Source organism: Lepidochelys kempii, chromosome 27 (genome assembly GCF_965140265.1).
Source record: "Lepidochelys kempii isolate rLepKem1 chromosome 27, rLepKem1.hap2, whole genome shotgun sequence".
NCBI classification, from domain to species: Eukaryota; Metazoa; Chordata; order Testudines; family Cheloniidae; genus Lepidochelys; species Lepidochelys kempii.
Genome location: NC_133282.1, coordinates 5,818,119 through 5,942,745, shown reverse-complemented (window position 1 = coordinate 5,942,745; position 124,627 = coordinate 5,818,119). Strand labels below are relative to the sequence as shown.

At 56.8% G+C, this 124,627-nt stretch overlaps 2 protein-coding genes and 1 pseudogene across 16 annotated transcripts; 2 read left to right on the top strand and 1 right to left on the bottom strand.

Annotated features, from left to right (window-relative positions):
- Window positions 1-3,266: 3,266 nt before the first annotated feature.
- DBF4B (DBF4B-CDC7 kinase regulatory subunit) lies at window positions 3,267-33,401 on the top strand. 9 transcript variants are annotated; one of them, XM_073325587.1, is made up of 12 exons: window positions 3,267-3,318; window positions 10,745-10,920; window positions 11,790-11,984; window positions 13,799-13,885; window positions 15,059-15,128; window positions 16,406-16,476; window positions 20,162-20,198; window positions 22,158-22,203; window positions 25,300-25,416; window positions 29,387-29,513; window positions 30,121-30,245; window positions 30,939-33,401. In XM_073325587.1, the coding sequence occupies exons 2-12, from the start codon at window positions 10,753-10,755 to the stop codon at window positions 32,386-32,388; spliced, it is 2,493 nt and encodes an 830-aa protein (XP_073181688.1). In that variant the 5' UTR covers window positions 3,267-3,318; window positions 10,745-10,752; the 3' UTR covers window positions 32,389-33,401. The 9 variants fall into 9 exon arrangements, with proteins under 9 accessions (XP_073181688.1, XP_073181684.1, XP_073181683.1 ...); XM_073325583.1 differs by lacking the exon at window positions 3,267-3,318 and adding an exon at window positions 8,958-9,259 and having other exon boundaries at window positions 10,748-10,920; XM_073325582.1 differs by lacking the exon at window positions 3,267-3,318 and adding an exon at window positions 8,958-9,259.
- A 2,089-nt stretch (window positions 33,402-35,490) lies between these two features.
- On the top strand, window positions 35,491-91,945 carry ADAM11 (ADAM metallopeptidase domain 11). Of its 7 annotated transcripts, none has more exons than XM_073325591.1 (27): window positions 35,491-35,774; window positions 41,625-41,962; window positions 42,434-42,624; window positions 60,197-60,273; window positions 61,982-62,048; window positions 67,681-67,766; window positions 68,141-68,207; window positions 70,732-70,798; window positions 71,900-71,967; window positions 72,323-72,397; window positions 72,698-72,769; window positions 72,964-73,130; window positions 75,183-75,267; window positions 75,777-75,867; window positions 77,069-77,120; window positions 77,710-77,809; window positions 78,526-78,597; window positions 79,119-79,211; window positions 79,667-79,747; window positions 80,053-80,103; window positions 80,895-80,958; window positions 83,186-83,285; window positions 83,725-83,844; window positions 85,096-85,264; window positions 85,881-85,995; window positions 86,484-86,574; window positions 88,024-89,576. In XM_073325591.1, the coding sequence occupies exons 2-27, from the start codon at window positions 41,905-41,907 to the stop codon at window positions 88,070-88,072; spliced, it is 2,328 nt and encodes a 775-aa protein (XP_073181692.1). In that variant the 5' UTR covers window positions 35,491-35,774; window positions 41,625-41,904; the 3' UTR covers window positions 88,073-89,576. The 7 variants fall into 7 exon arrangements, with proteins under 7 accessions (XP_073181692.1, XP_073181695.1, XP_073181696.1 ...); XM_073325594.1 differs by lacking the exon at window positions 35,491-35,774 and adding an exon at window positions 89,583-91,945 and having other exon boundaries at window positions 41,535-41,962; window positions 42,434-42,536; window positions 88,024-88,041; XM_073325595.1 differs by lacking the exon at window positions 35,491-35,774 and adding an exon at window positions 89,583-91,945 and having other exon boundaries at window positions 41,535-41,962; window positions 42,431-42,536; window positions 88,024-88,041.
- On the bottom strand, window positions 65,744-65,862 carry LOC140904112 (5S ribosomal RNA; annotated as a pseudogene).
- Window positions 91,946-124,627: the final 32,682 nt, after the last annotated feature.

Below are 124,627 nucleotides of genomic sequence, written 5' to 3'. Positions count from 1 at the left end.
GCAAAACCCCCATTGAAGGAAGGGGCACTTGGGAATTCCTTCCTGTGGGAAGAAAAGGAGTACTTGTGGCACCTTAGAGACTAACCAATTTATTTGAGCATAAGCTTTCGTGAGCTGCAGCTCACTTCATCGGATGCATACTGTGGAAAGTGTAGAAGATCTTTTATACACACAAATCATGAAAAAATACCTCCCTCCACCCCACCCACCTGCTGGCAATAGCCTATCTAAAGTGATCACTCTCCTTACAATGTGTAGGATAATCAAGGTGGGCCATTTTCAGCACAAATCCAGGGTTTAACAAGAACGTCTGGTGGGGGGGGGGGGGTTAGGAAAAAACAAGGGAAAATGGGTTACCTTGCATAATGACTTAGCCACTCCCAGTCTCTATTCAAGCCTAAGTTAATTGTATCCAATTTGCAAACGAATTCCCATTCAACAGTTTCTCGCTGGAGTCTGGATTTGAATTTTTTTTGTTGAAGAATTGCAACTTTCATGTCTGTAATCGCGTGACCAGAGAGATTGAAGTGTTCTCCGACTGGTTTATGAATGTTATAATTCTTGACATCTGATTTGTGTCCATTTATTCTTTTACGTAGAGACTGTCCAGTTTGACCAATGTACATGGCAGAGGGGCATTGCTGGCACATGATGGCATATATCACATTGGTGGATGTGCAGGTGAACGAGCCTCTGATAGTGTGGCTGATGTGATTAGGCCCTGTCATGGTGTCCCCTGAATAGATATTTGGGCACAGTTGGCAACGGGCTTTGTTGCAAGGATAGGTTCCTGGGTTAGTGGTTCTGTTGTGTAGTGTGTGGTTGCTGGTGAGTATTTGCTTCAGGTTGGGGGGCTGTCTGTAGGCAAGGACTGGCCTGTCTCCCAGGATTTGTGAGAGTGTTGGGTCATCCTTCAGGATAGGTTGTAGATCCTTAATAATGCGTTCTTGTTAAACCCTGGATTTGTGCTGGAAATGGCCCACCTTGATTATCATACACATTGTAAGGAGAGAGATCACTTTAGATAAGCTATTACCAGCAGGAGAGTGGGGTGGGGGGAGGTATTTTTTCATGCTTTGTGTGTATAAAAGATCTTCTACACTTTCCACAGTATGCATCCGATGAAGTGAGCTGTAGCTCACGAAAGCTTATGCTCAAATAAATTGGTTAGTCTCTAAGGTGCCACAAGTACTCCTTTTCTTTTTGCGAATACAGACTAACACAGCTGTTACTCTGAAACCTTCCTGTGGGGTACCCCCAAGCCCTTTCACCCCCCATCCATGGAGGAGCTGAGAAAGAAAACAAAGGAAATCAGCTGTTGCCACCAGCTAATTAAAGAACCTGTGCACAAACCTCTTAGGACACAAAATCCAATCCTGTTCTTTAAAAAAATATAAATTTAATTAAAAACAAAAAGAAAGTAAATACATTTGAAAACTCAAGCTATTGCTAGATTTAAAAAACCCACTTACAAGAATTAAGCATCAAGAATAACCTTCTTGAGATCCAGCTTAAAGATTACAAACAAAACAAAAGCATTTGGGACAGAGGAGTCCACAAGTCATAAAGAAATAAAAAGAAATAAACCTAATCACGTCTTCCTAGACATTTCCTGGTCTACTTACATATCTGAGAGGTTCAAGTGAGTAGTTTCTAGGTATGATTCAGATAATTTTTCATATCTGGTCCCAAGCTTCTTACAGCATAGTTCCAGCCCTGTCGCTGCTTCTCCCCGAGAACAACAGACAGACAAAAGGGGAGTCTTGTTTCAATTTTAAAAAGTTCTAGCCTTCCCATTGGCTCTTTTGGCCAGGTGCTCACTCACTCCCTTTTACCCATGCATAGCAGTGACCTTTAACCCTTTACAGGTAAAGCAAGTAGAAAACAGCTACTGGGGGGGAGGGATAGCTCAGTGGTTTGAGCATTGGCTTGCTAAACCCAGGGTTGTGAGTTCAATCCTTGAGGGGGGCATTTAGGGATCAGGGCAAAAATTGGGGATTGGTCCTGCTTTGAGCAGGGGGTTGGACTAGATGACCTCCTGAGGTCCCTTCCAACCCTGATATTCTATGATACTAAGAGGGATTTTATAGCTAACTGGCTGGCTGGGTCCATAAAAGGGAGGTACCCACCCCCCCTTCATTTATCACAGATGGACAGACACACAGCTGGGTAGCTAGATGGTTGGCTGGACAGACAGACAGATGGCTGGCTAGCTAGACAGCTGTCTGAATGGACAGACACATAGTTGGGTAGCTAGATGGCTGGCCAGACAGACACATGGCTGGGTAGATGGCTGGCTGGACAAATAGATACTTGGCTGGGTAGCTAGACAGATAGACAGACATGACTGGCTGGACAGCTGGGTGGATGTGTAGTGTTGCGGAGCCATGTCGTTCCCAGGATGTTAGAGACATTAGCTTGGTGAGAGAGACGAGCTTTAGGCCTGGTCTACACTACGAGTTTATGTTGGATTTAGCAGCGTTAAATCAAATTAACCCTGCACCGGTCCACAAAACGAAGCCATTTTTTTCAACATAAAGGGCTCTTAAAACCAATTTCTGTACTCCTCCCCAATGAAGGGATTAGCGCTGAAATCGACATCGCCGTTTCGAATTAGGGTTAGTGTGGATGCAATTCAAAGGTATTGGCCTCCAGGAGCTATCCCACAGTGCACCATTGTGACTGCTCTGGACAGCACTCTGAACTCCGATGCACTGGCCAGGTGAACAGGAAAAGCCACGGGAACTTTTGAATCTCATTTCCTGTTTGGCCAGGCGAGCTCATCAGCACAGGTGACCATGCAGTCCCAGAATGGAAAAAGAGCTCCAGCATGGACCGAACGGGAGGTACTGGATCTGATCGCTGTTTGGGGAGACGAATCCGTGCTACCAGAACTACGTTCCAAAAGACGAAATGCCAAAACATTTCAAAAAATCTCCGAGGCCATGAGGGACAGAGGCTACAGCAGGGACGCAACACAGTGCCGCGTGAAACTTAAGGAGCTCAGACAAGCGTACCAGAAAACCAAAGAATCAAACCGATGCTCTGGGACAGAGCCCCAGACTTGCCGCTTCTACGCTGAGCTGCATGCAACTCTAGGGGGGGGCCGCCACCACTACCCCACCCCTGTCCGTGGACTCCGATGATGGGGTACTCTCTGCCATGGCTGAGGATTTTGTGGACAGGGAAGATGACGAGGAGGAGGACGAGCCTGAGGAGAGCACACACAGCACACCGTTCTACCTGACAGCCAGGATCTTTTTATCACCCTGACTGAAATACCCTCCCAACCCAACGAAGCCAGAGAAGGGACCTCTGGTGAGTGTACCTTTTTAAATATAATACACGTTATAAAAGCAAGCATTTTTAAATGATTAAGTAGCCCTGATGGCTTGGGATGTATTCATGGCCAGTACAGCTACTGGAAAAGTCTGTTAACGTGTCTGGGGATGGAGTGGAAATCCTCCAGAGACATCTCCATGAAGCTCTCCTGGAGGTACTCTAAAAGCCTTTGCAGAAGGTTTCTGGGGAGAGCAGCCTTATTCCGTCCTCCATGGTAGGACACTTTACCACGCCATGCTAGTAGCAAGTAATCTGGTATCATTGCATGACAAAGCCTGGCAGCGTATGGTCCCGGTGTTTGCTGGCATTCAAGCAACATCTGTTCTTTATCTCTCTGTATTATCCTCAGGAGAGTGATATCGTTCATGGTAACATGGCTAAAATAGGGGAATTTAATTAAGGGGACATACAGAGGTGGCCGTCCTACTGGACTGTTTGCCTGTGGCTGAAAAGAAACCGCGTGGCTCTGAAACTTTCGCATGCGTAATGTAGTGTAGACATTGCCTTAGAGCTCTTCCTCAGATCTGGGACAGAAATTTGGCAGCATGTGACCTCCAGAAGAAGAAAGGGGAGCGTCCATGTACCAGCAACGTACATGATACAGGTAAGTACAAGATACAGGTAAGTAACCATTTTCATGTTCTCTCCACAGGTACTAATGAGGAGAGTGGACTAGATGATACATCTGAGGGAAGGGAACAGAAGGAGACTCCACCGATTGGAAGGCATAAGATGCACTGTCCTAGGGTTGGGGGTTCCACAACCACTGCTCCCAAGAGAAGGAGGAGGGTGGTGGTGGTCGGGGACTTTCTCCTCAGGGGGACTGAGTCATCTATCTGCTGCCCCGACCAGGAAAACCGAGAAGTCTGCTGCTTGCCAGGAGCTAGAATTCACGATGTGACAGAGAGATTGCCGAGACTCATCAAGCCCTCGGATCGCCACCCCTTCCTGCTTCTCCACGTGGGCACCAATGATACTGCCAAGAATAACCTTGAGTGGATCACTGCGGACTACGGGGCTCTGGGAAGAAGGATAAAGGAGTTTGAGGCGCAAGTGATCTTCTCGTCCATCCTCCCCGTGGAAGGAAAAGGCCTGGGTAGAGACCGTCGAATCATGGAAGTCAACGAATGGCTACGCAGGTGGTGTCGGAGAGAAGGCTTTGGATTCTTTGACCATGGGATGATGTTCCAAGGAGGAGTGCTAGGCAGAGACAGGCTCCACCTAACGAAGAGCATCTTCGCAAGCAGACTGGCTAACCTAATGAGGAGGGCTTTAAAGTAGGTTCACCGGGGGAAGGAGACCAAAGCCCTGAAAGTGGGGAAGTGCGATACCGGGAGGAAGCACGAGCAGGAGCGCGTGAGAGGGCAGGGGTTCTGCCTCATACTGAGAAAGAGGGACGATCAGCAAGTTATCTCAAGTGCCTGAAGCAAGAAGCCTCAGAAACAAGCAGGGAGAACTGCAAGCCCTGGCACAGTGAAGGAATTATGATGTGATTGGAATAACAGAGACTTGATGGGATAACTCACATGACTGGAGTACTGTCATGGATGGATATAAACTGTTCAGGAAGGACAGGCAGGGCAGAAAAAGTGGGGGAGTTGCACTGTATGTAAGAGAGCAGTATGACTGCTCAGAGCTCAAGTATGAAACTGCAGAAAAACCCTGAGTGTCTCTGGATTAAGTTTAGAAGTGTGAGCAACAAGGGCGATGTCGTGGTGGGAGTCTGCTATAAACCTCCAGACCAGGGGGATGAGGTGGACGAGGCTTTCTTCTGGCAACTTGCAGAAGCTACTAGATCGCACGTCCTGGTTCTCATGGGCAACTTTAATCATCCTGATATCTGCTGGGAGAGCACTACAGCGGTGCACGAACAATCCAGGAAGATTTTGGAAAATGCAGAGGACAATTTCCTGGTGCAAGTGCTGGAGGAGCCAACTAGGGGGAGAGCTTTTCTTGACCTGCTGCTCACAAACCGGGAAGAATTAGTAGGGGAAGCAAAAGTGGATGGGAATCTGGGAGGCAGTGACCATGAGTTGGTCGAGTTCAGGATCCTGACACAGGGAAGAAAGATAAGCAGCAGAATACGGACCCTGGACTTCAGGAAAGCAGACTTCGACTCCCTCACGGAACTGATGGGTAGGATCCCCTGGGGGAATAACATGAGGGGGAAAGGAGTCCAGGAGAGCTGGCTGTATTTCAAGGAATCCCTATTGAGGTTACAGGGACAAACCATCCCGATGTGTCGAAAGAATAGTAAATATGGCAGGCGACCAGCTTGGCTTAACGGTGAAATCCTTGCAGATCTTAAACATAAAAAAGAAGCTTACAAGAAGTGGAAGGTTGGACATATGACCAGGGAAGAGTATAAAAATATTGCTCGGGCATGTAGGAATGAAATCAGGAGGGCTAAATCACACCTGGAGTTGCAGCTAGCGAGGGATGTTAAGAGTAACAAGAAGGGTTTCTTCAGGTATGTTGGCAACAAGAAGAAAGCCAAGGAAAGTGTGGGCCCCTTACTGAATGAGGGAGGCAACCTAGTGACAGAGGATGTGCAAAAAGCTAATGTACTCAATGCTTTTTTTGCCTCTGTCTTCACTAACAAGGTCAGCTCCCAGACTGCTGTGCTGGGCAACACAGCATGGGGAATACGTGGCCAGCCCTCTGTGGAGAAAGAAGTGGTTGGGGACTATTTAGAAAAGCTGGACGTGCACAAGTCCATGGGACCGGATGCGCTGCATCCGAGAGTGCTAAAGGAGTTAGCGGCTGTGATTGCAGAGCCGTTGGCCATTATCTTTGAAAACTCATGGCAATCGGGGGAAGTCCTGGACGACTGGAAAAAGGCTAATGAAGTGCCCATCTTTAAAAAAGGGAAAAAGGAGGATCCTGGGAACTACAGGCCAGTCAGCCTCACCTCAGTCTCTGGAAAAATCATGGAGCAGGTCCTCAAGGAATCAATTCTGAAGCACTTAGAGAAGAGGAAAGTGATCAGGAACAGTCAGCATGGATTCATCAAAGGCAAGTCATGCCTGACTAATCTAATTGCCTTCTATGATGAGATAACTGGCTCTGTGGATGAGGGGAAAGCGGTGGATGTGTTGTTCCTTGACTTTAGCAAAGCTTTTGACACTGTCTTCCACAGTATTCTTGCCACCAAGTTAAAGAAGTATGGGCTGGATGAATGGACTATAAGGTGGATAGAAAGCTGGCTAGATTCTCAGGCTCAAAGGGTAGTGATCAATGGCTCCATGTCTAGCTGGCAGCCGGTATCAAGTGGAGTGCCCCAAGGGTCGGTCCTCGGGCCGGTTTTGTTCAATATCTTCATAAATGGTCTGGAGGATGGTGTGGATTGCACTCTCAGCAAGTCTGCAGATGACACTAAACTGGGAGGAGACGCAGATACGCTGGAGGGTAGGGATAGGATATAGAGGGACCTACACAAATTAGAGGATTGGGCCAAAAGAAATCTGATGAGGTTCAACAAGGACAACTGCAGAGTCCTGCACTTCGGACGGAAGAATCCCATGCACCGCTACAGAGTAGGGACCGAATGACTCGGCAGCAGTTCTGCAGAAAAGGACCTAGCGGTTACAGTGGACGGGAAGCTGGATATGAGTCAACAGTGTGCCCTTGTTGCCAAGAAGACCAATGGCATTTTGGGATGTATACGTAGGGGCATTGCCAGCAGATCGAGGGACGTGATCGTTCCCCTCTATTCGACATTGATGAGGCCTCATCTGGAGTACTGTGTCCAGTTTTGGGCCCCACACTACAAGGAGGATGTGGAAAAATTGGAAAATGTCCAGCGGATGGCAACAAAAATGATTAGGGGACTAGAACACATGAGTTATGACGAGAGGCTGAGGGAACTGGGATTGTTTAGTCTTCAGAAGAGAAGAATGAGGGGGGATTTGATAACTGCTTTCAACTACCTGAAAGGGGATTCCAAAGAGGATGGATCTAGACTGTTCTCAGTGGTAGCTGATGACAGAACAAGGAGTAATTGTCTCAAGTTGCAGTGGGGGAGGTTTAAATTGGATATTAGGAAAAACTTTTTCACTAGGAGGGTGGTGAAACACTGGAATACGTTACCTAGGGAGGTGGTGGAATCTGCTTCCTTAGATATTTTTAAGGTCAGGCTTGAGAAAGCCCTGGCTGAGATGATTTAGTTGGGGATTGGTCCTGCTCTGAGCAGGGGGTTGGACTAGATGACCTCCTGAGGTCCCTTCCAACCCTGATATTCTATGATAATTCCAATCTGTGACACTCTGATACCTTCTCTCTCACTTGAATAGATGGATGGACAGAGGAATGAATGAATAGATGGATAAATGGATAGACAGATGGATCAGATAAAGAGGGGATAGATACATTTGGGATGAACCGATAGATGGAATAAAGTTTGGATGGACAGATAGATTGGATAAAGCTTGGAGGAATAGAAAGGTAGGTGGGTAGGTAAAGCTGGAATAGGTTGATTTAGGTATAGTTAAAAGTGGGAAAGACAGATTAGGTAATGTCAGGATAGATTTAAATAGACAATAATACTTAGTCCTTAAATTATACTGCTTTGCAAAGATGAGACAGTATCTTTGTTCCCCAGTTTCAGAAATAGGGAAATTGAGGCACAGAGAGGGGAAGTGACTTACTTGCCTGTGGTCATTCAGAAGTTAGTAGCAGAGCCAGAAATAGAACTTAGGTCTCTATCTCCCTGTTCAGTGCCCAAAAGCTGCCCGTAAGTTATACAAAGCCACACTCATTTGTAATGCTGTCCTGTGTTCTGTGGCAACAACAGATCAAAGCGTGCAATGCAGCACCTTGTTCTGAGTGGGTGGATGGGGCCTGCAGGAACTACAGTCCTCCCTTGCAGTGTTTCACCTTGACCCAAAGCTACCTGTTTATCACCAGACAGGGATTTTCCAACAGCACCCTGAATTTCCTGCGTTCTGAGCTGCAGGCAGCGTCAGTGTGTTACCCACGCTGCCTGTCAAAGTAATGAGGTGATGTGGCCCCGTGGAAGGGGCACAGGACTGTGAGTCGGGACCTGACTTAGGGGAAGTCACTGCAGCCCCTTCGCACCTAATTTCCCCATCTGTTAAATGGGGAGAAGGGTGTTCCCCTGTACAAAGGGCTCCGAGAGCCTCAAATGAAAAGCAGGATAAAGGAAAATTAATGTGAATTTAGGCCCGGGGCTGAGTCCAGCTTGTCAGCCCGAGGAGACTTAGCCACAGAAGAAGGAGAGCACCGCGGGGGCAGCACCGCCATGGCCTTCCCTCCCCCCACCGCCGGCTGCCTGCCTTTGCCCCCCAACCCTGACCCAAAGGGGCCCCGCTCCGGCCACTGCCGAGACGAGCGCGGCCTGAGGCAGCCCGGAGCGGGGCCCGACGGGCGGGGAGACTCCAGCTCTCCTGCGGCCCCCAGCGGCCCGGCCCGGCCCGGCCCGCCCGAAAACAAACCACCGCCGCGGGGCCGCCCGCCGCTCGCGTGTGGACACGCGCCGGGCCCCCGGAGCCCCGCCCCGCAGCCCCCCGCGCGCCCCCTGCCCCCGGGCCGGCGCCCTCGCGCTGCCGTGACGCCAGCACGTCGTGCCGCGGCGCCGGGCGCGTGGGGGGGAGGGGCCCAACCCCCGGCGCCGGGCCTGGGCCCCGCCCTCTCTCGGGGCGGGGGCGCTGGCTTAGGAGGGGGGCGGTTGGTCCCTCCCCGGCCGCCGTAGCCCGCTGGGTCGGCCCGGCGGCGGAGGGGGCGGGGCGGAAATTTAAATCGGCAGCCGCGGCCGCTGTGAGGCGAAGGCGGCGGCGAGCGCTCTGGGCCCCCGGGGCTCTGCGGCGTGGCCGGGGCGCAGGCCTCGCTCCTCGCCGCGTCCCGAGCGCAGACCCGCCCGCTGCTCCATCCCCGATGGCGGAGCCGGAGCCCGAGCCCGGTACGCGAGCGGCGGGGTGGGCGCCGCTTCCCGGCAGGCCGGGCCGGGCACCGCCGCCGCCAGGTGCTCCCCGGCCCGCCCCCTCTCCGCGCCCCGCGTCCGCCCCGGCCCGCCCGCTGGCCCTGCCCCCTGTGTCCCCGGCGCGGGGCCTGTCCGAGCCCCCCGCCGCCACCGAGCGGCAGCCGCTCCCCGGGGGGCCAGGGCGGGCCGCGCCCCCCCCGCAAGCCCCCCCCCCCCCCGCGAGCCCCCGGGAGATTGTGGCGGTAGGATGCAATTGCCTGGGGGGGTGATGGCCTCAGGGCGAACGTCAGCTTTAAAACATGCCCCCCCCCCGCCCCAAACCCCTCTGTAATGGCAACAAGGCGTTAAAAGACTTGCTTGTCCCTTTCTTCCCTGGGGGTGTGTTGCCGCTTGTTTCTCTTGTGTGTTGGGCAGAAGGCGCCCAAAGCAGCTGTGATAGCGTCAGGGTCCCCTCCCCACTCTGAACTCTGGGGCACGGATGTGGGGACCCGCATGAAAGACCCCTAAGCTTATTCTTACCAGCTTAGGTTAAAAACTTCCCCACGGTACAAATCCTTCCTTGCCCTTGGCTGGGTACTGCTGCCACCCCCAAGTGAGTTAGACAAAGATTCAGGGAAAGGGCCACTTGGAGTTCCTGGTTCCCTAAAATATCCCCCCAAGCCCCTTCACCCCCTTTCCTGGGGAGGCTTGAGAATAATATACCAACCAAATAGGTTAACAAGGTGAGCACAGACCAGCCCCTTTGGTTTGTAAGTGTCCTAAAAACCCCATCAGGTTCTTAACAACAGAACTTTATAATAAAAACAAAATAAAAGAAGCACCTCTAAAATCAGGATGGAAGGTAATTTTACAGGGTGATCAGATTCAAAACACAGAGGATTCGACTCTAGGCAAAACTTTAAAGTTGCCAGAAAAATCAGGAATAAACCTCCCTCTTAGCCTAGTTTCAGAGTAGCAGCCATGTTAGTCTGTATCCGCAAAAGAAAAGGAGCATCCAATGCAGTGAGCTGTAGCTCACGAAAGCTTATGCTCAGATAAATTTGTTAGTCTCTAAGGTGCCACAAGTACTCCTTTCCTCTTAGCCTAGGGAAAATTCACAGGCTAAAACAAAAGATAATCAAACTCATTTCTTTCCTATTACTTACAATTTGTAATCTTAAATGCTTAGTTCAGACATGGCTTTAGAAGATGTATTTTCCCTGCCCTCGTTCCTCGCTGACCCAGAGAGAATACAAAGAAACACAAAACAAAAACCTTCCCTCACAGATTTGAAAGTATCTTCTCCCCTTATTGGTCCTTTTGGTCAGGTGCCAACCAGGTTATTTGAGCTTCTTAACCTTTTTTACAGGTAAAGGAGGGATTTTATGCTACCCTTAGCTGTATGTTTGACAGATACCCTCGTCCCTTGTGCTCTCCCCACTGCTCATCTGAGAGGCTGACTCTCTTGGTGGCTGTGTTTTTTAGCAGGTAGGATGGGTTGCCAATCAGAGAAAAGGCAAAGGAGACCCCCAGAGAAACAGCAGCAGGAGGTGACTGGGTCATCCAAGAACCTGCCCTTTTTGGGAAAATCTTTCTACCTGGACCTGCCGAATAACAAGAACATGGAGTTTCTGGTGGCGACAATAAAGCAGCTGGGTGGGGTGAGTATGGAGGCACCTTGCCTGTTAGAGAGCATGAAGCAGCTGCGCTCTAGCTCCAGAAGAGCCAAAGACTTGAATGGATGCTGCTATAGGAGTGATGCATTGACAAGGGGCAGAGTTGCTGAATGGACTTGGGTGGGGTGGTGGAATTCAGTGCCTCTAGTCCAAACCTTAACCTAAAATGGTAGTGGGAGTGGTGGGTAGGAATGCATTCCTGGAAAGACCCGGCCCTGTCACTTTACCCTTTGTGCTGCCATCTGCAGGGCTCAGGAAGTCTTGAATGCTCTTTTTAAGCCCAAAGATGGGGACAGTCCGTCACAAGCTGCTTGTAGGTCTATTCATGTGGAGCCAGGTTTTCGAAAGAGTCAGCTCCCAAGAGTGGTGCCTGTTCTTCAGGAGCTCAGCCCCTGGATGCATGTTGGGTGCTGGTTTCTTGTGAAAACTTGGCCATTAAATGGGAGCTGAGCTCTTGAAGACACCAAGGGCCAATTTTTCAAGAACAGTGCATTTGGCAGCTGGGGGCACTGTGGTTAATGCGCTGTACAGAGGGGCTAGGGAAGGGTTCTGAGTACACGTGTAAACTGATTCTCGAGTGTCCCAGCTCACTAGGCTGAGCAGTATAGTCCTTACAAGGTATCTTTCAGTTGCATGTAACTAATAGTCCAGCGTGACTTGGGAGGAGGCCTTAAGACTGGAAGACAGTAAGGGATGGAGCTGGAAGGGGAGAAATGTCTAGCTTAAAGACTAGGTCTCATGCAGCCCTGTTCCTGCATCTAGGCAACTGAAGATGGTGGTTTCTTTAAGATGTTCCAGACCTTGCTGTGGACTTGGTGGCTTTGCAGCTGACTCTGTTTTTGTCTTTGGTCCAGGTGATTGAAAGCTTCTTGAGTAAAGAAGTCAGCTATGTGGTTTCCAGCAGCAAAGAGGCCAAACTGGACAGTGGGCCTCGGAGACCGACTGAGAAACGGAGCAGCACAGCTTCAGGGGATGCCAAGGCAAAGACTCTGCCCTCTGCTGTGCCCAAAGGGAGCCATGCGGGGCATCACCACAAGCCAGCAGACAGTGTAAGGACTGTGAGGGTCTAGGCAGCCTTAAGCCTTGGGGCAGTGGCTGGTGTGGAGCAGAGCCTGAGAATAGTAGCTGCAGAAGAGCTTGTCTGCCTCACTGAGAACACCTCTCTATTCAGCTGTCCCAGTCCTGGTGCTGTTCACACTCCGATAAATGAGCCCTGCCCTCTGGGCAGTGGCTTGAGATGCCAAATCTTTCTATAGCATTTTTAATCTCCAAACATTCTGCAAAGTGTCCACAGAGACTGGTGCAACTGCCTCTGGGGTGCAGCACCATCCAACAGCATACAGTGGCACTACGATGTGCCCTTCATTTACTAGCCTACAGTTCACAATAAAACTGGAAATGTTAGGGTGGCAGACAAACTCCCCACGGTGCAGCAAATGGCCGGCACATCCAGACTATTGCTAATCAGTGGTGAAGGGATAAATACCGTAGGAATTTACACAGGTTTGTAGCAGGATATGGTGGCATAAAAACTGATGCTTCCCTTCAGGGTCGCTACAGACTGGAAGTGTGGCAGGCCTCGCTGCCTCAGCTGGAGGTATAGATGTGCTGCACCTGCCTAAATGCTGGAAGAAATTGTTTATTTGGCTGATTAATCCTGCTGCTCAGCAGAGATAATAGGGGCTTGTTTTTTGTATGGATTTGCTTCTAATTTCCTTTTGTGTGACTTGTCCGGGTATTGGCTGGTGGGATGGATGTGAATGATGCCCCTCCCCTACTCCAGATTGCATGCAGGGACCAGCTCTGCATGTCACTGGGTTTTGCCCCAAGCTCAGAAATGTCGCTAGAGCAGAGGAACGATCATCAAGGTGCTGGTAGGATGAGACCCAGGGTCCCCTACCTAGAACTTCCAGCTTGCAAGGAAAGCATCCTGCCAATTCTGCTCAGAGTCAGCAAATCCCTGTCTGGGGCAGGGGGCTGGACTCAACAGGTCTAAGTTGAACTCTCTGTGCACCCTCAGAGGTGGGAGGACATGCTGGAGAGGGAGAAGGTGGAGGCAGCAGGGGTAAGATATAGGTGGGCTGGGAAGCAGCCATGCCACCAGAGAAGGGAGCTGGCAGGTCACGAGAAAGGGGCTTAGTGTTGCACTTCAAGGTCCATCTTCCCAGCCTGTAAAACAGTCAGACTCCATTGAACTGCTAACAGTAGAACATACAGCACCGGGTGGGGCACTGGCCATGACTGCGCTGAGGGCTGCCCAGAGTAATAAAGAAATACAAGGTCAGATGGCTTGAGTCCTACCCCCAAACTAGAAGAAACCTTGCTGTCTCCCTGCGGTCTGACAGGGCATCCTACTGTAACATGGCCTCTGCTGGGCATGCCTATGCAGAGGCCAAATGGCTTCCCTAGCAGATTCCCATGGCTTTCCTGCTGCACAGTTCACCTGACCTGTTCTGTAGTCTCCGATCCATCAGGCTGAAACCGGGCTGACCTGCAGGTGGGGGGCTCTAGGTGTCCAGGGCAGACTTTCAGTCCCATAGAGCAGAGCCTTAAAGTACAAAGGTCACTTGCTGCTGCCCAAGAGGAGCTTGTCCTTTTCCAGAGGACATCTGCAGTGAGGAGCCTGGGGTGGAGAGGGGAAGCCTGGGGGCTCTGAGTAGAATCCTCTCCTGGGAAGGTTAAACCCTATTGCATCTCCCTGGAGGTCTGTAATCTGGGGTGGTAGTGAGGTTTGGGGTGCCAGGGACACTGAGGATCTGTGCCCTCGCCCTTTAAAACTATCTGGGCAGTAGTGTACTGGTCCACCTGGCTGGCTGCTCAGGAGCTTTTGGTCTAAATGCTGTTTGGCTTGTGTCTTCTGCAGGCTCTGATCAGCAGGGGGAAGGAGCTGCTGCAGAAGGCCATGAGGAACCAGGTGAGCGGCACGGTGATGGGCTTCTCCTCTAGGCAGGTAGGTGCAAGGCATTCCTGAGCAGGGCAGCAATCCAGCCTGTGCTTGGGGAACGGTGCAGAGACTTGGCCCATCACTAGATTCCATGTGGGCCATTGCCTGGACAAGTCCTCCATTTGAAAATGCAAGACTGTAACGCTGCCTGGGGTTCCAAGCCTTTCAGCCCCTTATGGGGCCTGTTCCTTTCCCACGTGCTGCCCCTTGGGCTGGACACTCATACAGGTAGCTGTACTCCTGTTGCTCTAACGCAACGCAACGCATACGACTGCGTAACAGTGACTGTGCGTCGTCAGAAGGGGATTTTCTGTCAGTGTAGATAACCCACCTCTCCAGACTAGTTCAATGGAAGACGACAGTGGGGTCTGGTAGGCCTAAGTACGTGATGTAGTAAGGTTGACCTGATGCTTTTAGGTGTAGACCAGGCCTAGAAGAGCATCACAGCGGCATCAGAAGTAGCAATAACCTAGGGAGCACTAAAGCCACGTGTGACATGGACTTGGTTAGCCACATAGCCTGCCTGCAGAGTTGTGGGAGGCTTTGCCTCTAGACCTTATGCTGAAAAGTTTCCGATCACTCAGTACATGGCGTTAATGCTTAACTAAAAGGTTCATGCTACAGCTGACATAGTCTAGTTCATGCTTCCAGCTCTGAGTCAGGATAAGAACATTTCTCCTCTTCCCTGCACCACGTGCCCTAGGACTTGGAAATGCCAATTTCATCTGCAAATCAACAGATCCCCTCTGGGTCAGGGAGCTGGCCCAGGATTGAGCTTTCTGAAATGGCAAAGGCAGAAGTGGCTACTCAAAAATCCCATCTCTACAGCAGGATAGCTCTTGTTTCTAGTCTTGAAAAGAGCAAGCTGGCAACTCTTATACCAAGATGATCTTAGCTACAACTGATTTCTGGTCAGTCAAGATAAGCAGTTTTCTAGCCTCTGAGCAGTGGGATTGCAGCCTTTTCACTAGGCTTCCCAACTCTAGAAGTTCTCAAAATGACATCTGCTAAAATCCTGCTGCTGACTGAGGATGGGGGGCAGGAAAGACCAATGTTAATGATTTGACAATGATGTGACACACAATATAATCTCATACCCTGTCGAGGCCAGCAAACAGTTTGAGATGTCCACTGTGCCCTGGGCTGTACATCACTGAGTCTCTCCTCTTGTTTGTGCAGGATTCCAGCAGTGGCAGTAGTATCCTTGTCAATGCTCGCTCCTGGGGCGTTCGGATCTTGCATGTGGATGGTATCCTTCTACAGAAACTTTGTGTTGTGGGGATGGGACTCTGATCTTTAATATCTAGCTTCTGAATCTGTTAAATCAATGACCTGGGGGGTGAATGGCTGGTTATGGGGGGAGGAGCAAGAATTTGACAATGGGTTACACTGACTGAGGCTTTGCTGGCCTGAGGAAACAGGCTTTCAGAGGAGGGTCTTCAAAAGTCTGTGTGTGGAGAACGGGGTGTGGGCTTGGTCAGACCCACTCTGTTCTTTTCCTAGTAGTCTGACTGTAACCTTCCTCTCCTGATCCAAGGGTTCTAAACACCGGCACAGAACCACCACTACTCCTTAGAATAACATCTGGTCTGTTTTCAGAGTAGCAGCCGTGTTAGTCTATCCGCAAAAAGAGAAGGAGGACTTGTGGCACCTTAGAGACTAACAAATTTATCTGAGCATAAGCTTTCGTGAGGTACAGCTCACTTCATCGGATGCATGCAGTGGAAAATACCTGGTCTATATGTCAAAGGCACGTCCTTGCTGGATTGATGGCCCTGAAGGCCTCTCTCTAAGCAGACATGTTTAATGTCAACCATGTCAGCGAGCCCTGCTATAGTGCCTTGATCCTGGCATGTAGCAACCCCCACGAGAGCAGCTGGCTGAGAGCCTCAGTGAGGGAGGGGAGCAGTGGGAATGCCTCTCACTGACAATGGGGCTGGGGCACTAGGTCTCTGCTGGACTTGAGCCAACAGCTGAGGCTCTGTACCCTGGGCTCATGCACACCCAGCACCGTCCAACGTGAGTTTAGAGTTTCTGGGCTAAAGTGGGCGGCAGCTCAGCTTCTGCCTGTTTGTCCAATTCCAAGGCATGCTGCACCTCCTCTGCATCTTTCTGTAAAAGGAAACGCTGCTACGTCTGCCTTGGCTAGGGCTAATGGGAGTTGGTCCAAGAACAGAGATTCTCTCACCCACCTGGTCTCTCAGGGCGAACACAGCAATCTGCCATCTAGGGCTGAAAGCTCTTAGCTCCCACTGTGACACTTAGAGCCAGATTGTAGCATGCAACACGCAGCGTTCCCTCTCCCATCTGGCCACTAGCTCTTGTCCTTATTTCCTCCATGGAAGGAGGATGTGCAGTACCACTCTTTTCCCACAGATGGCAGAGGAGGGTGCTAAAGCACTTTCCTGGGTGTGGTGGGTAGCTCGGTGGAGTTGTATTTCATCCTCTGTTCACTATGGGTGCTGAGGAGTAGCAGCTCCCTCTGTTTCTCTGGGCTTTAGCTCCTTGACTTCCCACCCCACATAGAAATGATGGCCTATGTGCAGCAGCTGCTGTTCCGTGTCTCAGGAGCAAGGAAGCAGAGTGAGAAGACGATGGTAACTGACCTAAACTTCCCCCAGTCCAGGGCTTCCTGGTAACAAGTGGGTTTTGTCCTTCCCGACTAGCCCAGGATGCAGTCCTCTTACAGCAGAGTCACTTTAGGCCTTGTCTGACATACAAGGTCAATGAGCAAGCCCCAGAGGGACTGGTTTTGTCCAGTGCCAATCAGTATTTTTATCAACCATTCCTAAATTCTAAGGCCAGAAGGGATCTTTGTGGTGATCTCGTCAGACCTCCTGTGTAAACAGGCCACAGAACTTCCCCCAAATAATCCCTAGAGCAGATCTTCTAGAAAACATCCGGTCTGGATTTAACAACTGTCAGGAATGGATTATCCACCACAACTCTGGGTAAACGGTTCCAATGGTTGATTAGTTTCACAGTTAAAAATTTGTGCCTTATTTCTAGTCTGAATTTGTTTAGATTCAACTTCCAGCCACTGGATGGTGTTGCCCCTTTCTCTGCTAAATTGAAGAGCCCGTTATTAAATATTTGTTCCCTGGGTAGGTATTTACACCCTATGCTCAAGTCACCCATTGACCTCTTTAAGATGAATAGATGGAGCTTCTTGAGTCGCTCGATGCAAGGCAAGTTTTCTAATCCTTTAATTAGTCTTGTGGCTTTTCTCTGAATCCTCCCCAATTTATCAACATCCTTCTTGAATTGACACCAGAACTGGATGTAGTATTCCAGCCACAGTTGCACCAGGGCCAAATAGAGGTAAAATAACCTCTCTGCTCCTAATCGAGATTTCCCTGTTTATGCATCTAAGGATTAGCCCTTTTGGCCACAGCGTCCCCCTGGAGCTCATGTTCAGCTGATTATCCACCATGACCCCCAAATCTTTAATCACATCTTCCCAGGACATTTTCCCACTGTAAATATGACCTACATTCTTTGTTCCTAGATGTATACATTTTATGTTTAGCCATATTAAAAACACACATTGTTTGCATGCATGCAGCTTACCAAATGATCCAGATCATGCTGAATCAGTGACCTGCCCTCATCGTCACTTACCACCCCCAATTTTTGACATCTGCAAACTTTATCCGTGATGACTTATCATGACCTAGTAGAAAATATAAAAGCTGTTAAATATCTTAGGGCCAAGAACTGATCCCTGCAGGACCCCACTAGAAATGCAGCTGCTGGAGGATGATTCTGTTTAGTTAGCCAGTTTTTAATCAATTTAGTGTGTGCCATGTTACTTTGATTAAAAACTAGAATATAAAACTATCATGCAGTACCAAGTCAAAGGCCTTACAGAAGTCTGTTACATCAACACTGTTACCTCTTTCGACCAATCTTATAAGCTCAACAAAACAAATCAAGTTAGTTTCCCTAAACATTCTAGGTGATACAAAATCTTTGGTAAAGTTACAGATCACCCAAAGATTGGGGCAGTAAGTAATAAGGAAAGGATACTGTTAATGATCTAAATAGTTAAATGATCACAATCCTACAAAATGCATTTTAATACAGCCGAATGTAAGGTAGTACATCTAGGAACCAAGAATCCAGGTTATACATACAGGATGGAAGACTGGGAGAAAGTAGTGACTCAGAAGGACAGAGTGTTTGTTGTAAATGTCCCTCAACATGAGAGCTCAGTGTAAAAGCATGGCAAGAGGGACAAGTATGGAAAGGAATATTGGGTAGAAGTAGGGAAGTGATGGTTTTGTGTTTCTTTTTTAGACCAGGTTAGATGCACACCTGTCACGGATGGTCTGGACTGACTTAATCTTACCTTAGCATGGGACTGGATGATCCCTCTAGATCCCTTCCAGACCTTCATTACTATGATTGTATGGTATTGGTAAGACCGCTACTAGAACACTGCCTAGTTCTGGTGTCCAAACCTCAAAGATGAGGACATACTGGAGAGAGTTCAAAGGGGCCCCATGTGATCCAGAAGCTGGAAAAGGAGCCTCGTGATTTGAGGCTTAAACTCAATCTATTGGTTTTACTGACATTAAAGTTGAAGGGTGAGTTGCTCACTGCACCTGGGCACTGACACATGGACAAGATCTTTGATCATGAGAGGGGCTATTCAACTCTGCCGCCAAAGGCGGAACAAGACCCAGTGACTGGAAGGTCAAGTTGGACAAATTCCACCTGGATGTAAGAGGCAGTTTGCCAGCACTGGGGGTGAGTGAACATTGGAACAGCCTCCCCGGGAGGTGGTAGACTCACCCTTGCTTGGAGTCTCTAAAGTGAGATTAGAATCTTTCTGCAACATGCTTTAATCCTGCTCTAGGAGCAATGCTGCAGCTGTTTAGTGCTTGCGGTGGCCCTTTCTGGCCGTGGACTCTGAATCTCTGAACCCCTGTTCATCCCCTTCCTTCATGGACTATGGGGGGGAACAGGAAGCTCTGCACTGCCCCCAGCATTGTCCTCTGCATGTTCCTAACACTTGCAGATCAGTAGGAAGACCTTGATTATTATCAAATCTCACATTTCAGGGCTTAAGCAGGTTGCCTGCTGAGATCAGAAAGGAGTCTGTTCCCCAGGGCACAATTGGCCAGAGGTATTCTGTGTGGGGTTTTTGTTTGTGGGTTTTTTTCTTTAACCTGCCTCTGAAGCAGCGATGAGACACTGGACAGGGTGGATCAGTGCTCTGAGATGGTGCAGAGCATTTCTTCTCCATTGCCTGGCTGATGTCTCCTGTTCATGTGCTCAGGGTCTCACTGATCACTAGCTTTGGGGCTGGGAAGGAATTTTCCCCCAAGGTCAGACTGGCAGAGACCTTGCAGGGGTGAGGTGGGGGTGTCCACCTTCCTATGCGGTGTGGGTCACAAACCAGATCCTCTGAGCAGGTCACTGATCAATTCCCTGCCACTGCAGGGGCCTCAAGAGTGAGATGCCACTAATGCCTCTGTTCTCTGCCTGTGGCATGCAACTGTTTCGTCTCCTGAGGGCTGAAATCTTTAGCCTAGGGAGTTATCGGGCTCAATACAGGTGTGTCCAGGGGTTGGGGGTGGTCTGTGATATATAGGTGGTCAGACTAGATGATCTGATGGTGCTGGCCTGAAACTCTGATGCACTTGGTATAGTTAACCCAGTATAACCTAGCTTAGTGGGAATGTCGTTATACTGGTAGAAAAGTCCTTATTCTATGCAGGAAGAGGAGGCACCTTTAGCTCAGTATAACTGAGTCCGTGCTGTTACTTTTACTGGTAAAACTAGATTCGCTTAAAAAAGCTCACCCAAGCTGAAATAAGTCTAGCAAGCCAACTTCAGGTGCAGTTCAGGCCTAGTGCTAGGCTGGCAAGGCTGGATGACCAGCTGGGGTCTCAACCTACAACAGGCCCAGATCCCAACCAACTTACAGGGGGAAACTCCAGCTTTCTCCACCCAACTTGCAAGGGAGGTAAAATCACAATGCGGTATACAGTCAGTTTGCCAGCAGGCTTGTGCTAGGGTTGGGGACGGGTGAGGCTGGCCTTCTTTTAGGAAGGGCCAGTTGTATGATCTTTCCAGCAGTCTGGTCTAGGCAGTGCTGAGCTATGCAAACCAAGTCCGATCTGCCAAACACCAGGGGCACAGCAGCCGTGGACTGCCTTAAGGATGAGCATGCCCTGTGCTGGCATCTCCCCCTCACTGCTCTGGAATCAGTGGGCTGCTAGTCTTGTCTATGGCTGGCTCCCATCCTAAATGCTGTCTGTTTTTTCTGTCTAGGTGAAGTGTTTCTCAGTGGGGCCAGGAGTCCTTAAAGGTCAGTACAGAAGCTTTGCTCTCAGCTGGTGTCGAGCTGGTTGGGAGACTTTGTGAAAACGCCTCACTGTGATATTTCAACAAAACGACTTGTTTTTGCAAAAACTTCTGTTCCCTCAAAGCCGTTTACTGTCCAAGCTCAGACAGAAACCTCTTGCCGGGCTCTCCTTGTCGTGCTTTAAAGCTTGTGCAGCATTTTGAAAGCATAGCTAGGATGCTTCCTGTGTGGCTGGCTTTCTACTCTTGCTTTCCAGCGGGATCTTGTCTAAAATCCTGTTAATCATTTGTCCACTTACCTGGTCTCCCCTGTGCTATGAGAGACTCTCCGGCAGGGCTTCTAGAATTGAGAGTCATGGTAGGAACTGCGGTACTGGTGCTTCGGTCTCTGAATCCGTGTTGGCTGTGAAATGAAGCCCTGTGGAGGGGAGGACGTGTCCCCCACGTCCCACTCACTCCTGCTAGCAGAAGGCTGCGCTATGCCGCGGTGGTGCCGACGTGGGACTGACCGTGCCTTAACGTGCAGTCTGGTCAGGGAGCATTCAGAGAAGCCTTTGCTGCCTTCAAAGCATTCAGCCTGGAGTCAAGTCTGACTCCTAAACCGCGAAGGCAGCTTTTTGTTTTTTGTTTGTTTGTTAAAAGGTGACCTCCAGAGCTGGGGCAGACAGTAGCTTTGTGCCTCTCTTGCCCCTATATAATGGGACAAAGATGGCTGGAGATCTCTAGGAAACCTTGCTTCCTGCTGACATGAGACTTCGGTCTCGTCGGCCTCGTCTGGCTCTCCAGTGACTGAGAGCTAGTGTAAAGATTGTGACCGGAGAGTGAAAGCGGAACAGTTGGGGGTGGGGTTTGTCACCGATCAAAACTCTCCGGCCAGGCCACTAGCAACTGCATGGGAACAGTCTCAGCCTTGTGCTTGAACAGCTACTTCCCTTCAGTGACTTAACATCCTGCAGAAAAATCTTGGCTCAAACCTGCTCAGAGGCCTCTTGGGTGCCTCAGCCCCAGCAGGGGTGGTCAAACTTGGTGTTCTTGATCTCCCAAGGCTGGGCAGGGGGCTACCCACCTCTCAGGCCTGGGCCAATCATAAAGAAGCAAAGACTCCAGTCTCCCTTGTGACTGTGGTGAGTTTGACACTCTCTCTACAAAAGCACTTGGAGCTGCTCCTGTGCTTTCCTCAGTCGGCCAAATCCTCCTCCTCAAGTGCAGCACCGAGCACCTTGGCACAGCTTGGGACACACCAGGCTACTTGCCTTGTGCTACCCACATAGCAGGAAGGCACAGCCCTAAGATCCTGCCTATGGGAATAATCAACCTGATGCCCCAGAAGAGGCTGTCTGAATCCTGACACTCTGCTGAGGCCGAGTTCAGCTACCACTCCCCCAGCGCACGCTGGTACCTGCTGTCCGCCTGGCATGGAGTGCATTCTGACAACAGCCGCACTTTGGCTCTGGGCCTGACCACAACTTGGGCCCTTATTGTTAGAACTAACTATCTTGTTGCTCGCTCATCTGCAGCAGCTTTTAACTCTTCGCTGTCTCTCAGCTGTCCATTAAATCTTCTCTAGACTTAACCGTCCCCACCAAGGTTCTGAACACAGATTGTATGTTTTGCCTTCTAAATGACTATCTGCCCTGAAAGTTGTCCATTGAAATATCTGCATCCTTAGCATTAGGCTTCAGAGTCCACTGGTGGAGATAAGTGGAAAATTGATGCTGCTCCGGGCTATTGTTTCAGGCTGCCTGCAGACTCTGGCAAACAGATCTTGATTCTTTTTTCAGGATTTCTTCGCATCCAGAAGTGTTATAAATATTGGGGGAAAAAAACAAACTTTAGATTTTGGAGTCCAGTTCTGTGTAGCCAGGGATTGGATGATGGGGATAGGGTGTGCATGGTGGGGGCGGGGGCGGGGGGAGGGAATGCCTGCCCAGGCCAGCTGCTAACTGCAGAATTCTCCTTCTAGTGGGAAAACTGAAGCCCCCGTTTCTGAAGATTGAGGACCGGAGCAGGTGAATGAGCCTTTTCAATCTGATCCTTCTTTTAACTTTGTGGGCAAACTTTGGTCTCCTGGCTGAAGAGCTGCGAGGAGTCCCTCGGCAGATGCTCCCTCCCCTCTTACCCATAGAACCCTCCGAGCCCCTCCATTGACAAGAGAGTTGTTGATGCACTTCCGGTGCTGGGGAAGAAGGGTAAATGCAGTGCGGAAATGTAGCCTTGGTTACCTGTGTGCACTGTGAAGTGACAGTACTGGACAGAGGCTCCATTTCCAGCTCAACCAGATTCTCTGTGTGACCTTAGCCAAGTCACTTCATCTCTCTGGGCCCCAGTTCTTGTGTGTTCGTCCCCCAGTGTGTTTAGAGAGAAACTCCATGGGCAGGGCCTGTCTGTGTACAGCAGCCACCACAATGGGCCCTGATCTCTGGGCCTCTTTGTGCTGCTCAAGTAACTTGCAGAATTGCAGCCTACCAAGCCACAGGGAACAGAGATTCTTGCCACTTGTTGAGCTGCGTTTGTCCCTGTAGCAATGGATGTGACTAGCCCTGGGAAGTAGCAAATGTTACAGGACTATGATGTTTATGATGCACTTTTCTTACTAGAAAGCAGTTGTTTCTAGGGTGTAGCTCATTGCACAGCTAAGTAATACAATCCTTTAGAGCAATGGTTTTCAAACTTTTTTTTTTCTGGCGATCCAGTTGAAGAAAATTGATGCCTGCAACCCAACGGAGCTGGGGATGAGGGGTTTGGGGTGTGGGGTGGGCAGAGGGTTGCAGTGAGGGCTGCAGGGTGGGGCCCAGAATGAGGGGTTCAGGGTTTGGGGGGGCTCAGGCCTGGGGCAGGGGGTTGGGGTGCAGGAGGGGGTCAGGGATGAGGGATTTGGGGTGCAGGGGGGCTCAGGGCTGGGGCAGGGGATTGGGGCATTGGCTTGCCTCTGGCGGCTTCCGGTCAGCGGCGCAGCGGGGGTGCAGAGGCAGGCTTCCCACCTGTCTTGGCACTGTGGACTGTGCTGCGCCCTGGAAGCGGCCAGCAGCAGGTCTGGCTCCTAGGCGGAGCCACGCAAGAGACTGCAGCGCTCACCCGCGGGCACTGCACCCATGGCTCCCATTGGCTGGGATTGCGGAGACTATGCTTGGGGCAGGAGCAGTACGCAGAGCCCCGTGCGGGGGGGCCCCTCAGGCCTAGGAGCCAGATCTGCTGCTGGCTGCTTCTGGGCACAGTGTGGTGTCAGAACAGGTAGGACTAGCCTGCCTTAGCCAGGCAGCACCGCCGATGGGACTCTTAACGGCCTAATCAGGGGTGCTGACCAGAGCTGCCAGTGCCTTCCATTCCACGACCCGGTACTGGGTTGCAACCCACAGTTTGAAAACCACTGCTTTAGAGAGGCGTGGGAAACGGCAGCGTCCAGAACTCGAGTGCCTTAAGTACTCTTTGAAGTCCACGTCTGAAGGGGCACTAACAAGCAGCTACAGGACCAAGTGTTAGGTCTGGGAGTAATATGTAACAAAGCACAAAGAGCAGAAGGGTGAATTCTAAAGTATCAGCAGGTTTCGGGTAAAACCTTCCGTGCAGTAAAAGAAACTCCACCCCTGCACTGGGTGAGAGCGTAAGAAGCAGAGTGAAATGGATTGATAGCAAGTGTGAGCTCCTTGGGCCAGGAGCCATCTTGGTTCTATGTTTATGCAGGGCCTAGTGCAGTGGGGCTGGGTCCATGACAGGCTCATAGGTGCCATTACAACACTGATAATAGTCAGCACCAGTTTCTAATGTCCCTGGCTTGGAGTGTAATGCAATCCAAGCTCAGGCGTGAGAGGAGAACTAGGTCTCTCAGTGCTATCAGCTTAATCTCAGGTGCTGGTAACAGGCATTTCTAGCTGAGACTGTGTCCCTCAAAGATTTTCACAAACTGCTGATTGCGTCCTGTACTCTAGGCCCAGTGCAGTTCCGCACATGGGATGGGAGGGTGCAGGGAGAAGGCTGCCTTGGGATTCACCGTTCCAAAGGCCTTGTCCTACACTTGGAAAAATCAAGTACATAACTGCCCAGTGGCACACATCCACCAGTGGTAGCAACAGCTGGAGCTATGGGATGCAGGATGCCCACGGAATTACCAGCATCTTTCAGGGCTAGGCAGCAAACACCTGCCCTATGGCCTCCACCGGTGGTGGTGCCCTGTCTGCGAAGCTGCTGTCTGCCCCTGAACAGGAGGCAAGTCTGGCTTTCATGAGTTTAAGTGCTGTCCACATTGCAGTCAATGGGGCCCTCCATGGATGCAAAGGCTGGACTTGTCCAGCGGTATGGAAGTGAGGGAGCTGGGGAAATGGGGACAGAGGCTGGAGCTGCAACAGGGAGTCAACACAGGTCTCCAGAGCTGAACCCTCGACCTGCAGCTCAGCCCACCTTCTCTGAGCAAGCAGAGAGCAGGGGGACTTGAGGGCTCTGTAGGAAGCTGCCTGCCCCAGCAGTCTCCCAAGGAAGAGTCTCTGGGCCAAATCAAGGCATGGTGTAAACATGCTGAATCCTGAAACTACCCCAGGGGTCCACTCTCATCTCAATCTAACAAGGGAAACAGGAACATAAGAACAGCCCCATACTGGGTCAGACCAAAGGTCCATCTAGCCCAGCATCCTGTGTTCTGACAGTGGCCAGTGCCAGGTGTCCCAGAGGGAATGAACAGGACAGGGAATCAAGTGATCCATCCCCTGTCACCCATTCCCAGCTCCTCGCAAACAGGCTGGCGACACCATCCATGCCCAGCCTGGCTAATAGCCATTGATGGACCAATCCTCCATAAATTTATCTAGTTCTTTTTTGAACCCTGTTTATAGTCTTGGCCTTCACAATATCCTCTAGCAAGGATTCCACAGGTTGACTCTACGTTGTGTGAAGAAGTACTTCCTTTTGTTTTTAAACCTGCTGCCTATTCATGTCATTTAAATGGGGATGTGGAAGCCCTAAGCAGGGGTCGGGGGCGCAGGAATTGAGCCTCTGTGCTTGGACGAAGGCTCAGGGAGGAGGTGTGGGGGAGCCTGTAGTAGCCCAGGTAAGTGAGAACTGGGCCAAAATGGGTCACAGCCATGCCTGACGTCTGACACTGATGGTTCTTGCAGGAAATTCCGGCCCTTCCATCACCAATTCAAGAGCTTCCCTGACCTGAACTTCCTGGCACCGAACAGATCCAGCCCATTTGAGCCTCTGAAAACCCCCCCAAGCTCCTGCAGAGTTAGGTAGGTGGTGCAAGCTGCCAGGGAGTGTGGCTGTTACAGCCCCACTGCTGCCTGGGTGCCATTGGTATCCCAGACTCCCTGCGGACATCAGAGACTCCTAGCTCCTTTGCATGCGGCCAAATAGACTCTCTCCTGAGCTCCTTTGTTCCACGGCTCAGCCTGATCAGAGCTAATCTGAGCCGTGACCTTTTTCTAGGTCGGAAAACTGCCAACTGGATGGGGAGGGCCCCTGGCTGGCAGGTGGCCTCGCCATCCTCAGACCTGGCTGTGCTGATGGCTTGTGCCCGAGCCTGTGTTTCACAAAGACTCCTCTGGGGAAGGGAGTAAGTGAGTCTGTGTGACCCAGCTGCAGCCCTCGTGACTCCTGAACACTCTGGGGCTTGATGCTGCTGCTGCTCCTCCGCCAGCTTTCTGGGAGGGGGGAGAAGGGGGGGGTCCACAGGACTGTCCTTGGTCCACATCTCTTCTCCTTTAGCTCTTACCTCTGGCTAATCTCCTCCACAAACCAGCTCAGCAACTCTCTCTGTGCTGACAACACGTGGACTTTCCTCTCTGCTCCAGACCTATCTCCTGTCAGCCCCTCTCTCTCTCCTATATCCTCATGGATGTGTAGCCGTCAGCTCAAGCTCAACATGGCTAAAACTGAGCTCTTAATCCACCTCCTTTCTCATTGGGCTGAGCAATGCCATGGTACAAGGCACTGGTGGGACCTCATCTGGAACATTGGTCGCCCATGTTCATGAAAGGTAAATTCTGACCAGAACAGGTGCAGAGAAGAGCTGCTAGGATGACTAGTGGAATGGAGAGCCAACCTTACGGCTTGTTCAGCTTAGCGAGAAGGCTCAGGTGGGGCATGATTGGTCTCTGATTATGGCGGGGGTGAAGAGCTGTTGAAGCTGAAGGACATTGTTGGCCCAAGAAGAAACGGGGATAAACTAGCCATGAACACATTCAGGCTGGAAATACGGCTTCTAATCAGCAGAGAGGTGAGATTCTGGAACAACCTCTTCTGCAGGAGCTACTGGGGTAACCACATATTTAGTTTTAAGAGAGCTGGACCCATTTGACTGAGGCAGCGGCCCTTGGGCCACTTCCAGTGTGTGTTCCTATAAACCCATGCTTCAGGGACCCAGCTGGTCCCCTGCAGGAGTCAGGGTCACATTGCAGGATGCAATGTTCTCACTGTCTACCCTGGAACCTGTTGCTTTGCTGGTGTAGCTCCCAACCTGGACTGCTGACAGCCAGTGCATGCCCCAAGTGTCTGTGCTGGACAGTGCTGGGTCAGCAGCCTGTCAACAGCACTATGTGGATTCCATCAGCCGGGGTTACTACCTGCAGGGTGACCCCAACTCTCAGTCCCAAATGTTGGCAAACCATGTGCTCTGCTATGTCCAACCCTCGCCTGGACCATTCAGAGACCTAATTTGGTTCGTTTGTTCCTTTCAGGATATATGCACACCACAGCTTATTAACTGGGCACAAATTCACCCTTCTCTTTAAATATTTTTTTGTGATAAAAATGAAATATACTTGATTTCACTTAATTTTGTTAATAAGTTTAAAGAATGAAGGTAGAGTTACAAGTAAAACACAATAAAATATGCTTCTGAAGGCCTAAAACTTAATCTAGCAAGATATAGGCTTTCAAGATGGGTTTCTCTCACCAGTCATCCTTCCCAGCCATGGCTGACGTTCACAAAGGTACAAGGTGCTGGCTTCCCTTGTCTGCTTAGGCAAAGCTCTTTCACCTAAGACAACTTCTTACCTATATTCTGTTCCAGTGACTTCACGCGCACCCCCCCCCCCACCCTCCTTCGTTGAAGGACTCGTCTTTCTCAGCTTGCAAGGGTTCTAGCCTCTTGTCTGTGTAGTGATGGATGCCAAAGATGGCTTCAGTCCTTGCTTAGATCTTCTGAAGGTCAGTGACTTTGTTTCAAGAAGCAGGATGTTCTCATGCTATTCTTCCCTTCCTGTGGGCTTCCCATCCCCTTTGAGTTCAATGAAAAGCAGCTTCCATTGTTTGATTCCTCTATGCTTCATGTACATAGGAGAGAGGTAGAAAGCTGTGCCATCCCCTCCTGTCTGGGCAGGCGGTACAGCCTGGTATCAGTGAGTGTCCAGAATTCCTCATTGAGTGTTAATACAGCCAGTTCAGTGATATTAATCCCCAGAGTCCTTAGCTGTCAGAAAAGGCCTCACTCAAAACTCTTGTAGTACAGTAATATCGTACATCAGCAGCTGATTCAGCTGCTTATCACTGGAGGTTCAGTCCACTGGAGGTTCAGGTTCTTTATAGCCCAGGGAGCCTTTGCAGTGGATTCCTCTGGAAAAGTGAAACCCAGGACAAGTGTCTGTCTCCTTCTGGGTACAGATGCCATGCTGCCCTCTTTTTCCCCTCCCCTTGTTAGTGTGAGGTTTGCCTCTGCCCCTTGTCAGCTTGGTGGGGGTGTGTAAACAGGGAACTCTCATCCCTTTGTTTGGGACAGACCTGGTTCACACACATTCTGATGATGATACCATGACTCTCCATACCCATCACATGCAGACCTTGCGCAAGAATGTTAATGAGCAGCGAGTTATTGGTACCTCACAAGGCTTTTTTTGTGCAAAGATTATTACAGTGGTGTGTAGGATGTGAATACAGGCTGCTTTCAGTCCCAGTCAGGAATTCTGGGTTTACCTCCCTCCTCTGAAGCCTCAGGATGGTCGTGGCTGGGCTGGGCTACTGCATGGGAGCGCCAGGGCTCTGAGGTGGCCCTGGGCATTTTCTCTCTCAGGTGCTTGGCTGATGGGTCTAGCTCACAAGCTCAGGGTCTAACCGAGCACCGAATGTGGGGTGGGGCAGGAATTCCGCCCCAGGTCAGGTTGGTGGTGAGCTTGGGGGTTTCGCCTTCCCCTGCAGCATGGGGGGGGCGGGTCACTGGCCAGGATTATCTGGGTGTATCTCACATCATTCCCCTCCCATTTCAAGGGCCTCGGGCCCTGGTGCCCCTCGGCCTGTGGCGCAGCATAGTCCAGTGTTCTGAGGCTGTGACCCTTTGGGCTCATTTCAGTTGGGTTCAGTGTGCGGGTGCTGGGTGGGGCTGGTGCCCAGGAGGTCAGACTCGGTGAGCTGGGGGTCCCTGCTGCCTTCAACTCTGACTTGCTCAGTATGGACAGCCCCACTGTCCTGTCTGTCACTGAGGCCTGTAACCCAGGCATCATCTTCAACTCTGACCTCCCTCTAGGTCCTTGCACCCAGACTGTGTCAATTGTACCAGTTCTTTGTGCAGAACATCCCTAAGGTCTGGCCTCTCCTATCCATCCACAGACCTAGAGCTCCCATCCAGGCCCATCTCACCTCTCAGTTACTGCAGCCTCCTTCTGTCTGGCCTGGACACGTGCATCTCTCATATCCGAAACACTGCTACAGACATCGTTCTCCTCGTCCACTGTCTTGACCATGTCCTCCCCCCACCCTTGTTGTGTCCTTCCACGGACTCCTCCTTCTCTGTCGCCTTAAACATGAGCTGCTTGTCTTCACTCTGCAGGCCCTTTGTGGCCTATCCCCACCCTACCTCTCACCTCTCCTTTGCTATGAAGAAGTCAACTCCAACCTCTGATCAGCCCAGCGATGCTAGCCTTCTTCGCCCCTTTGTGCTTTCTTCTCTGCTGCCCCTCACGCTTGGGATGAGCTCCTTGTAGATCTCCCACAGCTGCCTCACTGCCCGCCTTCAGATCCCACCTTAAATCTCCTTTGCTGCAGTGCCTACATGGACCCGACAACAGTCAGGCCGCTAGTGTGCAGAGCCCACAGCCTGTCACGCTGAGCAGCATTCTCACCGCGTTCTCGTGCTCCCCGTCTCATCTCGTCCCTAAGATTGTCTGCCCCCGGGGGCAGAGGCCATCTTGTTTGTACCACACCTAGCCCAACCGATGCCTAGGCATGGGGATAATATGGATATCTAGCCTGTACTGTGTCCCCTTGCAGAGCCCCCGAGGGCTGTCTGACGCACAGCGAGAGAGAGAGGAGCCCCCGGTCCAGCCCAGCCACCGTGCCCAAGAGGAGGAAGGGGTTTTGTGAATGTTGCCAGGAGACCTTCGGGGAGCTGCAGATGGTAAGGGCTCCACTGGCCTAGCACTGCAGGAGCTGCCTTGGTCTCCCCTGCTTGTGGTTCAAGGCAGGCAGAGCCTCTGCAGATATGCCCAACGCAGGCGTGCCCAGTGGGGAAGCAGACAATCTTACAGGTGTGCCTTGGCTCCGTCTGCCGCTCCTCTGACCTGTCTCAGCAGAACAGCCCAAGTCCATTGGGAGCTGGGAGTGTGCAGTCCCGCAGGGCAGTTGTGCCCCTGGCCCAGGGGCACCTAGGGTGCCAGCACTGTTGCCCATCCCAGCAGCTGGGAGCCAAGCTGCAGATTGCACTGCTCTTGCCCCATACTTGTCATACCTTGGCCCTGGGATGTTCCCAGCACCATAGCCATGGGCAGGGGTAGAGCCGCATTCCCTCTGTGCCCACATCCATTCCCCTTGGCCCCACAGCCTGTCCCTGAGGGCCTCTAGCCTTCCCCAGCAGTTGCCATGCAGCTACCTGCAGGGCAAGCAGCTACTGCTGCTCCCTGGAACTCTCCCCAGCATGGGACTGTGGCTCAGCTGCACCCTGCTCTCCTGGGCCTGCTGCTGCGAGAAGAAGCTGCTGGCCCCACGCTCCCCTTGCTCTGTTCCAGCACCTCCAGAGCCCCCGGCACAGGCGGTTCGCGCTGGACGCCTCTCAGTATGCAGCTGTGGATCACGTCATCGCTCAGCTCACCAACGACTTTGCAGAGATCCCAGCCTGGTCCTCTCCCCCCAGGTAACACACAAACAGCTTGCTGCCCTGGGGCTTGAGGGTCTGGCTTGGGCAGCCTGGATCATGGTGGGTTAAAATCCACAGCCAGTCAGCTGCTCAGTGACAGGCAGGCAGTTCTGGTGGAGGGGCCCTGCTTCCTTTGGCAGAGCAGGATTAGGGGACAAGTTCCCTTCGGTGTCCAGGGTAGACAGGCTGGCTCCTTCCCCTGCTACACCCTCAAAGACACGAGCCACTCTGGGCTCCTGTTGCCCTGGGGCTGTTCTTTTGGTTCCTGTGGGGAATTTCCCAGACCCCTCTCATGCCTTTACCCAAGAGTGGCTCATCTCCTGTGACGCAGGACCCCTCACTGCCCAAAATACACATCTCCTCAGTCCCCCTCCTGTTTCTCTGTGCTGGGGTGTGTCCCTTTGGGGCTGGGTCAGGCTGTCCTGCTCAGCCAGCAGGTGACCCTGGTGAAGTTGACCTGGTGAAGGTGACCCTGATGACTCCTGGGCTGGAGTTCTGCACAGCTGCATTTCAAGCCACTGCTCCTCCCAGGCGATCTCCCAATTTACTCGGCCTCACCTTCTGAGCAGAGGGGCTTAAATACCCCATCCCTGCACAGATCGTGCTGGCTCCCTGCTAGAGTGCTGCACAGCCCTGGCTTCTGTTCCATGCAAGGGGCTCCCATATTAAATGAGAAGCTTTCTCTCCCAGGGTGCCCTGCTCTCCTGCAGCTGACAACGAACTCTGTGGCTCTCGAGCAAAGGCTGTGGAAGGCCTGGGCGCACCAGCTGCAGAGCTGGGATGGAAGCACCAGCTGGCCAGGAAGGACAAAGCAGAGCTGTCTCTCAATGCAGTGTCTGTGCTGGGTGGGGAATGCGCCACAGGCCCAGAGGAGACGCCAAAGGAGAAGGTCAGCGAGCTCCCTCCTCCAGAATTGCCCACTGGGCACCCCCTCCTGGGGCTATGGGCTGAGGAGACACTGCGAGCCAGGCCATCTGCTAGCACAGGGCCAGCTGGGAGGGCCCATGCTTGGTGTCAGAACACAGACCAGTCTGCTGTTGACAACACTGCAGTGGGGGCTACTGCCTTGGCCACTGCTCCTGATCTCAGCCAGTGGACCCGGGCCAGCGATGGATTGCCTGGAGAGGCAGCTGCTTGCTCCCCTGAACTTGTTCCCCAGGATGCACTCGAGTCCCTGAGTCACCCTCTGGGAGCATCGCCCTGCTCCAGGAAACGCAAACTCTCTGACAGCCCTTGCATGCGGCTGGAAAAGAGGCCGAGGATAATACAGCCGAGCAGCAACCCCCTGCGTCTGGAGAAGCAGACAGGCTCGGTGTGCTGCAGCTCAGTTCATCGGGGTGTGGGGCTGGCTGTGGGAGGGGTTGCTGGCACTGCTCCATCTGGTGCTCCTGGAGCAGAGCTCTTGCTGCTTTCCAGCAGGCTCTGCAGCTTCCCTGCCTCAGCGACTCCTCAGGACAGAGCCCATGTGCTCCCAGAGCCTCCCGAGCCTGTTCCCATGGCTATAGCCGACACTGAGGCTACCCTGGCGAGCACAGCCACTCGGCAGGGCTGGGAGAGCGGGACTCCGGGCCTGCAAGAGGGGCAGTCTACAGAGCAGGCCCCAGAGCCTTCCTGCTGTGTGGCCGAGTCTGGCCTCGAGCTGCAATCACCTACCTGGGACAAGGCCAGCTGTTCTGCAGTCCATCCGGCCCTCCCACACCTGCCAATCCCCCCAGCCAGGCGCTTGCGCTGCCCTGCAGTAGCTGAAGGTGCGCTGCCCAAGCCACCCAACAGCACAGACCTTGGCGAAAGCCTGGCCGCCCATCCCAGCACCCTCCAGCCTGCCCCTTGCAGAACCCACACTGGCCCAAATCTGGGGCCACCATCTTCTTCTTCAGAGTCGGACTGGGACGTCCAGCTGCTCTGCTCACTGGACGCTCTGCAGGGCACCAGAAACCGGCCAGTAGACCTGGAGGTGCTCCGGAGGACCTGCATCAATGTCCAAGACAGCGGCTATGAGTCCCATCTCTACTCGGTCCTGAAGCAGAAGTCTGAGCTGGACTTAGGCAGAGATGACCAGAGCTGTCGGAACTGTCGTGCAGAAACAGAAGGAGCCCCTTTCGCTGTGTTTGAGGCCTGCCTGGGCAGCTGGACCAGCTAGCCACTAGCTGCACAGACCCCGTCAAGAACTAGGGCTCACCCCCAAGCACGGTTGCTAAGGGAGCCCCGCAGAGACGGCTGTGGCAAACCACTTTCCCCGCAGCCATCAGAAGGCACAAGGCTGGCCGGAGACAGTCTGCGGGCACTGGAATAAGGACTGGCTGCAAATGGAGGGTGGGGCTGAGCCTGGAGGCTTTCGGCAAGACTGATCTGATTGGTTCACTTGCTTGTGGAGCTCAGCCACAGGAAGAACTCTCCCCAGCCTGGCCATGCTAGCCCTGGCTTCCCATGGGGACAGACCACTGGGCCTGGCCTGGCCTTGACCAGCAATGGCCTGGCTCTCCTCTCCCCTCAATGGAGCGACCAGGAAACAGACTCCCTTGCCTAGACTAGACTGCACCGTGTGTCCAACTGCTCGATAGTGGCTTTTTAATGGCCTGCCGCATTTCATTAGTGCTGCTCATACACGCACCTCCTGTGCTCCTCCATCACCCTCTGCAGCCTGACCCTGGAGGAGGGAGACGTGAGCACTTAGTACCAGGAAAACAGCGTTCCCTTAGCCAGTGGCCTGGCCTGACCTCACCTGTCAAGTGTGCAGCTAGCTGATGCCAGAGCCGGTGGAGGCGGGAAGCCCCTAGTCTGATCTGCAGATGGAGCAGGGTTTTCTCCCATCTTCCCATGCGGCAGGCAGGCAGTCAATGCTGCCGTTCCCTCGTCCAGAAAGAGCTGCTGTCTTCTGGAAGTGACTGCTCTGAGCTCCCCACAGTATCTTTCTGTTCTCACGTTCTCTGCTCTTTCTGCATCTCCCTGGCTCCTTCCTACTTGTGGTGCAGTTAATGGGGGAAATGAGCTGCTGTCTGGATCGATTCCTCTTCCTGTTTTAGCTTCTGCTCTGTTCCATGGGGCCATAGCTCCCCTGTCTCTCTTGTCTCCACTGGCCATTGCAGATAATTGGTGTTTAAAACTTCCTGCTTGTTTTAAAAACACATTTTAAACCAAAATAAACTGAATGAGTGTAATGATCCAGTGTGAGACTCCACTTCATCATGCGGCTGCCTGGAGTTAACCTGGCTGCTGATCCTTCCCCTGTGCGAGGCCTGGGAGAAGACCCCACCTGCAAAGGCTGATAGCTGGGACCCTGTGGCCTCACTGGATGGGGGCACTGCTCTAGGGTGGGGGCGCTGCCGGTCTGGGTGGGTCCAAACATCCTGGCGCTTGGTCTTCTCCAAGGAGGTAGGCTAAGGTACATCCAGCCCCCGAGGGTTTCCACAGCCCTCCTCTGCTCCCCCCAATCTTCACCTGCAGGAAGGGGCTGTGCTTTTGGGAGCCCTTCTCAGCACAGCTGCTTCTGTGCACAGCCCTGGCAGCACTTCTGTACTAGGGACAGTCCCTCCCCGCAGGCATCTGCGCAGAGGGTGAAGGTTGGCTGCAGTCAGCTGCACGGAGACGGCTGGCCTGACTAATTAGTCCTGGCCTGTTTTGAAAGGCTTTAGCTGCCCAGGAGCTAGGAGTGAACCCATCAGCACAGCCACCAGCTCTGCCTACCGGAGCAGGAGGCAATTCCTCTGCTACCGTGATCCACGGCTCTGCCAAGGAGGCCTTGGCATGACGCTGTCTGCTTGGATACTGCAGTCTCCTGGGGGGGGGGGGGGTCCGTGCAGCTCCTAGGGCTGGCTTGCTCTGCGAGGCCTAGTCAAGTCAGCCCCAGCCCCTGCTTGTGCAGGAGATACTGAGGGTACAGGGTGTCTTTCCCCCCTGCATGGGGAGCAGCAGTGCCGGGTGTGCCTTGCTGCTCCCAATCTCAGGCTGGGTGACTGTCCTGCTCAGCTGGGAGCGAGTGGTATGGACAGTCCTGGAGACATGGGGGCAGGAGCACAGCTGTGTCAGCTGAGCCAGTGCACGCCAGCTCCTGGGCAGCCGCTCTTCCCTCGGGCTTAGGAAGGAGGGTGTTGAGGGCAGCTCTGCCCTAGGGACACCCACCCCTTTTACCAGGCACAGGTCTCTGAAAGGCAGCCCAGACCCCAGCACGAAGCCCAGTCATGCTCTCTTGGGTCTGCTGCTCAGCTAGGGGCTGAGAGTCATGTTCTGTCTGCAAAGGGTGTGCTGCAAAGGCTGAGGGTGGTAGAGCTCCACCCCTGCTGCTCCCAGGCCCAGGAGAGGTGCTGAGAACCTGTAGGGCAGCTCCAGCTGGGTCTCAAACCCTGAGTCCCTGGTAGCTCTTGGCCCTTTGACCCCTCCCCCTAGCTGAGATAAACAGTCCTGCTAGGCCCCTCCGTCCCCTGCTCATCACTGCAATGCTGCGTGCACATGGCCTCCAGCACCTGTGGACCCCTGAAAGGGCGTATCCATCCCCCCTCATGCTGACACCCCTTGCACTGTGTGAGACCAGCTGTGTCCCCCACCTCCCTGCTCAGAGTCCAGGAGCCCTGCCCCTGCCATCCCAGTCATTTCTGGGTGCAAGCTTGTTCCCAGAGCCTTGATGCTGCAGCCCCCATGCCAGCTGGCTCACGCGGGCAAGGCAGCTGGAGCATCAGATGCTCTCCTAGAGGGAATTGGTGGCCGCTCTGAGGGCAGCGGCAGTAGCCGAGGCCATGCCAGCTCCCTGTTAGGTGCAGGCCTGGCTACTCATTTGTATCTCAAAGGGATCCCTCCTGCCCTGTGTCCCGTTGATTGCTGCCTGCAGGGTCACTAGCTTTGCCCATGAGATGGAGCCTCATTACTAAGTCTGAGGAGAGGGTGGACCTCTGTGAGCGGGGGTCAGGCTAGACTGCACTGCCCACTTAAAGGCCCCTACCTGATCCCCCATGCAGCAGGGGGAGCTGCTGAGGCGGGCAGGGGCCTGAGGGTTGCCCGCATGGGAGTTTTTAAAGCACTGACTGATGCATAGAATTCCACGTCCCTGGCAGGGAGTGCATTCTAGGGAGCTGTGGGGCTGGTGCACAGGCAAGGATTCGAGAGTCCCGCGTTGCGTATCCAGTTCTACTGACAGGCATTTGGCAACAAATTTTCTGAAGTGCAGACCTGCTAAACTGCATAGGCCCAACCCCTGACTTGCAAAGGCATTGACCTGTCTGCATGCACACACCTGTACGCACTCTCACATGCATTACATATGTATACACCTGTATGCACACAGTAGAGGCTGAGTGGGTGTAATTTAGCACACGCACTAAAGGTGGCCCTTAAACCCTCAGTATCTCTGGTTCTCCCTCAGGAAAATCCAGCTGATGGGCCCTGCCCCTGGAGGGCTGCGGTGAGGCTTGACTAGTTACTGTTGTGTGGTGGTGGTGATAAAAGGAATCTGCCTTGTTTAGCTCTGGACAGAGCCCTGCACTGGAAGCCAGCACAGCTGGGCTCTATTCCCAACTCTTCCCCCTGCCCTGCTGGGTAAGTTTTGGCCCTGCTCTATGCCTCAGTTTTCCCAAATGTAAAATGGGGATAGTGACACTGACCATGCCAGCTGGTAGAGATTGGGAGGTGGGGGGAGGCCTCTGGTTTGAACTGCTCAATTCACTGGTTCAACCACCCCTGGGAAGCTAGGCAGGTTTCCTGCTGGATTTGGGCCTCGGAGCTGCTGCCTCGTTCCCAGCCAGTCTGGCAGCGGTGCTGCAGCCTGGGAAAGCAGGCAGAGTCTTACCACGCAGCGCTGGGGGCTGGGAGAAATACACTCGGTGAATGGACTCTGGGAACAACGCCACAAACTATTCCATGCTGCAACCTCTGTGTGGGGACGTGCGCTGGTGTTCCTGGGGACCTGCGAAGCTGGGTGGGGCCTGAGGGGGCTGACCCGGCTGTGGGACCAGCATGTTCTCTGTGGGGCTCCCAGGCCCGTGTCTGCACCATTGCACAGGTGCTACACACAACTGCTGCGGGGGCACGGGGGGCTCATTCCTGTGGGAGGCTAGAATACCTCCCCTCAGCTCACAGCCCCCCACCCCACCCCCTTAGCACAGTGGGTAAGTGACCCCAGCAGGGGGAAGCAGCAGCCGGGGGGCCCAGCCAGTGGGTGGGGTGGCGGCTGCTGGGCTGGCGGAGCACAGAAGAGGCACACAGGAGTTGCTAGGCCACATCCCATCAGGTGTGGTGTCCTGGGCCCTGCCATGCTGCAGGAGGTCACGGGCCCCCCCACTGCTGCGTCCCAGGGTGGGAGCAAGCACCCCCAATGTGTCGGGCCGGCTGGAGGATTCCTTCCTGAGCCCCCCGTGCCCCCCCGTGCCTGGCCCTGCTCACCTTTGTCTGCTGGAGCCAGAGGCTGTGTTGCAGCAGCTGGAGTGGGAGGTGCAGTTCTAGCAATAAGGGGGAGCCGGGGGAGGCAGCAGGCCCTATGGAGCCCCCCACGGGGATTCAAATGGCTGTAGCGCTAATGGAGAGGGCCCCTGCTGTGCACCCCTCCAGGACAGTAGCCAGCCTCTGAGGGGGGCTTGGCCCAGCACTGCTGCTGTGGGCTTTGGACCCCTGGTTCTGCAGCACCTGGCCCTGCCCCGCCCAGGATGGGACGCTGAGATAGCTGGGCCTTTTGTCTGCCCTGTGGGGCTCCGTTGCCAGGGGCCAGGCAGGAGAGAGCAATGAAGCCGCCCTCCCCTGCAGACAGAGCGAGCAGAGCAGGGTGCAGCTGCAGCAAAGCATCATCTCCCAGAGGGGCTAGTGCAGCCATGACGTAACCTCTGAGCGGGGGCTGGCATCAGGCTCAGTGGGGCTGACCCAGCATGTGGGGTTGCTGGGCCTGGTGCTGGGGGCCTTGACCAGCAGCTGGCCCCTGAGAATCCCCTTCTCCCGCTGGCCCCACTCCACCCCACCTGGACAGTGTCTTCCCAGGCAGGGCTACTGGGGCTGCAGCCAGTTGCGATGGGGAAGGTGACTGTTTCCACCTTCAGTGAGCCTCCGCTCCAGCCCAGCCTGCAGCCAGGATGGTCCGTGTCCAAAGGGCAGATGCAAGGCAGCTGCTGCTGCTCTTTGCGAGGCTTTGAACTGTCCCACGTGTGCTGCACGCTCCGGAGATGCTGGGGGAGGGGCATGCCAGGAGAGACTGGCACAGAACAGGGCTTTTATCAGCACGCTGGCTGGCGGTAGCCAGGGCTGGGGCACTCGCCCTCATCCCTCCGCGCCCCTGCTCTGCTACTCTCCAACCCCACAAAGGCCCTTTGCCACCATCCCCGTTCCCTACTCTCCCCCCCAGGAGTCTGGCGCTGGAGCGCAGCGCCCCACGGCATTCTGGCAGCAGCCGGCCCTCCTCCTGCGTGGCCAGTTGGGTAAAGGAACCCAGCACATCCTTGCAAAGCACCATGCAGACGCTGACAAGGCACCTTGGGAGATTCGTAAGGAAGAGCTAAGGATCGCAACACCCACCCCTGCAATGCAGCCGTGTCTGGGGTGGAACGCAGCAGCTGGTTAACGGTGCACAGTAACACTGCTCGCCAGTCGGGAAGTGAAGGAGGATGTTGTATCCAGCTGACGCTGCCATAAGGAGGAGTGTAGTTACCTGAGCTGGCGTGTGGCCAAACTCTCAGGGTCCTGAATGACCACCCGGGCTCAGCTCAGCACCTGTTTTTCATGCCCTTGGAAAGCTGGCACTGCCAGCAGCACAGTGTCCCCTAGCTCCATGCTGTGGCTTTGGCTCCACGCTCATCCAGTGGGAACAGCGCCAGCTATCGAGTCATGGTCCCCACCTGCTTCCTGGGTGTTCCCTGGGCGTCTCCCAACCAACAGGACCTGGCACAACCCTCCTCTTCTTTCATCTGGTTAGATTTCGTGTTCTAAAAACCACCTGTCCAGGAGCTGGGAGTGTCCTGGGAAGACGGAGACTAACCATCGCCACCTGCAGCATCCTGCTGAGACCCCAGCCGGCAGCATCAGCTACTCAATGGCCAAGCCAAACGCCAGAAAGCTTTGTGGCCCCACGTGCCCTGGAACGCACCCTCGTTGCCCCTCCAACACCAATATGCCAGGGACCTTTCCAGCATGCCCAGCCAGCTAGCCAGGGAGCCTGTTCACCCAGGGCAGCATCACAGCTCCTGGGGGTCGTGTCCCATTCACCCCTCCTCAAGGGCTCCTGGACTCCAGTGGGTATTTGGGGGTAGAATTTTCTGGGTTTATTTTTGATGCTGAAAACGAGCCACGGTGTTTGTAGTTAAACAACTCCTAGTGCTTCACTGGGACAGCAGCCTGCCTCCGCAGGCGGGAGCCTGGCTCAGCCGCTTGCCTGCCCTGGGACTACCGCGCAGGTCCCGCTGCAGAGAGGAGGGATCCCAGACGCACTGGAAAAGATTGGCTCAGACTTTTTAAGAACGCTTTGATGAAGCCTAAGTGGCTGGAAAGTGGGGTGTTGCTCGCCGTTCCCCGTTCTTTCCGGCTGCGCTCTTCCCAGGCCTTCCCTTCTCTGTTCTGTTCTTTGCTCACCCCTGAGTTTTGTTACAAAATATTTGTCAGTAAAATAGCAATAACTGTTGTAAAAAGACCTTGGATTAAAATAATAAGGAAGAGCCTTGAATCCATGCTGTTCATATTTTAAAAAGTCCTGTGTGATCTACCTCTCTGCGGCACTTCTCTGCCTCCAGCACCAGCGTACCTCAGCATTGTTCAGGTGTTTGTCCTCACTCAGCCCTGGGAGGCAGGGCTGTGCTGTTAACCACATTGTACAGATGGGAAACTGAGGCACAGAGCAACTAGGTGACTGCCCAAGGTCACACAGGACTATACCAATAAGCTAAATGCTCTCCTACCAGTGATACACCACCATCACGCCAGTCCACCACCCCAGTCAAGGCTGAGCTGTCTCTCGGCTCTCCAGCAAAAATAAGGAGGACACAACATTTCCAGGATTACAAGCTCACAACCCCCAAAAAACTCATCGTAAAGAAGCCCCCATGGAGGCCCGTGCAAGGTACCAGCACCTGGTGTTGAAGAGGGACGTGCACACTTGGATGGGGGCAGAGGGACTGACAGGGCTTGGGTTTGGGATGTTCAAAGGACCCCAGGGGATTTAGGCACCCAACACCTGTTGCATCCCAATGGAATTTCTAACACCCCACGGCTCCTTCAGACCGCCCAGCCTGGCCCTCCTGCTCCCACTAATGGTGGCACCAGCCTCAACAGCTCAACAATCCCGAGGCGGACCCCAAAATCGTGAGATTGTTTTGTAAAAGAGACTCTTGTGGGTTTGATCGGTCTTGGCTGGGGAACTCCACACCTGTGCCCCTGCCCCAGTGGGCATCCTGCCAGCAGCCCCAGAGCACCGGGGGTTCTGGCCCATGGCAGCGCAGATCTGCCACCTTCTTCCCAACCTCATTAATCATTTCTGCTGCCCCAGCCCCACAGCCCCCCATCTGCCCCCACAGCCCCACGTCTGCCCTCTGCCTTACACCTGTCCCACACAGCTCCACAGCTCCCCCACAGCCCCGCGTCTGCCCTCCGCCTTACACCTGTCCTCCACAGCTCCCCCACAGCCCTGTCTGTCCCACCGCCCCACGTCTGCCCCCCCACCTCTAGGTGCTCTTCACCTCGCCCATCCCCCCTGGATGCAGCAGGGGCAGGGCAGAGGCACTGTCCTGTCCCCACTGCTCACAGGAGGGGTTGGGGAGAAAGGGGCAGAGCAGCTGGGGTCTTTCTGTTCCCCCCCTCCCCTACCCCAAAGCTCCACTCCTGGGGGAGGGGGATCTGCCTGCCCCATGCAGTCACCCTGATTGGCTGCTCTCCCCCCAGAGGCAGGCCAGTGGGGAAGCAGCCAGGTGGACAGGGGTCCCTGGCAGAGGTGGAGCGTCTCCGGTCCTTGCGCTTGGGTCACTGCACTGAGGCCAATGGGGCAGGGGCCTGAGCCAAAGCTCACTGCAGTCTGTGACGGGAGCCCTATTCTGGACCGGGCCCTTGGCGCTGGTGTCCCCGACCCAGCCTGGGCCTGCTGCCAGCCCACTGGCTCGGAGAGCAGCAAGAGCCCTGCAGCCAGGCAGCCCTGGGCCACTGCCCCGCTTATTAGCAAGTTAATGACCCAGTCTATGGCTCTGTGCATGGCTGCTGGATTCCTCCCGGGCCCCTCTGGGCTCAGGCTACCTGCTGCAGTGACCCCCGCCTGCCCTCCCCTCTGCCACACAGGCAGAGCCAGCTTCCACCCTGCGGGGCTGGGGCCAGCTCCCCTGTGTGCAGCCATCCCTGTCCTTCCCCAGTAGGCCTGGGGTGCGCCACAATAACAGCACAGAGTGGCTGTGGCCTGGCCAGGAGCCCGCTCCCCCAGCACTCCCTGGGGCGGCCTGAGCCATGGCTGAGCAGTGTCCTAGCACTGGGCACTTGGGCGGGACGCTGGTTTGCTGGAGCGGGAGCTCAGTGGTTTGAGCTGCAGGCCAGTTACGCCCCCTCTCCCTGGAGCCCTAGGCTCAGATCCCAGCAGAGTGGGGCTAGGAGCCCTAGGAGCACTTTGTGGCCTAGCTAGAGCAGTCCTACATGGGGACGCAGCTCCCCGAGCGAGACAAGCCATGGCCCAGGGGCTTCTGCCAGAACAGCTCTGTTGGTCGGAGATTGCACCTCGTCAGAACCCTCCGACGGAGTCTGCCGTGCAGCCCTGGCCGGGACATGCAGGGGGTCTTCAAAATCCCCAGCCTACATCATGCAGGCTGAGCTGTGGGCAGCAGGTGTGTAGGGTCGGGGGTGTCCTTGGGTGAGACCTGGGCCCTGCGCAGCTGCTAATGATTCCCTTGGTGCTTTTCCTAAGAGCAGGGCTTTGCTCTGTTGTCCCTTGGCCAGCATGTCCAGTGGGCTGCTGCTCTCCAGCCCAGAGGTGGCTGTTTTCAGCAGGGTTGAATGTTTCTAGTGGGCACAGGGCTTTGGGCTGGGCGCAGAGCAGTATTGTTAGAGATGTGCCTGGAGATGGTGTGTTAGAGGCATGAGTACAGCTCCCCACACAAACCAGGGTGCTGGCAGCAGAGGTCCCTCTCAAACAGCTGGCACAGAACCCAGCGTGGGGGAGACCCGTCTCTGTTTGGGGAGGGAGAAAGCCCCTGGCAGAGGTGGTCTGGGTGCGTGAGACTGTTCTTCCCGCCCTGCAGAGCAGCAGGGAAGGTGGAGGCTGCCTCGTAGCAGCTGTGGTTGCCTGCACTGGTGCATTGTGCATGTAGGTTGGAGCAGGTGCTTGTGAGAGCTCAGAGGATGCTGGCAGGCAGGGAGGGAGGGATCTGAGCAGCTCACGTGTCTCCTCTGCCTTTTTCCTCCTCTCGCCCTGCTAATGTTGGGCTTTTCTCTCTGTCACTGCAGGCTCAGGATGGAGAACTAGCAGCCTCTGGGCACTGCAGCCTAGAACCCCCTGCCCCAGTTGCTGCTCCTCTCCCATACCCTCCATTTGTGCTGGTTTTCAAAGGTCCATTTTCTCCCCCTCTCCTCATCTGGCAAAAGAAAGCAAAGGAAGAGCGCGCCCACCTCTCAATGCGAAGCCACAAGAAGAAGAAAGGGCACGAAGGTCTCTCTCCAGAGCAGCGTGAGCCCAGCCGGGGCAGATCCCAGCACACGCCGAGCCTGGGGGGATTATGAGGCAAACATGAGCCTCCTGCAGAAGTGGGTGTTAGCAGCTTTCATCTCCCTCGTTCCTCAGTCAGGTAAGTGCTGCCCAAGGCAGCCTCTCAACTTTGGGCTCCCCCTTCCCTCCAGGGATGTGTTTTGGTCCTGGCGCATGCAGGCTGGGGCTGCAGGTCAGGAGCTGACCTCCAGCACACCCCCGGACCCACTCCCCACATGCCTTTCCTGCTGGCAGTGAGCAGGGCCTGGCTGCCATCCCCCACCCCTTTTCTGTCCCTGCTCGGTTTTTCCCCAGCAGTGACGGGAGATCTCTTCTGCTGCATCCACATGCTTTTCTGCAGTGCCTCCCCAACACCAAGGTGTGGGAGCAGGGAGTTCTTGAAGGACCTGTTTGGGGGCACAGGGGGGATTCCCCCAGGCTTGGCAGGCTCTGATTCCCTTGCTAGCTGAGCCCGGCCAGTCCACTCACCCCACTCTGCCGGCTAACGCCCAGCCGCCCCTTGGTGAACTCTAATTCCACTGCAGCGTCTGCTCTCCTTTGCACTCAGCAGGTCGCGCCAAGGCGGAGACGCAGCCTGGTGCTTTGCAGGGGAGGTTTCCCAGCCCCAGATGGGACACAAGGCCGGTCGCTTCAGAACTCACCCACCCCAGCAGGTTAGTGGGGCAGAGCGCGGGAGGAGAAGTCCAGAAGCATCAGCTGGACACCAGGGTCAGGAATGAGCCTCGAGGAGGAGGCAGCCCTGTAAGTGAATCTGTACAAGCATCCCCCTTCCACTCTGTCAGCGCCTTGCACCCAGGGCTGCAAGTGCTCCCTGGGCCCCCGGGCAGGGGCGGAGGAGAGGCATTCCCAGCTGGAGGCTGGGCTGGGGAGCCAGAGGGCCCAGGGCCTGCGCGCTGGGGTGGGTGGATGGCAAAGACCTCTTCAGAGAGGGGGCAAAATCTGCTTCATGGCTCAGCTGCTAGAAATGCCCCAGGGAAGAGATGGTTGGTGTAGCCAGATTCGGTGTAGCAGCGCCTTGCACCATCACAGCTCAGGGCCTGGGCCATGTCCTTGGTGCCGCACCCCTCCTCGAGCATGTCCTGGGGATCGGGGGGACAGGGAGGCACCCTGCCCCTGCTGTACCCATCCTGGGCTGCCCCAGAGCTCTCAGGCTGCTGGGGCTGCCTGGCACCTCCCACCAGCTGCCGAACCCCTAGCGTAGCCCATTACAGTCTGGGGCCTGCAGGTCTGGGGCGGGTGGGGAGATTACATGGGAGCCCGCGGGCAGGGCTCATGCATAATGAATGGGAGACTCACTCGGGCACAGGAGGAGAAAGCACGTTTGCTGTAACCAGGAGCCAGTTACCAACTCTCACAGGTTAATTCCCTGGCCTTGCCGTGTGGGTGGACGCTGCCATGGGGTCACGCTGAAACCCCACCTGCCTGCATTGCATGGGAGATGGGATCCAGCCCTGTGCAGAGACCAGCAGCCTGGGCCCATTTCACTCTGTTCCAGCAAACAGCCAGCCTTGAACCCTTTCCTGTGGCTGCATCCAACCCCTGCACCAAGACAGAGCCCCCCATGGGTCGCTCTGGCTGGAGCACACGGTGCCTAGGCAAGGGGGGCGAGTTGTATGGGCCCGTGATGCCTGAGCTCCAGCAAATTCAGAGGCTGGGGGATGTGTATGTGTCGGGGGAGGACTTGGACATGTTCTGGGCACCACCAAAAATTATACAAACCTGCCACCCCTGTTAGGGGCCCCCGCCACGCTCTGGGCCCTGCCCTGGGGGCACACAGGCTGCTGGGTAGGATGTGCCTTGGCCTGCAGCACTTACCACACCCATACTGAGCCTCCTCCTGGGGCTGACTGATCCGTTGAAGGGGGAACAGACCTGACAGGCAGGGATCCTGCTCCCTGTGGTGCTCTGGGAGAGCCCCTGGGACTGTCGCAATCCACTGGCTGATGGGTCCTGGCCAGTCATGGGCAGTTACTGCTCGGGCATATTCAGTCCATACAGACTCTGGGCCCAGGAGGCTGCAGCCTGTGATGGAGCGATCCAGTGAGCCCAGCTCTGAATGCAGGCATCCAAACTCCAGAACCCCACCAGGCCTCCCCCCAGCCCCACGTGTTCATCTCACACCACCCACGGCGTGCCCCGAGGTTCCCCCTGCCCGCTGTCGATACAGCCCCACTACACCAGCCTGCTCAAAACAGACCCAGCCAGCCCTTGGCTCTGGATCTCGGCCAGGAATCTGGGGGGCTCCCAGGGTAGAGGGCTTATGGGAGTAGGCTCCAAAATGGCTTTTCAGTCTCCCAGCACAGGAGTCTCGGTGTCCCCTACTGGCTGATTCACTGAAGAATAATAACCTATTTTTGTGAGCAGCTAATGGAGCTGTTCCTTTAGTGTGGGGGTGGAGTCTATGGTGCAGGGTTGGAGGCCCCAGGTTCAAACCTTGCTGATGACCCCGCAGGGGTTTCGTTAGAGCAACTTCCCTGGCATTTAGGAAGCCAAGCAGGTTCTTTCTCTCTGGCACCTCAGGGTAGCAAAGAGCTGCTGAGGTGCCAGGCAAAGTGCTCTGGAATCAGCCACAGGCTGAAAAAGGCCAGGCGTGGCCATGCCAGCTGGGGCTGCTTCTCTCTGCCTCAGCGAGGATCCCTGCTTCCCCTCCCTCCCCCGGGGCGGGGACGGGCTCTGATGGCAGCAGGCCTTGGAGCATGAGGGTATCATCCAGCTGGCACCTCTCAGTGGCTGCAGGCCCCTGGGGAAGGGGCGTTGCAGATTCCAGGTGCCACTAAATCACCAGGCAGGCTCAAGCCCTGGGACTGGGCCTACACTACCCCCAGCTGCATGCTGCCTACAATCTAGTCTGTGGCTGCTGCTCTCCCATGGTGCAGGGGCTGGATCTGGTGCCACCGATGTCTGTGGAAAGACTCCCCGTGGCCCCAGACCCCTGTTGGGAAGCTGCAGATCTGGAGCAGCCCTTCTTCTCTGCAGAGCATGGAGCAGGGCCTGGTGAGGGTCCCTGCTGTGCGATGGTGCAGACTCTGCGTCCGAAGGACCCCCACGCTGCACAGCCGCAGACCTGCCAAAAGCTGGTTTCCAGGAGCCCAGACAATGCCCACCCCACCCTGACTCACTCCGCTGGCTCAGGGGAGCCTTTCACTTCATGCTAGTGTTTTTACATCGCTTGGCGGCCCCCTTTTCCTTATGCTTACTCTGACCCCTCTCCTGCCCTCCCTCAGCCCTGCTGGTGCCAGCCCCTGACCTGGGTGCAGTTACACCACACAGGTGCCTGACCCTGCTGCTTTATACGCTAGCCAGGGCTGTTTGGCCCAAAGGTCAGACTCACTAATGCCAGCAAAATCAAGGGAGCCAGCTGGGAATGGGACCGAGGCCAGTGTTATTGGCAATATCCTGCACTCCTCGAGCACCCCCATCCCAGCTGCTCCCTTGATTTTGCTGGCATTAGTGAGTCAATCCTTGAAACCCCCTCGGGCGGTGCGACAGGTCATGCTCCCCATTAGCCGTCTGAGCAGACAGCGGTCGCACAGCTCAGTGGTGTCATGCCAAGCCTAGCACCAAAATACCCTGACTCCCTGCCCCATCCACATCACCTGACCAGCCACTCTTGCCGTGACCTTTGCCACTCAGCTGGTTTATTCTTGCCGGGTTGCTGAGGAGCACAGGGCTAGCCAGACTGGTTGTTAGCGTAGGGCTGCTGGGGACTTTGCAGCTTCCCACGCTGATTAGCTACTGGAAAGTAGCTCATGACTGCTGGGCTGCCCTCAATAAGTATTGTGGGGTTGCTCGGGCGCTGGCCTGGCTGGTTCGGTGTCGTGGGGCTGCTCGGGCGCTGGGGGCCGGCCTGGCTGGTTCGGTATCGTGGGGCTGCTCGGGCGCTGGGGGCCGGCCTGGCTGGTTCGGTGTTGTGGGGCTGCGCATAAATTTCTATTTTGCTGGCACCGTGCTTCAGACAAAGAAGTGACCTATACAGGTCTAATCTGGGATCATCCCAATGTGACAAGACGAGGCACATGCTAGATACGTAGACTTTTGTAAGGCATTTGCTTGAGACCGCATGGCATTTTCATTAAATATTTAGAATGATCTCAAATGAGCAGGGTGCACATTAAATAGATTAAAAAACTGGCTAACTGATAGGTCTCGAAATGTAACTGTAAATGGGGAATTGTCACCAAACAGGTCGGCTTCCAGTAGGGTCCTGCAGGGATTGGTTCTTGGCCCTGTGCTCCTTTCCATTACATTTGCAGATGACACAAAAATTGGGGGAGTGGTAAATAATGCACAGGACTGGTCAGTGATCCAGAGGAAGCTGGATCGCTTGGTAAGCTGGGCACAAGCAAACGATATGCGTTTTAATACGGCTAAATGTAAATATATACCTGTAGGAAGAAGGACTAACTGCCATACTGGGGGACTCTGGCCTGGGAAGCAGCGACTCTGAACAAGATTTGGGTTTGGCACTGGATAATCAGCTGAATATGAGCTCCCTGCCACACGTTGGCCGAGAGGGCTAATGCCATCCTGGGATGTATAAACGGGAATCTCAGGGAGAGCAGAGAGGTTTATTTTTACCTGCGTATTTGATGCAATCGCTGCTGGAATCTGGTGCCCAGTTCCGGTGCCCACAATTCAAGGACGATGTTGAAAAATTGCTGAGGGTTCAGAGAAGAGCCACAAGAATGATTGACTGGAAAACCTGCCTTCTAGCGATAGACTCGAGGAGCTCAATCTATTTAGCTTAACAAAGAGAAGGTTAAGGGGAGACTTGGTCACAGCCTGTAAGTAGCTACATGGGGAACAAAGGGGCTTTTCAGTCAAGCAGTGACAGGCGTAACACCATCCAACAGCTGGAGGCTGAAGCTGGCCAGATCCAGACTGGAAAGAAGGTGTATATTTTTAAGAGTGAGGGTAGTTAACCACTGGAACAATTTCCCAAGGGCCAGGCTGGGTTCTCAGTCACTGACAGGTTTTAAACTCAAGATGGGCTGGTTTTCTAGCTCTGCTCTAGGGATTACTGTGGGGCAGGTCTCCGGCCTGTGCTATACAGGGGTCAGACTGGATGATCACATGCTCCTTCTGGCCGTGGGACCTAGGAATAGCCAACATTACTGGGAGCTGCTTACATCAAGGTCCTTAGACTCGATAGCCAGGGTCAGACCCTCTATTGACCCAGACTGCCCTGCCCCGCATCCATCAGCAGGTCCCAAACCACCCCCAAGTCCTGCCCAGGCTGAGTGTAAAAGCTGGCCTGGGTTCTCGGGGGCTGTCACTTCCTTGCTTGTTCCAAAGCCTGAAGGGAGCTGTTCCCAGGACATCACAGGTGCTGCTCTCACAGCAGCAAGGTTCTGTTATTGTAACAAGAATCAGAGGGGCAGCCGTGTTAGTTTGTCTCAGCAAAAAGAACGCGGAGTCCTTGGGGCACCTTAGACACTAACAAATGTATTTATGCTCAAATAAATTTGTTAGTCTCTAAGGTGCCACAAGTTCTCCTCGTTCTTGTAACAAGAATGTTACACACCATAGGTAATCTGCTCCTGGGAGAGGATGTGTGATGGCTTGGACAGAGCATAGGACTGTGAGTCAGGACTCCCAGGTTCAATTCCCAGCTCTGCTACTGAGTCACTGTGTGATTTTGGGCAAGTACTTTGGCTCTGTGCCTCAGTTTACCCATCTGCAAAGTGGGGAGAATATTGAGCTACTCCACAGGAGGGTTCACTGTTGCACTCCCACCTATCTCTGTCCTTGAGCGTGGGCATGAAGGGCCTAGAGATGCCACAGAGCAAGAGCCACCCTGTGGCTCCCAGTCCTGGCAGCAGGGCCCTATGGGGTCGGGGAGAATGTTTGTTCATGGGGAGGAGGCTGGGGATGGAAGGGGCTCACGGCTTCTTTGGGTCTCATGTTCAGAGCTTTGTCTTGTCAGTGTCCATTAGAAGTCAAGAGTTGTGCTTCTGGAGGGGGAGACTGAAGGGCTGATGGCCCTTGGCCTGTGTCCCAGGTCATAGAATCACAGAATATCGGGGTTGGAAGGGACCTCAGGAGGTCATCTAGTCCAACCCCCTGCTCAAAACAGGATCAATCCCCAACTAAATCATCCCAGCCAGAGCTTTGTCAAGCCTGACCTTAAAAACCTCAAAGGAAGGAGATTCCACCACCTCCCTAGGTAACCCATTCCAGTGTTTCACCACCCTCCTAGTGAAAAACTTTTTCCTAATATCCAGCCTAAACCTCCCCCACTGCAACTTGAGACCATTACTCCTCGTTCTGTCATCTGCTACCATTGAGAACAGTCTAGAGCCATCCTCTTTGGAACCCCCTTTCAGGTAGTTGAAAGCAGCTATCAAATCCCCCCTCATTCTTCTCTTCCGCAGACTAAACAATCCCAGTTCTCTCAGCCTCTCCTCATAAGTCATGTGTTCCAGACCCCTAATCATTTTTGTTGCCCTCCGCTGGACGTTTTCCAATTTTTCCACATCCTCCTTGTAGTGTGGGGCCCAAAACTGGACACAGTACTCCAGATGAGGCCTCACCAATGTCAAATAGAGGGAAACAATCACGTCCCTCGATCTGCTGGCAATGCCCCTACTTATACAGCCCAAAATGCTGTTAGCCTTCTTGGCAACAAGGGCACACTGTTGGTGACTCAACAAGGTCCCCGAGGGCCGTGCACAGGTGCTATTCACTGAGGCAGAGGGCACTCCGGTGTGGCTGAACCTGCTCCCGGGGGAGAGCTGCTTCCACCTTGTGCCCCTTCAAACAAGTACTAGGAGGAATCAGGTCCCAAGAGCTGGAAGAGGTTGGCCAGAGTTCCTAGGGGATTTCCTGGGGGAGGGAAGAGGGGTGAACTGTACCAGGGATCACACCAGTTAGCTGCTGGGGAGGAGAAGGAGCACAGAAATGGAACAGCGCCTCATTCATTCATGCAGCAGCCAGCCCTTTACTCACTGGGCCAGCCTCCGCCAGCCATCTGCATACTAACCCCCTGATCCTTGGCCTCCGGCCTCACCAAGCTGCTCCCCCAAGCTGCAGGCAGATCATATGCTTGGCTCCCGCTCCTGACCCTGCCCGAGATAGCCCCATTGCTCTCAGTCAGCACACAGAGGGTTCCGGTTACCGAATCATCCAGGGATGGAATCGGACTCTCCGGTTCCTCTCATTAATTGGCTGCTGACCTGGAATCTCTGCCTCTGACAGCGAAACACCTGACCCTGCATCCCTAAATCCAGCACACAGCCCTGCCTCCCCCGTTCTGCTTGATTCTGCTCTTCACTACTCTCATGGGGGCCTGGGCACTGCCAGGGGGCCAGAGGAATTGCAGACGCAGCTGGACCAGTGTCTCCCACTGGCCAGCACCAGAGGCTGCAGAGGAAGGTTTGACCCTTTCCCAGAGTTCTGTATCAGGGCAGCCACCTGAGGGCTCAGCACAGAGCGAGGTGAGTAGGGCAGGGTTTGGCTCTGGGGCCGAACTGAAAAATAACAATAAACTAAATTGTATAAAATGTGTTGTGTTTGAACTGAAGCTCAGGGGTTTCGTTTTTTCTCACTGACACAAACAAAACATTTTAAAAAATTCATTCCAGGTCAATTGAAACATTGTGTTTGACCTGCAAATAATTTGTGATTTTTTTTGTTTTGGGTCATTTTCAGGTTTTTTATAAAAAACGCTTTTAAAAAAAATTAGCTAAATTTCAGAAAGAAACATAATTTCAAAGCAAACCCCCAAATGAACTGGTTCAACTTTGGGGATTTCCCCCCCATTTTATTTTTTGGGGCCAAAAAATTTGCTGAATTTGACCTGAGTTCCACCCGTCTTTGTAAATAGCGCGGGGGTCCCGCCCCGCCCGATGACGTTTTGGGGTGAACATTTGCTGAAAACATTTTGCTCGGCTCTACTCATCACCCCCAACCCCAGAGTGCTGGGCTGTGGAAAACCCGGCCCCAGGGTTTGGGCTGAAGTTAGGGAAGCTGGGGGAGTCTTTCCAGTCTTCAGCAGGTGCTGGCTCAGGTCCTACCATGCCTCTGGGGGAAATAAGCCCAGGCTGTCACTGATTGGTTTCTGCCAGGAGCATGAGATACGCCAGTACAGCCAGCCAGTGCATGGGCAGATGCCATGCTTATCACTCACGTCTGGGGCTGGCCCTTTCCTGGAGCCTGGTGAGCTGTTGCCCTCACTGAGATCTTGGAGCTGGGAGTTCCACAGATCAACAATTTCCTTCTAGGGGAATTAACTGGTTTTAATAGGTTTTGCCCAGAGGTCATACCCTGCTCAGTTCTTGAGGTACCATGGAACCCCCCAGAAAGAATAACAGAACTGGAAGGGACCTGGAGAGGTCATCTAGTCCAGACCCCTGCACTCATGGCAGGACTAAGTATTATCTAGACCAGAGGTGGGCAAACTATGGCCCGCGGGACCCTCCTGCCCTTCCCCTGAGCTCCTGGCCGGAGAGGCTAGCCCCGGCCCCTCCCCTGCTGTTCCCCCCCTCTCCCGCAGCCTCAGCGTGCCGCTGTTGCAGAGCTGTGGCCTGAGCCAGTGCTCCGGGCAGCGCGGTAAGGAGGCGGGGGGGTTGGATAGAGGGCAGAGGAGTTTGGGGGTGTGGTCAGGGGTGTGGATAGGGGTCGGGGCGGTCCGAGGACGGGGAACAGGGGCGTTGGATGGGGCGGCAGGGGATAGTCAGGGGTGTGGGGTCAGGGGACGGAGCAGTGGATGGGGCAGGAGTCCCGGGGGAGCCATCAGGGGGCGAGAAGTGTGGGGGGGGGGTCGGATAGGAGCCAGGGGCCAGGCCACCCCTGGCTGTTTGGGGAGACACAGCCTCCCCTAACCAGCCCTCCATACAATTTTGGAAACCCGATGTGGCCCTCAAGCCAAAAAGTTTGCCCACCCCTGATTTAGACCATTCCTGACAGGTGTTTGTCTAACCTGCTCTTAAAAATCTCCAATGATGGGGTTCCACAACCTCCCTGGGCAATTTATTCCAGTGCTTCACCACCCTGACAGGTAGGAAGTTTTTCCTAATGTCCAACCTAAACCTCGCTTGCTGCAATTTAAGCCCATTGCTTATTGTCCTGTCCTCAGAGGTTAAGAAGAACAATTCTTCTCCCTCCTCCTTATAACAACCTGTTACATACTTGAAAACTGTTCTCATGTCCCCTCTCAGTCTTCTCTTCTCCAGACTAAACAAATCCAATTTTTTCAATCTTCCCTCATTGGTCATGTTTGCTAGACCTTTAATCATTTTTGCTGCTCTTCTCTGGACTCTCTCCAGTTTGTCCACATCCTTCCTGAAATGTGACACCCACAACTGGACATAAACTCCAGTTGAGGCCTAATCAGCGCAGAGTAGAGCGGAAGAATTACTTCTCGTGCCTTGCTTACAACACTCCTGCCAATACATCCCAGAATGATGTTTGCTTTCTTTGGAACAGCATGACACTGTTGACTCATATTTAGCTTGTGATCCACTATGACCCCCAGATCCCTTTCCGCAGTACTCCTTCCTAGGCAGTCATTTCCCATTGTGTTTGTGTGCAACTGATTGTTCTTTCCTAAGTGGAGTACTTTGCATTTGTCCGTATTGAATTTCATCCTATTTACTTCAGACCATTTCTCCAGTTTGTCCAGCTCATTTTGATTTTTAATCCTGTTGTCCAAAGCACTTGCAGCCCCTCCCATCTTGGTATCATCCGCAAACTTTATAAGTGTACTCTCTATGCCATTATCTAAATCATTGATGAGACTGCTTAATCAAGAGATAGCTTTCAGAGGAAGAGGGCCACCCAACCACCCTCCACAACCGCTCAGGCATCATCTAAACAGCAGATTTGATGGGCTGGTCGAGGGTTCGAGTCCTTCCACTCCTCTGGATTTACAGATGCATCTTTAGCCCCGCCTCACTCCCTTTGGGGACTGCCTTGCCCATTTCCACCAGGCTGGGGAATGGATCACCATGGAGCAGTGGGTCTCAGAGGTCATAATGTCGGGCTATACCATCCATTTTCTGTCACTTCCCTCCCTCTCTCTTCTGACTAGGAACAATAGAACTGATCCCTTCCCCTCACAGAGGCAGGGGGTTCTCCTCAATATATTTCCTTCTGGCAAAGACAGACGGAGGTTGGAGACCAATCTTAGATCTAAGACAGCTGAACATGTTCGTAAAGCCTCAAAAGTTCCTAATGGTGACTCTGGCGACTATATTTCCTTCACTGGAGGAAGGAAATTGGTTTTTGGCCCTCAATCTAGAAGATTCCTACTTCCATATAACGATACACCCTTCACATCAGAAATACCTATGCTTCACCATAGGCCAAGACCATTTCCAGTACCAAGTGCTCCCCTGCAGCCTATCGTCAGCCCCAGTGGTATTTTCAAAGGTCCTAGTGGTAGCGGCAGCTTACCTTTGGGAGGAAGCCATGCTGGTCTTCCCATCCCTCAATGACTGGCTACCCAAGGGCCGTTCCTTCGAGACAGTGCCATCTTCCACCCACATGGCCCTTGCTCTGTTCCGGTAGTTGGGCCTGCAGCTGAACATAAAGAAATCCATGCTGGTACCAGTACAACGGCTGCAGTTTATGGGGCTGCCCCCAACCAGAGCAAACCTCCCTTTAGACAGAGCTGTGACCTCATCAGGCCTGGTAGGTTCAATTCAGGGAAGCCATGGGACCACAATAAGGAACTGTCTTCAACTCTCAGGCCATATGGCAGCTTGCGCCTTTGTGACCAATCATGCAAGGCTTTGTCTCTGCTGTTTCCAGGGTTGTCTCAGAAGAATCTACTCTCCGAGCAAGGACTCCTTGGACAGGCAGGTGACTGTCCCCTTGCATGTAAAGAACTTCCTACATTGGTGGAAGGTGCAACTCAACGTCTGTGCGGGCGTCTTTCTGTCACCCAGTCCATAAGTCACTAACAACTGACATATCACGGTCACCATGGGGAGCCACCTGGACACTCTCATGATTCAGGGCAGCTGGATGGCCTGCGAAGCTAGGTTCCAGTTCAACCCATTGGAGCTCAGGGCAACCAGGAACACTTGTCTCAATTCCTGCCCTTCATCCTGGCAAGGCAAACTGGGTCATGAAAGGCAACATGTCCTGCATCTTCTACGTCAACAAGCAGGGAGGAGGAAGATCCCCCTCCTTGTGCCCTGCAGCCCTAAAGCTCTGGAGCTGGTGGATAGCCCACCATATACAGAGCTCAGCAGCCTACCTCCCAGGCATGCAGAACACCACAGCCATTGCCCTCAGCTGACACTTCTCCCACGACTACGCATGGGAGCCAGACACGCAGGTTCTCCACAGCATATTCCAGAGATGGGAATGGCCAGAAATCCATCTTTTCACCACCTCCAGGAAAGAGGAAGTGCCCTAGCTTCTGTCACCCCTCCCCTCACCCTTCCTTCTGCCGTGGAAGAAGAGTCTGTTCTATGCCTTTCCCCAACACCCCTAATTCGAAGGGTGCCGAACAGGTCAGGCAGGACAAGGCCAAAGTAATTCTCATAGCACCTCCCTGGCCAGGGCAAGCTTGGTACCCTAACCTGCTTCAGCTCTGTGTCCAACGGCCAGTTCAGTTCCGTTCCCGACCATCCCTCGTCTCCTGTCTCAGGATGCGCGTCGCACGTGTCATCCAACCCAAGTAGTACTTCACCTCAGAGCCCGGCTCCTGGATGGTTCTCAGGGAAGAGGCTTCCTGCTCTATGGATGGGAAGTTGGTGCTATTAAACAGTAGGAAAAAATCAACCTGCATTACTTACTTGCAGAATTGGTTCCCCTTTCCCTCATCCTAGATTACCTGCTGGAGCTGAAGACATCTGGGTTATTGATCAGCTCAGTCAAGGTACACCTGGCCGCCATATCAGCCTTTCATTCCCTGGTCAAGGGATTCTCCATTTTTGCTCAGTCCCCTTTCATGTCAAGTGTGAGCCTGCTTTCCTTTCAGTTCTTACAACAGGGTGGCACTCTCCTCTCACGAGTGCTCCCCTGGCTGATGGTTCTTTTGGTGGGTCTTCAGTGACACAGCCCTCCCGCCAAGTCACACACACCGTCCCCCCTTCTAGGTATACAGTCTTTACTTCTTTCTGTTGGCCCTGATATGGGGCCGTAGCACCAAGGCTCCCTTCCTGGAGACACTGCTTTCCTTAACAGCCCAACAGCGGCCCATCTCAATACCCTTTCAGCAGCCCTTGCTTGGGTTCAGTCTTCAACCAGCCCAGCAGGGCCCATTATGGTACCCTCGCTTGGTCTGGCTAGGTTCTGGGCTCTGCCTGCCCACACTGATCTGTCCATCATCCTGCTGCTCTCCCACCCAGCTAGGCACCCAGCGCTCCCTCTTCCAGCTCCAGGCAGCAACTGACTGCTCTCTGCCTCTGCTGCTTCCTTTTATATGGCCCTTCTGGCTCCTGATCGGTCACTCCAGTAGCTCCTCTGATTGGCTGCTCCCCTGCAGCCACTCTAGGCTGCCTGGAAGACTTCTCTTCTACTCTTTTCTGGGGCAGGGTGAGTCAGGGCCGCGAGACCTCCAGCATGGGGCCTCCGGACCTACTCCACCTCATCACAGACTGTGTAAACTCTTCCCTCACATTATATACTGCACTCCGTGTTGGGATCTTAACCTGGTTCTCAACCACCTTGTGAGACCTCCATTCAAACCAATGGTAACCTGCTCCCTACTGTTTATTTATGAAGACGGACTTCTTAGTTGTCATAACTTTGGCCCATAGGGTTGGGGAGATTGGAGTCTTGATGGCAGATCCCCTCCTTTACGATGCTCTTCAACAAGGTCTCTTTACATCCACATCCTAAATTCCCATCAAAGGTTACAAAGGAAGACAATAAAGTCAAATACTGACCTAAGACCTTGTGCACCTACTGCCCTGTCACCTCTGCGAATGTCACAAGAATGCATGAAATTGCCTTTTCATAGCATTACAAGCAGAAACTTGGCATGCCCATCAAATGTCACAGAGCTTCTTCAATGCCAAGACTTTATTTTTGGGATGTACTTTCTTTTGAATGGCTGTGAATTTAGTATGTGCAGCTGACCCAGAGAGAAAAGTGTACACAAATTTCTCCAGGATGGGGAAAAAAATTCAGTGCATGTTTGTTTCCTTTGCACACATCAACAAAAACTAAATGGTACCTGTGCTTGAAACAGTGAACATACAATGCTTGAGGTACCACTTCCTGCAAGAGAGCTTGCACACGGTGAAGATTTTCACTCATAACATTGGCACTATGAGAACTCTGGGCACTACAGTTCTGCATATCAGTACCACACCGTGGCGATATGGTCTTCATGTACTGAAGGAGAGGCTTTGCAGAAAGTGACTTGGCGGGATGGAAACCAACATCCTTCACTGCTGGAGAACACTGGCTGTTGTCCCATTGACTGCAGCAGACCATCCCAGTGGCTGGAAACAGGCAGATTCCAGGATCCTCCTTGCCCCACATGCTCCTCCTGCGACCCCCTCAGAACCCAGCACCCATAGCCTGCTGTCTGGGGCTGACGTGCTGGGTGCCCTGGAGCAAGCCTCTTCCCCTCTGTGCTGGTGGCCCATCTGCACTGTGGGGCCTCACTGCTCTGCAGGGGGAGGGGAGGGAGTGGTGAGCTTCACTCCTTGGTGTTTATAAAGTGCTTTGGGGTCAGGTAGGAAGGGCTGCCCTAGCCCGGGACTCTGGAGAGCCGGGCTCAGGTCCCAGCTCTGCTACAGGCTCCCTGGAAAACATGGAGATGCTTTGGAAATTCCCATCCAGCTCTGTGCCTCAGTTTCCTCACCTGTATCATGGGGACAATGGTCCTTCCACTTCCCCACCCTTTGTTTGCCTTGTCTAGTTGGACTGAGAGCTCTTAGGGGCAGGGCTGTCCCTCACTCTGTGTGGACACTGAATTGTGGGCATAAGGCTCCAGGGCCAAGCCTCCACTGCAATGAATGAGGGCAGTTCCCTCCTCTCTGAGCTGTGGTTTCAGGCTGTCTGCAGACTCAGGCACTATTGCTCAGCTCACATTTGGGCCTTTTCTTCACAACCATAAGAACTAGAATTTGTTTCTAGGAACATGGGACTCGCCAGACTGGACGAGTCCAGGGTCCGTCTAGCACAGGTGACTGTCTCCAGCCGTGTCCAGCACCAGCTGCTCCAGGAAGAGGTGCAAGAATCTTCTCTCCAGTGAACAGCTGCAGAATAACTTCCTGATCAATTAGTGTTTAATGGCCTGAAGCAGGAGGGGTCAATATCCCTTATAAGAAAATGGGATCAGCTCTACTACAACTTCAGACTTCCTCATTAACCATAGCCACACCAAGTCCTGCTAAGCTCTCAGCCTCAATCAGATCTTGTGGCAGCGAGTTCCTCAGGCTAATTGTGTGTTGTTCATTGACTGTCCCTATTTTATTAGCAGACAGGGTGAAATGTGGCACCTGATCCCCCTGCTCTGTCCCACACATTGTTTGGTGTCCTTCTATCATGGCCCCTCTTCTTTGTCTGCTTTCAAAACCAAACAGTCCTGACTGTTTCTGTCTCTCCAGACCTCCCACTCTGAACCCCATCATTCTGATTTGCCTATTCGGAGAGGGGGAGGGACCAGCACTGAGCAGTGTGGGGGGTGAGACCCACTGAGGGTGAAAGTACAGTGTTTCAGGGGGTGGTAAATGGGTGCTGAGACCTGGAGCTAGGCGGGGATTCTGTGGGGCATTGCATGCGGCAGAGCGCGGCTTGCAGTGTGGGGGCCTGGGCATTTGCTCACTTTTTATGGCGGGCTGGAAGAAAACTGGTGTGTCCCCAGGCAGACGGGCTGGTGTTTTCCTGCTGTCTGACCTGGGATGGGTTTGGCTCAGTCCAGGGTGTGCAGCAGCCTGGCCCCGGTGGCCGCGTCATGGGCTAGCCATGGTCGGCTGGCCTTGCGGGGGTCTCTGGCGGCTCCCCAAGCAGGAGTCACCATTTTTGCAGGACTAGGGTTGGCAACTTTCTAATCACACAAAACCGAACACCCCGTCCCACCCCTTCCCCAAGACCCTGCCCCTTCCCCAAGGTCCCGCCCCCGCTCACTCCACCCCCCCTCCCTCCATCGCTCGCTCTCCCCCACCCTCACTCACTTTCACCGGGCTGGGGCAGGGGGTTGGGTGTGGGGCTCTGGTGTGGTGCCAAAAATGAGGGGCTCAGGGTACGGGCTGGGGCAGGGGTTTGGGATGCAGAGCGGGGGAGGGATCCTGCTGAGGGTGTAGGCTCTAGGGTGGGGCCAGGGATGGGCAGTTTGGGGTGCACTAGGGGGCTGGGGCAGGGAGTTGAGATGTTGGGGGGGTTCAGGCTCTGGGAGGGAGTTTGGGTGCAGGAGGGGACTCTGAGCTGGGGCAGGGAGTTGGGATGCGGGAGAGGGTTGGGGTGTGGGGTCCCAGAGGCACTTACGACAGCTCCTGGGAAGTGGCCGCCAGGTCCCTGCAGCCCCAGGCCCATGGGTGGCCAGGGAGGCTCCGCGCACTGCCCTCGTTTCCGCAGGCGCCACCCTCGCAGCTCCCATTGGTCGTGGTTCCCAGCCAATGGGAGCTGCGGAGCCGGCATTCGGAGCAAGGGCAGCACGTGGAGCCTCCCTGGCTGCCCACGCGTCTAGGGACCACTAGGACCTGGCAGCCGTTTCCGGGAACCGCGCGGAGCTAAGGCTGGCAGGGAGCCTGCCTTAGCCCTGGGCCCCCGCTGCACCGCTGACCGGACTTTTAACAGAGCTGCCAGGGTCCCTTTTCGACTGGGCGTTCCAGTCAAAAAACGGATGCCTGGCATCCCTAAGCGGGACCCACAGGAAAGGGCGCAATGTTTTGTACTCCCTCTCCAGCTGCAGCACTTCCACCGCAGTGAGAGCTCCCCCTGCTGGCTCTGCAGTGACCCCAGCCTGCACGTGTGAGCCTATCGGGGCGTGGCTCTTGCCGCCGTGGCTCGCTGTGCAGAGAGAAGCCGTTAGCGTCTAAACGTGTTGACCCAGACAGCACCTTGTGTCAGCACAGACAGCACTCATCTCCCCCTGAGAGGGCAGTGGCATGCCCCCTCCAGCCCCTCTCTGCAGATGGGGGGCTGCAGTACTGGGGATAGGGAGGTTATAGTGTTGGGCTGATGCAGTGGTGGGGCAGTGCGGTGCCAGGAGTTTGCAGTGATTGGGGGGTTGCTGTGCATGGGGCATGAATTGTGGGGCATGCAGTGCCGGGGGTGCAGTGTCAGACGTGTGCATTGTGGGGTGCGCAATGCCAGGAGAGTGCTTTGTTGGGGGTTTCAGTGCCGGGGAGTATAATGCCAGGTGCATCATTGCCAGGGGATGCAGTGCAAGGGGGTGGATTGCCAGGAGGGTACTTGGTTGGGGTTGCAGTGACAAGGGGTAGAGTGCCAGGGACGTGCATTGTGGGGGGGTTCAGTGCCAGGGGCATGCAGTGCCAGGGGGTGCATTGCAGGACTTGCAGTGCTAGGAAGGTGCTTTGTTGGGGGTTGCAGTGCCAGAGCGTGCAGTGCCAGGGAGTGCATTGTGGCGGTTGCAGTGCCAGGAAGGTGCTTTTTGGGGGGTTGCAGTTCTCGGGGGTACAGTGCCAGGGGGTGCATTGCAAGGAGTGCAGTGCCAGGAGGGTACTTAGTTGGAGGTTGCGATGACAGGGGGTAAAGTGCCAGGGGAGTGCATTGCTGGGGGACCCAGTGTCAAGGGCGTGCATTGCTGGGGGGCCCAGTGTCAGGGCTGTGCATTGCTGGGGGATCCAGTGTCAGGGCATGCATTGCTGGGGACGCAGTGTCAAGGGCGTGCATTGCTGGGGGACCCAGTGTCAGGGGCGTGCATTGCTGGGGGGCCCAGTGTCAAGGGCGTGCATTGCTGGGGGACGCAGTGCCAGGGGCGTGCATTGCTGGGGACGCAGTGCCAGGGGCGTGCATTGCTGGGGGACCCAGTGCCAAGGGCGTGCATTGCTGGGGGACGCAGTGCCAGGGGCGTGCATTGCTGGGGGACCCAGTGTCAAGGGCGTGCATTGCTGGGGGACCCAGTGTCAGGGCATGCATTGCTGGGGACGCAGTGTCAAGGGCGTGCATTGCTGGGGGACCCAGTGTCAGGGGCGTGCATTGCTGGGGGATCCAGTGTCAGGGCATGCATTGCTGGGGACGCAGTGTCAAGGGCGTGCATTGATGGGGGACCCAGTGTCAGGGGCGTGCATTGCTGGGGGGCCCAGTGTCAAGGGCGTGCATTGCTGGGGGACGCAGTGCCAGGGGCGTGCATTGCTGGGGACGCAGTGCCAGGGGCGTGCATTGCTGGGGGACCCAGTGCCAAGGGCGTGCATTGCTGGGGGACCCAGTGCCAAGGGCGTGCATTGCTGGGGGACGCAGTGCCAGGGGCGTGCATTGCTGGGGACGCAGTGTCAGGGGCGTGCATTGCTGGGGGACCCAGTGTCAGGGGCGTGCATTGCTGGGGGGCCCAGTGCCAGGGGCGTGCATTGCTGGGGACGCAGTGCCAGGGGCGTGCATTGATGGGGGACCCAGTGTCAGGGCATGCATTGCTGGGGACGCAGTGTCAAGGGCGTGCATTGCTGGGGGGCCCAGTGTCAGGGGCGTGCATTGCTGGGGACGCAGTGCCAGGGGCGTGCATTGCTGGGGACGCAGTGCCAGGGGCGTGCATTGCTTGGGGACCCAGTGCCAAGGGCGTGCATTGCTGGGGGACCCAGTGTCAAGGGCGTGCATTGATGGGGAACCCAGTGCCAGGGACGTGCATTGCTGGGGACGCAGTGCCAGGGGCGTGCATTGCTGGGGACCCAGTGCCAGGGGCGTGCATTGCTTGGGGACCCAGTGCCAAGGGCGTGCATTGCTGGGGGACCCAGTGTCAAGGGTGTGCATTGATGGGGAACCCAGTGCCAGGGACGTGCATTGCTGGGGACGCAGTGCCAGGGGCGTGCATTGCTGGGGGACCCAGTGTCAAGGGCGTGCATTGCTGGGGGGCCCAGTGTCAGGGCTGTGCATTGCTGGGGGACCCAGTGTCAGGGGCGTGCATTGCTGGGGGGCCCAGTGTCAAGGGCGTGCATTGATGGGGGACCCAGTGTCAGGGGCGTGCATTGCTGGGGGACCCAGTGTCAAGGGCGTGCATTGATGGGGGACCCAGTGTCAAGGGCGTGCATTGCTGGGGGACCCAGTGTCAGGGGTGTGCATTGCTGGGGATGCAGTGCCAGGGGCGTGCATTGCTGGGGGACCCAGTGCCAGGGGCGTGCATTGCTGGGGACGCAGTGCCAGGGGCGTGCATTGATGGGGGACCCAGTGTCAGGGCTGTGCATTGCTGGACAGGGTGTGTTTTAACTCTGCTTCTCTCCGGTTCTTGCAGTTTGTGCACCTGGCCCAGGTGAGCTTCCTCATTCATGCCTTTGGCTCGGCCTTCACCTTGGACCTGGAGCTGAACCAGTAAGTTCTTCCCTGGGGCTGTGGGTGGCCTGGCTCAGTGCCCCGAGGGCTGGCCCCCATGAGTCAGGACTGAGGCCCAGGGCAGGCTGGGGTGGAAGCAGGCGAAGCATGGCCTGTTGCTGCCTGAGAGGCAGCTCCACCAGCAGGGGATCCACCCCACAGTGCGTGAGTTGGTGGGGCTCAGCCCAGGTGCCAGCAATCCGGGATCCACAGCGTAAAGGGCACAATGGGCCCCACTACTGATTGCAGCAGAGGAGCCGTGGGCTCCGTGGTGTCAGCCTGGACCCACGGCTGTACGAGGCCGTGTGTGTGGGGGAGGCTCTGAGCATGTGTGCAGGAGACGCTCCGGGGCAGCGGGGTGGGGGGTGCCGCATCCCCTGGCACTGGGCTGGGCTGGCTCCAAGCTCTGGCATCGGGTGAAAGCTGCCCCCTTAATCTTTCATGGAGCCCTCTGGAGCCACCCAGCTCTGACACTGAAGCCCCAGGCCCAGGTGAGCTCCAGAGCTTGGGTGTAACGGGAGCCGGAGTGATCAGCCCGAGCGGCTGGCGATTGGGTTTCTGTGCCGGGGAGTGAACCTGCCGAGCTCCTGGGGGGTCCCCGACAGCCCAGCCCCCCTCTGACCTCACTCCAGTGCTCCTCCCCGTGACCCAGGTGAGCCCCCAGCCCATTGCAAGGGCCCCCAGTGAAGAGCGGGTGCAGCGTGGACAGTGTGTTCTCTGTGTGTGTGGTGAGAGCGCAGCTGTGGACAGTGTGTTCTCTGTGTGTGTGGTGAGAGCGCAGCTGTGGACTCTGTGTGTGTGTGTGTGTGTGTGTGTGTGTGTGTGTGGTGAGAGTGCAGCTGTGGACAGTGTGTGTGTGTGTGTGTGTAATGAGAGCGCACCGGTGGACAGTGTGTGTGTGTGTGTGTGTGTAATGAGAGCGCACCGGTGGACAGTGTGTGCGTGTGTGTGTGTGTGTAATGAGAGTGCAGCTGTGGACTCTGTGTGTGTGTGTGTGTGTGTAATGAGAGCGCACCGGTGGACAGTGTGTTCTCTGTGTGTGTGTAATGAGAGTGCAGCTGTGGACAGTGTGTGTGTGTGTGTGTGTGTGTGGTGAGAGAGCAGCTGTGGACAGTGTGTGTGTGTGTGTGTGTGTGTGGTGAGAGAGCAGCTGTGGACAGTGCGCCGTGTGTGTGTGTGTAATGAGAGCGCACCAGTGGACAGTGTGTGTGTGTGTGTGTGTGTGTGTGTGTGTGGTGAGAGCGCAGCTGTGGACAGTGTGTGTGTGTGTAATGAGAGCGCACCAGTGGACAGTGTGTGCGTGTGTGTGTGTGTGTGTGTGTGGTGAGAGCGCAGCTGTGGACAGTGTGTGTGTGTGTGTGTGATGAGAGCGCACCGGTGGACAGTGTGTGTGTGTGTGTGTGTGTGTGTGTGGTGAGAGCGCAGCTGTGGACAGTGTGTGTGTGTGTGTGTGTGTGTGGTGAGAGCGCAGCTGTGGACAGTGCGCCCTGTGTCTTTCTGTGGGCGCGGGAGCGGAAGGGGAGCAGGGCTGGTTGGGTGCAAGGCCTGGGCGGCTGAGCCTGCAGTCACAGGGGAAAGGCCAGTGGATGCTCTGCCATATGGATGGCACCAGCCCAGCACGTCAGGGGCCTGGTTAATCTGACCCCCTCGTCCCCCACCCGCCCCAGCCAGCAGCAGCTCCTCATCTGCCCCCCTCATTTCCCGGCAGCCACCTGCTCTCCTCGCGCTATGTGGAGCGGCGCTTTGGCCAGGATGGGAACAGCAGCCACAGCCCGGTGAGTGGGAGCGGCACAGGGCGGGTGGGCTTCGCCGGGCGCTGCTGGCGAGCAAGCTTGGAGAAGGCCCCTGCCAACGGGGCTGAGGGGCCAGGCAGAGTCTTTCAGGGGGCGGATGTAGAGCCGCAGGACGAGACTGGCCAGGAGCAGGCGTTGGTGTCATGCAGGGGAGGCCCAGCCCCACCCTGCTGCAGCGTGGGCTGGGCAAGAGCAGCCTCTGTGAGAGCTGCAGTCGCAAAGCAGGTGTGGCCAGGCTGCTGCCGAGAGTCAGGTGAGCGGGCGGGTCCTGGCTGCCCGGTGTCTAGAATGGGAATGAAATTAGCAAAGTTAAATGAATGATGAAACGTCTCATGAAATTAATAGGTGGCAAATTTAAAACTCAGCAAAGAAAATACTTTTACACCCAGTGATATTTAGCCTGTGGAACTCACTGCCACAGGGTGGCCTCGAGACCAAGAAAGTAGCAAGATTCAAACAGGGACCAGGCATTTCTACAGTACAAGAGTATCTTAATGAATGAATTGTGGCAGGATAGTAACCCTGGTGCTTCAGGGCTTGAGCCCATCTGTCACGGAGTGTGGGGGAGTCCAGGCCCTGCACCCCTCTTCCTGGGATCCACTGAGACTCTCAGCCAGCCAGTAAAACAGAAGGTTTATTGGACAACAGGAACACAGTCCACAACAGAGCTTGTGGGTACAACCAGGACCCCTCAATCACGTCCTTCTGGGGGAGCAGGGAGCTTAGACCCCAGCCCTGGGGTTCCCTGTGTTCCTCTCCCCAGCCCCAAACTGCCAACTAAACCCCCCCAGCAGGCCCCCTCCTGCAGCCTGTCTTCACATTCCTGGGCAGAGGTGTTACCTCCCCCTCCCCCTCCTGGCTCAGGTGACAGGCTCTCAGGTCTCCCATCCCCAGGGCACATTCCCAGGTCAACACTCCCCCCTCCCTGCTGCGTCACATCGTCACACCATCGCTGACTAGGATGAGACCTATCGTGGGGCAGATTATCCCTTTCCCACTGCATGGGGTTCCTCCAATTTCCTCTGCAGCATCTGGTTCTGGCCCCTGCCGGAGACAGGGTACCAGGCTAGCTGGGCCTGGGGCTGACCCAGCTCGGTGCTGCCGGTGCTGCTGGGCTAGTTGCTGCCGGGCCAGGAAGCTGGTGGCCGGGAGGGGAAGCGGAGTCGCGCTCCCAGCAGGGTAGAATTCAAAGCGAGTTTTGCATGCTGTGAGAGTAGCAGGTCATGGCAACGTCACACTTCTGCCTGGCTCAGCGAGCGTGGAGCTGGCAGGGGGCTGGGGAAAGGGGACCCAGGCAAATGCTGCCAGCAGCCTCTCAGTGCCAAGGGGAGGGGGATGGGAGCACAGGCCCGACGGGACAACGCGGGGTCATTTTGGGCCCCCTTGGCTGGAAGGATCCCCAGAGCCCCCTGCGCCCAGGCCTGAAATGGCCAGCACCCGAGGCAGCACTGTTCAGAGGAGCCTGGCTCAGGGCAGCCCCAGACCAGCGGAGGGGACCTGCCCTAGGCAGGGCATGGAAATCCAGGCCAGGTCTTCCTCCTCCCCTGTCGCTGTGGCCACTCCAGGCCATGGGCTCAGCAGCTGGGGGGCTGGTGATGGTGACCTGGGTGTGGTGTGATCACACCAATACTAAGAGCACGGGCTGTTAGTACCAGTCAGCGGAACAAATGAGACCCTGTCCTTTTAACTGCACGCCACCTGAGCTACCCTGGCGCCAGCCACCGTGGCACAGTCTGGGTCCTGGGCCCTCGTCTCCAAAAGGGTCAGTGGCTGGGAGTGCCCACTCCCCACCCTGGTCTTGTGCCACTCAGGGGTATGGCCCATGGCAGCTTCTTCAGCAAACATGCAACATGAAGGGTTAATGTCACAGTCTAGCTGGCCCAAGTACCAGCTCCGCCCCCGCCCCTGGCCCAGCCACCCCATGACCTGTCTTCCCCCATCCTGCCTGCTACAGCCCAGGGGCATCTGGACCAGCGCCATGCCCACCTGCTCTGGCCCAAGCCTCCTGTGACTGAGGGACAGGAATTGCCGGCTGCTTGGCACCCTCTGCCACTGACCAGCCTGTGTCCTCCCCTGGGGTTATAGGTGGGGGGCTGCAGCTTGGCCACCCCAGCATGAGCCCCCCTGGTGCAGAGGCTAGTAAATGAGGGAGAGCAGGACAGGACCTCTCTCCTGTGCTCACATCTCCTGGCCAGGCCTTGTGGGAGAAGAGGGATGTTTTCTGGCCCAGCCCCTGCCTTTCCTGGCGGTGCAGGAACGTGGCTGGGCTGGGCCTCCTGGCCTTGGCTGTGATCCATCTTCTGCCATGATCCATCTCCTCCTCCTTCCATTTGGAGTCATGCGTGTCGTGGTTCTGACTTTCCTCTTGTTTCCTGCGGCTTCCTGTGTTTTGAGCTCTCCAGGGTGGGTTTTATCGCGTGCTAAGTCCCAAACAGGCGGGCCCCCGAATCGGACTGTGCCTGCGTTCCCAGCAGAGCAATACCCCATGGCAAGCCCGGCTCCATTGGCTCCGAAGGCCCAGCATGGAGCACAGTGAGTCACTGCTGCAGACAGGGCGCAGCTGGGCTACAGATCCCTCCTCCCCACCTGCCGCTCCAGCCTGGAGCACTAGTCAGAGCCACAGATGGACAGAAAGACAGACAGCCACGGGCATGCAAGCCAGCAGGCTACGACACAGGCTTACTCCCAAGCTGCTCCCTCTGGCTCCTTACTGAGAAACTCCCTGGCTTCTCCTCTTATGGAGGATGCAGGGATGCCTGAGAAGGTCACCAAAGGAGGGCAGTGATCAGAGGGGTGTGCAGCCAGGGCACATGAGGGGTTTTCTGAGGGGGGTGTGGGGGTGGGGTTGGGGGGCAGGGACTCAGTCGCAGCTCTCCAGGGAGCTAGATGGGACCTGCCATGATCAATCCCAAGCAGGCTGGGAACATTGGTTAGCTTTGGCACGTCTGGGAAGCAGAGATGTGTGCAGACGTGTACTCTATTGAAGTGAACTGACTGGCTGTTCCGAGCAGGGGGAGGGGTTCTCCGTCTGTTGGCGTCTGCGGCTCCAGGCCTTTCTGGAAGATGCGTTAATCAAGCACAAGCCGTTGGGCTCCGCACAGCGAGAACGGGGTGAAGTAATGACCTGTGCTACCCAGGAAGTCACTAGATGATCTAACGGCCCCATCTGACTTCGAACGCTGTGAATCTACGAATCCGGACCAGGCGGGTGGGGTGGCTCTGGCCTGCCCGGGCACCACCTCTGCAGATCAGCTCGCCTGGGCTCTTTAGTGTCCTAGTGCAGTGGTGGCTGCAGACCCCAATCGGGGATCAGGGCCATTGTGCTGGGCGCTGCCCAGACACGTGGCACAGGCCCCTCCCCGGAGAGCTCGGGGGGAGCGAGCTAGTCCCGCCCGCTAGCTAGTAGCATCTCAGCCACATGGCCCAGCAGTCGATCAACGCCAGCCGACACCTGGGCAGTCAGCATAGGGGGTTCAATTGAGTTAGAATCATCGAATCTCAGGGGTGGAAGGGACCTCAGGAGGTCGTCTAGTCCAACCCCCTGCTCAAAGCAGGACCAAGCCCCAATTTTTGCCCCAGATCCCTAAATGGCCCCCTCAACGACTGAGTTCACATCAAACTCGCATGGGTTGAGCAGGCCAATGCTCAAACTACTGAGCTATCCCTCTCGCCATTAAAGCCTACAGTACCCAGTATTCCTCGGAGGTCTCCCATCCAAGTGCTAACCAGGCCCAATCCTGCTTAGCTTCTGAGATCAGATGAGATTGGGCGTGTTCAGGGTGGTCTGGCCAAAGACATATGGCCACAGAGTTCCAGCTGTCAGTGATCGAGACCCACCAAGCAATCAGAGAGGACTGAGTACAAGGGTCTCTCTCTACTTAGGAAAGCCCCAGGGGCTGGGGTAACAGGGGGCTGTGGGTCAGGATTGAAGGGCGCTGGCCGCACTGTGTGCGGGGGAGCCCATGGCTGGGATAGCAGGGGGCTGTGGGTCAGGATTGAGGGGCCCTGGCTGAGCTATGTGGAGGGGAGGCCACGGCTGGGCTAGCCGATGGGGAGGGGTCCTGATGCATCTGGACTTTGCCCCCAGAATAGATCAGCAGGGCTGTAAAGACATTTCCCTTCGAGGAGGGTGTGTGTATTGGGGGTGGGGGTCACCCAGGCTGCTCCTATTGCTCTGGCCCACTGGCAGAGAGATCACAGCACACTTCCCCAGCCTGGGGCAGGAGGGCAGCCCCCTTAATGCACGTGGGAGGGAAGCAGAATGACATCAGGTTGCTAGGACTCCAGCGGAGGGGCAGGGGAGCAGGCCACGGCAGGCACTGCCATGTTTAAAAGATGAATGGGTCCTTCCATAAATAGCCGGGCATGTCTCTCGCCCGGCAACCCCGCCTGTCATGCAGATTTCATGGTGCCGCTCAGCACAAAGCCGGCCGTGGAAGTGGAGCAGCAGTAATGCTGAGGGAATGTGAAACAAAGGACAGGCGGGGAGGGGCTGGGCTGCCAGCTCCGCCCTGCCCCGCCAGGGCCTCCTCTGCCCTCACCCTCTCTCTGCCCTTCTGGGCCGCCCTGCTCATGCCCTGCCTCTCCTCAAGTCCTCTGACCGCTCTGTGCCAGCCTGCGGCTGTGGTGACTGGGGACCTCCATCTGCCCCCTGGATGCCCAAGGCTGGGGCTCTGTAACCTGTGCAGGGATGGTTCCTATAAATAGACACAGTGGAGCAAGGCTGCTGCTAGTGCGTCATGCGAGCCTGTGGAGATGGGGCTGCACACACGTGCACAGGCATCTGGAGGAGAAGGACGCCGTACACGCAGACAAGGGCATCTGTGCACTGCTATTGGCAAACACAGACTTTCACATAAGTGTGAACACGACGCACATGCAGACAGGTGCACACATATCCGGGCAAACACACATGCATGCCTACATGCGAGGACATGCATGCACATGCAGACAGGTGTGCAGGTAGGGGAAAGCCTATCTAGGAATGCACAGGGCCATTGACATGGGCATGAAAATGAGAGCAAAGGACCCACCCTCTCTAGGACATGCATACAGGCAGCTACGTGCAAAGACCAGACAGACAACCACACGGAGGATAAAAGACCCCGCCCCCACACAGACACAGCACAGCCTACATGCAGATTGGTACGTACACAGACATAGAGACTCACACTTGTACATGCATGAGCACACACCTGGAGTACAAGTGTGCCCACATGTGCAGATGGGCTTGTCCATCTGACAGAAGCTGTTGTTACAATCTGAGAGGTGTGCAGGGGGACCCCAGTACCGGTGCAGCGAATATTGGTGTGTGTAAACACATGGCATCCTAAACCAAGAAGTGGCTGCAAGATGTTATCTCATGTTCCAAGTTGGGAGGAACTGAGGCACAGAGAAGGGCTGGGATCAGATCAGATCAGAGCCAGGAATAGCACCCATGAATCCTGACTCCCAGTCCCTTGCTCTCTTCACTAGACTGTGTTCCCTCCCAGAGCTGGGACTAGAACCCAGGGGTCCTGGCTCCCAATCTCCTCCTCCAATCATTAGCCTGTGCTCCCTCTTTGCTGCAGTCCTGGTGGCTGATGGCTCTCCTTGCCCCATTGTTCTGTTGCAGGGAGCGGGGGAGCACTGTTACTATCAGGGCAAACTCCGAGGGGAGGCGAGGTCCTTGGCAGCTCTGTCCAGCTGCCGTGGTCTGCAGTGAGTACCACCATGGGCATGAGGGTGGGAGCGGATTGAGCCGGTACAGGGTCAGAGCCCCCAGGAGGCTCTGATGCTGGAGTGGCAGTGGGGAGAGAGGGAGCACTCTTGCAAGGCTGCTCACCCTAGGGGGTTTCAGATGAGGGTGCGTGTCATGGCCCTGCCCTGCTGGGCAATCCAGAGTGCTGCATTGGCTTTCGGTGCAGGGACTGGGAGGGGAGGTTCTCTTCTGCAGGGCAGCAAACTGCCTGGGGAATTGGGTTGCAGGTCCCTCGCTGCCCCGTGGTACTGGAAGGTTGGGGTGGGGGGAAGGGCAGAGAGTGGATCTGCATCCGCATCCATCTGTGACAAAGGGGTGTCTGCTTTCCCTGCAGCGGTGTCTTCTCAGATGGGAGGGATATGTACCTGATAGAGCCCTGCAGAGCAGCCGAGCATTGGCAGGTAAGGGCTGGGCTGGAATTCCATCACCCCCCGTGCTGTCTACTTGGGTTCCCGCTCACCCGGCTCCTGTTCCCCGGGGAGGTAAAGGGGAGGCCTAGGGTCACAGCACGGCCAGACACCAGGGCACAAGCCCAGCCTTCCTGGGGCTCAGACTCTGGTGCTGGTTCTGGGCACTCGGACAGCAGTGCTGCTGGGTTCTGGGTGATCAGATGCCGGTGCCAGGTTCTGGGCGCTCGCATGGGTGCTCAGATTCCGGCGCCGGGTTCTGGGCGCTCGCATGGGTGCTCAGATTCCGGCGCCGGGTTCTGGGCGCTCGCATGGGTGCTCAGACGCCGGCGCCGGGTTCTGGGCGCTCGGATGGGTGATCAGACGCCGGCGCCGGGTTCTGGGCGCTCGGATGGGTGCTCAGATGCCGGCGCCGGGTTCTGGGCGCTCGGATGGGTGCTCAGATGCCGGCGCCGGGTTCTGGGCGCTCGGATGGGTGCTCAGATGCCGGCGCCGGGTTCTGGGCGCTCGGATGGGTGCTCAGATGCCGGCGCCGGGTTCTGGGCGCTCGGATGGGTGCTCAGATGCCGGCGCCGGGTTCTGGGCGCTCGGATGGGTGCTCAGATGCCGGCGCCGGGTTCTGGGCGCTCGGATGGGTGCTCAGATGCCGGCGCCGGGTTCTGGGCGCTCGGATGGGTGCTCAGATTCCGGCGCCGGGTTCTGGGCGCTCGGATGGGTGCTCAGATTCCGGTGCCGGGTTCTGGGCGCTCGGATGGGTGCTCAGACGCCGGCGCCGGGTTCTGGGCGCTCGGACACCAGGTTCTAGTATTGCCTGCACTGGCCCATTTAAATCCAAAGCCTTGCAGCTGAGGCTGCAGCCAGAGGGATTTCCCAGAGTGCCTCCTTTCCCCTTGTTGCCATGGCAGCAAATGGAAGGAGATTCCATGGACATCTGCTCCCCATCCAGTCATTAGCTTCCCCCTCCCCCCCGCTCCCTCAGTCCATGGAGTGTCTCCCCGCCCCCAGCCTTGCCTCGGTTTCCCCAGCCCCACACCATCCCAGCAGGATGGGCAGGCTGTGCCTACAAGGGCTGCTGGGGTGAGAGCCCCTGTGGGGTCTAATAGGCCCTCAAGCGCCGGTGGGTGGGGTAAGGGTATGGGGCCATGAGGGGCCTCCCCCACTCCTTCCCCTGCTCTCACCCCCTTGCGTCCCGAGGCCGATAACCCAGCCATCTGGCAGCATGGAATGGCTGAAACCCTATCCCTGCTACCCTGCCGCTGGCCCAGCCGGAAATTGGCCCCTTCAGCCACAGAAGTCATCAATTAATGATCCCTGGTGTCAGTGTGGCGGCAAGGGGCTGAAACACAGCGGGCAGGCCTGGGGATGCCTCCTCTGGCTCGGGAGATGGACTCTGTCCCTGGGACTCGCACTTCTGGGTGTGGATAATGGGCCTTGGTGCTGGGACCCCGGTCCCTGGGTGGGGGCAGCTCCCGTCGGGCCGGTGCTGGGACTCACTCAACCCCCCACAGGCTGGAGGGGATGCTGGTGTCATGGGAGGCACAACCAGTGTGGGTTGTGTTGGGCACACACACAGTCTGCAGAGACCTTGCTACCTTGCTCTGGTGGTGAAGCCCTCGCTCCCAGGGTTCCCATGGGGATGGCTCCCCAGCACAGGTTAGGGATCCCCCAGCCAGCTGGCTGGGCCATGCATAGGCAAGGGCAGCTGGTGCTGGGGACCCACTCCCAGGGCAGACGGTGCTGGGGAGCCCCCTCTTCTTCTCCCCCTCTGCCCACTTGTCCCTGTCTCCCTTGCAGAGAGCCTCTGTGGGCAAGCTCACCCAGGGGAACTCCAGGGCCCTGCTCATCCTCCTGTTGCCTGGGGCTGGGGTCTGTGTGGGAGGTGGGGCTGTAAAACCCAGAGCTGGAACCTGTTTCTCTGACTCCTCCTTATAGTCCAGAGCTCCGGCCCTCTGCTCAGCTGCTCGGCCAGATGGGCAGAGCCTAAGAAGGGTCTCCCTCCTCTGCTCCTTGGCTCATGGATGACACAGTAGGGACCTTTTCTGAAAGGCTCTGATGAAAACCTGAACTCATTGTCCCAGATCCAGGACCGCTCCCCTGGTGCCACCCTCAGGAGAGAGAACTGGGCAGGGAAGCATTCCTCATACCTCATTCTGGGAGCCTCTGTCACACTGAAGGATCCCACAGATGCAGCCCCTCTGGGGTGGGGCAGAGTGGAGAACAATCCCACTCTGCTGGAGTTGTCCCCTATTCTGCACCCAAGGCCCCAGGGATAAACAGGAAGCAATCCTGCAGTGCAGGCAAGTCCCGGGAGGCAGGGTGGAATTACCTGAGTAGTAGGTGGCCAGTGCACTGGAATTACCCACCCGTCCATGGGGGCGTGCTCCCCCTCCCGCCACACACTCAGGAAACCAAGGCATGGTAGCTCCTGGCCCCAGCCTGCCCTGCGAAGGGGGCTGTGGCCCAGGCTGGAGCTGGGAAAGCCACCAGTGACCTTCCTGCTCTCTTGTTCCCTGCGCAGGGGCCCCTGCCTCACCTGATCCAGCGCATGCCTGCTCCCCGTCCCGCTCAGGGGTGCACAGAGCCAGGTGAGTGGTGCATGCGAGCCCCGCTCCCCATGACACAGTGGCCCTTAAGTTGTGTTAGGGCCATTGAGCCGAGAAGCCGGCGGGAAGCAGATCTACAGAAGCTGCTTCGCCCCCCCATGTCCATTCTATGGGCTTCCCTCAAGGTGGGTTTGCCTCCCCGGCACGCCCAGCCCTCTGCCTGTGCTGAGAGCTAGCTCCCTTCTCACCTGGTGTCGGATCCACAGCTACGCCCCAGCTTTGGAACCCACTCTGGGAGGAACCCTTCAGTGTGCCAGACCCCATGGGTCTCATTCTTCCTTCAGGTGGGGCACATGGCCTCACCGCCTCCTGAGCCTGGTCCTCTGGGGGGTCACCCCGGGCACTCTGCTCAGCCAATCCCACTGCCCTGGACTCTGGTTAGGGACTTGCCCCTCAGCAGGGACTGATGCACCTCCCCAGGTATTCCCAGGGAGGCTTGCAGCCTTGCCAGAGCAGGCAGGCTGATTAGTCAGCTGGAACCCAGCACAGGGAGCCCTTAGGGAAGCCCAGAGAACTGCAGATTAAAGCATTGTCCCTTCTGACCAACCCAGAGCCCTGCCAAGCTGCAGTGATCTCCGCTTGCAGGCTTTGTCTCTCTGACTCCTTCCTTGGTCAGTTCCCAGGGGAGAGGGCCCTTTGTTCTGGAGCAGGAGTCTCTGCTCCGCTTCCCTGCTGAGAGGCAGGAAAAGCCCCCTCCCTCTGGGCTGTGGGTTGCTGAGTGTCAATGTCTTGGTGACTGGGTTTTCCATGGTCGTCTTGGATTTTCCATTGATATGGGTCGGCCTTGGCCAGTCCTTTTTAAGGACCGGTCAGTCTGCTCAAGGCGACCCCCGCCCCGCATGTCTCTGAGCCTGCCTGGAGAGCAAACCTGTTCCCAGCCAGGCACACAGGAGTCATACAAAGTATTGCAAAAAGTTCCGACTTCATCACACCTGGTCACTTCCACCCCTGCCCAGCAGCAGCCCTGGCTCTGCCTCCCACTGGACCCTGGCTGGAGGATCCAGCCCTGTGACCATCTGCCTTGGCCCTGCCTGCCAGCCCCATCATCACCCCCACCTGACCCCGCTGCGCTTCTGCCCCTAGGCTGCCTGTTTGCTGCCCTGAGTCAGCAGGGCCCAGACACCCGGCCCAGACTGAGAAGGAGGCGGCAGGTAGGGCACTGCTCAGCCAGCGGGCTGGGCGGGAGGAACCGAGTGCTCAGGGGTGGGCTGGGGAGCTGAGCACTTGGGGTGGGCCGGGGGCGGGAGCTGAACGCTGAGGCTGGTGGGGGGAGGGGAGCAGAGGGCTCAGGGGCCGGGGGAGGGGTGCTGAGCTTTCCAGGGCCAGCCGTGCAGGGCCCAGACTGGCCAGGAACCAAAGGCTGTTCAGTCCCAGCCAGAGGCTGGCTGGGCCGGTGGCCCAGGGCAAGTGTCCCCAGAGGGGACCGTGGGTCCTGTCCGTTTCCAGCAGCCCAGAGGGTTCCCTCGGCCCCGCGCTCTTGCTCACATCTCTCTCTGCGTTCCCCAGGTGCGGCGAGCCCAGCGCACCGTGCACAGCGAGACCAAGTACATCGAGCTGGTGGTGGTCAACGACCATCAGCTGGTGAGTGCGTGGGCCGGGGCCCCTCTCCCCTGCAGAGACGGGACGGCCCAGCCCTGGGGCCAGCCAGCGTCTCAGCTGTGCTCAGGGCAAGAGGCAGGCTGAACACAGCAGACTACCCAGGGCACAGCACCTGCCTATCCCAGCAGGGGGCGCTGTGGGGAGCGGGGCAGGAGCGCTGGCTGGGGAGAGGGGGGGCGGAACTCCTGGCTGCTCCAGCCCCGGCCTCTCCCAGCAGGGGGCGCTGTGGCGGGTGGGGTGAGAGCCACCCTGCATTGCTCTCCTGTGTGTGTTCTTTTCCAGTTCGAACAGTTGCGCCGCTCTGTGGTCCTCACCAGCAACTTTGCCAAGTCTGTGGTGAACCTGGCGGACATGGTGAGTGCTGGCTGTGTCCTCTCCCGCTGCCGGCTGACCTGCTTGGATGAGTGCGTGGGGGGGGGGAGGTTCCCCGCTGAGAGAGCAGGGGTGCCTGGGGAGGGCCATGCACCACCCTCATGTCACAGGAGCCTGGGGAGGTTGCAAAGGCTGCTGGGATTGTAATGGCCTGCCCCCTTCCTCTGCCACTGCAGATATACAAGGAGCAGCTGAACACGCGCATCGTGCTGGTGGCCATGGAAACGTGGGCCTCCAAGGACAAGATCCACGTGGAGGAGGATTCGTTGCAGACGCTGAGCGAGTTCATGAGATACCGGACGGAGGCGCTGCCGGAGCAGAGCGATGCTGTCCATCTCTTCTCGTGAGAGCTGGGATGGCCGTGCAGCCCTCCTCACTCCCTCACAGCCGGCACTCCTGCCCCGCTCCCCACAGTGCCCCCTTCTGGGAGGGGCCGGGACTGGAGTAGCCGAGAGCTCTCCCCACAGCCAATGCCCCTACCCTGCTCCCCACAGCACCCCCTCCTGAAGAGGCTCATGTTGAGAATACACATAGTACTTTGCAATTTTAACTCTGATTAACTAATCCTCACAGTCCTCTATGGGATAGGGCAGGGTCATCATCCCCATTTTATAGATGGGGAAACTGAGGAAATGCAGTAGATCTCATCTACCTGGATTCCAGTAAAACTTTTGATATAATTCTACATGGGAAATTATTGCTTAATGTGGAGAAGATGGAGGTTAATATGAGTATTGAAAGGTGAGTAAGGAACTGGTTAAAGGGGAGATTAGAGCAGGTCACACTGAAAGATGAACTATCAGGCTGGAGGGAGGTTACAAGTGGAGTTCCTCCTGGATTGGTCCTGGGACCAAACTTATTTAACATTGTCCATGACCTTGGCACAAAAAGTGGAGTGTGCTAATTAAATTTGCAGATGACAGGAAGTTGGGAGGAGGACTGGAGTATCCTACAAGAAGATTTGAATGACTTTTGAAAACTGGAGTAATAGCCATGGGATAAAATTGAATAGTGCAGAGTACAAAGGCATGCATTTAGGAACTAAACAACAAAAACTTCTGCTATAAGTGAGGGACTTCTCAGTTGGAAGTGACAAAGGAGGAGAAAGACCTGGTATATTGGCTGATCACAGGAGGACTATGAGCTGCCAATGTGATGCGGCTGTGAAAAAGGCTAATATGATCCTAGGATGCATCAGCCAAGGTATTTCCAGGAGAGACAGGGAAGTTTTATTGCCATTATATAAGGCACTGGTGAGACCTCATCTGGAACACTGTGTGCATGTCTGGACTCCCATGTTTAAGAAAGATGAATTCAAACCAGGACAGGTGCAGAGAAGGGCTGCTAGGATGATCCAAGGAATGGAAAACCTACCTTAGGAGAGGAGACTTAAGGAGCCTGGCTTGTTTAGCCTAATCAAACAAAGGCTGAAGGGAGATCTGATTGCTCTCTAAAAATACATCAAAGGGATAAACACCAGGGAGGGAGAGGAGTAACTTAAGTTAAGGGCCAATGTTGGCACAAGAACAAATGGCTATAAACTGGCCATCAACATGTTTAGACTTGAAACTAGGTCAAGGTTTCTACCCATCAAAGGAGTGAAGTTCTGGAGCAGCCTCCCAAGGGGAGCAGCGGGGGCAAAAAACCTAACTGGCTTCAAGACTGAGCTTGACGGGTTTATGGAGGGGATGGGATGATGAAACTGCCAACAGTGGCACGTGGCCCACGCACACCTGTTATTAGCAAATATCTTCAATGACTGGTGATGGGACACTAGATGGGGAGAGCTCTGAGTTACTACAGAGAATTCTTTCCCCGGTGTCTGGCTGGTGAGTCTTCCCCACATGCTCAGGGTCTAACTGATCACTAAATCTGGCTGGGAAGGAATTTCCCCCCAGGTCAGATTGGCAGAGACCCTGGGGGGTTTTCACCTTCCTCTGCAGCACGAGGCACAGGTCACTGGCTGGTTTGAAGTAGGGTAAATGCAGGGTTCTCTGTAACCTTGATGTAACCATGATTTGAGGATTTCAGTAACTCAGCCAGAGTTTCTGGGTCTGTTACTGGAGGGGGTGGGTGAGGTTCTGTGACCTGCGATGTGCAGGAGGGCAGACTAGAGGATCACGATGGTCCCTGCTCGCCTTAAGTGTATGGGTCTATGAGACATGGAGGGGGAAGCCTGAAACTGTTAGTCAGTGGCAGATCCAGGAAGAGAACCCAGGAGTCCTGGCTCCCAGGCCTGGCTTTTGACAGGAGGGCATGTTGTCTTTCCATTCCCTCCTCCATGGAAGGTTCCTTTCACAAGACCAGCCAGGGCTGAGCCCTTGGGTGCGAGTGACACTAAGAGCCAGGCAGTTGGGCTGCCACCCTCACCTCCACCCTCTTTGCTCCCTTGCAGTGGGAGGACGTTCCAGAGCAGCCGCAGTGGGACTGCCTACATCGGAGGGATCTGCTCGCTCACCCGGGGTGGGGGTGTCAATGAGGTGGGTGGGGAAGAGAGTCCTGCCTGTTCTGGGGCAGAGGAGTCCAGGGGCTTGGAGGGAACGTGGTCCTCTCCATGCAACTTTGACCCTCAGCCTAACACAGCCTCTGCCTTGGAGATGGGACGTGGGGGGAGCAGTAGGAGGGTGCTGGGCTACAAAGCAGGATACTGAGAGGCTGTGGGACTGCACTGGGAGGCCATGGGATTGTGGGGCAGGATTGTAAGGGGTTGTGGGGCTGCAGGATCTGGGGTGGGGGGGAGGTATGGGATTGTGGGGCAGGGTTCTGGGAGGTTGTGGGGCTGCAGGATTTGGCAGGGGGGCTGGAGCCTGATGCTGGGGGAGGCAATGGATAAGGGGCTGTGAAGGGGGCTTGGGGGAGCTCACGGAGCCCCACTTGCAGAGGCTTGCACTGTTCTCCATGGGGATGAGCGCACAGACCGGGGCTGCTGGAGTCTCTCCCCTTCCAGCAGCTCTGATGGCTTTGTCGTTTCCCTCGCCGCCCCACGCAGTACGGGAACGTTGGCGCCATGGCTGTGACTCTGGCTCAGACCCTCGGGCAGAACATTGGCATGATGTGGAACAAGCACCGGAGCTCTGCAGGTAGGGTGCTGAGCGCCCAGAGGAGGGCTGAAGGTTTGGCTCTGACACCTGCAAGGGGTGCCAAGAACAGCTGGCACTGCCGTTCACGGGCTGCAGCTGTTCCACCAGGGGCTGGGCATGTGCTAAGCAGCGGACAGCTAGGCCAGTCCTTGGGTGGGGAACCTAGGTGCTGCAGGAAGAGTGGTGCATCAGTAGGGGGCACCCTTCTGAGCCTTTACTGAACCCACTTTCCCAGCTTGGTGCTAGGGGTGCTGGTACCTCCTTCAGGTGAGACATCAGCTCAGCTCCTGGCTATATCAGGTGGTGATGCCCTGGAACGGGTTCCCTAGGGAGCTGGTGGAATCTCCTTCCTTAGGGGTTTTTAAGGTCCGGCTTGACAAAGCCCTGGCTGGGGTGATTCAGTTGGGGTTCGTCCTGCTTTGAGCAGGGGGTTGGACTAGATACCTCCTGAGGTCCCTTCCAGCCCTGATATTCTGTGATTCTATGTGTGGTCAGTTCAAGATCCCCTGGGCTGGGTGTTGGGGTGCTAACCCATCTCAAACATCATGGCAGCTCCGTGTGCCTGGTAAGTGCCATGGGGCAGAGGCCTGCGGAGCTAGAGGCTGGAGTGTGAGTACGGGTGGAGTGTTGGCTGCCTGTGTGCAGTGGGCAGGGAGGAGCGGGTGTTCGAAGTGACTGACCCAGGACAGCAGGCTGAGCTGGGGCGCGTGGCTGGGGCGATGGGGCCAAACGGGGGTTTGGCGAGTCAGGCGGCAGGGGCAGTAAGAAGTGCCTGCTACTCTCTCCAGGGTGCAAGGAGCAACAGGCTGCAGAGCTGGGTCTGGGATTGCCCCATTGCCAGCATGTACAGTCTGGGGGGTCTCTGAATGAGGGTCAGCCCTGGGGGCGGGGTACCAGACCAGCGGGGCCTGGTGAGGGGAGATTGCGCTTGGGATAGGCCAGGGTCCCCGTCCGAGCAGCACATTACTGAATCCTGGCTTTGAGGACTTAGGAAGCTGATTTGGGGCTGCATTCTGAAATGACAGAAGGGGGTGCCGTGTCCCCATTGCTGGGGCAGCTGAGCCCGCTGCTTTGCAACCCACTGCGGCCTGGGGAGTGCCGGGGGTGGAGCGGGGGTGAGGCTCTTTCCAGATGCCCCGGGCGGACTCACTGTCTGGGCCTTAGGCCCCATGACTGCAAGGGCTGCCACGTCTCTCTGCAGGGGACTGCCGGTGTCCAGATTCCTGGCTGGGGTGCATCATGGAAGACACGGGGTGAGTTCCCTGCTGGATCCAGTGGGTGGGAGTAGGGGGAGGGCTGATCTTGCTGATGAGGCCTGTGTCGCTGTGCAGAGCGGCACGGCTCCTAGGCTGGCCTGACAGGTGCCAGCAGCCACACATGTTAAATTCACCTGTTGTGTGCTCAGAGAGCCTCCTCCCAGACCCCACTCAGCCCTGGGCTGGTGTGTGACCCTGGTTATCGGCTGCTGAGGGACCGAGCTAAGCCTGCAGCAGCCAGGATGTGGTCAGTCCGGCCTGACCCCATGGGGCTCCCCCCTCTCCCTTGCTGTCACAGCTGATGCTCCAGGAGCCTCAGCGGAGGGACTGGCCTGCAGCCCCTGGGCACTGCAGGGCTGGGAATGCCCAGCCTGCGGGTGACTCTGGGCATCGCTAGAGAGTTGAATGCTCAGCTAGTGCGTCTCCTCCTGAGCTGGGTAGGATGCAGAGTGTAGTAGGAAATAGACTGTGGGGCAGGCGCACGGCCCTGGCGGGCGGGGGGCGGGAGGGGGTAGCACATGGCACTGGGTGCCCATCCCAGGGCACTGAGCATGGCAGCTGTTAACTGTGCTGTCTCCTCCCCCAGGTATTACCTCCCGTGCAAGTTCTCCCGCTGCAGCATCGAGGAGTACGGCCAGTTCCTGCAGGAGGGTGGGGGCAGCTGCCTCTTTAACAAACCCTTAAAGGTACCCCCCCAGCCCTGCCCTGGCCAGGCCTGTGGGCTGGACTCCTACCTGCCCTGGCAGCACAGTCCCGAGAGCTGTTCCCCTTTGCTGGGCGTGGCGGCTCTCCCGCCTCCCAGCTCCCGGGCCACCAGTGTCCACAGCAGAACACAGGCCCCTGGCCAGCTGGCTGAGCAGACAGGCCCATGTCTGAAAGGGCCCCAGGAGGGGGTCGCCTTTGGGCAGGGTGGGTGCCTAGGCGGGGCTCCCAAGGCTCCAGAAGCGCTGGCTTGCAGGGCAGGGGCAGGGGCAGGGCACCGAATTGCTCCTGAGCTGGGAGACGGCTGAGCCCCCAGCAGACGGGGATCTGGAGTGGGGAGTTCCCCCCTTCCTGTCGTGTGGGGCCAGGGTGGGATCCAGAGCCTGCCGCCTTCGCCTCAGCAGCAAAGGAGCCAGATGTTCGTCTCCGCGACTGCAATTCCCAGGGCCGCAGGGCTCTCGGGACGAGCCCGGCCCAGCTTCTCGGCACAGGGGAGGCGGGTCCAGGAAGGCCTTGGAAACACATCCTGCACCCCAGCTGCCTGGCTCCCTCCTGCCCGGTCACATGGGGAGCCCCGGGCAGGGCCCAGATCCCCTGTGTCTGTGCAGTGCTCGGCCCCAGCGCCACGTGCCCCATAGCGTGGCCCACGCCCGCACCAGGACAGCTGCAGGAACCGTCTCCTCTCTCTTCTTCCCTGCAGCTGCTGGACCCCCCTGAGTGTGGCAATGGCTTTGTGCAGGCCGGAGAGGAATGCGACTGCGGCTCGCTTGCGGTGAGGGGCTGCGCAAAGGGTGGTGCCTGTTTTCAGTCCCCCCCGTCCGCCCGTGAGCCACTGGAGTGGAGGACATTGGGGGAGGGGCACAGTTGTGGGATGGGGACACTGGGGGCTGGGCACCTGCTCCCAGCCCTGATCAGGGACCAGGTGTTGTAATGTGGGGCTGAGGGAGAGGTGGAGAGAGGCCTGGGCTGCTGGGGCTGTTACCAGGCCTTGGGGTGCACGCTGGGGCCTGCCCCCACCCCCTGCAGTTCAGCAGGAGCGAAGACACACATTGGAGGCTAAGGAGGATTCCTGGAGTCTGGCCCTGCTGCTCCCGGCCTGCAGCTCGGGCTCAGGCACTGGGTCAGCACGTGCGTGCTGGGCCTCAGGGAGGGCACCGGGGGGCGGCATTCGGGAGCAGGCATTGCTGGCCGCTTGGAGGATTGCAGCCTTAACCCCGCAGCCCACAAGCATGAGTACACGCCATCTGACACTGACCACCCCCACGGGCATCTGCTTGTGTCTCTCCTGGGCAGGAGTGTGCAAAGGGCGGCGGCAAGTGCTGCAAGAAGTGCACCCTGACCCACGATGCCATGTGCAGCGACGGGCTCTGCTGCAAAGGCTGCAAGGTGAGACTGGCGAGAGCGAGCTGCTGTCCTGCCCAGTGGCCAGTGCAGACTGCGGGCACTAGAGGGCGATGTAGTCACAAGTGCCTGGGCAGGGCCCCTCCAGGGGCAGGGCAGGTTATTAACGAACCATTCACCTGTCAGAGCCAGTCCCTGCCCTGGCCTTCCCACACAGAGCAGAGAGCCTGGTGTCCTGGGCAGGGCAGGGAGGGACAGAGCCAGCCAACGGGCCCCAGGGAGCGAGTCGCCAAAGGACCCCCAGGAGCCCGGACCCAGGGTCACGGCACCGAGGGGCTGAGCACATGCCCTTCCGGTCCCTGCGCCCTGGCCAGGACGTGGTGAGAGTGCTGCAGCCAGCCTGGAGGGGGGATTTCCGCCTCGGGATGCTGGCTCCTCTGTTGCCTGTCCTCCCCTCCCGGCCCCGCATCAGTCATGGCCTTCGCTCCCGTCTCTTTCAGTACGAGCCGCGGGGCACACCATGCCGGGAAGCCGTGAATGAGTGCGACATCCCGGAGAGCTGCACTGGGGACTCCAGCCAGGTGAGAAGGGGCTGGGGGGCAGGGGCGGGAGCTCAGCCAGGACTCCTGCCTGGCCGCTGTGCAGTGGCTTTGGAGCAAAGTGCCTCCAGCACGTGGGCTGTGCTGTGCCCGGCCTGCCCCAGGCCCAGCTCTGACTCTGGAGGAGCCGAGGGGGCACCTGGCGGGCAGAGCGGGGGCAGGGACCCGGCCTGGGAGCTGTGGCTGAGGGGGACTGGTGGTGTGTGGTGGGGGGGGTCAGGGCTGCGAGGCACTGGCAGAGTTGTGTGCGAGCAGGGCTCATGGAAACTCCCTTTCTTTCTCTGCAGTGCCCGCCCAACCTGCACAAGCTGGACGGCTACTTCTGCGACCACAAGCAGGTAACAGCCCCACATCCGCGTCCACTCCCCGGACGGGCTGGTTGGCATGGCCCCACGCCCACTCCCCGGACGGGCTGGTTGGCACATCCCCATGCCCCCACGCCCACTCCCCGGACGGGCTGGTTGGCACATCCCCACACCCTCTCCCCGGACGGGCTGGTTGGCACATCCCCACACCCTCTCCCCGGACGGGCTGGTTGGCACATCCCCACACCCACCCCCTGGACAGGCCGGTTGGCACAGCCCCATGCCCCCACGCCCACCCCCCGGACAGGCCGGTTGGCACAGCCCCATGCCCCCATGCCCACCCCCCGGACGGGCCGGTTGGCACAGCTCCATGCCCCCACGCCCACCCCCCGGACGGGCCGGTTGGCACAGCCCCATGCCTCCACGCCCACCCCCCGGATGGGCCGGTTGGCACAGCCCCATGCCCCCACGCCCACCCCCCAGACGGGCTGGTTGGCACAGCCCCATGCCCCCACGCCCACCCCCCGGACAGGCAGACATGCCTGCTCCCGCAGACAGGCTCCCTGACACGGCTGCTTGTGCACACAGACTGGCACTCCTGCTCCATGAAAGATGCTCCCAGTGACTCCCATACACAGCCCAGCCTGACGCGTGGCCTGAGGCAGCCGGTGGCCGGCCAGGGACACGGCTGCTCCAGTGAACTCTGTGATGCCTGCCCTCGTGCTGTCTGGCTGCAGTCCCCATGCCAGGCCTGGGAGCACGTCAACACGCGTGTGCCCATCTGCAAGTGCTACTGTGTGAAATCGGCTCTCTCTGCTCCACAGGGCCGGTGCTTTGGGGGCAGCTGCAAAAGCCGGGACAGACAGTGCAGTGCACTCTGGGGGCGTGGTAAGTGCCTGGCTGAGCTTGGCCTGGGGGTGCAGAGCTGCAGTGAGATGGGGGAGTGCATGCACAGGGCAGGGGTGCCGGGGGGGGCATGTGTGCAGAGCAGGCTGGAGGCTGAATGCCAGCACAGAGCAGCTCCGGAGTCTGAGGCCCTTGAGCCGATCTCTGCCCTGGGCGCTCTGGGTGCACTGCCCTCGGCAGCCCTCTAACCCTCCGCCGGCCGACGCAGACAGACTCTGGGCTCTCCCTGCATGTCTGTCACTCCCTGCCTGCCGGCCTTGCCACCCAGACTCCAGTAGAGTCACTTCCAGGTCACCATACGGTCAGTGAGAGCAGAATCAGGCCCTTTGCTTACGCTCAAGCAAAACCACATCAAGCCCCGATTCACTTCCAGCGATTTCACACGGCAGATCCCCCTGCGGCCGCGCTTCTCCTTGGCCAGCAGAGACACAGCTTGGAAGCCCTCAGTTAAAAGGAACCTGCCAAAGGAAACATCATGGCCCCCACCCTATGCTGGCTTCCCTCCTCTCCCTGTCAGTGCATCAGTGCCACGGAGCAGTGATGCACCTGCCTTCAGATGGGTCCCCTGGCACCATCAGAACAGGTTGCGCAGGATGGAGGGCAATGGAGAACCTGGCCCAGATATTTGCAATAAACCACTATGGATGTTAAGGGTCAAGGCCCATTGAAATGAGTGAGGCCAGGACATCCTGATGGGCTAGTTCTCCTCTTGCCATGGACCCCAACAGGTCTGGCTGTCCTCCAGTTGCCTCCCATGCAGTGACACACTCCAGTGTAAGGGTGTCACGGAGTCCCCGGGCGATGCTCTGGAACTGCTCCCTACGAAGCCAGGCAGGACTCTGGGGAAGTCTCCTCTCTGTGAGCAGCCTGTCTGCAGAACACACAGCTCACGCGGCTTCCACCTTCCTGGGTCTGACCTCGGAGCATTCAGCAGCCTCTGCCCCTCCGTGCGCTTCCCACAGCGAGTCTGCTTAGGCGGGGTCCTGGGGAAGCCAGAGGGTCCTGCCCCCCAACTTCGCAGTCAGATGTGACTCTCAGCCAGCCAGTAAAACAGAAGGTTTATTAGACGACAGGAACATGGTCTAACACGGAGCTTGTAGGTGCAGAGAACAGGACCCCGCAGCTGGGTCCATTCTGGGGGGCAGTGAGCCAGACAACCACGTCTGCACTTCACTCCATGTCTCAGCCAGCCCCAAACTGAAACTCCCTCCAGCCCCCCTCCTCTGGGCTTTGTCCCTTTCCAGAGCCAGGAGGGCACCTGATTCCTTTGTTCTCCAACCCTTTAGCTCTCACCTTGCAGGGGGGAAGGGCCCAGGCCATCAGTTGCCAGGAGACAGAGTGTCGACCATTCTCTGTGTCCAGACCCCTGCACACACCTGCCTTCTAGGGCTCTGCAATGATCATACACCCTTATCCCCCCACCTAGATACTTAAGAACTGCCTAGGGGAAACTGAGGCACCCCCACACTATTCAGAGGAAACATTAAGAACAGTCCCGCTTTGTCACAAAGGGCCCGGGGGACAGGCCTGCGGCTCGTCAGACACTGCCTGGCTGATCAGTGGCCCCAGCTCATGCTCTCTGCATGTCACTCTGCACTCATGGCTAGTCTCTCTCCCGGTGCCTGCAGCCCTGCCCCACCCTGCAGAAACCCTGGTGCCACTGGAGTGTGTGGGAAGGAAGCGGCCCTGCCAGCCGCACCCCTAACGTTGGGGCTGAGCCCCGGCATGGCCCTTGGGGGCTGTCCGCTTGTTTGTTCTCAGCCACGGGGCTTAGTGAATGGAGCCATTGTGGGACCCGGCCTGGCCAGTGGTGATGCTGCACATGTGGCCAGTAACAGGGCTACAGCACAGCGCTGAAGGAAGGAGCCTCTGGCAGTTCTGGGGTCTGGGACTCCTGGGTTCTGTTCCTGGCTCTGGCACTGACTCAGCTAACGCTCCCTGCCCCACCACTAAGGGACGTGTTTGTAAAGCACGAGCGTGACGGCTGCATCCCCCCACATGGTCTCACACCGACATGCCTGGCCCACGTGCTCCCAGGTGAGCTCTGCCAGGCAGGCACTTGGCATTGGCGGGGCTGAGCCTGGCCTGTGAGCACATGTCTCTGCTCCCACACCGCCCTGCCTGGGGCTGATGGGGGAAGAAGCGGCACAGGGAGAGGGCAGGGCCATGTCTGGAGGTAACCCCCGCCCCTGCTCCCCTCCCACCCCAGCTGCTGCTGACAGGTTCTGCTACGAGAAGCTGAATGTGGAAGGGACCGAGAGAGGGAACTGTGGGCGCGAGGGCCCAGCCTGGGTGCAGTGCAGCAAGCAGTAAGTGCTGGGGCCCTCTCTGCTGGGTGGGTCACGGGCATCACAGCATCCTCTGACCATGCCAGCTGCTGCCCGCAGCCCCAGTGCACACGGCCCCCGCGCTGGCCTTCCTCTACCTCCTCCCATCCCCCTCCACGCTCTGCCACCATCTACTTGGCACCTACTCTGGGCGAGAAAAGGTCTTCCCCCACTCCCCAGGGAATGCCACCCCCTCTCCTGCCACGGGGCCCAGCCCCTGTGACCAACCTGCCAGGCTGCGAGGGCAGTGGGGCGTGGCCACGTGGCAGCTGTCAAACCAGTTGTATGGCTGGGACTCCTTGCTCTCCCCTCCCACAACTGGGCTGAGCTGGGCTGGGCCAGGCCAGGTGGGCTGGGGCTAGGTTGGGGCGGGAGTGGGTACCCTGGGCCCACCGCTCTGCACTTTGTGCCTGTCTTGCAGAAACGTCCTGTGCGGCTACCTGCTGTGCACTAATATCACGGGCGTGCCACGGGTGGGCGAGCTCAGCGGGGAGATCACCACGATGACCTTCTATTACCAGAACAGACCCGTCGACTGCAGGTGGGCAGGGCTGCTCCAGGGCCGGGGCCAGCGGCCTGGCTTGGCTTAGTGCATGCAGTGCCTGGGCCCTCCTGGGCCAGGCCAGCTCCCCAGCCCCGGGGGCCCAGTGTGAGGCGAGGGGAGCATCTCATTGCTGCTCCAGGGCAGGGCTGGCCACGGTGGGATCGGCTTGATTGCCCTCTCCTGGCTCAGCGCATCCCATATGACCTTGATTCTAAGTGGCCCCCTCAGTGCACCTACCCCAGGGCACATGTGGGGTGGAGAAGGGGAGCAGCTGAGCTGGGCTTTGGGAGAATCCCATTGTAGCCTGTCAGTTCAGCTGGCCCCGGAGCCTAGCGTTCCCCTGCAGGCACCGGCTGTTACAGCGTGGCACGGTCCTCTGCTGTGGTCATCAGATCCAAATCCTGGGCCCCCTGTGCTGCTCAGCCTCCTGGCTCTGGGCACTGCCGGGTCCCCGGTGCAGACCCCGGAAGCAGGGCCTCAGCTGTCCACAGCCCCAGTCACTTCGGTACGTCCCCGAGGGCCCTGGCTCTGGGAACCCTGGAGTGTCAGTTAAGCCCTTCAGAGAGAGTGTGGCAGAGAGGAAGGAGACACAGACGAGGGTATGTGTACACGACAGCCACCCCGCTCGGTGCCGGGGTGCAGAGGTTTCCTGCAGCACGAGGGCGGGGGGGGGGGGGCAGTTCTTCCATTGCTGTCATTAACCACCTCCCCGGAAACGGAAACCTCCTGCTGGCGACCTCTGCTCATCGTGCAGCTGTAACAGGCTCCTAACCACAGACGCTCCCGCTCAGCTCGCTGGGAACCAGCGTCCTGGCCTGGGCCCACCTGTGAAACGGGGTTTGGCCAGCATCTGTTGGCAGGCAGCTCTTCTCGCATGGCAGTAAAATGCCCCTTTTACTAATGTGCTTCAGCTTGGGCGGTCCAGGCGCCAGCCCCCGTTTCTGCTGCGGTGTGGAGAGCTGTTCAGAGGCAGTGCCCTGGTGGCATCAGGCAGTGCCGATGGCCCTGCAGAGCTCTGCACAGCTCCCCAGCCAGAGTTGGCGGAGCCCCTGCTGCCCAGTGGAGGCTCCGATCCTCCCAGGAGGTGGTGGTGCATGAGGGGGTTCACGATTGACGCACAGATATGCCCCCAGCCTGCACCCCATTGGGTCCCGGGCAAGGAGCTGGGGCCTTGGAGCATGTTAGCCACATCCTGGGGCATGGACAGTGTCACCTGCCCCCTCCCTCAGCTGTTCTTCCCCTCCCCAGAGGTGGGCACGTCCAGCTGGTGGATGGGTCAGATCTGAGCTATGTGGAGGACGGCACGCCCTGCGGCCCCAGCATGCTGTGTCTTGACCACAAATGCCTTCCCGCAGCAGCCTTTAATTTCAGCTCCTGCCCTAGCAGCTGGGACGGGATGATCTGCTTTGACCATGGGGTGAGTCCTTGCTGTGGGCTGGGGCATGCCAGGCCTCCCTCTGCCCACAGGGAGAAGCTCTGCGCGGCAGAAGGTCTCACAGCATGGGAGCACAGAGGTGGTACCTTGCCCAGGGGCACCCAGCATCTCCCATCTTCATTGCCCTCAGTACCTGATTTCCACCCTGCAGGGAGCATCTTGTCTCCTTCCTGTGCTGAGCCCTGGCCTCTGGCCTTTCCCTCTTCTGCGCTCTGAGGTGCATGCATGTCACTGCCTGAGGGGGGCGCAGCATGGGGACGCCATGAATCACTTGCTCCTGGCGCTGACCCGTGGCAGTGGATTAGACTGATTGGATGGCTAGCATGGGGCAGGGTGGGAACCCTGGTGGGAGGTGCCCTGGGGCACCTGGAGCCTGGGCTGTGGAAGAGACCATAGACCCCCTGCTCTAATGCTCAGGGCTCTCAGGCTGTGGGGCATCCCCTGGGGAGCCCCAGCTTTGAGGAGCAGAGCTGCCGAAGGCTGGAGCGCCCCCATCACAGCCCCAGTGAGGCCCCATGGCCCGGGTGAGCACAGAGCCTGGCCGGGGCTAGACTCAACTCCCTGTGGCGGTCACCCACCTCCTGTTCCTTTGCCGCAGGTCTGCAGCAATGAGGGCAAGTGCATCTGCCACGCTGACTGGACGGGGAAGGACTGCAGCGTCTACGACCCCATCCCGGAGCCCAAGCCCACTGGCGAAACCGAGAGATACAAGGGTCCGTGTCCCCCGTCCACCAGGCATCTCAGTGCCAAGAGCCCCATGGTGGTTCCCAGCTGCTGCCAGCCCCCACCTCCCTGCATGGGCCAGGCGCTGTGAACCCAGGTGGCATGGGCCGGCTGAGGAACAGCAGAGCCGGGCTCTGCTCAGGGCATCCCCGTGTGTGGCTGGACGTCAGGGCTCTGGATGGGAATTGCGGGGGTCCATTTGCTGAGCCCTCAGGGTGGGGGTGGGACCCTGTGGTGCCCGTTCCCCATGGTCCCTCCTAGGGTGGCCCCTGGCATTCAGAGGGCAGGTGCCTTGCAGAGAAGCTGAGGTCGTGCCAGGCTCACACTGCCCCCCGTGGCACCCCTTGCTTCTGGCTCAGCCTCCACGGGGGCGAAGCGACCGTGGAGTCCGTGCGGTGCCCTGCCTGCACTGTGCCCCTCACCAGCCAGTGCCCACGCCCCACACCTGACCTGTGCTCTCCTCCCCTCTCTGCCGCAGGACCCAGCGGCACCAACATCATTATCGGGTCCATTGCTGGCGCGGTGCTGGTGGCGGCCATTGTCCTCGGGGGGACTGGCTGGGGATTCAAGTAAGAAACGCCGTTTGCCTCTTCCTGATTGCACCCTTCTGCCGTGCCTGGGCTGGGGACTGGGCCACGGACCCTGCCCTGCTCAGAGGCTTTTCCCGGGCCAGGGGAGCCCTTGCACTCCATGGACTTGGCCAGTCTGACCCACTGGAGGCAGATCACCCCACAGCTGGGCCTGGCCCTGACAGCTGTGGGGCAGTGCGGCTCCTGTGCTATGTGGGGAGGGGCCGAAGGAAGGGGGCTGGTGCCCCACACTGCTAATCCCCGGCCCTGTCCCCTTGGAGTTGCCCCCTAACTGGGCTCAGGAAGGGGAGTGAGGCACCGCAGGGCTTCCCCCAGCCTGACTGCAACCTCTGGGGGCACTCTGCTCGCACGCCACAATGCACGTCACTCCGGGGGTTTGCCTGGGGCCCTGCCAGCCAGGAGGCAGCTCAGCTGCTGCACGCCTGGGGCTGGCAGAGGGCGAGGGCTCTGGGCAAGAGGCCAGCAGCGTGCTGGGCAGGGGAAATCAGACTGAGGGGGCAGAGGGAGCAGCATGCAGCTGGGAGGGAGGCAGAGGGACACTGGGCCTCCGGGGCAGGAGGGAGACAGGCAGAAATAACTCAGCAAGGAGCCTGCCCCCTGCACACACACCCACTGTCCCCAGGGTGGGGGGTGCCCTGTCTGCTGAGCCCTCACAGCCCACGGAGTGGTGTGCTCCACCTTGCCCCGCATGGAGGGGTGGCGAGAACCCTGGCCTTGAACCCACGCACCAGCTAGCGGCAACAGGCCCCCGGCCTGGCTGCAGCGAGAGGCACAGGGCCGGAGGCCCCTGCCTTGGGGCTGTGACAGGGAGCTCCCTGGGCCAGCCCTGACTGATGGTGCTGGCCCACTGCTGCACAGCCATCTTGGCATGGGGTGGCTCTCGGGCTGGGCGGCCTTGGGCCCAGCCCCTGGGGGCCTTGCAGGCCGGGCTCCCCCCCCCCGGGCTGTTGCTGTTTGGCTGCCACACGCCTGGCGTGTGTTCTGCTGAGTGCGGCTGACGGGCCCAGCCCCGCTGCGGCTCCAGCGTTCGGACCCTGCACATTCACGCCCTAGCCGCACGGGTGCTGTCCAGAGCTGCACCCAAAACACATGGTACTGGGCTCCAAGCAGGGTCTGATGGGCACCCACGGGCATGGGGCAGCCCCTCCGCCCTGGTAGGTCCCACTGCTTGTGGGGTTGAGATTTTTCCCTAGCACCAGGGCCAGACCTTTCAGCACCCAGCACCTGCCCAAGTGAGCCCTGCCTGGCTAGCCCAAGCCCAGCGCACCGTGCCAGGCCTGCAAAGCCGCTGGCACTCAGCCCCATGCCACCCAGAGCAAGGTCCTGGCGGGGTCAGGGCAGAGCCGGGCAGGATCAGACACACACAGCAGGGCTGCCCCCGGAGGCCTCGCTAACCGTCCCCCTCTCTGTGTCCTCTCTCCTCGGCAGGAACATCCGGAGAGGAAGGTATGACCCGGCTCAGCCGGGGCTGGGATAGCCCCCCTCACTCATCTGCCCTCCATCACCATCCCATCCCCTCCCCTCGCTCTCCCCTGGCTGCTGGGACGCCTCTGTCGCCTCTTGCTGGTTGCTGCACCTGCCTGCCTGGAACCTGCTGCCTGGGCCATGACCATCACGCCTACTCCTCCATGGGGCTGTGCCCCCTCCCTGTGTGGAGGCCTTGGGGCTCTACTAGGCCAGCGGGAGGGTGCTGGCAGGAGAGCCCCTCCATTGCCAGTGTGTCCTGGGTGCTCGGGCTGGGCCAGGCCGGGGGGGAGGGCATGGGCAGGCACTACTTCCGTGTCATGCTGCCTCAGCCCATTGTGCAGGGAGGGATCCTACCTGCCTCTCCCTGCGGGGTGACTCTGCCCAGGGGCCAGGCCCAGCTGAACCCCGCCCAGCACTGCTCCAGCGGTCTGCTGGCTCCCTGTCTCAAGCAGTGGCTGGCAGCTGATGCTCTCCCTCCGTCGGCTCTCCTAAGCTGCACCCCAGTCACACGGCGAGTTGCCCAGGTGCAGAGCAGCCTGCCCCGCAGACACCCCCGGGGAGGGACGGGGTGGGGTGGGTGTGGGATCATGCCCCCGATGTGAACCTCCCGCCACATGTCACTGTCTGTGTCCACCTCATCGCCCCCTGGGGCCATGCCCATCTTTGTGCCTGCATCACTCACCATCCCTGGGAAGCTTGCTACTGAGAGGCAGCCCCGTCCGCCCCAGGGCACTGCCCCACCCGTGCGGCGGAGGTGGGTGAAGCAGGGTCACTAGCCTAGAGGCCTGAGCTATCCCGTGGTAGGTGCCCCTGAATGCTGCTGCTCCTCAGGTTAGTGGGCATCAGGGCACCCCAGGCCTGTGTGGATGGCCCAGGGCAGGGCCAGGCCACTGCCTCAACCCATGTGTGCGCCAGCCCAGGAGATGGGGGGCTGGCCCAGCTCCACGGCCCATGGAGCCCCTGACTCGAGGTGGCCAATTCAAACCCTACACTGGCCAGTTCCCAGCAGGTGCCTGTTCTGGGCCCACGCCAGAGACAGGTTTCGGGGGGTGTTTGCTGGCTGGCAGAGGCCATTGAGCCAGCACCCCCCAACCAGCCTCCTGTTTGCACCCAGAGTGGCAGAGCCTAGGCCTGCGGTGCTGGGACCCGGAGTGTCCCAGCCAGTGTGGGGACCAGAGCACAGCGCCTGCCCAGCCCCCCCAGTGCCGCCCCCTCATCCCAGCTGGTGCATGGCTCCTGCAGGTGGGCCTCAGACATGCCCCCCATAGTGCTCAGGCGAGTCTTGGGGTTCCCAGGTGGGGGTGGGGAGGTGAGGCCCAAGCACCCCAGGCCTGGGCAGGAGTCCTGGGGTGGAGAGCAGCATTGAGGCATTCGGGGCCTGTGCGACTCAGTTGGTTTGGGACTAACCAGCCTCTGACGCCGCGTCTGCACCAGCTCATGGACCATGCTGGGGTCACCCTCACCCTCATTGCCCGTACTCCGATGCCAGCACTAACATGCCCCTCACTTCTGTGTTGCAGGTCGGGAGGGGCCTAGCCTGGCCCCCCCGCTCTGGCGGCTCTCCGCCTGCCCTGCCACGGGGGCAGGGAGAAATCTCCTTAAATAACAAACTAGCCACCAAATAATGATGTGACGAGATGGGTGAACAATCAGTGACGTCTTCCGCTTCTGCCTGGTGCCTGGCGTGGCCCTGGCTGCACCTGGCGAGGCCGGGGGGCCCCTGACACAGCCTTGCACTGGAGGGACCTGGATGGCACAGACTCTGCGTGGACCCGCAGCCTTGTGCACAGCTGGCCAAGTGCACTGTCTCCTCGCAGGCCGGCTGCTGCCCGACCCTGCCTGAATGTAGCTTCCACCCCCCACCGCACTGCACTACCCTACCACCAAGGAATGTACCCGCTCGCCGCCCCACAGACCACGGCACACCACCCACCTGCCGCCCCTCCACTTCCCTGTTGCGCAGGGACTGGGCGGCACGGCTAACAGCGGGCAAAGGAGCGCTGGGGACAGGCGAGGAGCCGGCTGGAATGGAGTCAGAGCCACCCGTGACCGAGTGGCTGCCTGGGCTCCCATCATTCGCGTAGCCTGGTCTCAGCCCTCAGCGCGTCTCCAGTGTGACCTGGTGCCCGCACCAGCTGCTGGGGGCTTGGTGCCCTGCCGTGCCGATGGGGCTGGGATTCTGCCAGGGATACTTTTTAATGCAAAGCAACACAATGAATGTAGCCTGGGGGCAGCACGGAGCTGGGTGTTTGCTGGGGGCGGCAGGAAGAGGGGTTGGACATTGGTCTCTCGTTGCCCGCTCACCCCACCCCACGGCTGCAAACTGGTGGGGAGGCGAAGATATGCCTGTGCCTCTCTCCAGCTCAAACCCGCCCAGCCCCATCAACTCAGGGCTCTGCTCCCAGGGGAGCCCAGGCCCCCTCCCAGCACAGCCCTGCGCTGGGGAACAGGGACCGAGCCCACAGGCAAACCAAACCCAAACTGCCGTGGAGAGCCCAGGTCAGGGCAGGCCTGGTGCCAGTAGCCCAGTGTCTGCACCGGTGAGCACCAAAGCCTCTCTCGCACCAACACACGCTGGGCAGTACCAGCGATCCCCTCCCAGACCTTGTCTCTCCTGGGCCAGACACGGCTACACCGCTGCCGTCAAACTGCCATGGGACACTCACGCCACCGGCCACAAGCAGCCCTGGGCTGACAGCCCGTGGTCTGCACCGCCGGGTTCCTCTGGCCAGCAGCTGGCACGTCCAGCACTACACCCCACCCTCTCTCAGGCTCTTGTGCCCGACTGTGAGTCAGGACGCCTGGGTTCTCTGCCCAGCTCAGCCACTGACTCACTGTGCAGCCTCAGGCAAATCACGTCCCCTTCCTGTGCCTCAGTTTCCCCATCTGACACATAGGTTTGAAGATGCTGAGCTACCAGGAGGGACGGGGCTGGCTCTGCCTGTCACTGTCCAGGGCCCTCTCTCCTCGCCAAGAAGAGGCTGTTCCATTACAGTCATTTCTCCTGGCTCCTCTGAGTCCAAGCACCCACCACTTCAGCCCCCTGCTTCTGGGATGGGAATCTGCCTCCATCCCTGCTCCCTCTGGGAGAAAATGCCAGACAGTGAATTGCTTCCTTAGCAGGTCCACAGCCAGCCAACACCTCCGCAGGGGCCCTAGGAGCCGGGGACCCAGCCAGACCCAGCCATTCAGCCCAGCCCAGCCAGGCCCCTCCCAGCCGCTGCACCACTGCTCAGGCAGCAGGCGAACCAGCCCGGCAGGGGCCACTGGAGCCGTCCTCACTGGCCCCCAGAATGTGACTTGTTTGGCTTGGCAAGTGGCGTATGGTGGGGTTCCCAGCCCCAGGGCGCAGGCTCGGGGCCCGCGGCTGGTGGCTTTGCAGGCCTGTGTCGAATAGCCAGATAATATCCAGAGGAGGGCGGTGACCCTTGCAGCAGGGCTGAGCAGCGTGTTCTCCAGTCCCCAGAGCCCTGGCAGCCCCACCAGCCCAAACCCTGCTGGCCAGGCAGCGCCCCCCCCTGCAGACACTCCACAGTGTGTGCTGGCCTTGCTGTCTGCATAAGGGCTTGAGCAGCCCTTGCTGGCCCCCAAAGGCTGAGCTCTGCCGCAGACGGGGCCTTTGCCTGGCGGGTGAGCGAGGGGCTCACCCAGTGACACTGGGGCTGTGGCACGGGGCAGACGCTGCCAACCACTGATGGCCCTTTGGCCGGGGGCAGCCTGGCCCAGGCCACCTCCCAGCTGGACAGGGTCGGCGGGAGGGGGGTTGCTTGTGAGTTGGTTCGAGCTGGCAGGGCACCCTGCTCTCTGCAGTGGGCATTGCATTTCCCATGAGCTTGGACTGGGGAGGTTTTACTTACAGCATAAAAAATCACTTTGTTCTGCTCTCAGTTGTGCTGGTGTGAAAGTGGCCGAAGCACCATGGATGTCAGTGGGGTAACGCCAGCTTTACACCACCCGGCAGGATCTGTTGCTGCCTCTGTTTGGTGTGGAAGTCCCACTCCTCCACGTGGCTTTCCGTGGTACGTGGGGCCAAGCACCGCAGCAAGCCCCTGCTCCAAGGCTGGAACAGTTCATTCCAGACACACGTCAGCACGTCTGGCCCAAATGGTCAAATGCAGGAGCCTTGAGGTAGGTTCCTAAAGCCGTAGTGAGGGGGCCTAAAATGGTTGGATTATCAAATGTGCAGAGCACCCCTGCTCCCACTGCAGCCTGCGGGAACTCAGCACCACTGGAAATAGACGCAGTTTATGGAGGTACCTAAATAGGGGGTTTGGTGCCTAACTTTAAACTCCCAAGTTTTTATGTGCGGGCGCATTGGAACAGTGTCCTCAGTAACCAGCTACCTCGGCTCAGTGTGAACGGCAGAGGTTAAAGTCAGCCTGCTTCCGGGCACGTCATCTCAGGCCACCTGGACAGTGAAATGTGGTCCCTCCATCTAGGCTGCAAACACAGGACACAGACAGGTTATTAATTCAGGGAAAAAAGCTTCTTTTGGGGGAAAAAAAGTTCTTGGAAACCTTTGAAAAACCTAAACTTGCGGCCATGTTTGCTGGGGGGGCAGCAGCCTCAAGCAAAGCCCGGCACTGTTTGCAAGCCCAAGGGCAGGATGCGGGTGCAGAATCAGACCGTGAAACTGACCTGACCCAAGGTGAAACTGCCTCCTCGCTAGTACTCTCAGCGCAATGACAGAAAGCAGTAACCCAGCAGCAGCGGGGTGGGGGGAACGTGGGGTGTTAAAATCCAGCTGGGTTGTTAGTACCACAGGGCAAACAACGAGACCCCAACATGGAGATGACAGTGTCCCTGCTGCAGTGCCTTTGAGTCGGGAGTGAAGATACACGGCCCCAAATCCTGAGCTCACCTATGGGCCTACCTGTCACGGAGTGTGGGGGAGTCCAGGCCCTGCACCCCTCTTCCTGGGATCCACTGAGACTCTCAGCCAGCCAGTAAAACAGAAGGTTTATTGGACAACAGGAACACAGTCCAAAAACAGAGCTTGTGGGTACAACCAGGACCCCTCAATCACGTCCTTCTGGGGGAGCAGGGAGCTTAGACCCCAGCCCTGGGGTTCCCTGTGTTCCTCCACCCAGCCCCAAACTGAAACTAAACTCACCCAGCAGGTTCCCTGCTGCAGCCCCTGTTCACATTCCTGGGCAGAGGTGTCACCTCCCCCTCCCCCTCCTGGCTCAGGTGACAGGTTCTCAGGTCTCCCATCCCCAGGGCACATTCCCAGGTCAACACTCCCCCCTCCCTGCTGAGTCACATCGTCACATCTCTCCCCCCTTTGAGACTGAACTGAGCGGGGTCACGCTGACCAGTGACCTGGGGAAGTTCGGGGCCCCCTCTCCGGGACAGCGCATCCGCTATCAGGTTGGCACTTCCCTTCACGTGGACCACATCCATGTCGTAATCCTGCAGGAGCAGGCTCCATCTCAGGAGTTTGGCGTTGGCTCCTTTCATCTGGTGCAGCCAGGTCAGGGGAGAGTGGTCGGTGTAGACGGTGAAGTGCCGCCCGAAGAGATAGGGTTCTAGTTTCTTGAGGGCCCACACCATGGCCAGGCACTCCTTCTCGATGGCCGCGTAGTGTTGCTCCCGGGGTAGCAACTTCTTGCTCAGGTACACGATGGGGTGTCTCTCCCCCTTTTCATCCTCCTGCATTAACACCGCCCCCAGTCCCGTGTCTGAGGCGTCGGTGAACACCACAAAGGGCTTGTCAAAGTCTGGGTTTGCCAGAACTGGGCCACTGACCAGAGCCTTCTTCAGCGCCTGGAAAGCCTCTTGGCACTGCTCGGTCCAAACCACCTTGTCTGGCTTCCCCTTCTTGCATAGCTCCGTGATGGGGGTGGCGATGGCGCTAAAGTGGGGCACAAATCTTCGGTAGTATCCTGCCATCCCAATAAAGGCTTGGACCTGCTTTTTGGTGTGGGGAGCGGGCCAGTCTCTGATCACCTCCACCTTGGCTGGTTCCAGCTTTAGGCGGCCGCTCCCCACCCGATGGCCCAGGTAAGATACTTCCGCCATCCCCACCTTGCACTTCTCCGCTTTTACAGTCAGCCCAGCCCCCTGGAGTCGGTCCAGCACTTGTCTAACCTGGGACACGTGGTCCTCCCAGGTCTGGCTAAAGACACAGATGTCATCAATATACGCCACGGCAAAACTCTCCATCCCCCTCAGGAGCTGGTCCACCAGGCGCTGGAAGGTGGCCGGTGCTCCCTTGAGGCCGAAAGGCAGGGTCAGGAACTCATAGAGCCCCAGAGGGGTGATAAAGGCCGATTTCAGTCGGGCATCTGCATCCAGCGGCACTTGCCAGTAGCCCTTTGTAAGGTCCATGGTGGTAAGGTACCGAGCTCCTCCCAGCTTGTCTAGGAGCTCGTCCGGCCTGGGCATGGGGTAGGCATCAGATACAGTGATGGCACTGAGCTTCCGATAGTCCACACAGAACCGGACCGACCCGTCCTTTTTGGGGACCAGCACCACCGGCGAGGCCCAAGGGCTGGCCGATGGCTGGATCACCCCCAAAGCCAGCATGTCCCGGACCTCTCTTTCCAGGTCCTGAGCAGTTTTCCCTGTGACTCGGAAGGGGGAGCATCTTATCGGCGGGTGCGACCCTGTCTGCACCCGGTGGACAGTCAGATTAGTGCGTCCAGGCTGGTTGGAAAACAGCTGTCGGTACGGATGCAGCACCTCCCTGACCTCAGCTTGCTGGGCAGGGGTTAGCTGATCCGAGAGGGGAATTGTTTCCAGGGGGAAACCAGCTCTGGTCCCAGGGAATAGATCTACTAAAGGGTCATCTCCCTGCTCTTCCCACTGTCCACACACGGCCAACACCACATTCCCCCTGGCATAATATGGCTTCATCATATTCACATGGTACACCCGGCGGTGGTGCGCCCGGTTCGACAGCTCCACCACATAGTTTACCTCATTGAGCTGCTTGACGACCTTGAAAGGGCCCTCCCAGGCGGCCTGTAGTTTGTTCTTTCTCACTGGGATGAGAACCATCACCTGATCCCCGGTGGCGTAGGCACGGGCCCGCGCCGTGCGGTCATACCAGACCTTCTGCTTCCTCTAGGCTCTGGCCAGATTCTCCCTGGCCAGGCCCATGAGTTCAGCCAGTCTCTCTCGGAAGATCAGGACATACTCCACCATTGACTCTCCATCGGGAGTGGCCTTCCCCTCCCATTCGTCTCTCATCAGGTCCAGGGGACCCCTCACCCTCCTGCCATATAACAGTTCGAAAGGCGAAAATCCGGTAGACTCCTGGGGCACCTCCCTGTATGCGAACAGCAGGTGAGGTAAGTACTTGTCCCAATCCTGTGGGTGCTGGTTCATAAAGGTTTTCAGCATCATCTTTAGCGTCCCGTTAAACCTCTCCACCAGCCCATTGGACTGGGGGTGATAAGCTGAGGCCCAGTCGTGCCGGACCCCACATTTCTCCCACAAGCACCGGAGCAGGGCCGACATGAAGTTGGAGCCTTGGTCTGTCAAGACTTCCTTGGGGAACCCCACTCGGCTGAAAATGGTCAGGAGCGCATCGGCCACGGTGTCTGCTTCAATGGAAGCTAAGGGCACTGCCTCGGGGTAGCGGGTGGCAAAATCTACCACCACCAGAATGTATTTCTTCCCCGACCGGGTCGTCTTGCTGAGAGGCCCCACGATGTCCATGGCCACCTTCTGGAAAGGCTCCTCTATGATGGGCAAAGGTCTCAAAGCCGCTTTCCCCTTGTCCCGGGCCTTCCCCACCCTCTGACAAGGGTCACAGGATCGGCAATACTGCCGGACCGTGGTAAAGACCCCGGGCCAGTAAAAGTTCTGTAGCAACCTCTGCCGGGTGCGCCGGATTCCCTGGTGCCCTGCGAGGGGGATGTCATGGGCCAGGGACAGGAGCCTGCGGCGATACTTCTGGGGGACCACCAGCTGCCTCCTGATCCCACAGGACTCTACTTCCCTTGTGGGAGCCCATTCTCGGTACAGGAACCCCTTCTCCCACAGGAACCTCTCCTGGCAGCCTCTCCTCATGGTCCGTACCACACTGAGGTCGGCCAGGTCCCTGAGCTTCCGCAAGGAGGGATCTTTCCTCAACTCGGCCTGGAACTCAGCGGCTGGGGAAGGGATGGGGCCCGGTTCCCTCTCGCTGGCCAGGTCCGAGGCCTCCGCCTCTCTGAGCCGTGCCCCTCGGCCCTCCCTCCCCACCAGGGTAGGGTCCTGCGCCTCTGGTGTGATACCCTCCCCGAGGTCAGGGCGCAGTGCCCCTCGCCGGCTCTGGCTACGCGTCACAACCAGGGCGGCCTGGGGCTTGCTTGGCCAGTCCTCTAGGTCTCCCCCATCAAAACTTCAGTGGGCAAATGGTGGTGTACCCCCATATCCTTGGGGCCCTCCTTGGCCCCCCATTTCAGGTGTACCCTTGCCACGGGCACCTTAAATGGGGTCCCGCCCACCCCTGTCAGGGTCAGATAGGTGTTGGGCACCACCCGATCTGGGGCCACCACCTCGGGCCGGGCCAGCGTCACCTCCGCGCCCGTATCCCAGTATCCATTGACCTTCCTCCCATCCACCTCCAGGGGAACAAGGCACTCTCTCCGGAGGGACAGCCCCGCACCCACCCTGTAAACTGAGCACCCTGAGTCCAGAGCCTCCAGCCCTCTGGTGGAGCTGGCCTGGGGTACTCTTCCCTCCGGGGCAGGTGGTAAACTGGTAGGCCCCCTTTCCTGGGTCGTCTGCCCCTCGTCCAGCTGGGTCCCTACCCAGTTAACCCTGGGTAGGTTGGGTCTGCTCAGTTTGTCCCTGAGCCCGGGGCACTGGGACTGTACGTGGCCTCTCTGGCCACAGTGATAGCAGCTCAGGTCACGTTGGTCCCCTCGAGCGGGTCGGAGGGGCCCGACACCAGGCGTTCCCCTTGGGAGGGGGTTCTCCCTATTTCCCCGCTGGGAGGCCCCCTGGTGCCTCTCTCTCTGCATCGGGGGGGGCCTGTTCTTTTGGGACTCCTCCCGGCTACCCCCTGACCGACTGTTCACAAACTCGTCGGCCAGCTGCCCTGCGTGCTGGGGGTTCTCGAGCTTTTTGTCCACCAGCCACAGCCTCAGGTCGGACGGGCACTGTTCATACAGTTGCTCCAGTACGATTAGGTCCAGCAGGTCCTCTTTAGCTCGGGCCCCAGCTGTCCACTTGCGGGCATACCCCTGCATCCGGTTGGCCAGTTGTAGGTAGGTGACCTCAGGCGTTTTACGCTGACTCCAGAACCTTCTCCGGTACATCTCGGGGGTCAGCCCAAACTCACGGAGCAGGGCCTGTTTGAACAGTTCATAGTCCCCTGCCTCCGGCCCTGTCATTCGGCTGTACACCTCCACGGCTTTGGGGTCCAGTAAGGGGGTGAGGAACTGGAGCCTGTCTGCAGGGTCAACCCTGTGCAGCTCACAGGCATTCTCAAAGGCCGTCAGGAAGCTATCCATGTCCTCCCCCTCCTTCCGCTGGGCCAGGAAGCACTTATCAAAGTTCCTTGCAGTCTTGGGTCCCCCCGCACTCACCGCAGCCGGGACCCCACTGCTCCTCAGCCTGGCCAGCTCCAGTTCATGCTGTCTTTGTTTCTCCTTCTCCTGACGCTCCCTCTCCTTCTCCTGACGCTCCCTCTCCTTCTCCTCCTGCTCATGTTGACGTTGTTTCTCCTTCTCCTCCTGCTCATGTTGACGTTGTTTTTCATGATCCTCCAGCTCCCTCATTTTCATCTCCCTCTCCCATTCCAGCCGCCTCCGCTCCAGGGATGGGGAGCTCCGCCGGGAGGATCCCCTGCTGGGTGCCGGGGTCAGGGTGCCCTCGGTATTCGCCGGGCTTCCCCCAACCCCTCCCCCGGACATAGGTAGGAAGGGTCTCGGGATGTCCTCAGCAGCAGTCTGACCCCTCCCAGCCCGGTCAGGCCCCAGGGCCCACGCTGCGTCTGCCGGGCGGCTTCCCTCAGGGACAGGGATCGGGTCATCCAAGCGATCCCTCTCCTCCAGCTGGGCAATCAGCTGTTCCTTGGTGGACCTCCCGATGCGCAGCCCCCTCTGCCTGCACAGCTCCACCAGGTCGCTCTTCCGGCGTTTAGCGTACATCTCCCTGCTGGCCCCTCGCAGGCCGGGCAGCTTCCCACGGTTTCCAGGAAAAGCCCCTCGTGTGCCAGTCCTTCTCGAGGTCACCACCTCTTTGCCAGGGTCGAGCTGCAGATTCCTCCGCCCCTGGGACCACTCGCTGCAATCCCCCGGGGGACCCTGTTACTGCAAAAGTCTTTCTCTCTGGTCACACATTCCCAGGGGTTAACCGCCCCCCGAAACCGTCTCTCTCTGAATCTTCAGCACGCCTGGTCCCCGTCAATTCCCCTTCGTTTTACTGCTCCCCAGTCACTTACTGCAGGAAGCGCCGTTCACGGGGTGCAGTAGATCCCACCGCTGCCACCAGTTGTCACGGAGTGTGGGGGAGTCCAGGCCCTGCACCCCTCTTCCTGGGATCCACTGAGACTCTCAGCCAGCCAGTAAAACAGAAGGTTTATTGGACAACAGGAACACAGTCCAAAAACAGAGCTTGTGGGTACAACCAGGACCCCTCAATCACGTCCTTCTGGGGGAGCAGGGAGCTTAGACCCCAGCCCTGGGGTTCCCTGTGTTCCTCCACCCAGCCCCAAACTGAAACTAAACCCACCCAGCAGGTTCCCTGCTGCAGCCCCTGTTCACATTCCTGGGCAGAGGTGTCACCTCCCCCTCCCCCTCCTGGCTCAGGTGACAGGTTCTCAGGTCTCCCACCCCCAGGGCACATTCCCAGGTCAACACTCCCCCCTCCCTGCTGAGTCATACCGCTCCGGCTGATCGCCTGGGGGTGAAGGGAGAATGTAGGGCAGAGATCTGGGCTCAGAGCAGCCAGCTTGTTGCCGGGTCGCCTTATTCCATACACACAGAAATGGGGCAGATCCTGCCATTGCCCGTCTGTTGAGCAGCCCACCCAGGCTCCTGGAGGTACAAAGCCCCCTGCTGCCACCTCCCGTGCTGCCTTTCTGGCCTCAGTTTCCACCAGAAGCCAGAGCTTCTCCGTGGCTGGAGGCGGGCTCGGCCGCGGGACCTGCACCCTGGAGGCAGGAACCTTCCCGTGTCTGGCGCCGTGGCCAGCAGCCGGGAGGCCTGGCAGCTCTGCAGACAGAGGTGGCTGCACTTCCTTGCCCTGTGCTCAGCTACTGGGGCCTCTGGGGCCTGAGTGACCCCAGTACTGGGGCCACCGTCTTCCCTGCCCCGAGCCGGAGCCGAGGGTTTGGGTGTCTCAGCCTGGTTAGTGACTAGGGCTAAGGCAGCTGGGGGATGGGACCCTGGCACAGGCTGGGAGCTTCAGAGGCCAAGGGGAGCTTATGTACCAAATGTGCCCCAAAGTGGCTGCTGCACCCCTGCCCCCGCCCTGCCCGGCCGTTTCCACAGCTGCCGGTTCCTGGGCAGTGCCCGCCTGGCTCTCACCTGGACAAAACCTGGGGGCCCTGTTCTTGGGCCAGAGGTTTGTACCCTGGCAGCAAAATTGCCCCTGATGGTGGCATTGACTGACCAGAGCTAGGTCACTTTTCCAGGGCAGGGCGCCGCCGTGCACTGCTGTGGTGATGCCTTGCACAGATCATGGGGGGGGGCTGGGTGGTGTGTGGCCGTGGGGGTGGGGCTGCACCATGGGGGGGGGGGGGCTAATGGACACCACACTCACCCGGAGCAAATCTGAATCCTTTGTTAACGTTACCTAGGAGCAGCCCCCTTAACTGCCAAGCGTCCAGCTGGAGCATGAGGTAGAGGGACCCCCCGCACCCCCAGCCCCCACCAGGTCGGACGTCCTACCCCCGAAGGACATTTCCACAGATGACCCCACTGTGTCCTGGGCCCGTTTCCCAGCACTCTTCATGGCACCCAGAGCCCTGCAGAGGGGCCCAGCGTGGGGCTGGCGCACCAGGGCTGGAGTGGAGATTTTTAAGGGGCTCAGTATGAACCCCATGTGGATGCTGGATGTACCCATTGTCCCAGCATTGCACATGTGGACGGCTGAAAGCTGGGATCGTGGGGTGGGGGTGGGGTTCTGGGAGGGTCAAGATCATGGGGAGGAGGGAGGGGTTCTGGGAGGGTCAGGATCGTGGGGGGCAGGAGAGGGGTTCTGGGATGGTTGGGATTGGGGGAGAGTTTCTGGGAGAGTTGGGATCATGGGGAGGAGGGAGGGGTTCATGGAGGGTTGGGGGTTCTGGGAGGGTTGGGATGGAGGGGAGGGGGTGAGGCTTTAGGGAGGTCAGGCAAGTCCTTCCAGTGCCCCGATTCTGTGGCAGCTGGAGAACTAGCAAAAGGGCCCCACGAGCGCCGGGCAGGGGAGCCAGGCCGGGGTTTTCAGCCAGGCCGCAGGAAGGCTCCTGCTGGGTGTTGGCCACCCTCTAGCCCCGGTGCCTGCCACTGGGGAGAGATGACGCCCCAGTTCAAGTCTCTCCCCCTGAGTGGGGCTCCCAAGGCCTCCCTCAGGCCCCGGCCACGCTGCGGCCAATTTGGCTGAAGATTGAGACAAGCAAGGAAAACACACTGAAAGGACTAACCCAGGTGCTGAGGCCCCTGGGGCTGGGCCACAGAGCAGGAAAAGGCACAAGCCCGGGGGGGTCACATGCTCCCAGGTGGCTGCAAGCCCCTTCCAGCGGCAGGCACCAGTCTCAGCACCTTCGCTCGCAGGCCCAACCCAGCTGTGTAAACGCTCAGCCCAGCAGTGCCCCCCGTGGCTCCCTTGCCCCAGGGCACACGCATGCTTTGTGCCAGGGGTGCTAGGACTCGCCCTAGCAGTCAGGTGCCCCGGGACCAAGCTGCTGAGGGGGGGGGGGGTGTTAAGATTTGCACACCAGTGCACCGTGCTGACGCTGGCAGCTGCAAACGCATCATGCTGCAGCCGGGCTCCAGGTGGCCAGGCTGGGAGTCTCTGTGCAGCTCCTCCAGCCCCAGGCTGATGGGAAGCTTCCCGGGACTCTTCAAACGTCATTCCCCATAAAACCTCATTGAAAAGCAACGTCCCTTTCTCCAGAAGCCGCTGACCCTCATTTTAGCCCAGCCAGGGGCTTCGTCCACCACAAGGGGGGGCTCCGAGTCCATGCAGCTCCTTGCCCTTGGTTACCCTGCCACAGATCCCGAGCTTTCCCCTTGGGTCGGCAGGCAGCCCAGACACCTGGGGGGCGAGCGGGGAGCTGCCCAGCCATATCCCATCCAGCTCAGCACCTGCGATCCAGGCGTAGCCAGGTGGAAGATGGGAGTGTTTCCTGGGGAGCCCACAGCCCCCTCTCCTATGGCACCCCAGGCCGCTTGGCCTCTCTGAGCTCAGGGTGCGCAGCAGCTGCCCATCTCGGCCTCTAGCACCTCCCATGTAGCACAGTGGTAAGAGGGGTCCCTGGAGGGCTGAGTCTGAGGGGCTCCGTGGGGTGGCAGGGGAGCGGGGGAAGCAGCTGTGTTGGGACCACGCTTCTGGGGCAGGATGGTATTGCAGCGTTCCCTGAGGCTGCTCAGGCTCTGGATCCAGCTAAACTCCTCCAGGAGCTGGCTCTGCCGCCCTCTGCTCCTTGCTCTGCCAGGCACTGGGGTCTGCACGGCCCCTCGGTTCGACAGGGGGCCCCGATCAAGCTGGCAGTGTCAGTCCAGAGGTTCGCTGCCTCTGTCGGCTCAAGGGCCTGGCCCTCCCCAGGGAAGGCAAGAGCCATTCCGTGGGCACCAGTGGGGTGACAGGGAGCGGGCGGAGAGCCAGGCCCCAGGCTGGTCTGCTGAGGCAGAGCCTCCTTGCATGCTGGCCAACTCCCCTCCCCGCAGTGGTTAGAGCTGTGACTGGGTGGGACCCAGCCAGGGCATTTCGTGCCCTCCTTGCCCTACCTCTCTCCACTCTGCAAAGCAACCAGGAGAGCCAGCAACCACACAGACACAGCCACCAGGGCTGGTCTCTTGCAAGCCCCCACGATTCAGGCCCTTTCAACTGCAAAAATCAATGGGCACAGAATAGCCTCTGGGGAACACTGGACTTACTGTGCCATGGGCTTCACACCCAGCCTCCCTTGCTTGGGAGGTCAAGGAGGTATTTGGTGGGGAATGAAATCAAAGGCTTCCCAGCCCTAGCTGTGTCCCTGCAAAGGCAGAGGGATGTCTCCCTGCTTGGATCAGGGACAGGGGCAGAGTCAGAGCAGGCTTGGCTCTCCCAGCTTTGCCTTGCCAAGCACAGCACCCAAGCTGGGCTGGGGCTCCCAGGGGGTCCTCCCATTTGCTGGCCAATCTAACCTTGCCAATGACCAGACAAGCTCACCCACCCATGAGGACGGATTTGAAATGACAAACCTGGGGCAGCAGGAGCCAGCTGTGCAAAGATGGTTCCAGCACATGAAGCTATAGGAAAGAGCTAATGGTTCCCAGGGCCTCTCCCTCCCCCCCATGCTACCTCCTCCAGTGGCAGACTGGACCAGGGCTGTGCACCCACCTGCCTGGACAGAGAGCTGCACTGAGGCTGGAAGAGGAAAAAGCAACCCTGCAAGAGCAGCAGCCTGATGCAGCTTCCTGATGCGCCAAGCCTGCGTCACCATGTTACCCTGGCCTTGGGAGAGAGATGCACTAGCCTTTTAGCCACCCACCCCACCTCCTTGGGGCTGGGCCAGCCTTTGCTCTGCCCTGCAGGGAACACTGGGTGTGCCATGGCTCCCTGTGGGGTCCAGCCCTGGCACTGGACACTCGCAGGAAATACCCAGGCCACTGTCCCCAGAAAGCTTCGTCCACACTCTGAGGGGTCCGACTCAGGGCCATGTCCTTCCTAACAGTGCTCTATGATCTAAGAGATGCTACAAGCAGGCTGCAGATTCTTAAAGGGCAAGTGGCAATCCCGAGGTATTTCATTCACAGGCTAGAAATCCCCTTAGCCTGGGTCCAGCACTTCCCCCAGTTCAGTTCTTTGTTCCTCAGGTCATGTATGTCTTTGGGGTTTTGAAGAGGTAAGGATGTGAGAGGACCTTGCATGTTACTGGCTGGCCCCCTGTGGAGCTGCATTCTATCTCTGGGGCTATACGCATGCAAAAAATCCACACCCCCACTCTTAGGGTTTCCTTGTGATTTTCACTCCCAGCACCAGGACTTTCCCCACCCCCTTTTCCTAGGGGGTTGTGGTCTTTCAGCAGCTTTTCCTTAGCTGCTTGGTGGATCTTACCTGCCCAGGAAATTGCTTCCTCCTCTCCTTTCTCAGATGGGTCATTAGCATTTTCACTGACACTCAGGTCTTTAGTAGGATTCCCATCCTGGCTTAAAGAGACAGAGTTAGCTGCAATACGTACATCAGGAACTGCATTTTGCAAAAGTGGGACCTGGATTGGGGTACCCTCTGTCACCCCTTTCCCTATCCCCAAGTGGTTAGTTGTGTGACTGCTCCCCTCTGGGAGGTCAGTTACACAGTTCCCTCTTAAAACCTGATCCACAGGTTGCATAGCTGGGAGCACAGAAACTGGAACAGCTGTTCTGTCCTGGGCAACTGCCCTCTCCCATGTAATCAGTGAGGAGACATTTTTGTACTCCCACCAATTCTCTCTCAACTTCCCCTCTGCCCCCCTCCCTGCAAGACACACACCTCTGTGCTCTCTAGAGTGGGATCTATCCCCTGTTCAGCTGTGAAGTGCTCTCAGCTAACAGCCAGAACAGTTCTTTCACTGGCAGGGACCACCCCCTCCCGTCTCTTTGAACTGGGTTTGCCTGCAGCTACAGAGTCCATGGAACCCTCACCCACGGCAGTGATCTCTAGGATTCCATCCCCCTCCTCCGGCCTTCCCTCTAGGACACATCTCCCTATGCACCCTAGAGAGAGGTCTGACCTCTGCTCAACTGCAGCCTGCTGGCAGCCAGCAAGCTTGACAGTTTTCTCACTGACAGAAACACACTCCCCTGCCCCTCAGAGGAGACGCTGCCTTTAACCATCAGGCAGCAGGAGCTGGTCTCAACGACACCCGGCCCTGGTAGCGGACGGTTTTCCACTGCTGCAGAGGAATGAAAGAGACACACTCCCATTCCTTCAGCAGTTCCTGAGACTTTGCTCTTTCCCTCTGGGGTTCTAGCATAAAATTTCTCCTTGAAGGCCTAAGCTACACGACAAATCATTCCCCAGCAACAAAGCAATCTGGTTATTATTTACCACAGCCAATACAGCTTCCAAATCCTCAGTTTCCATGTGCACTTTAGCCAAAGTCACAAGAATTTTGTAACCTTCCACTAATAACCACTCTGCCATCTGTCCTGGCAGTAAGTCACTCTCCTGCATGACACTCCTCCTCACCACAGAAGTGTCTGTCCCTGTGTCTTCCCACCCCAGGTGTTCTCTGCCATTAGTCCTGACAGCCTTCATGTGCTTCCTGCCTGGCTGGGCAGAGGCTATTTTTACAAACCCTGTATGATAAGTGGCAATTGCCTGAGGTGCGTCTGTGCTCTGGGTAGCAGCATTCCCAGGAATTGTTTCCTGCCTGTTCCCTCCTAGCACAGAGCATTTAGTCCGCAGGTGCTCAGTGGAATTACAGTGATAGCACCTTCTGGGCTTCTGTTTTTACAGGAGATTTGGGACAAGGACTAGAGGAATGGACGTGGGGAGGTGAGTGCCCAGCGTCCCATCCACCCTCCTTCCCAGGGGGGAATCATGAACTCTGCTTCCCACCAGGTCTAAACTCCTCTGTTTACAATTTGCAATAAATGCTTGAGTTCGCTCAAATTGATCAGCTAGAGTAGCAAGTTCAACAGTTTCCCCCTTTTTATCCAATAAACATGGTTTTATATCATTACATATACTCAGAAAATGTTCCTGAGCAACACGATGACACATTCCTTCAAAGCGCGTAATACCCACTTATCCATCAAATCTTTCATCTGGTTTACATATGCCACATTACTCATCCTAGGACCCCTCTTAAGGCTTCTAAATTTTACACTATGTGTTTCAGGTGTAATCTGAAAGGGTTTTAAAACCATTTCTTTGAATTTACTATAATCTGCAGCATCTCTAATTGGCATCTTATTTAATATATCCCAGAGCTCTCCCAGACAACCAGGCAACCAAAGTGGGCATCTTTTGGTCCTCAGGAATCCCATGGAGTACACAGCCTCTCAAAGATGATAAAATATTCAGCAGTGTCTCCGGTCTCACTGTATGCAGGACCCAACTTTTCCCATTTGTGGATTTTTGGAGAGGTGGGACTCCCTGGTGTGTGGGGGTTCTGGTTCTGCTTCTCTATCAAGTCCAGCTGGTGCTCGCTCTTTTTCCTTCTCCCCTATGGCTAGTTTCTGGGCCTCAATTTCTTTGGTTTGCAGTTCCATGGCCCTTTGGTGTGCAGTTTCTTGCGCAGCAATTTCCATCTGCTTTAATTACATAAGTCTTTTGTGTTCTTTCCCCCTCTCTTCTGCCTGCAATCTGCACAGCTCCAGATTCTTACTAGTTTCTTTTTCACTCATTTTGCTGCTTTTCTGTCCCTATTTCCATTTCCTGAAATAAGCAAACAGAAAACAAACGGATAACCTCTTTGATCTCAAGCCATCACACTTAAAACTCACATAAAATCACCACCAGTGTCTGAAGTGCAAATCTCACTCGGAACAAGCTGTTCATATGACCCTGCTCGCTGTGGCATTGTCACCATGCCTCAGTGGGTCACAACTGAGAATACCGAATCATAACTTTTCCACCGACAGCTTGCATGGCACTTTGTAGAAGATGGGTTGCAATTATAGAACCATGGTAGCAACAATGACCTACATGCTCATACTTAACACGGTAACGTCACACATGGTATCTAATTCCTGGCAGATGGCCTCCCACATCTTCCTTAGGAGGGGTCGGTGGGCATCATGGATCTTTTGGCCTGGTAGGATGGCTATACAGTGGCTCGTGACTTCCATCCATCCAAGGCAGGTGACAAGACTTCTGGGAAGGCCTGTAAGACCCGCTGTAGCTGTCTTCACTGCTCAGGGCTTAGTTCAGCAGCCATCGTGCCTGGTCCTGACTCTACAGGTCCATCAAATAGTGGCCCTAGATCGGGCTCTGGAGGGAAAAGGGTGACGAGCAGGTGGTAGGTCTTGGGACTGATGCCTGCTTGGTCTAGGATAGTGGCCATTATCTTCCCATACTCGAGGGCATCTAGGGTGTTTAGGTTCCGGTACATGGACTGGGTGGGGGCCCACAAGGGCCCAAAAGGATGGCCCAGTGCTTGGGTGGCCACAGTGGCTACCCTCCCAAAAGTTACCAGAAATGCTTCTGGGTCATTTTCAGGCCCCATCTTCGTGAGTCGCATGGGGAGGTTGGCAGGTAGGGGTTCTGCATCTGATGGGGGAGAGGAGCCCCTCCAGGTTGCAACAATTGCACCATTTGCTGCACCAACCTCTCCTGCTGCATCTGGTGCTCGTCAGCCAGTTCACACATCAGCTGCTGCTGCACGATGATCTGCAGCATCAATTGCACCGGACACGGTTGCTGCCGAGTTGCCTTAATTGTTGGCTCTCTAACAACCACTTCAATAGATTACCAGGGTCCATCTTGCTTTGCAGCAGTTAAGCAGTGGGAGAGCCCTGAGCTTACTTTGGGCAGTCTCCCCTCACTTGGGTCCTTTTAGCCAGTCCTGACCATTGCCTGCATTCTCCACCATGTCTTGCAGGGCATGTACACCCCATCACCCTAGGGTGGGGTGAGGGCATAGTAGCCCTGCAGTTAAAGTCAGTATGGCTGCCCTTAGCCTCAGGGCTGCGTGACCCAAAGGCTGGCATCAGTAGGACGCTCCTTAGCTGCAGGGAAGTATAGCCTAATGTCCAGGGTCAGTAGGACTCCCCTGGACGATAAGGAAGTGCAGCCTAATGGCCAGAGTCAATAGGAAAGGGTTTCATGGGTTGACCCTCAAAGGGGGCAGCCAGGATAGGGGGACCCGGGCCCTCCCTGCTCCACTGGGTCCCAATCCAGAGCCCTGGCAGTGGCAAATGGGTTCCCCACCAAGTTGGCAGAGAATCTGCACACAACACTTCAACTGCTGCAGGGACACCAGCTAGTCCCTCCCTAGGCTACTCCCTACCATGACTCCTGCAGTTGAAGTCGGGGTGTCTTTGGAGTCTCTGGGCTCCCTGGGGCATCCACAGATATCTGGGCACCTGCCTGGGCTTCAGCATCTTCTGCTCCTACAGTCCAGGGTCCCGGCTGCTTCTCAGCTGGAGCCAGCAAGGTTCATCCTTCCTCCTTAGCAGTCAGCCCATGCTGGGCTTGGCTGCTCCCTTTTATACTGCAGCAGTTGGAGCACGGCCAGTAGGGTTGAGGGGGCGGGGCTTCTGCTGCGAAGAGCGCTGCCTTAACCCCTGCTGCTCCAGTGCGAGGCAAGTGCAGCCCATCACGGATGGTTACACACAAACCAAACTGTACAACGCACCCGCCCTACACGGCTTCCTGGCCACCTGTCCTGCTCTCCCCAGGAGTCAGTCTTTGAGAGCTGCTCGTTTTCAGTCACAGCAGGATCCAGATTTTCATGTTTCCCCTGCCTCCTACAAGGGGTTCCCTGAAGAAATGGATCCCAAAGTGATTCTCTTTTCTTCTTCCTGTGGGCCGGCCAACCTCTGACGGGCCTCCTTGGCCACGTGCCACCAGATGAGAATTCCCTCTCCTGTTCGCTGGCACCCTGCTGCCTGCACAGCTCCGCTAACTTGTTTTCCTGTTTACTTCATTTATACCTGTCACGCTGTGACGAAGTGGGACTCTTCTTAATGTTTCCTCTGAATAGTGTGGGGGTGCCTCAGTTTCCCCTAGGCAGTTCTTAAGTATCTAGGTGATGGGGTAAGGGTGTATGATCATTGCAGAGCCCTAGAGGGCCGGTGTGTGCAGGAGTCTGGACACAGAGAATGGCCAACACCCTGTTTCCTGGCAACTGATGGCCTGGGCCCTTCCCCCCTGCGAGGTGAGAGCTAAAGGGTTGGAGAACAAAGGAATCAGGTGACCACCTGGCCCGGGAAAGGAACAAAGCCCAGAGGAGGAGGGGCTGGAGGGAGTTTCAGTTTGGGGCCTGGCTGGGACATGGAGTGAAGTGCAGACGTGGTCGTCTGGCTCACTGCCCCCCAAAATGGACCCAGCTGAGGGGTCCCGTTCTCTGCACCTGCAAGCTCTGTTTTAGACTGTGTTCCTGTTGTCCAATAAACCTTCTGTTTTACTGGCTGGCTGAGAGTCTCAGTGGATCCCAGGAAGAGGGGTGCAGGGCCTGGACTCCCCCACACTCCGTGACAACTGGTGGCAGCGGTGGGATGTACTGCACCCCGTGGATGGCACTTCCTGCAGTAAGTGACTGGGGAGCAGTAACACGAAGGGGGATTGCCGAGGACCAGGCATGCTGAAGGCTCAGAGAGGAGCGGTTTCGGGGGGCGGTTAACCCCTGGGAGTGTGTGACTAGCGAGAAGGACTTTTGCAGTAACAGGGTCCCCCGGGGGATTGCAGCGAGCAGTCCAAGGGGCGGAGGAGTCTGCAGCTCGACCCTGGCAAAGAGGTGGTGACCTCGAGAAGGGCTGGCACACTAGGGGTTCTCCCTGGAAACCGTGGGGAGCTGAGAACACACGGGCCTGTGAGTCCACAACAACTTGGGAGGAGCGGAGTGATGGTGTGTCACCGTCTCCTTAAGAAGGACATTGTAACCCTGTGCAAAAAGAGAGGGTTGAGCGTTGGAAAGTTCACCAAAGCAGAGTTAATTGTGCAGCTGGAGGAGGATGACCGCTCTAAGGAACAGATTCCTGACCCCCAATGGGGCTATAGCAGGATCTGGGAGCAGCTGGAGTGGTAGCCAGGCATCCCCAAGACTCCTGTCCCCGACCAGACGGGGGTCTTCACGATCGGGTTCCCCACCGGGGGATCGGAGATGGACGGGATTGGAGCTGAGTCCGAGGGAGCAAGAGGACTGTGAGAGACAGCGAGAGCCCAAGAAAGAGCTGCAGAAGCAGCAGCAGCATGAACTGGCGGTGGTGGGGTGGAGAGGCCTAGGGGACCTCCCCGGGGTGAGTGGGGATAGACCCCGGGGGGCCAGTTCCGCAGGGAACCTCGAGACTAAATTGCTGCCCCTGGTTAAGGAGGGGGGGATGTGGATGCCCACCTCACTGCCTTTGAGCAGGCTGGCGATTTGAACCAAGGGGACCCTGCGGAAAAGCCCCGGTGTCTAGCTCCCTTGCTGGGTCCCAAGGCCATAGACTCCGTCATCCAGATGGTTGGGGATGTGGACAGGCTCCCACTCCTGGTCCCAACCTATATGTCTGTGTGGAGTTTCCTGGGACCAGGCCCCTCGGATCTCCAGTGGGAGCAGAAGGTGATGGTCAATGGGGAGACATTCTTGGGGTGGCCAAAGGGCATGGGCTGCATAAACCTTCCCACATGCGGCCTGCGAGTGCTATCGACCACCCCTGACCTAAGGGAGGGCGTGAAACTGGAAGGGCCTGGTGTAACTCCTACCAAGGAAGGCTGGGGCATCCATGGGAACGTTGGTGGCTTCGAACTTCCCCAGGTCACCGGCTAAAGTGACCCCGCTCAGTTCGATCTCGAAGGGGGGAGAGATGTTACGAAGTGGGACTCTTCTTAATGTTTCCTCTGAATAGTGTGGGGGTGCCTCAGTTTCCCCTAGGCAGTTCTTAAGTATCTAGGTGATGGGGTAAGGGTGTATGATCATTGCAGAGCCCTAGAGGGCCGGTGTGTGCAGGAGTCTGGACACAGAGAATGGCCAACACCCTGTTTCCTGGCAACTGATGGCCTGGGCCCTTCCCCCCTGCGAGGTGACAGGTTCTCATCCCAGTGAGAAAGAACAAACTACAGGCCGCCTGGGAGGGCCCTTTCAAGGTCGTCAAGCAGCTCAATGAGGTAAACTATGTGGTGGAGCTGTCAAACCGGGCGCACCACCGCCGGGTGTACCATGTGAATATGATGAAGCCATATTATGCCAGGGGGAATGTGGTGTTGGCCGTGTGTGGACAGTGGGAAGAGCAGGGAGATGACCCTTTAGTAGATCTATTCCCTGGGACCAGAGCTGGTTTCCCCCTGGAAACAATTCCCCTCTCGGATCAGCTAACCCCTGCCCAGCAAGCTGAGGTCAGGGAGGTGCTGCATCCGTACTGACAGCTGTTTTCCAACCAGCCTGGACGCACTAATCTGACTGTCCACCGGGTGCAGACAGGGTCGCACCCGCCGATTAGATGCTCCCCCTTCCGAGTCACAGGGAAAACTGCTCAGGACCTGGAAAGAGAGGTCCGGGACATGCTGGCTTTGGGGGTGATCCAGCCATCGGCCAGCCCTTGGGCCTCGCCGGTGGTGCTGGTCCCCAAAAAGGACGGGTCGGTCCGGTTCTGTGTGGACTATCGGAAGCTCAATGCCATCACTGTATCTGATGCCTACCCCATGCCCAGGCCGGACGAGCTCCTAGACAAGCTGGGAGGAGCTCGGTACCTTACCACCATGGACCTTACAAAGGGCTACTGGCAAGTGCCGCTGGATGCAGATGCCCGACTGAAATCGGCCTTTATCACCCCTCTGGGGCTCTATGAGTTCCTGACCCTGCCTTTCGGCCTCAAGGGAGCACCGGCCACCTTCCAGCGCCTGGTGGACCAGCTCCTGAGGGGGATGGAGAGTTTTGCCGTGGCGTATATTGATGACATCTGTGTCTTTAGCCAGACCTGGGAGGACCACGTGTCCCAGATTAGACAAGTGCTGGACCGACTCCAGGGGGCTGGGCTGACTGTAAAAGCGGAGAAGTGCAAGGTGGGGATGGCGGAAGTATCTTACCTGGGCCATCGGGTGGGGAGCGGCCGCCTAAAGCCGGAACCAGCCAAGGTGGAGGTGATCAGAGACTGGCCCGCTCCCCACACCAAAAAGCAGGTCCAAGCCTTTATTGGGATGGCAGGATACTACCGAAGATTTGTGCCCCACTTTAGCGCCATCGCCACCCCCATCACGGAGCTATGCAAGAAGGGGAAGCCAGACAAGGTGGTCTGGACCGAGCAGTGCCAGGTGGCTTTCCAGGCGCTGAAGAAGGCTCTGGTCAGTGGCCCAGTTCTGGCAAACCCAGACTTTGACAAGCCCTTTGTGGTGTTCACCGACGCCTCAGACACGGGACTGGGGGCGGTGTTAATGCAGGAGGATGAAAAGGGGGAGAGACACCCCATCGTGTACCTGAGCAAGAAGTTGCTACCCCGGGAGCAACACTACCCGGCCATCGAGAAGGAGTGCCTGGCCATGGTGTGGGCCCTCAAGAAACTAGAACCCTATCTCTTCGGGCGGCACTTCACCGTCTACACCGACCACTCTCCCCTGACCTGGCTGCACCAGATGAAAGGAGCCAACGCCAAACTCCTGAGATGGAGCCTGCTCCTGCAGGATTACGACATGGACGTGGTCCACGTGAAGGGAAGGGCCCAGGCCATCAGTTGCCAGGAAACAGGGTGTTGGCCATTCTCTGTGTCCAGACTCCTGCACACACCGGCCCTCTAGGGCTCTGCAATGATCATACACCCTTACCCCATCACCTAGATACTTAAGAACTGCCTAGGGGAAACTGAGGCACCCCCACACTATTCAGAGGAAACATTAAGAAGAGTCCCACTTCGTCACACACGCCCTTTGCACTTGGCCTCCCAATGGCAATGTGCAGTAGCCCAGGGATGGGTGAATAGACATGCATCTGTCCAGCAGACCTGTTTGTCCACTCTGCCTTGTTACAGACTTGAGAACACCATTCCTTAGTTTCTGTACAGACATATCCCAGCGACAGTAATGCCCAGGGTGTCTCCAGCCTTTCTCTGACACCTTACAAAACACTCCTTGGATAAATAGTGTGAAACTGGTGTGTTAGGTGTAGTGAGTTTGTCAGGCCTGATAGGAGCTGCTGACACAGAGCAGTGAACCACCAGTGGGCCTCTGGGTCCTAGGCAGCAGCTTGGGAAGCTGCACACAGACCCCCGTGCCAGCAGAGCCCCCTGAGGCCCAGTTAGGCAGTGGGCAGCGCCCAAAGGGAACAGCAAATCCTCCAGTGAAGGGGGTTACCTCTCTGCACAGAGACCCCTGGAGGCACTGCACATGTTCCCACAGCGCGACTCATGTTGCCCCCAGGATGGTGTATTTGGGAGAGGACACAGAATCCTCCACCCCCAGAGCAGGACGGAGCTAGAGCTCCTGGGGCCAGTGGGAAGTCCCCTAGAGGCAGGGTGGGGTCCTGTGTGTGGGAGCCACTCCTCCAGCACCCCACACAGCAGGGGCCTGCCTGGCGGCTAGTGCCCGTGCACCCCAGGCAGCCCCCCCCAGCATGACCCTCACAGATCTTTACGCACCTGCCGCAGGATCCCCTGCCAGGCTGGAGGGGGTGTCTCACCCCTGCTGCTGAGCTCTTCATGCTGCCCCTCTATCACCAGCCCTCCTTGGCATTCCCTGGGCATATCTGGCAGCTGTGTGATGGATGAGACTCCAGCCCAGCTCCTGTGACCTGACCCCTCTCAAAGAGGTGGCAGCAGGGCTGGCCCCCTGGAGGGGCACAGGCCCCGTCTTTGATCCTCTCCGAGTCCTGTCGTGTCCCCAGCCATACACTGTCCCCAACCCCAGCAATGGCTAATTCCTGCCAGGGAATCAGCAGCCAGGAAGCAGGTGGCCCCTCTCTCCCCAGCATGCTTGCAGGGTGACTAGCTCGTTAGCACACGAATCGCGAGGCTGGTTTGCCCTGTCCTGCTCCTGCTCATGTCACTGCTGCGAGATGAGCAGAGAGGCCCGGGGCTCGAGTGGCAGATCTTCCAGCCGACGTCAGATTTCATTCACCAAGGCCAAGGAACCAGTGGCTGGCGTAGGCACTGACTTTTAGTTCTCCCTGGAGGTGCTGCAACCCCACTCTGCCCCAAGGTCCCCCCCTTGCTCCGCCTCTTCCCACCCTCGCTCCGCCCCCTCCGCGATGCCCCTGCCCACCTGCCATTCACTGCTCTCTGTCCTCCTCCAATCCCCTCTCCGAGCCGCCGATCAGCTGTGACTGGTGAGTGCTGAGCACCACTATTTTCCCTGGGGGTGCTCTGGGGCTGGAGCACCCACAGAGCTGGCACCTGTGGTGGCTGACTTCCCAGACACCCCATTAACACGGGGCTCTTCCTGGCGAACCCCGAGAGCGTTAGGCTAAGCAGGAGTGAGCAGGAAGCCAACCAGCAGCCAGGAGAGAGCGCTCTGCAGAGATCGCGTGGCTGGTAACAGCTGCTGCCCTGTGAGTGATTCACCGATTGCTGCACAAGGGCTCCTACGAGGCACGGGGGTGCCCTCACGCTGTCCGCCAGGATCGCCATGCCCAGCCCAGGCAACGCCAGGGTGGGCTAGAGAAGCCACAGCCAGTCACTGTGCCCTCTTTGCCAGAGGGGAGAAGGGCCTGTGGGAAGGACACTGGCTGTGGCCCTCCCCAGACTCCGAAGCTGGGCAGGTCCCAGGGGACCAGACACTCAAGTGCTGAGCAGCCACAGCTGGGCCAGGCATTCAGAGGAGCTCACAGCCCACCTGTGACAGAGGCGGCAGTTCCCTGCCCACAGGTTACACGTCTTTGGAGTTCCTTGTATTAAAAATGCGAATGCCTGTGTGATATTGTGGGCCTGCAGGTAATGTCTCTGGGGGAGGCACGGCCGGTGGAGACCCGGGTGGTGGGTTTTAACAAGGTACCTCCCCTCTCCAGCTATTCAAAACAGCCCGGTCTGCTCATCACCTCTGCGCTGGAGACAAGATCTGTGCAAAGTGCCTGGGGTGCTGGTACAGAACCGCCTCACCACAGAGCTTGTAACCACAGAAACCCAGGGGTAGGGGAGGCTGAGGGGCTGAGCACCGGCCAGAGCCCTTGCTGGAGTTGGGGATCTCTGGGAAGCCAACTGGCCTGCGTGCAGGTTCCTTTCTCTTTTTAACGTTTGCTCTGTAATGCTCTTGTAACGCCGACACACCCTGGTCATTGGCCGGCAGGATCGAACCAGGGACCTCTGGAGCTTAGAGCCTCTACCGCATGAGCTCAAAGCCAACTGGCTGTTAGCTCAGGCTGTAGAGCAGACTCATTCTCTCTCTCTCTAAGTGGTCTAGGTGCCACTAGATGGGACAGGTTTCAGAGTAACAGCCGTGTTAGTCTGTATTCGCAAAAAGAAAAGGAGGACTTGTGGCACCTTAGAGACTAACAAATGTATTTGAGCATAAGCTTTCGTGAGCTACAGCTCACTTCATCGGATGCATTCAGTGGAAAATACAGTGGGGAGATTTATATACACAGAACATGAAACAATGGGTGTTACCATACACATTGTAAGGAGAGTGATCACTTAAGATGAGCTATTACCAGCAGGAGAGCATTCTTACAACTACAGTACCCACCTGTGGAAGTGAAGAAACAGATTGACAGAGCCAGAAGAGTACCCAGAAGTCACCTACTACAGGACAGGCCCAACAAAGAAAATAACAGAACACCACTAGCCATCACCTTCAGCCCCCAACTAAAACCTTTCCAACGCATCATCAAAGATTTACAACCTATCCTGAAGGACGACCCATCACTCTCACAGATCTTGGGAGACAGGCCAGTCCTCACTTACAGACAGCCCCCCAACCTGAAGCAAATACTCACCAGCAACCACACACCGTACAACAGAACCACTAACCTAGGAACCTATCCTTGCAACAAAGCCCGTTGCCAACGGTGTCCACATATCTATTCAGGGGACACCATGACAGGGCCTAATAACATCAGCCACGCTATCAGAGGTTCGTTCACCTGCACATCTACCAATGTGATATATGCCATCATGTGCCAGCAATGCCCCTCTGCCATGTACATTGGGCAAACTGGACAGTCTCTACGTAAAAGAATAAATGGACACAAATCAGACGTCAAGAATTATAACATTCATAAACCAGTTGGAGAATACTTCACTCTCTCTGGTCACTCGATTACATATCTAAAAGTGGCAATTCTTCAACAAAACAACCATCAAAAACAGACTCCAACGAGAGACTGCTGAATTGGAATTAATTTGCAAACTGGATACAATTAACTTAGGCTTGAATAAAGGCTGGGTGTGAATGGGTCATTACACAAAGTAAAAATATTTCCCCATGTTTATTCCACTTTCTCCCCCCCCCCCCCCCACTGTTCCTCAGACGTTCTTGTCAACTGCTGGAAATGGCCCACCTTGATTATTTCTCTCCTGCTGGTAATAGCTCACCTTAAGTGATCACTGTGGTTACAGTGTGTATGGTAACACCCATTGTTTCATGTTCTCTGTGTATATAAAATCTCCCCACTGTATTTTCCACTGCATGCATCCGATGAAGTGAGCTGTAGCTCATGAAAGCTTATGCTCAAATAAATTTGTGAGTCTGTAAGGTGCCACAAGTCCTCCTTTTCTTTTTCCCAGATGGGACAGAGCACCACCCCCAGGAGGTGTGTGCGTTACACTGGCACCCTCAGAGAATTATGTTCGATTTACCACACAGTCTTTCTAAGCAGCTATGGCAATTACACTGTTTATAGCCTCTGAGGAAAAGGCAAAGCAGCCAGCTGAGACCATCTGGCCTGCTGGGAAACTCACAGTGTAGGCAGGCAGCTGTTCAGCCGGAAAACCCCAGTGGAGGGAGAGAGGCAGGTCTCTGCCCAAGAGAGGTGCTGGCTGAGGAGCCGGGAGCCTAGTGTGGGAGCCGTGCTGGACCATGGAGGCGGAAGTGCAGTTGCCCTGAACTGTGACACCAACAGGCTGAGCAACTTTGAGAATCCAGCCTCTAACTCCCTCCACCTGCGGTGCCATCTGTGCCCGGGAACTGGCCGTGCCTTTGTCTGAGTTCCGGGGGCCGGGCCTGTCTCTCCCGGGGAAGTGCCCTGCTCCAGCAGGCCCGGATCACCCTGGAAGAAGCGATACCGACAATGGAGCCGGCCCGGAGCTGGTCATTTAGCAGCGTGCCCTCCAGGGGATCCCTGGGCTGCTTCGTCATGGAATCATGGCTACCAGGGGTGGCAGGGACCTCAGGAGGTCTCAAATCCAACCCCCTGCTCAGAGCAGGACCAATTCCCAGAGCTGAGTGTCACGAGGAAGTGGCTGCATCCATCCCCTCTGGATGGCCAGTGGCTGGGAGTCCTGTTTACAGGCGACACTCAGCTCGATAGTCCAAATACCGATAAGCTAATCCTCAGGGACCCCCATGGCCAACTTCAGCACTGGTGGAAGTGGGCATGCCAGCCACGGGAGGAGGGCGGTGCCCACTCACGCTAGAGCTGACTTGCCTGCAGAGCGCACCCTGAGCACGCAAGGAAGTTCCCCCTTCTGTCCCAGAGAGTCAACTTGTGCGGGGGGGGGGGGCAAATCAGCAGAGCCAGGCCTTTGAAAACAGGGTATTAAACCAGCCCACAGCCTAGGCCCCTCATGGCATGTTCCAACACAGCCCAGCATGCAGGAGGCAGCTTGTTGGCCCCGACACAATGAACCCAAGGCGATTCTCCAAGGAAGAGAGCACCTGCTTTTACCGCACACAAAAGGCTATTCTATTGCACAGGCCATGCAGTGTGCTCCTGAGACCCACCACACACTCCATGGCAGGAGAACACTGCCAAGCTGCAGGGCCAGGCCATCAGCCCCCTGTCTCCTGCCTCCTGGCCTGGGGCATTGATCATCAGAGGTGCAGAAGGATACGCTGGAACTAAGTGTTCGAACAAGATTGAGGTAAGGGACCAGGGCAGAGGCAGTCTGGCCTAGCGGTCACTAGGGTTTGCCAACCCTCCAGGAACGTCCTGCAGTCTCCAGGAACTAAAGCTAAATCTTTAATTAAATATGATGTCATGTGGTGAAACCTCCAGGAATACGTCCAACCGAAATTGGCAACCCCACACGTTAGGGACAGCAGGCACTGAGCAGGAGTCGGAGGAATTCCAAGAGCCAGGTTCAGTGAGCAAGAGTTGGGGTCAGAGCCAGAGACTGGAGGTCACAGGTACCAGGCTGGAATCAGGGTCAGAGTCAGGGTGAGATCAGAGACCAGAGATCAAGTGAGATCTGGAGTTGCAACAGGCCAAGGTCTGTGTGGCTGCCCAGACAACTTCCTGTGCCAACCCCCGGGGTTAAATAGGGTGCTTGGCCGATCAGAAGGCTGCAGGATGCTGTCATTCTGGCTCCCTGGGGTGGGCCTTCCTGCGGCGTGTGCTCTCCACAGCGCTCCTGGGGGTGGCTATACACAGCTTCCTGCTGGCACTGTGGGACCATCAGTTCCCCCCGCCCCCAGCTCTTTAGACCCAGGTTCTAATCCCCAGGCCCTGCCAGCAGAGCCCTCTGCCTCACCGTAGCTAGGCCTGGAGGCTCTTGTTACTGGCCTCTCAGTGAGTGAGCCCATGGTTTGTTTCTGAGCCGAACAGAGAAGTTTTGAGCTGGGGGAAATCATTAGCCAGTTTAATTAGGAGGAAGAAGGGTGACAACAGGCCCCCAAGGTGGAGAATCAATTACTCAGCACTGGGAAGGAGCGACCGTCTAGGGCCCTAGCCCATCCCTGGGAGCCATGGGCCAGCGCAGGACCCTGCCGTGTGTATTGCCCAGGCTTGGCTCATCATTTGGACATGGGGATCCAGGCCTGTTCCAGACCCCTTGGAGCTCTCACCTGCCTTTGACCAATAGCTATGTTTACAGGCTTCCTCGCTCCTTCGCTGCCCTGGGGTATGGAAACCCTAGGTCAATTCAGCCCGGGACTCCTGGAAGCCATCTTTGGCACATGCTCTGCAGGTGGGGGCAAAGGATGTGGGGGTTCACTGGGCTGCTGCAAACTTCTGTGGTTTCAGAGTAGCAGCCGTGTTAGTCTGTATTTGCAAAAAGAAAAGGAGGACTTGTACATTAGAGACTAACCAATTTATTTGAGCATAACCTTTCGTGAGCTACAGCTCACTTCATCGGGTCACTTTCTAGCACGCTGGCATTTCTCAGTCCTTTGCCCTTGCTGAAGATAAGCCGGGAGGGAGAAACGCAGCTGTTAGGAGTTTGAACATCCCTGGCTCCCAGTGGACTCCCTGGGCTGTTAGAGACACCACTGACTAGTGCTGTGGCTGGTGAGGCAGGAGGCGCCCAAGGAAGCTGATGAATTATGGGGCATCTACGTTATTAACAGATGGCCAGATCACCCAGGGCTTCAATTTCCATCCTTGGGAGACACGCTCCCATCACTCCAGCATCACAGTTCCCCCAGGCCACGCTCTGATGAGCCGGCGACACAGCTTCGCCCCATCATAGAATCATAGAATCATAGAATATCAGGGTTGGAAGGGACCCCAGAAGGTCATCTAGTCCAACCCCCTGATCGAAGCAGGACCAATTCCCAGTTAAATCATCCCAGCCAGGGCTTTGTCAAGCCTGACCTTAAAAACCTCTAAGGAAGGAGATTCTACCACCTCCCTAGGTAACGCATTCCAGTGTTTCACCACCCTCCTAGTGAAAAAGTTTTTGCTAATATCCAACCTAAACCTCCCCCACTGCAACTTGAGACCATTACTCCTCGTCCTGTCATCTTCTACCACTGAGAATAGTCTAGAACCATCCTCTTTGGAACCACCTTTCAGGTAGTTGAAAGCAGCTATTAAATCCCCCCTCATTCTTCTCTTCTGCAGGCTAAACAATCCCAGCTCCCTCAGCCTCTCCTCATAAGACATGTGTTCCAGACCCCTAATCATTTTTGTTGCCCTTCGCTGGACTCTCTCCAATTTATCCACATCCTTCTTGTAGTGTGGGGCCCAAAACTGGACACAGTACTCCAGATGAGGCCTCACCAATGTCGAATAGAGGGGAACGATCACGTCCCTCAATCTGCTCGCTATGCCCCTACTTATACATCCCAAAATGCCATTGGCCTTCTTGGCAACAAGGGCACACTGCTGACTCATATCCAGCTTCTCGTCCACTGTCACCCCTAGGTCCTTTTCCGCAGAACTGCTGCCTAGCCATTCGGTCCCTAGTCTGTAGCTGTGCATTGGGTTCTTCCGTCCTAAGTGCAGGACCCTGCACTTATCCTTATTGAACCTCATCAGATTTCTTTTGGCCCAATCCTCCAATTTGTCTAGGTCCTTCTGTATCCTATCCCTCCCCTCCAGCGTATCTACCACTCCTCCCTGTTTAGTATCATCCGCAAATTTGCTGAGAGTGCAATCCACACCATCCTCCAGATCATTTATGAAGATATTGAACAAAACCGGCCCCAGGACCGACCCTTGGGGCACTCCACTTGATACCGGCTGCCAACTAGACATGGAGCCATTGATCACTACCCGTTGAGCCTGACAATCTAGCCAGCTTTCTACCCACCTTATAGTGCATTCATCCAGCCCATACTTCCTTAACTTGCTGACAAGAATACTGTGGGAGACCGTGTCAAAAGCTTTGCTAAAGTCAAGAAACAATACATCCACTGCTTTCCCTTCATCCACAGAACCAGTAATCTCATCATAAAAGGCGATTAGATTAGTCAGGCATGACCTTCCCTTGGTGAATCCATGCTGGCTGTTCCTGATCACTTTCCTCTCATGCAAGTGCTTCAGGATTGATTCTTTGAGGACCTGCTCCATGATTTTTCCAGGGACTGAGGTGAGGCTGACTGGCCTGTAGTTCCCAGGATCCTCCTTCTTCCCTTTTTTAAAGATTGGCACTACATTAGCCTTTTTCCAGTCATCCGGGACTTCCCCGGTTCGCCACGAGTTTTCAAAGATAATGGCCAATGGCTCTGCAATCACAGCCGCCAATTCCTTCAGCACTCTCGGATGCAACTCGTCCGGCCCCATGGACTTGTGCACGTCCAGCTTTTCTACATAGTCCCTAACCACCTCTATCTCCACAGAGGGCTGGCCATCTCTTCCCCATTTTGTGATGCCCAGCGCAGCAGTCTGGGAGCTGACCTTGTTAGTGAAAACAGAGGCAAAAAAAGCATTGAGTACATTAGCTTTTTCCACATCCTCCGTCACTAGGTTGCCTCCCTCATTCAGTAAGGGGCCCACACTTTCCTTGGCTTTCTTCTTGTTGCCAACATACCTGAAGAAACCCTTCTTGTTACTCTTAACATCTCTCGCTAGCTGCAGCTCCAGGTGCGATTTGGCCCTCCTGATATCATTCCTACATGCCCGAGCAATATTTTTATACTCTTCCCTGGTCATATGTCCAACCTTCCACTTCTTGTAAGCTTCTTTTTTATGTTTAAGATCCGCTAGGATTTCACCATTAAGCCAAGCTGGTCGCCTGCCATATTTACTATTCTTTCGACTCATTCGGATGGTTTGTCCCTGTAATCTCAACAGGGATTCCTTGAAATACAGCCAGCTCTCCTGGACTCCTTTCCCCTTCATGTTAGTCCCCCAGGGGATCCTGGCCATCCGTTCCCTGAGGGAGTCAAAGTCTGCTTTTCTGAAGTCCAGGGTCCGTATCCTGCTGCTTACCTTTCTTCCCTGTGTCAGGATCCTGAACTCAACCAACTCATAGTGACTGCCTCCCAGATTCCCATCCACTTTTGCTTCCCCCACTAATTCTACCCGGTTTGTGAGCAGCAGGTCAAGAAAAGCTCTCCCCCTAGTTGGCTCCTCTAGCACTTGCACCAGGAAATTGTCCCCTACGCTTTCCAAAAACTTCCTGGATTGTCTATGCACCGCTGTATTGCTCTCCCAGCAGATATCAGGAAAATTAAAGTCACCCATGAGAATCAAGGCATGCGATCTAGTAGCTTCCGTGAGCTGCCAGAAGAAAGCCTCATCTACCTCATCCCCCTGGTCCGGTGGTCTATAGCAGACTCCCACCACTACATCACTCTTGTTGCACACACTTCTAAACTTAATCCAGAGACACTCAGGTTTTTCTGCAGTTTCGTACCGGAGCTCTGAGCAGTCATACTGCTCCCTTACATACAGTGCTACTCCCCCACCTTTTCTGCCCTGCCTGTCCTTCCTGAACAGTTTATAACCATCCATGACAGTACTCCAGTCATGTGAGTTATCCCACCAAGTCTCTGTTATTCCGATCACGTCATAGTTCCTTGACATCACCAGGACCTCCAGTTCTCCCTGCTTGTTTCCAAGGCTTTGTGCATTTGTATATAAGCACTTGAGATAACCTGCTGATCGCCCCTCATTCCCAGTATGAGGCAGGAGCCCTCCCCTCACAGACATTCCTGCCTGTGCTTCCTCCCGGTATCCCACTTTCCCACTTACCATCACCCTTTTCTCCCCGAAAACAAGGAATATTCAGAGCTGCTCACGCCAGTGTGAACACAGAATGTCCTCAGTGAAGGGCAGGCTGGCACCTGAGCAGAATCTGGCCCCTAATACCAGCTGACCCCAAGACTCTGGAATAAACGAGGACACAAAACCCCACTGCCTACAACAGTGGTCCCCAAACTTTTTACCTTGGCCCCCCACCCTCCTGGAGCCTGGCCGCGGCTCCAGGAGTGGGGGACATGGACAGGGATAAGGGGGCTGAGGCCTACACGATCTGATTCTACAGCATCCAAGAGTGTGGTTGGGGCTTTGCAGAGCACACAGGCAGCCCCAGTACCCAGCTCTACTCTTGACCTGCCCCCTTGAGTTCAGTGGAGTCATCCCAATATCTACCAGTATGAGCAAAAGGAGAAGCAGGCCCATGACCCATTGCCCCCAAGAGCTCACCAGCTAACAATTGATGCAAGAAGTTGTGGGGGAAGCAAGGAGGGGACGGGATGAGGAAAGACAAAGTTTCCTCCAGGTACTTAGATACGCTGTGATGAGGAAGGAAAAAGAACCTAAGTAACCACTGACCTGCTCTGGGCCTGAGGGTGAGTCCCTGCCCCACTCTGGTCTTGTAGCCCCTTCTATCCATTGTCTGTTCAGACCGTGAGCCCTTTGGGGCAGGGCCTGTCTCCCCTTGTGTCTGAGCAGTGCCCAGCCCGAAGGGCTCCGAATGCAAGTCCAGACTCTCGGTGCAGATGTTGCCTGCGTGGAGTGGAGCAGAGCAGGGTAGGAGAGTGGCTGAGGGGACAGCACTGGGGGGACTCTGCACAGCATGTGCACCTCAGTGGGTTAAGGTCTGCTGGGTTTTCTGATCATCTCTGTGACGTTGCACCCCCTAGTCTTCATAGAAATATTGTTATGAGTATGGCACAACTAAGATGCTTTTTATGCAAGAGGGGTCATGTAAGGGATCATTGGAATGGTTCTGATTTACTGAATGTGTTTATCCAATGTGTATGCAGGTATCATATCTGTATCTAGAGTTAGGAATATCGTCTATGTAACAATTATAACTGTGGATATATGCTTTGGAAATGCCCCCCGGACATTAAGCAATCAGCCTTACTAGCCCCTTAGGAAAAGACAATGAGTCTTTGAAGATCTTCCCAGGAGTTCCTTCCTGTGGACCTTGCAAATAAACCTTGTCTCATAGTTGCCCTAACACTGCAAGGTCATGTGATGTCACCTGGTACAAAATACCACTGTGGGCACTGCTGGTACTTGTCCACTGGAAACCAAGCCTTCCCACCTTATGTAAATTCTATTTATGGCTGGGAAGCAAGGCATTCAGGGCTCTCCATTTGCCTCCCCACCCAAGAAGGAAGACCGCTGAAAGCTCCTGAAGAAACCAAGGAACTAAGCTAGGAAGGCAAGGGCTGAGTCCAGGGGTCTAGCCTGTAAAGAGACGTAACTGGAACTCTGAGCTGTAGAAACTCTACAACCTGCCTAAACAACATTTAGGGTGAGAAATTACTGTATGTAACCTGCTTCTTTAGTGTATTAAGCTTAGTTGGCATGTTTTGTTTTATTTGTTCAGTAATCTGCTATCTGTTTGCTATCCCTTATAATCTCTTAAAATTTACCTTTTGTAGTTAAACAAACTTATTTCTTGTTTATTTCAAAACCCAGTTTGTACAATTCATATGTGTGTGTGTGTGTGGGGGGGGAGCTGTGCATGTCTCTCTCCATATTGAGGGAGAGGGTGAATTTTTATGAGCTTGCGCTGTGCAGATTTTTCTATATAGTGCAAGACATTATTATTTTGGGTTTATACCCCAAAGGACATGTGCAAGTGAGTGCTGGGCAATCCTCAAGCTGATCCCTCCCACACAGAGCTGATCTCAGTGTCTCTGTCCATTTGCAGCTGGGTGTGTTCCTACCGGTGTCTGTGTGCTGGAGAAGCTTGAGGGCCTGGCCCAGCAGAACAGGGTGAGGAAACCCAGACTGGTGGAAATGGTGGGCTCAGTGCGACCCCAGCACATCAGGTAACATCCCGGACAGGGGGTTCAATCTATCACAATTTCCTCTGCTGCTCTGCATCCTTTGGGCATGGGGGAAGGAGTGAGCCACTGCTGGGGGGTGAGTGAGACGAGCCTGGGCAGAGTTGCATAGGGAGCAGCATGGGAAAAGGCCAAGATGCTGTGAGAGAGGCAGGCAAACAGGTCATTGAGGCTAGTGCCACTGGCAGAACAAGGGGCTGTGCTGACATAGCCAGAAAATGGGTCTGGTAAGTGAGCAGAGACCTACCGATATCACTGTTCCTGCAGCTATAACATGTCCCCAACTTACATCTTGCAGAGACTTGGAGCATAGCTCAGTCTAAGGATAACTGGACACCGCAAAGACTTGGGCTTCTCAAGTGCAGGCTGGTGCTAGAAGGCCAGATTTCCAGGAGATTCCCTGCTGGTCCAGTGCAGCCTAGAACACGGACTCGTGTCCAACTTTGCTGGCAGGGCAGGCAGCTTTGTAAAGCAAGAAGGAGTTCCCAAAGGCACCTGTTTCACCCTTAGGAGAGAAGCAGAAGGTCAAGACCCATTTCCATTCAGCAAAATGGTGGGGAGGCCTGTTCTGACCGACGAAAGACTCTGGCCTGGGGAAGGATCTCACATGGCAGATCGGGGCTTCAAGTTTCGGTTAGCACTAGGGATTTGTTACTAGGTTCATTGGTGGCTTTAGTATCCCTGCTCAGGGCTGGCCTGGGGCTATATATGGCAAAGTGCTGGTCTTGGCCAGGACTCCCAGAAGGGCCTAGTGTCCGCAGCACATCAGGTGCTGAGCTCCTTGGAAATCCACCACTAAGGGTCCCAGTGGGAGCTGCTGGTTGCTCAGTGCTTGGATATCCAGGCCCATGTACCAAATCCTCCTGGTGGTGAAAGCTGCGGGAAGGCAGGAGAAATTGTGTCCCCCCCCCCCAGCCCCTCCATACAATCCTCTCATTTTCTTTAAAAGACAGTGCAATGTGTTCAGGCCAGGGTCTCTCCACGTGCAGTCAGCTCACCCCACATAGCAGAGCTCAGAGTCCCATCTGGGCACGCACTCACCTTCTTGGTGCACTCATGTAGCTCAAGCAATTTTAGAACCCACAGGCCCAGCCATCCTTGTTGCTTCTGCTCCCAGTGGGATGTCCAGGGCCCCACGTCACACTTCAGGTGGGGAAATCTCATTGGATTATCTGAAGTGGCGAAAGCCACCCCCATTTCTCCTGGCTTTGGAAAGGTCAGCCCTGGTTTATTAAAGCAATAATCCTCATCTGCTTGCTCTGTCCCCTTCAGCTGCTTCCTTTCAGATGGCAGCACAGGGGTTGGGAAGATGCTG

What these genes read in the sequence shown, in the direction of transcription:
- ADAM11 (XM_073325591.1), top strand. Translation starts at nt 41,905, where the DNA reads ATGAGCCTCCTGCAGAAGTGGGTGTTAGCAGCTTTCATCTCCCTCGTT. An exon ending in CTCCCTCGTTCCTCAGTCAG is followed by an intron (nt 41,963 to 42,433) that starts GTAAGTGCTGCC and finishes TGCACTCAGCAG; the next exon opens with GTCGCGCCAAGGCGGAGACG. An exon ending in TGGGTGCAGTGCAGCAAGCA is followed by an intron (nt 83,286 to 83,724) that starts GTAAGTGCTGGG and finishes CCTGTCTTGCAG; the next exon opens with AAACGTCCTGTGCGGCTACC.
- DBF4B (XM_073325580.1), top strand. Translation starts at nt 9,235, where the DNA reads ATGGCGGAGCCGGAGCCCGAGCCCGGTACGCGAGCGGCGGGGTGGGCG. An exon ending in CAATAAAGCAGCTGGGTGGG is followed by an intron (nt 10,921 to 11,789) that starts GTGAGTATGGAG and finishes TCTTTGGTCCAG; the next exon opens with GTGATTGAAAGCTTCTTGAG. An exon ending in CCTTCGGGGAGCTGCAGATG is followed by an intron (nt 29,514 to 30,120) that starts GTAAGGGCTCCA and finishes GCTCTGTTCCAG; the next exon opens with CACCTCCAGAGCCCCCGGCA.